Genomic DNA, 128,953 nt, shown 5'->3' on the forward strand with positions numbered 1-128,953 from the left:
AATTATAAACATGTCTACATTCAGAACATGCAACTACATGTTTCCGGTTGAAATTGAGAGATGATTATTAGACACATTGAGAGGAACGACATATTTGTACCCAGTAACAATGGTGTCGGTGATGAACATCATTATCTTTTTTGTTGTTATGATTTTAGCGAATAAGAATGCGCCTGATCCCCCAATATTACTAGGCTGGTCCAAATTCTTTCAAATTCAGAGCTATGATGTAACAAAAATATGAATATGTATTAAAAGAGTTGTGTACGTTTGGTTTGTTATGAAAACATACGCTTCATGTTTCGACCATCTGTAATTTTACATGAACCATTTTGAAATTTTTTCAATGTAAATGTATTACGCTCTAATTGTCACATGTAAATGACCTGAGTTTATCGGAAAATAAAGTAAAGTAAAGTAAACTAAAGGGATATCGAACGGAAATGGACAAACGGCGAAAACCAAAAAAACAAACCAACACAATAAACCATTTTACAGTTGCTAGCCGCCATTTTGTTAGGGTACTTTTGTCCCGTATTGTTGGGTCGTTTTTTTCTTTTTTTAAAAACTATCCGTGATGCGTGTTGTATCATATTTCATCTGTCCATGGATGGATTTTGACAGTTTCAGCAACATTCAAACCGCATAAATCTCTAGTTTTCAGTTATGTAAAAATCATTTTTTAAATTTGCAACAATGCGACATGAGAGCGATATAAAAATTGGCGATCAGTTTTTTCCGTGCGCATAGAAATCAAGGGTACTGAACTTTGAAGTTCGTTATTTTCAAAAATAATTTTCTAAAAAATCCAAACATTTCAAGAACTGTGCGCATAAATGCCCCTTTCAGGTGAACCTTGAAATTTTAAGATATCTTGCCTAGTGTTTTTCCTATGGCACTTTAACTGCAGCGTATGTATTGTCATTCCGAGATTCGGCGCTGGTTTCTTTGCGTGTATTTCAGTATATGGGTGTTATTTTTTCATTTTTACTACACTTGTCTCTACGGAAAATGGTTGAACAGTATAACACAGAGGGAGGCATAGGCCTACACGCGAAGTCCATCGCCCATGAATCGAGCAATTTCTGCATCACAGCGATAGAAAAAAAATTGATGGGGAGACATATGAGATTTATGATTTCAGTGTGCGAGAGTGCCGGCACGAAGGAGGGCCCACCCGAACGCGAAGATTTCATAATTAGTCCAGAGAGTGGTGCAAGAGTTTCCCGAGAAAAACTGTGAAAGGTTCAAACTACCGGTATATAAATTGAATAAACTTTTGGCTTGGATTTGTCCAGTCTAGAATATTCCACGTGATTCGATCGACCACGTGATCCAATCCATCCAGCTGATAAGAATTTTCAAAGATAACTTAGAGAAACAAACCGTAAAGTGTGCGACAAGTGTGGGTCACTCAACCTGCTGAATATATTGCGCTAATGCAATAAATTAGACCAAATCTACGCGTGGGAAACATAGATAACGGGAAATCTATGAATTCCACAAAATAATGATTTTTATGCACGATAACCTTTTCGGCAAATATAGCGTTTATCTATATCTTATCATCATAACGTCTATTTATTTAAAAAAAACTTGTCAAAACTATATCACAGATTTATCAAATAAGCCAACAAAAATTATGATAGTGTTGAAGCCCTCTAAGCGCATTTAAAATTTTTTTGATAAATTTGGAATTTATAACTTGAACGGATTACCTGACCCTGCAATGATCGTTATTCATAGTCAGGAAATCGAAATTTTTTCTTGCAAATCGATAATGCAACAAAATACGTCCTGTTTGATCTAATACATACTCCCGGTGGGCGATAAAGCGTGATCAATGAAAGATTCCCGAAAGGTGATTAGACACTCGCAAATAGTTCGGGGCCAAGTGTAAAATACGGTGGACCAGTGAACGGGTATAGGAAGATATTCCATATGTAGGTTGTGATGCGGCGCTCTCACTCAGACCTGGTCGGACGACCCGCCGATGTAGACAGGTGACAGGCAGACGGGGTGACGAGCTGATTGGACGCTATCAAGATTCGGTACTTAGTTTCAGATTTTTCAGATTTAATTTATTGCTCAAGAAATTATACAATTTTTTCGAGCACAGGATACAAAAAAATAAACAATATACAGTTATTCAATTACGGTTACTCCAGTTACATTTATAGTGTACAGTGACAGTTTCTTCTTCTATACGTATCATTATACACGCACTTAAAACGTGTGTGCACAGTGATGGTTAGATGAGGTGTTTGGACTTGTGATGTAAAAAGATTAATAAATTTTCTTAAGTTAGGGATATTTACTAGTTGTTGCTGTATGTAGTGACTTCTTAAACTTTCAAAAAACTTTTTGGTGACTATGTGACAACACGAATTGAGTCACAATAGTGCAGTCTTTAATTCAGACTGTACGAGACTGGCCGACTGGATGACAAGCCACACCAACAATAACAGCAGTAAACCCATTTATCTGAAACTTCAAGAATAACCTATTTATCCGGGTCACTGACTTTTTTTGATAAGGTTTATAAAATTCCCTGCACTTAATAATGGTCAACAGCTGTCGACAGAAAATGCTTGTTCAAATATACCATTAAACTACTCGTACTTGAGATATAAATTTTCTATTTGAGGAATCTCATCTTACTGCTTATACCACATGTCGTGTATAACTTTCGGGGAAACGTAGTATATAAAACTTAATTTTTTATGCATGAAATCTTAAACTGCGTCACATGACTGTATCGGGTTATCTCCTATATATTCGCAGAATATACACCACGCAACTTTATTAGTCCTAATAGATGTTAAAGTAAAGGTAAGTTCCAAAAAAAATATATCCAAGCTTGCAGGAACATTTGCACTACAAATGCCCGGATAAGTATGGTAGCTGATATTTCAAGGGATGTCGCGCATTAATTTTTTGTAGCCGATTGATGACAAAAAATTGTGACGATTTTTCTTTAAGCCGACTAAAATCTACGTTAACTATGAGATAGTTTTTACGCAACGTAACAGTACATAAAAACAATCGATTGCTCGTACGTAAAATCAATGATAAATGTTTTTCATTGTTTCAGTAGTTTTTACGTGACGCGTTTTTACGCCGCGTTAAAACTACGTAAAGAAGTTTTTTGATCTTCAACCTTTGATATACCTACTAATGTACGTAGTGGATATCATGTTTAAATATTCTCAGATATATCTACTAATAATAATTAATCAATGATGATATTTGCGAATAATGAATAATTATATAGTTAAGAATTACATTCTATTCGTTAGATAATATTTCCGGCATACATATCTAGAAGTGATATTCCATATAATCTATTTGACTCACATGTTTAATAGAAATCTTTTAGAATTAAGTAAAAATACATTAGATTTACCTAGCGAGATTTACCAAAGGGAGATTAATTGTATTTCTTCTTACATTTGACCATATTGTATTCAATTCTGACGTTCAAATAGATTTTAAAAGGTTCCTTGAGAATTAAAAAGAATTCTATTGACATTTTCTATTGTCAATAACTTTATAAGCTATTGTTTTTCATTTGATTATATTTGAATTGTTATTGTTGTATTGTTAGAACATAAACATCATAAATAGAATCGAAAAGAAATATAACAACTCAATTAGCTAGATTACCTAAGAAATTTCTTTTTCTAAATTCTTTTTTAAAATCTATAAAATAAACGAAAATGATATTTTTCATCTATTCTATACATTTTGCAATATTAGGCTATTCATCTAGAATTAATAATTGATTAATAAACGATCTACCCCGTATATTTTAACTAATCCTAATGTAATAATTCACATACATCATGTACTTGAAAATGCACAGTCTTAATTAAATCGTTTACAGGAATGAGATTACAGGATATTTTTCTAATTCAGTTTAATTCTGAACAGTAGAATTTCTGTTGAACATCAAATGAAGATCGGAAATATCTTAAATCAATGAAGAAATAAGGAGTAAAGTGAGGAGAAACTAATCAACTATATGTCATAATAAGATAACAATAAAATTTACAATTATAGGTAGTGAGAAATTAAAGCTTTCTTATCAAAAGTTGAAGATCAAGAAAATGAAAATAAATAAAAAGTGATGTAATTCAATTATAAAAGTGGTATCTTATTATATGTTTATTGAGAAAAAAAGGATTAAAATTGTGGCACGCGAAGTGGCCCACAGCTATCAATTTTATTTTTCTATTGATGAAGTAATAGTATAAGACGATTTCATACAGACGTTTTATTATTATAAAATACCCAAAGAGCGGCAAATTCAACTTTTCTGGGCGGAAAACCCACAAACCACCGTAATAGGCTCGCATTAATTTTTGATGGAACACGCTTGTCGTGTAGGCCTATCATAAGTATATTAAATGCATTAAATGCTAGGAAAATTCGGGACCCTGTTCTAGATTTCGTTGCCTCGTTTGCTGTATATATGTGGTATACATATTTCCAAGAAGTGCTACCCCTATATCTGAGTCTGGATCCGTCCCTGTGGTCTATGCCAGTAATTTCATTCTGACCGGTCCTTGTCTGGAAATCGTTTTCGATTAATAGATAGCCACGAGTATGACTGAGGTATCTGGTTGGTCTTCGGATGGTGCAACTAGATGCATTATTAAACGAAACCGGCTATATGCATGTTTACGATCGCACGGTAGTATATATTTTAGATTCAAATTCCTATCATTTTCTTTTATCTCAATCCAACCACTTATTTGAAACAAACAACTATATATATCGCATATGAATGACAAAAAGTTAGTCTAAAACAGCAGCAATTCACGATTAGTGCGATCTTGCCGTTACAGGTGAATACGATCTTGTTCGAGTCTCAGTCAACGCCGTTCCACAGCATTATCTGTTACTTGCGTAGGTCACGAGGACTGAGTTTCTGGTTCTCCACCATCTGTGACCGGTTGGGTGTTTTTACAGCAGGGTGGCTGGGGAATAAGCAACGGAGCCCCGGAGGGGACATGGTGCGGTGAGAAATAAATATTTTTTTTCGCTCGAACGAAATGGGTGACCACAACAACTCATCGACTGGTCAATACATACATACACGACCACTAGTTTAAATGAATTTTACTGGGACAAACTCATAAAACGTAGAAACATAGCGAAATAACCCCTGGGAACTGTCTTATATTCATTGACTCGGTCACACTATAAAAAACAACTCCGCAGGTATATTGAACACTCTATTATCCTGGTTCCATCATTAAACGAATCCATGTTTAATGAATCAGTTTAGTTCAACTAATTAGATTTATTTCACTAACGTTCGTAATTCCTTGTTCGATATATTCTGATTCCATGTTTGATGATTCTATCATTTGTTTATCTAAAAATATTTTCTCCATCACCATGTCACACATTTCGATCGAACGAAAAAAAAAATTATTTCTCACCATGTACTCTCCGGGGCTCTGTAACTAGCACTAACTCCAGCGTTAAAATTACCAAAATAAAACAAGAAATATCCACGATAAAACGGGATTTTCGGATTCACCTTTATTACGCGAGAAAACGAGAAAAAGTCGTTTTATCACGCGATAAAACGAACTTCATCGTTTTATTGCCACGTTAAAACAAAAATAGCGCGATAAGACAACAATTAACGCGATAAAACGAAAAAAAGTAGTTTTATCTCGCGATAAAAATACTTTTTTAACGAGCGATCAAATCGGCAATACGGGGAAGTCGTTTTATCGCGCGGACCGTTTAATTGCCAGTACGTTTAAACGGAAAATTATGTTAAACGAAAAAAGTCGTTTCATAGCGATAATTTTCTCGTTTTAATGCGCCATTTTTCGTTTTAACGTGGCAATGAAATGAAAAAGTTCTTTTATCGCGCGATAAAACGATATTTACGTGATAGTTTTCGTTCTATTGCGCGATAAAACGACTTGTATGCGTCTGTGAATAAAAGATTTTTGCAACGTCTTTGATTTTTTTTTACATTGCCCGAATAAGCCACCATGGTTTTCGCCTATGGCCTGCTTTCAATAATGAGTACGGTCATTTTATGAGGTCACATCTTAAGTTGAGACCTTACAATTATGCTGAGAGCTAATAAGCCATTATTTCACCGCTCGCCGCTCACTGCGAATGTTATATTCAATTCAAAGATCCCTGAAAAAGATCTGACAATCAAGTGCCCGGTGTGTAGGCCTATAGATTTACAATTAGCTCACAGTGTCGGAAGCGTTCGTTCGTAATGAAAGTAATCACTTCGACACGCTGCTACATAGGCCTACGCTCATATTGATATCACTGAAAGTTTTGTCGAAAAAAAACGTGGTGCGTTTAAAACGTGGTACCGCTTGCTACGGCCTTGGGATACGAAAATATTATAATTTACAAAGGTTTGCATATAAGTGATGCTGCTAGGCGGCAGTCAACCCGTTATCCCGAGATATTGTCACAGAGTAAATTCGGAAAACGTTTTATTCAATGGAAATTTCCCCAACACATCAGATATAGTGGGAATATTCATTCATTAAAAAACAGAGAAAATTATATCAAAACGTTTGGCAATTTGAGATATAATGACAAAATTGTATCGAAAAAATGTTTTTATGTCATGTCCCAATGACGCTTAGAAATGTGTATATTCTCGAAAAATAAATCGACGTTTCAATATTTACCCGGATTAGGTTTTATCAATCGAAATATGTATTTTAGATATCATCATACAGCTTATCGAAATTTGTATTATAGATAAAATTCATAAAGAGAAAACTTGTGTAACACAATTTGGTTCGAAGCAGGCACCGAGTTTTACAAATATGACCGGACCTTGGATTCTTAGAGTTTTCGCTATTCATATTTCATTACACGTTTTCGGCGGTATCGTCAGTTGTTATGAAAGAAAAGTGCCTACGTACACTGTGGATCTTGATGCCCCTGAATCTGAGCGTTGGGACGATGTAGTGGATGACTTTCAACGCGAAATCGGGATGATTGCAAAAGCAGTTAGGTAAGTAAATAACGTATGATATAAAGATAATACAATAATAATAAAGATTTAGTACAACAGTATACTGTACTGCTATTTCGATTTATATGTATATATTTTGTCATTTTGATTAGTTTACCAGTACCCGATGAAAGAGATGCATTTTTTGAAACATGCTTTTTGATGGAATCACTGGAACACCTTGTCATATACCGCAACATTTTTGAATTCTCGCGTTGAAGAAAGGTTTTTCTTTTTCTGCGCGAGAGCAAACAGTTTTCAATTGTCGCAGTGATAAAACTAGAATATTTCACACGAGAAAATGTATAAATCCATTCATGTTACACATTTAGGCATTGAGCCACACGGAGATATTTAAAAAAAGGCCCGAATCAGCAAGTATACCACTGATCGTGGTATATTTCGCACTTATAATATAAGTGAACTTATTTCGCTCAGTAATATTTCCATTTCAGAGAATTCGTTCCAGTCCAATGGCATTCAGCTTTTAACAAATTAACCACGAAAGATTTCTTTCCCACACCGTTTGGTGAAGAACTAAAAGGTAGTTTACTATCTAAATGGAGAATAACGAATCGATATACATTCGAAATGTAGAAATTGATACAACGTTACTATTTTTCTTTCAGGTATAGCGGAGCGAGCTCAAGTCCCCCATGTAGATATGTTAATGGTTAACTTACTTTATACTTTAAGAGCGTAAGTGTCATTGACGCGTAGTGGTAGTGGTCGATCAATACAAGGGCGGATCCAGGGTAAACCTGGAGGTCCGGACCCCGCCCTAAAAAAGAAGGCCAAAATTTTTTGGGTGACCTTTTCCCGTAGAATGGGTCTAAAAAGAATTTGAAAGAAAAATCAATCGAACTTCGTTTTATCCAAGTCAAATTGACAACGATGTAGTGTGTGTCCAACTCCTGTCTACACGCACCCGCTGCCCCGATGTCCGGATATTGAACTGCCCTTCATTAACAAACATCGATATTGGCGACTGTAAAAACATAATAAAAATAGATATGTCTCCTTAAAAATGTATGAAAATGCGGATGTCACTAAACCTCTAATTCATCTTATGTGTGCTTTGGCCGAGATATTTGGGGGTCTTAGGTTTATAAGTCATAGGTTTAGTATATCATATATAGGTGTCACTAAACCTACGATCCCCTAAACATAAGACCTAACAGGTCTTAGGTCTTAGGTTTAGATGGTATCAGGTTTAGTGACACCAATAAAAATGTCCAAATACTGAATAGAGAAGCGGTAACGCAATGAAAACATTAAGGCAGCTTCTAAGTGTGCAATTCTGTATCCCTGTATCATATTTACTGCTGCTTTAGAGTCAATTAATTTGTTCAAAAATAAGATTCCTTATATCAAACTACTGTTGAGATTTATTTGAGTCCTCTACATATATGAAACACAGTACATAAAACACATTTGAAAGTCTTCAGGTATAACTGTTCTACATGGTCATTTTTGCATAAGGGATGTATTTTGAATAACAATATGATTAAACTGTGAAATACTGTATTATTATTTGTTACTATTTTTCATCATTTCTTTTTCCTCACACTACCTAACAGTAATTGCCCTAAATTGTATCGCTGGACCCTGCCCTTGTAAAAATCCTGGATCCACCACTGCAATATCTCAAGTTACTAACGCACTTAGAAATGTTTCCAAGAACAATCTATCTTAATATCCTAGATCTTTACTTTCTCTTTTTCTTCATGGAATTATTGGTTAAGATGTGCTTATATTGCAAATGAATACTTTATGGTATAGATATGGTTGTACAAGTATCGTTGCACAGTCTAGTACAGGAAAGATTTGGCATGGACGAAATTTGGACTATGGGGTCAGCACATATGAAAAAGAATTGATTACTAAACTGGCGATTCAAGTGAACTTTCGCAAAAATGGAAAGGTAAAGCCAAGGTTTCCTACTATGACATACAAAAAGATTACTACTAGTACTTGTTTAATAGTAATAGAAGTATGTTGCTGTAGATAGTGTATACTGGTACTACTTATGCTGGATACGTCGGTTTACCAAATGGTCAAAGGCACGGGGCGTTTTCGATATCATTGAACGAAAGGGGTATTGTACATCCAGATCACGATGAATGCTTCTTAAAATAAGTTTCGACCATTTTAGGGTGAATGACCTCATTTTTTTCAGCGCAAGGCGACGTGATGGAAAATATCCTTATGTTAAGGGAGCGAGCAATCCCAGTTCCTATGCTTATACGACAGGTAATATTAACTCAATCATATTCGTTTCATTGATCTATAAATTCACGAACAGCGATAAGCCCACACTTAAATCATGAAAAAGGTTGTGGACATTCTTTTACCTCTTCAATTATAGGTATTAAGCAGACCCTTGAATTATCGGCAGGCACTAAAAACGTTGTCAACAACTAGAATTTCTGCTCCAGCCTATTTGACAGTGGGTGGAATTCTACCTGGAGAAGGCGCTGTAATCACGCGTAATCACACGAAGGCTGTTAATGTCTGGGAACTTGATATGACGATAAACAGGTTCCATACAATACCGGATTGTCCAGCTATATCTACTTCGTACTTTGCTATTGAATCGTACTTTTTAGTACCGGTACTGTTCTTATGTATATTTCTATTCTTACAATACGTATTGTATATATTATAGATGGTTTGTCCTGGAAACAAATTATGATCACTGGAAACCACCACCCTTGTATGACGACAGGAGGTATTATTCCACAGTAACTGATACAAAAGTCAAGTTCACAACCGTACAATCGTACGAATAGAAGGCTCAATATTGACCGATTTTTGTTCTTTCGATTTTTTGTAGAACCCCTGGAAATAGGGCAATGAATGCTATTGGACAGAAAGGTATCAACGGGACGTCCATGCTTCAAGTCCTTTCTACTGCACCAATACTGAACCCGTATGTTCGTTTATTGTGGTAACCGTAGTGCTTAAAATCTCACTATTTCAAAATCTAATGTTCATAATCTGATTCTTTCTAATTCTAGTCTAACAACATTTACGGCGATAATGAGTGCTGTTGACCCAAACGCATATTATACAGTCGTACTTCAGCCATAGACGAAGAGCGATGGATCTTCGTTTTTATGTTATGGCTACACCCGTGGACGAAGTATACCGTTAGTCACCAGAGGAAACATTAGCACAACCAAGACTTATATAAGACCGGTCTAAGAACAGCTTGGCCCTATAGCTAAGCTAACAACTTAAGACCGTTCTGAGTCACTGTGCTACTAGGCCCATATCCATGAAATATATGTATTAAAAAAAGCAATAAACGTCATCATATAAGCCAATTCTCGTGGTTGTTATTAAAATTATTAAAACCATGTTAAAGGTTCCTGACTTACGGAGCGAAATCAGGGCAATTACAAAAGAAGTTAAGTAAGTTATATTTCATAGTACGCAGTTCAAGCACCAATTTTCTTGCACGCATTTATACTGATGCCATCTCCAAGATATCTAACGTTTTAGAATAAGATGCCAGTCTTATGTTGTGCAGGGTCCGTTTTTTACGAAAAAGTTAACCTAAAACAAAAGTAAAACTAAAAGTTAAAAATGTAAAGCTTACAAACTTATTCATGAAACTGGACCCAGAACTGGCCAGTTGCTCAAAAATTGGTTTAAAGCAGTTAAATTGTAAAGATAATTAGTCATCTTTCAAAGATACCTTTCAAATTATTTTATTCGAATAATTTTCAATTGTTACCTGAAAATAACATTTCTATGCCGATACTTTATTATGTATTTTACAAAATATACATACAGCTGATCATTCCAAATTATGATTATTGGACTGGCATTTTTTCTACGTACAGACAGGTGAGATTAGTATTGAGACGAGGCGATACGTACACAATATCATATCGTTTCACTATAGAACTTTTCACTTTTGGCTGAATTCATTGTCGGATTTCTCTCGTTGAGATTATAGTATTGCCTTGAAAGTCTAGCCAATACGGTTCTGTCTTTCAGACAACTTGTACCTGTTCACTTGCATCCAACGTTTGTCCACCTTGCCAAATCTGCAAAGCACTTTTTCCCCAAACCGTTTGGTGAAGAAATAAAAGGTAAATGCTTGTGAATAATTCCAATGGAAACTGATCTTTTGCAAAGAAATTATATGTGTAGACACGCATAGAATCCCGGCAGGGGCATAGTGAAATTAATTTTTCTAAATGATTGAATTTCTTTTCCTTTGAAATCTTTGTTTCTTGGAAATAAATGCTAATTACTTGTCATCATTTCACTTTATTTCGCTATGATTGATTTATTGGACTATTTCTCCAGTCTATTGCCACTTACACATACGCTCTGGTTTTTGCAGACACCCATACTTGTGTACAAATATTAAATTCCCTCAATATTACCAGACGTAAAACAAAAGATCTTTCTATTAACAACTACGGTTTACGGTTGGTGGAAGTATGTAAAAACCATTTAATCGTTATCCTGAATGGTCGTATAGCCCCTGATTTAACAGTTGGTGATTTTACGTGCCATAAAGGAGATAATGAACATATTGTCGACTACATGATTTCGTCATCGTACCTTATAAACTATGTAAAGCGGCTAGAGGTAATGGCATTCGACCGGTTACTTTCCGACGTACATAGTGCCATCGTGACGCATTTACAATTTAAGACATCAACGCCAGTTGTAACTGGTTCTCAAAATGTTGAACCGGAGCAGGTAGTGAACTGGGACCCAGATAAAAAGACCAATTTGCACAAGTCATTTCGAGGAATTCAACGGTTCTTATTGAAATAAACGAAAACCTGATGAATGGGTCATTGAACGCCAGCGAAGCCAATGAACGGCTTTGTGTTGTTATGTTACAATCGGCCGTTAAAGTAATGGGCAAACGAATTGTCAAACGTAAATCGAAACCTCGGCCACCGGACAAGGCTACCCAAAACGAAGTCGTTAGAAACACCAGGTTGGATTATCGTCTTGCAAAAAGAACATACTCATCTTTACCCTCACGTAATAATCATTCCATAATGAACCGTGCGTTCCGTAAATACAAAAACGCTATTCACAAATGGAATAGTGATAGGAAAAGGGTTTTCAACGAGAAAATACGTTCACTGTCAAAATCTGACCCTCACAACTTCTGGAACTATTTCAAGAAGAACCACAAAAACACGTGTAATGTCTCAAGCGCTGATTTCCTAAAACACTAAATCTATGAACGAGCGTCCCGTGCTGGATGGAAGTGAACCACCGCTTCATAACGTCGAAGACTTTAACGGCAATAACTATGACCAAACCCCTTTAAATCAACCTATTAACGGGGATGAAATATTAAAGAGTATAAATAAATTAAAAAACTTTAAGGCATGTGGTACGGACAAAATCCCTAACGAGTTCTTTAAATCGGCCGAGGAGAGTTTATTACCAACACTTATGTGTCTTTTTTGACGCCTTATAAAACGTTACCATTATGAAACCTAAACAATGTTAACCATTCAGCGTCATTTTACAAACGACAGCCGTAAATCGATGTGCAAAACGTCACAGGTCTATGTGTACACAAACAAGCTATCTGGCAAAATATTATTGACATAGATGTAGAATGGCTTCCTGTGATTATATAATGACCTATATTTGAACGTCGAAATGTTATATTGCATTGAATATCATTAGAAGACGTATTGTAATAGTAAAGGATGTATGATTATATCAGAAGCGGCAGGCATAAATAGAAATGATAAGTAAATCGGATTATTCGGTTAAATGGCGGATGTATACACGATTTTGGAAGTCTGATATAAAAGTCAGACCCTGACGTGGGCATGCCGGTGGAATGACGAAGCTATCTACGATGTGTGTAGGGCCGGCGTGAATTTCATCAGCGGCTACAAGCGGTCAATATGAAAATGTGTAAACATATAATTTCAATATTCAAACGTTTTAGAAAATATGTTTGATATTAGGAGTATGCAGGTTTCGTGAGATTAGCAATTTATAATAGCATAGCTATCATATACGGCTCCGCGTCCTCTGATGGCATGTGTATTAGGTGACAATTCAATTCAATTCTTTATTGATCCTTATTACATTGAAATTTCGGGATGAAATTCCCAAATTCAATAAATACAAATTTTAAAATAAATTAATACAACATACATGACACACGGGTAATTCATACAGAACAACATAAGCATGTTATTTTAAATGACAATGTCTACTTCAACCCACCCAGACTCAAGACTCTAGGATATCGAGTGACAGCCAAACCCGTGGCCCGGGCCGGCTGGCTAGGCCACACGATATGCTCGAAGTCATGATGAAGCAGACATCAGAAGAGCTCGTTCTTCAACCATGGAGGCAATGAAGTTGCAGACCAGCTTAGAGGCATAAGTAAATGAAGTCGGTCGCAAGTTCGCGATCAATTATTGAGAATTTTCAATAAAAAATTTAAACCACTACTAGAGTCGAAGACCCGCTGTATCATCTACCCAATCGCCAAATCTCATCATTCCCCAAATTTCTAAAAACTTCGATTTCAAATTTGCAATTCCACATTAGCTTAGCCCAGAAATTATACATTTTTTTCGCAGGCGTCAAATAATTTTCTAAAATTAATTTTCTTGTTAATAATGTCCTTGATACAGGTAATATCCCCGAACCATGGTTAAACGGAATGATTATAGTAACATACAATAAGTATCTAACTCAATTAACTCCTAGGGACCAGTTAACTTATGTAGATTTAGATGCTCAGCTCACAGGCTACCGGTGGAAGTTGGGCGGTGGCGTGGAATTGCCCGTGCCAATAGGCTGTGCCAAAAGTGTGATTTAGAGGCAGTGGGGGATGAATATCACTTTTTACTCGTCTGCCCGTACTTCTAGGAATCCAGAGCTAGATACATCCCGGAGCGTTATTGGAGATTCCCCAATAACGTAAAGTTGTATAATTTGTTCAACTCAAATTGCCAAACCCTTAAAAAACTGGCGTTGTATATACGCAAATGTTTAATACATTTCTAATGTTATATGTTGCAATGTATATTGTAAAATAATTTTGTTCTCTGTGCAATTGTATAATTGTGGAGTAAATAAACTAATTGTAATTGTAATTGTATACCTCCAATCAAATCACCCCCAGCCAATAACCACCCAGCCATTTTACCCCGAAGCAATTACCCCGAGCAAATTACTCTCAGGAAATCACCCCCTTTAATTTTTCCCCAAAATAGTAGATAACCCCAGAAATCTACCAATATGTACATTTCCATCCCATCGCCAGCAATTGGCCTCGTTAGGGAGGTATATTATTGATACACTTTTTATCTTTGATTACCCTTGCACCGGTTATATGTTCGACATCTGTGATTTTCAGGAAGAAGGATATTTCATTGAGATGCAAGACTTTAAGATGTGTACTATCCGTTTTAATTCCAAATCCGTTTGTAACGAGGGGCTAGTTCGGCCTGACTTACAGAAGAAATATCCTCTCAATATCGATTCCAAACGCCCAAATACCAGTGAAAAGGCAGACAAAAGATTAATGAAAAAAAAGCTTCCGTTTTTTTTACAAAAAAAAGGATTTCGTTCCCACGAAGAAAAATAATCTCACCATTGCACCTCCGGGGCTTCGTAATAAACACATACATACAGATAACCTCGCCTCACTCGGACATGGCCAAATCCGACTTTTGGCTAACTTGGGACAAAAACGAAATTATTTTCTGACTTCCTAACATATTTTCATATCCTTAACTCGCTTACCTCTGGCCAATATTGCCGGTGCGGGTTTGTTCTAGTTAGGCGAGGTTTACCGTAGGTCCTAATACTTTATCAGGTATAGCAACGAGAGCTGAAGTCCCCGCTGAAAATATGTTTATGGTTAACCTATTTTGTAGTTTAAGAACGTAAGTGTTGCTGAAAAAGTCGAACCTCGAAAGAACGATGTCCGTGGAAAAATGAAAAATCATCGTGCTAACCGTATTTCGTATTAACCCCTTGAAAATCCATAAGGACCTCAATTCCATAATTACCCGAAAAGACCGTACTGTAACCATCAGACATATCCATCGTACTAGAGGTGTTTTTTTACTACAGGAATGAATTGGAGATCGTAAAAACGTGAAAACGTAAAAACGATTACCGTGATCGTCCGAAGCAAACATTTTCACAAGAAAATGCAATGCTAATAGAAAGGCCGGGAATTCTTAGATTCATCGCATTGCTATGGTATTTATTGTAAGCCGAATCGTACTAACGAATTTCGACTGTATCCATGTGATAGATTATGGAAACTACTTTCCTTATGGTGCAGTTACTATTTTAAGTTACAAACCTCGCCAATACAACAAAAAACGGAGCTTTCCAACGAAATGCTTTTATATGATATATATATATATATATATATATATATATATATATATATATATATATATATATATATATATATATATATATATATATATATATATAAATTGTATAATAATATAATATGATTTCTCGTCGTTTCTGCGTCCGTTTTTGCGCGGCGCAAAAACGAAATTTACCGCGCAGAAACGCGCTAAAACGAGCGCAGAAACCGAACTTCGTTTCTGCGCCCGTTTTGGCGCGTTTTAGCGCGGTGATTTCTCGTTTTTGCGCCGCGCAAAAACGAACTTCGTTTCTGAGTCCGTTTTTGCGCGGTGCAAAAACGAAATTTACCGCGCAGAAACGCGCCAAAACGAGTGCAGAAACGAACTTCGTTTCTGCGCCCGTTTTGGCGCGTTTTAGCGCGGTGATTTCTCGATTTTGCGCCGCGCAAAAACGAACTTCGTTTCTGCGTCCGTTTTTGCGCGGCGCAAAAACGAGAAATCACCGCGCTAAAACGCCACGAGCCGAAAACTGCGTGCGCAAAAGGCGCCGCGCAGTTTTCGGTTCGTGTGCGGGGGCCTTTAAGGGCTAAATAAATCAAATAACCCCTAATATTTAAGCGGATGCTATATCAAATAGTAGTCTAACATTTTACTCACCAGAAGGAGAGGAAATAGTCCCAGAAGCGAAATTTGGGAGGGGAACACAGTCCCACACGTCTGCTCCCTACGAAATGACACAACGTGATGACGTGGAAAGTTTCAGAGAATAAACGAAATTCCGCGGGGGATATAGCTATTGTTAAAATCACACGGGTTTCCTTCCACAAAATCATACACGTGACTTAACCAGGAGATGCTACGAGTTTACTGGGGCAAACTCATAAAACGTAGAAACATAGCGAAATAACCCCTGGGAACTGTCTTATATTCATTGACTCGGTCACACTATAAAAAACAACGATCCGCAGGTATATTGAACGCTCTATTATCCTGGTTCCATTATTAAACGAATCCATGTTTAATGAATCAGTTTAGTTCAACTGTTTAGATTTATTTCACTAACGTTCGTAATTTCTTGTTCGATATATTCTGATTCCATGTTTGATGATTCTATCAACTGTTTATTGAAAATTCACCTAAAGAAGATTAATAATGATGGCGCCACCGGCTATCTAAAAACATTTTTTCCATCACCATGTCACACATTTCGATCGAACGAAAAAAAGATATATTTATTTCTCGCCATGTCCCCTCCGGGGCTCTGTAACTAGCACTCACTCCAGCGTTAAAATTACCAAAATAAAACAAGAAATATCCACGATGAAACGGGATTTACGGATTCACCTTTTGTCGTGCCTTGGCTGACAGGCGACTGGCAACGATCTAGACTAACTACAGCGAACGTTTCAAACACATTATTTATTATGTATTCACGGTTTGCTACAAAGAATAAACAAACAAACATTACAGCAACAATAATTATGCTCATTTTACATCATGTACCACAAATTATAGCATTTGAAATAATTGATACATGTATAATCATATTTAAAGACCGGCTACTCACAATTTCATGTTCACTGTGCGACATGTAGAGCTGACACTGAATACACAGATTTCTGATCAAACATTATATAAGCCAAAAGTTACTGAGCCGTTAAGGCATGATATAAGGCATTCGCCTGCACGGAAATGCACAACTCATAAATCTATAATCCATATCAAAACTTGCAGTGTAAAAAACACAAAGAAAGTATGAAATTACAAATCATAACAAATACAAAAACCATAGCTCTAATGAATAATTTCTTATATGACAAAATCATTTACTAATCTAATTATAAATTAAAGCTAATTTCTAACACCTTTATTACGCGAGAAAACGAGAAAAAGTAGTTTTATCTCGCGATAAACATACTTTTTTAACGAGCGATCATATCGGCAAAACGGGGAAAAGTCGTTTCATAGCGATAATTTTCTCGTTTTAACGCGCCATTTTTCGTTTTAACGTGGCAATGAAATGAAAAAGTTCGTTTTATCGCGCGATAAAACGACTGCGTTTGTGAATAAAAGATTTTTGCAACATCTTTGATTTTTTTTACATTGCCCGAATAAGCCACCATGGTTTTCGCCTATGGCCTGCTTTCAATAATAAGTACGGACATTTTATGAGGTCACATCTTAAGTTGAGACCTTACAATTATGCTGAGAGCTAATTAGCCATTATTTCACCGCTCGCCCGGTGTGTAGGCCTATAGATTTACAATTAGCTCACAGTATCGGAAGCGTTCGTTCGTAATGAAAGTAATCACTTCGACACGCTGCTACGTAGTATGGTGGCTGATAGTGGCCATAGCGAAAACTTTCTGGTATGCAAATCAGGGCGCCAGAACGCCAGAACGTCAAAACGATAAAAACGTCCAATTTTCTCTGTAAATTCCGTTTTGGCGCCCCGCCAAAACGAACTTTCACTTTAGCGCCCTCGCCAAAACAACGAAAAACGTCCAATTTTCTCTGAAAGTTCGTTTTGGCGCGCCAAAACGAAGAAAATTCCGTTTGTTTTGGCAGGGGTGCCAAAACGGAATTTTCTTTGTTTTGGCGCGCCAAAACGAACTTTCAGAGAAAATTGGACGTTTTTTTTTTCGTTTTGGCGTTCTGGCGTTCTGGCGCCCTCAATTACATACCAGGAATTTTACGCTATGGCCCTTATCAGCCACCATAACATAGGCCTACGCTCATATTGATATCACTGAAAGTTTTGTCGAAAAAAACGTGGTACCGCTTGTTACGGCCTTGGCATACGAAAATATTATAATTTACAAAGGTTTGCATATAAGTGATGCTACTAGGCGGCAGTAAACCGAAAAATAAATCGACGTTTCAATATTTACCCGGATTTGGTGTTATCAATCGAAATATGTATTTTAGATATCATATTACAGCTTATCGAAATTTTTATCATGGATAAATTTTATAAAGGGAAAACTTGTTTAACACAATTTGGTTCGAAGCAGGCACCGAGTGTTACAAATATGGCCGGACCTTGGATTCTTAGAGTTTTCGCTATTCATATTTCATTACACGTTTTCGGCGGTATCGTCAGTTGTTATGAAAGAAAAGTGCCTACGTACACTGTGGATCTTGATGCCCCTGCATCTGATCGTTGGAACGAAGTAGTGGATGACTTTCAACGCGAAATCGGGATGATTGCAAAAGCAGTTAGGTAAGTAAATAACGTATGATATAAAGATAATACAATGATAATAAAGATTAGTACAACAGTATATTGTACTGCTATTTCGATTTATATGTATATATTTGAAACATGCTGTTTGATTGAATTACTGGAACACCTTGTCATATACCGCATTATTTTTGAATTCTCGCGATGAAGAAAGGTTTTTCTTCTTCTGCGCGAGAGCAAACAGTTTTCAATTGTCGCAGTGATAAAACTATAGAATATTTCCTATTTCACACGAGAAAATGTATAAATCCATTCATGTATTACACATTTATGTGCAGTTAGCCACACGGAGATATTTTAGAATGGCCCGAATCAACAAGTTTACCACTGATCATGGTATATATATTTTTCGTACTTATAATATAAGTGAAATTATTTCGCTCAGTAATATTTCCATTTCAGAGAATTCGTTCCAGTCCAATGGCATTCAGCTTTTAACCAATTAACCACGAAGGATTTCTTTCCCAGACCGTTTGGTGAAGAACTAAAAGGTAGTTTACTATCTAAATGGAGAATAACGAATCGATATACATTCGAAATGTAGAGATTGATACAACGTTACTATTTTTTTCAGGTATAGCGGAGCGAGCTCAAGTCCCCCATGTAGATATGTTAATGGTTAACTTACTTTATACTTTAAGAGCGTAAGTGTCATTGACATGCAGTGGTAAGGGAAAGATGGTCAAGAGTGGTCGATCAATATCTCAAGTTACTAACGCACTTAGAAATATTTCCAAAAACAATCTAACTAAATATACTAGATCTCTACTTTCTCTTTTTCTTCATGGAATTGGTTAAGATGTGCTTATATTGCAAATGAATACTTTATGGTATAGATATGGTTGTACAAGTATCGTTGCACAGTCTAGTACAGGAAAGATCTGGCATGGACGAAATTTGGACTATGGGGTCAGCACATATGAAAAAGAATTGATTACTAAACTGGCGATTCAAGTGAACTTTCGCAAAAATGGAAAGGTAAAGCCAAGGTTTCCTATTATGACATACAAAAAGATTACTACTAGTACTTGTTTAATAGTAATAGAAGTATCTTGCTGTAGATAGTGTATACTGGTACTTCTTATGCTGGATACGTCGGTTTACCAAATGGTCAAAGGCACGGGGCGTTTTCGATATCATTGAACGAAAGGGGTATTTTACATGTAGATCACGATGAATACTTCTTAAAATAAGTTTCGACCATTTGGTTAGGGCGAATGACCTAATTTTTTCAGCGCAAGGCGACGTGATGGAAAATATCCTTATGTTAAGGGAGCGAGCAATCCCAGTTCCTATGCTTATACGACAGGTAATATAAACGCAATCATATTCGTTTCGTTGATCTATAAATTCACGAACAGCGATAAGCCCCCGCTTAAATCATGAAAAGGGTTGTGGACATTCTTTTACCTCTTCAATTATAGGTATTAAGCAGTCCCTTGAATTATCGGCAGGCACTAAAAACGTTGTCAACAACTAGAATTTCTGCTCCAGCCTATTTGACAGTGGGTGGAATTCTACCTGGAGAAGGCGCTGTAATCACGCGTAATCACAGGAAGGCTGTTAATGTCTGGGAACTTGATATGACGATAAACAGGTTCCATACAATACCGGATTGTCCTGCTATATCTACTTCGTACTTTGCTATTGAATCGTACTTTTTAGTACCGGTACTGTTCTTATGTATATTTCTATTCTTACAATACGTATTGTATATATTATAGATGGTTTGTCCTGGAAACAAATTATGATCACTGGAAACCACCACCCTTGTATGACGACAGGAGGTATTTTTCCACAGTAACTGATACAATAGTCAAGTTCACAACCACATAATCGTACGAATAGAAGGCTGAATATTGACCGATTTTTGTTCTTTCGATTTTTTTGTAGAACCCCTGGAAATAAGGCAATGAATGATATTGGACAAAAAGGTTTCAACGGGACGTCCATGCTTCAAGTCCTTTCTACTGCACCAATACTGAACCCGTATGTTCGTTTATTGTGGTAACCGTAGTGCTTAAAATTTCACTATTTCAAAATCTAATGTCGATAATCTGATTCTTTCTAATTCTAGTCTAACAACATTTACGGCGATAATGAGTGCTGTTGATCCCATAGAATATTATACAGTCGTACTTCAGCCATAGGCGAAGAGCGATGGATCTTCGTTTTTATGTTATGGCTACACCCGTGGACGAAGTATACCGTTAGTCACCAGAGGAAACATTAGCACAACCAAGACTTATATAAGACCAGTCTAAGAACAGCTTGGCCCTATAGCTAAGCTAACGACTTACGACCGTTCTGAGACACTGCGCTACTAGGCCCAGATCCATGAAATATATGTATTAAAAAAGCAATAAACGTCATCATATAAGCCAATTCTTGTTGTTGTTATTAAAATTATTAAAACTATGTTAAAGGTTCCTGTATCGCTCGATCAGTTTCCATCATGTATTCATATATTCCTAACTTTGCCATTTTTTCCATATTTGATTTCAGGGAGGAGAGGTGTACGCAGAGGACTAACCAACCACCAAAAAGAAGGCCTAGACCTTTAGCGCAAAATTGTTTTTAGCGTTATTTTTTCACGGGATAACAACGTCACCCTATTTCCTCCTACCATGGGAAAACGAGCACATGCCCAAGTATCAACGACATTATCTGCAATAGTTTATAAACTAGCACGTATAGAATTGCATTGGTTTTTTTCGGTAATAAATAGTAACTGAAAAGTTACCGAATTAATTGTTATTAATCACCAAAAAAATCACCGTAATTTTACCGTAAGTCATTGCTAGCTAACGATGTCCTTTGGATCGGTTGATAAATAGTAGTTTATCAATTGAAGTTCAATGTCTCTGACTTTGTTTGAGAAATTTCATATAGAAATTTCAATATAGTTATCGTTCATTAACTATCAAAAGTTCAGCTAAAATGCCAATATTTTTGTCAAACGAACGACCCTGGAATTTAGGCTGGGGTGCCCTGGATTGATTTATAAGTTGATCTGTTGGCCTACTGTAATTATTATTCCATTTTCTTCCGCTTGTATTGTTGATTTAGTCACATTTGCTTTCAAATCTCCAAATTCTTTGTTTTTAAAGACGTGTTGAGATTTTTTTCTCTGAAAAATAACCGAAATTCCGTCACATACTCAACATAAAATAAAAAGTATATGAATGACATCCAATTATGGATTAGAAATTGATGCCATTTGTACTATATGTGTCAACGCTACAGATAATGTATTCCTAATAACATGACATTTTCATGAAGAGAAAATCAGTTTACCCGCATCATTTGGTTCGGAGCAGGCATTGATTGAGTTACGAATATGACCGGTCTTTGGAATCTTAGAGCTTTAGCATTTTGTATTGCATTACACTTTTTCGGCGGTATTGTCAGTTGTTATGGAGGAAAATTGCCTAGTTATACTGTGGATCTTGATGCCCCTGCATCTGATCGATGGAACAAAGTAGTTGATGACTTACGGAGCGAAATCAGGGCAATTACAAAAGAAGTTAAGTAAGTTATATTTCATAGTACGCAGTTCAAGCATGAATTTTCTTGCACACATTTATACTGATGCCATCTCCAAGATATCTAACGTTTTAGAATAAGATGCCAGTCTTATGTTGTGCAGGGTCCGTTTTTTTACGAAAAAGTTAACCTAAAACAAAAGAAAAACTAAAAGTTAAAAATGTAAAGCTTACAAACTTATTCATGAAACTGCCCCCAGAACTGGCCAGTTGTTAAAAAATTGGTTTAAAGAAGTTGAATGGTAAAGATAATTAGTCATCTTTCAAAGATACCTTTCAAATTATCTTAATCGAATAATTTTCAATTGTTACCTGAAAATAACATTTCTATGCCGATACTTTATTATGTATTTTACAAAATATACATACAGCTGATCATTCCAAATTATGATTATTGGACTGGCATTTTTTCTACGTACTCTAAGACAGGTGAGATTAGTATTGAGGAGAAGATACGTACACAATATTATATCGTTTTACTCTAGAACTTTTCACTTTTGGCTGAATTCATTGTCGGATTTCTCTCGTTGAGATTATAGTATTGCCTTTTAAGTCTAGCCGATACGGTTCTGTCTTTCAGACAACTTGTACCGGTTCATTTGCATCCAACGTTTGTCCACCTTGCCAAATCTGCAAAGCACTTTTTTCCCAAACCGTTTGGCGAAGAAATACAAGGTAAATGCTTGTGAATAATTTCAATGGAAATTGATCTTTTGCAAAGAAATTATATGTGTAGACACGCATAGAATCCCGGCAGGAGCATAGTGAAATTAATTTTTCTAAATAATTGAATTTCTTTTTCTTTGAAATCTTTGTTTCTTGGAAATAAATTCTAATTACTGGTCATCATTTCACTTTATTTCGATATGATTGATTTATTGGACTATTCCTCCAGTCTTTGGCCACTTACACATACGCTCTCTACCTCCAATCAAATCACCCCCAGCCAATTACCACCCAGCCATTTTACCCCGAAGCAATTACCCCCTAGCAAATTACTCTCAGGCAATTACTCGCATTAAATTTTTCCCCAAAATAGAAAATAACCCCAGAAATCTCCCAATATGTACATTTCCACCCCATTGCCAGGAATTGTATATCATTCATACAAAGAGGAATCCCACAGTTTTTATCTTTGATTACCCTTGCACAGGTTATATGTTCGACATCTGTGATTTTAAAGAAGAAGGATATTTCATGGAGACTTTAAGATGTGTACGTTTGTAACGAGGGGCTAGTTCGGTCTGACTGACAGAAGAAATATCCTCTCAATATCGATTCCAAACGCCCAAATACCAGTGAAAAGATAAATGAAAAAAAATCTCATTTTTTTTACAAAAAAAAGGATTTCGTTCCCACGAAGAAAAGACATTCTCACCATTGCACCTCCGGGGCTTCGTAATATACACATACATACAGATAACCTCGCCTCACTCGGACATGGCCAAATCCGACTTTTGGCTAACTTGGACAAAAACGAAATTATTTTCTGACTTCCTAAACATATTTTCATATCCTTAACTCGCTTACCTCTAGCCAATATTGCCGGTGCGGGTTTTTTCTAGTTAGGCGAGCTTTACCGTAGGTCCTAATACTTTTTCAGGTATAGCAGCGAAAGTTGAAGTCCCCGCTGAAAATATGTTGATGGTTAACCTACTTTATAGTTTAAGAACGTAAGTGTTGCTGAAACAGTCAAACCTCGTTAGAACGATGTCCGTGGGAAAATGAAAAATCATCGTGCTAACCGTATTTCCTATTAACCCCTTGACAAATCCATAAGGACCTCAATTCCATAATTACCCGCAAAGACCGTACTGCTGGTATGCACATTAACCATCAGACATATCCATCGTACTAGAGGTGTTTATTTACTACAGAAATGAATTGGAGATCGTAAAAACGTGAAAACGTAAAAACGACCGCAGCAAACATTTTCATTGGAAAATGCAATGCTAATAGAGAGGCCAGGAATTCTTAAATTCATCGCATTGCTATGGTATTCACATTGTAAGCCGAATCGTACTTACGATGTTCGACTGTATCCATGTGAGAGATTATGGAAACTTCTTTCCTTATGGTGCAGTCACTATTTTAAGTTACAAACCTTGCCAGTACAACAAAAAAAACGTAGCTATCCAACGAACTGCTTTTATATGATATATATCTATACAATGAGTTCGTTGGAAAATTCATTGCATAATATGCATATTATGCATATTAGATATGGGTGTACAAGCATCGTTGCTCAGTCTAGTACAGGACAGATCTGGCATGGACGCAATCTAGACTATGGAGAGAGTTCGTACGAAAAGCAACTACTTACTAAACTGGCGATTCAAGTACACTTCCGAAAAAATGGACAGGTAAAGCCAAATAGATTTCCGGCACAGTACTGCCCTTTTTACGAGCTTTCAAGAATTTCTAATTATATCGCTACAGATACTGTATACTGGCAATACGTATGCTGGCATCGTCGGTTTACCAAATGGCCAAAGGCACGGGGCGTTTGCTATTTCACTGAACGAAAGAGGTATCGCATATTAAAAGTTCATCGTCGATAATGCATACTCACATTTGTTTTTTTGTAATTCCGAATGAATTTCTTTTTAGCTCAAGGAGATGCGATGGAGAATCTCAGAATGTTAGTGTGGCGTGCAATTCCAGTTCCCATGCTCATTCGACAGGTAAGTGACGTACAAGACTGTCCAACTACTTTTTACTTGTATATGAATAACATTTTGTATTACCATGCATAGGTATTGGACAGTCCTTTAAATTATCGGCAGGCAATCGAAAAGTTATTAACGACTACTATACCCGCTCCGGCGTATTTAACAGTTAGTGGAATTCAACCCGGAGAAGGCGCTGTAATCACGCGCGATCGACGAAATCCTGTCGATGTCTGGCAAATTGATACGACGAGAAACAGGTACCAGTATTATTTTGCTACATTTATTTGAGCCGGCATCTCCTTTTATGTATTCTTATATGTATATGTATATATATATATATATATATATATATATATATATATATATATATATATATATATATATATATATATATATATATATATATATATATATATATATATATATATATATATATATATATATATATATATATATATATATATATATATATATATATATATTATAGATGGTATGTCCTGGAAACAAATTATGATCACTGGAAACCGCCACCTCATGATGACGACAGGAGGTAAAGCAATGATATTAAAGAAGAAGAAGAGATCTTATATGAATTAATTCATGTCTTTTGTTCACAAACAGTCAATCCGCTTAGTTGTGAGAAGGCTGACTTGGTTAAGCCTAATGCACACGGCAAAAAACCATTATCGCAATTGTTCTTTCAATATTTGTAGAACCCCTGGAAACAAGGCGATGAATGCTATCGGTCCTCAAGGTTTCAATGGGACGTCCATGCTTCAAGTCCTTTCTACTGCACCTCTGCTGAACCCGTGCGTTTTAAAAACTAATTCAAGAAATCATCAAGAGCACTTTTAATTATGTGTATTCTAATTTTTTCTTTTTTCTAATTTCAGCCTCACAACCTTTACGGCAATTATGAGTGCTGTGGACCCAAAAGCCTATCATTCGGTCGTTCTCCAGCCATAGACGAAGAAGTAGGCTAGGCCTATCTGATTTCCACATGTGGATGTGTCATATAAGTGAATTTTGAGATAAACTGATGATGAGAAATCATACCTCTACCTCGTCTACGTCTCACTTCTTAATAATGATAATCTATCCATCCTAAATCGATGTAAAATATACTCATTGGCTTTACATGAAATACAAAAAGAAAACAGAGAAACCTAATGCTAGTTTAATTTTGATGTGTTTTGAGATATCCAGGAGACCAAGGGGAGTGACTAAGCTTATAGCAGAATTGAGTTGATGATCTATTTTGCACTATTGACTGTTCCGTATATTATTGTGGTGTAGGACCGTTGACGGATTTAGGATGTTAGGATCAGGAGATACTACGACGATGAGCAAATGAAAACTGAAGCCCCGAATTTGGACGAGTTTCATAGGGCATGGAAACGGATTCAGTGCTGTGAAATGTTGGAATGTGGTTTTGTCTCCTCTTTAGATAAATCGTTATGTAAAAGCTGTTTATTTTTCCTACTTCATTCTTCTTTTAATTTATGTTCATGATTTTACGCACAGAACCGAACAAATGTGAAATAAAATGTCGGAGCAAACCCGATGCCGGCAGATCACGAATACCTGGCATTCAGTACTACGATTAAACTTGAGCGTGCAGTCTGCAGATCGGAGTCACATGATATAAAGATGGCAGCTCCCTGGATGCGGACGCTTTTAGCAATCAGTCTTTTCGTAAATATTTTCTCGATTACCAGTTGCTTTCAACGAACATCGAAACACTACACCGTAGATCTTGATGCGCCTGCATCTGAACGTTGGAACAGAGTAGTTGATGACTTTCGCGATGAAGTTTACCTGGCTGCAAAAGTATTGAAGTGAGTTGACTTGACAACCGCCAAAAAACTTATATTTTTAAGTAGGTAGGCTTCACCAAGAACCTTAGTGTCTGATGTACCACGTTGGTTACACTAGGATGGTAGTAGAGCAACAGAGATCTCTTGTGGAGATTTCCACTACACGTACCAGGATCACAGGGGGTCCTATCAGAGATGTAGGTAGTGTAAAGGAAAAAACCGACATTTTACACCAATCATGTCATTATAAACAATCAAGCTAGTTCACAGGGGTTCGTATCAAGGATAATCTGTAAAGACGATAATCTGTGAATCCAGTGTCTGTTATGTATATGAATTAAAGTTATCTTAGGCTATATATACATTATAGATACTGGATTAACAGATTATCGTTTTTAGCCCACTTGTTGGGACTTAAGTCCCAGCGGGCTATTGCATTCAATTTTCGTCCGTCCATAGTTATTTTGGGAAGTTTTAAAGACGCTTCCATGTATTGTCCTGATATTTGGGTTACACATGTATCTACTACCCTAGACAAATCTTCAGCCCAAAAATGGCCCTGTCAGAACCAAGATGGCTGACTGGCAGCCATTGTTGTTCGGCAAAATCAACACTTTTTAGCCCACTTGGGACTTTAGTCCCAGCGGGCTATTGCGTTCACTTTTCGTCCGTCCGTAGATGGGATCCAGTTATTTTGGGAAGTTTAGAAGATGCTTCAATGTAATGTCTTGATATTGGGGTTACACATGTATCTACTCTAGACACATCTTCAGCTCAAAAACTGGCCCTGACAGAATCAAGATGGCCGACTGGCAGCCATAGTTGTTTGTCAGCACTTTTTACATGTTTTTGAGGAAACTTTGTTTTGAAGACGCTTTGATCAATTACCTTGATCTTTTGTATATATTTGAATCCCCCAGGGCCCATAAGCATAACAAAAATTAGGTTGATCAGACCAGGGATGAGAATTCCCCGCGGATCCGCGGTTTCTCGCGGATTTCGGTATTGAAAAATATCCATTTTCCAAATAGTCCAAAAATGATGTAAAAGTATGTTAAACTACCTACGACTTTGATATGAATCCCTGTGAGCTAGTTAGTTGAGAAAGGGCAATGAATAATGAATAATTGAGGGTTGCATGATAAAGTGAAAAAAAGCGTTGGCATAGGCCTGATATGCACATACAACAAACTTTGCAATTTCTCTGAGATCAAGAGAAGTGATAGGGTAGGCCTTTCCAGATAAGAAGAAAAGAATGGACAGGACAGCCACAGTGTTGAACGAATGATAAACTTGAACTTCGGACTCTTGTTCATCACCTGATCTCTTTTGTAATTATATAGGCCTATCCAATTATACAATTATAAGCAATTATATCATATCCGGGTATGTATATACTAGGCGATTTATGGTTTATAGCAAATAGATACTAGACTATACTGCCATTATTTTGTTAATTTTATTCAAGTCTGAGGTGTTTCAATAAAGATAATTTACATTCCAGAGATCATGTACCAGGGAAATTACTTCCGATTTTTGAAAAGGTAGCAGCGTCAGTAGAACACATCCTACCTAGTCCATTTGGTGAAGAAATTAAAGGTAGTCCAAAATCGGCTCAAATAAATGTCAAAAGGATTGGTGTATATGAAAATGTCTCTTTATCTGTACTGTCTTAGGTATTGCAGCCAGGGCTAATATTCCTATTGGTGAATTAGTAATTTTAAACTTGGTCTATAGTCTCACTGCGTAAGTTTTGAAATAGAGTTTTCTAAATATATTCAGATATTTAATGTTTATTACAGTGTTCCCTGTAACTTCAAGAACCCCATTGTGAATGGCCCGTGACCCCCTCACCTTATAATGTAAGGAATGATTAATCAATGTATATTGATGTGATGTTAGAAAGTTTTCATTAAAAGATAAACGAAAATTAGATTAAAGGTACAGTGGAACCTCATTGTAATGACCTAAATGGATATAATGATTTCTCGGTTATTACAAACCCAGAATATGGTCCAAAATATAAATATAATCATGAACTATGGGTTATATAACAAAGCGATTTTCTGGTCATATGATGTTCTTTGTAACAAGGTTCCACTGTATACCACTTTTATGGAAAATCACTCCAGTACATACAAATTGTTTATATACCCTCTGTAAAGAATGTACATTTTGGCATAACATCCTCCCCATGTATACTTTTCTATTGATTTTGAAAACCCCATCCCCAAGGGCATTCTTACCTTTGTACAGCCTTAAGTATCTTAATACCTTTTCGTCTCCTATTCTGTTTTTAGTTGACAACAATATTTTTACAATCCTCAGATTCGGGTGCACCAGTATTGTTGCTCAGTCGGGTTCTGGCCAGATCTGGCATGGACGAAATTTGGACTATGGTTCCAACCCGATGGAAAGACAAATATTGAGTAACATCACTATACAAGTGGACTTCCAGAGAAATGGAACGGTAAGTGAAAATTAGATTTATATCTTCACTGTGACTTACTGAACTTGAAAATGGTGAGGGTTCTTCCTTGGCTATATGATTCAAGGGTATTTTGGTTTTTATTGGCTGCACCATTCAAAGGATTTAATGGTTTTCTTATCAATCACAAGGAAGCATGATGTTTGTATCAATTTAGACTCTATACAGTGGTTCTTCGTATGCGGGCTATGTTGGTTTGCCAAATGGCCAGAGGCACAAAGCATTTACAGTTTCAATGGATGAAAGAGGTATGATGTTGTGGCATACTGGTATTTGGAAAAAATGGCATACAGATCTTGAAGTAAATAATCCGGAATTGGTTTTTTCTTTTTAGATGATGGAAATATAATAGAAAACCTGTACATGCTACTAGATGGTGCGATTCCAATTCCTATGCTCATACGACAGGTGCGTTCCTCAGGTTAAAAAAACTTAAAATTGAAAGTATTACATTCCGGTATTTTTTACTTATGTGGGATTTCCCGGTATGCAATGGAACATATATATCCTTAGAGAAAGATATCCTTATCTATATATGTAGGTATTGGGCCGCCCTTTGAATTATCGACAAGCATTAAAAAACCTAGCAAACACTAGAGTTTCTGCTGCGGCTTATCTGATAGTTGGTGGAATTCAAACTGAAGAAGGCGCTGTAATCACGCGTGATCGTAAAAATGCTGTCGATATATGGGAAATTGATCTGAAAAGCAATAGGTAGGCTTTGACAATATTCGACATGAAGTGGACTGAATATCACAGGTTATGCAATATATGATCAGAAATAATGTCAGGAGTAATAATCTATCGATTATTTTACAGATGGTTTGTCCTCGAAACGAATTATGACCACTGGAAACCGCCCCCGGCTAGTGATGACAGACGGTATGTATGTGATAAGATCTTTAGATCTAATAATCATTATCTTGATTAGCCGTGTTCACAGCAATGATAGTACATTCTTACTGACCAGCAGAGACTAATTTGGCACAGAATGTTTGCCAGTGTAAGCAAGATAGGAATGGTATAAATAAAAATTGTTCTAAATGATATTATAGACTAAAAGAATCTGCTTTGATCTGGTGTGTTCAATTCTGCATAAAATTTGTTACTCCATTGGCTTTGCAGAGGTTTTATGGATATACATGTACATCTAATTTTGTATATTTGTACACTAACTCTCATCTCTGGGAATAATACTATTTTTTGGAAATTTTTTCCATGTCAGTGAGCCTAATGAATTAAACCATAGGCTTAAAACTATATATTAGATACATCCATGTTGCCATGGACACAGTACAATCAGTGGCGGAATTAGCCTACCGCACTTGCCACTAATGCGGTAGTCAACATTTTTCCTTTTTGACTTAGCTGATTCCTTGGAAAAAAGTACCCATATTAAAACAGGATTTTTCTCTTCCAAAACCCAGGAAATGTCATCTCAGCCCTTTAAATGAATCAAAATTTTCTGGGGGAGGACCCCCCAGACCCCGCGGGGGCACGTCGTGCCTTCGGCACTCGTAATGCACATCTCGTGCCTTCGGCACTCGGTTGCAGAAATGCGGTAGTCATATTATTCCTCTGGATCCGCCACTGACAATAACAATGGGGGATGGGTATCATATAATTTATGGGTTAGTGGGTAAGTTACAATGAAATGTTTGATTGGTTTGGTGCATTGAAAAAATGTTGTTTCAATTGCTTTATCAAAAAAGTCACCATCACTATTCATCATATTAAACTACTTAATGTTTTTGTCCACCAGGGGGCGCCCCTGCAGGTGTAGTTTCTATTTCTTTAAATTGCTATTAGTCCTACAGTTTTAATCAGATCAATTCCAAGTTAGGTATGAATATTCTTTGGACCAATACCTACAAAGTACAGAGCCCTTTTATGGATTTGGCCACAAGGGGGCACCCCCAGGTATGCAGCTTCTATTTCTTCAGATCACACACCGGAGCTACTTAAGCCGATAGGCTCCCTGTTGATATTCATACTCAAACAATAGTGTTTGGAATCGTGGAAACAACATTAAAATGAACGAATAGTAGTTGCTATAGCAATGATTTTCAAGATCACGCCAGCAAAATTTGGACCAATAACAATTGGATCCTGGTACTAGAGAACAAGGGCTACCTTCAAAAATAAAATCACGAATATGTCTTTCCACTCAAGCGAAAAGTCAATTTTTGGGACCCATGGATTGGACTAATTTGATCAGTCTGTAAGACTGGCTAACATTTAATGATATTTTTATCATTTTTTTATAGCTATGTTTTTATTGAATTTCTCATTGCGTCACAAATTTTCATCTTAATATCTTATAAGTTCTTAATAATTTCACTGTGTATAAATAGTTCATGCAATGCTGTTATAACACTTTGTAGAACCCCTGGAAATAAGGCTATGAATGCTGCCGGCGCAAAAGGTTTTGACGGATCATCCATGTTTAAAGTACTTTCTACTCCACCTGTATTGAACAAGTATGTTATTTAGATAACCATCAATAAACTGATAAAATAATGTTTGATAAGATACCGACCAATAAATCTTGTATTCCCTCTGAACTATCGTGCTATTCATTTTGTGTTAGATTTCTTTGAATTTATATTTGTAGTGAAACAACCTTCACAGCGATAATGAGTGCCGTGGACCCAAATGCTTTTCATACTTATGTCAGATAGGTTGCTCGGTGAAGAATGGAAGGCATTGGTCCTTATGCATGATGGCTTTAAAAGAAAACTGAGAATAATGATATAAATAACACATTAAGTTAAAGATACTTAAAATTACCAGTAAACGAATTTGTTTATCATACATGTATGAACTAGCTTGCTGAAAGCCTATATAGTATCATCCAATAATATGTACATGCACTAGATGTACCAATGAAACTAATCTGGTTCCTGAATAGGATATTTTATTTTACGTGAATAAGAGTTCCATCTCGTGTAAGATTCAAAAATTGAATTTCAAAAAATTTCAATGTCAAATGTAACGCCTTGTTCCGTTTACATATGTATGCATGTATCTGGCCAATGAAAAGTTAGTTGAGGTGCTTTTTACCATCAACTGGCAACCAAAAATATACGCTTCCATCACATGGAGATGATTTTGCCCGATCCAAATTAGCACGGGTCAGGCCCCAGTCATCAAATTTGGCCTGTTGATATTAAACAATGCTGAGTGACTTTCGGAACCTGGTAGCAATTCACATGCAATAATTTGGCTCGGGCCCGGTCCGATGTTTTTGATCTGGCCAAAACAGACATGGGCCCATTTAGCACCCGTGTGAACAGTTGTTTTGGGCCAAATTTACCGCGGGCCAAAAACATTTGTGTGATCACGGCTATAAAGTTCATTGATTATAAGAAAAGCAAAAATCAAATATTACATTATCTTAACTGTTGTACCATGTCTATGTATTATTGAATATCTAAGTTAAAACGCATGGAATTTCTTTGCTATTTCCCCACAATGTATCTCTGGTGGTTGATGTAACCCTTGCTTCATGAGAACATTCTACTTGTAACATTGAATTGATTATTTGTTGATTTACTATTTTCTACTACTAGGCAAAGGCTTAACGTTACTTAACGTCAACTCTCATGTGTATCCAGTATTATGTGTACTTATTAAAGTGCTAGATGTTCTATTTTGAACCGAATTATTTGTATACATTTGTCTTTTGTGATACTTTACAATGGTATATATGACTTGATAATAAACTCTTTGATTAATATAAATGACTATAACAATGCTGTCGTCTTCCTTCTTTGGTAATCAAGATTTCGTAGACGGGTGAACACTTTGTTGCAGCAATTAGGCTTTCCGTTATTGTTCCACAGAAGTCGATTTTACACGGAAATTGATGAGAACCTCTCTTAACAGGCCCGTACACATCCCCATTCTAGGAATATGTCCGTGTTTTAGAATCATTGGCATAGCAATTAATGTTACTTCATTATTGAGAAAAAACATTGAATTACAGTCAGCCCCGATATACCGGTTGGCGGATATAACGAACTTTCGCTTATATCGAACATATTTTCTGGTCCCGTGAAGTTCGAAGGTTCCACGAGGTTCCACTATATTACTATTGAGTAGATTTTGTAAATAAACCTGCTCTTCATATCACCATTGGGCCCGTGTTTCATCGTTATTTCTAGAATTTGGCTTGTTTTCCGATTGCTATAACATGTGGGACCGCGTCAGTAGAGATCGTTGAATGCTTGAATTTGTCAATACATAATTCGGTACCCGTATCACATCATCTCTGCACCTGTTGTTCCGTGAACATTACTGTTGTATTCTATAGCTACGAGCCTACGAGCAATTAATCATCTCTTATTGAGATAATTGCTCGTAGTTGTTTAAGGTAAAATTTCCTCAGGCGTCAGTTATATGGGAACTAGCTCGATTTTCAGCGTAAATTACACGCGTCACCGATTCGTTGGCGATCTGTAACTTCCAGTTCCTCGATAAAGTTGACGACAAAACTCCAACCACTGATAAAACCGTAGCAGACAATGAAGAATATACTAGATCTTGTTTTACAAATATCCGCTATGGACATTCCAAGGCACAGCGAGGATCCATACAAATCGAAAATCTAATTCTGAAACTTACCTTTACAAACTATAGGCTAGACATGTTTATAACATGTCTGACACATTCTCTAAGACATTACTAGAACAACTGCTTAGAAACAGATATCAAATTATTGTTCAGTCGTCTCCAGTTATTATACGAATGAACAAAGAAGATACATGTACGTATAGGGCTAACATAAAATTCATGCAGATACACACAGATACACACAAAATGAATAATAATTCCTAAAATTGACAATAATAAATCATATCTGAGACCTATGGTGGTTGATTCGGGTCATACTAAAATTTTTCTGTACGCTATTAGCGTTTCTGTAGCCGTACAGAAAGTTTTTTAGTATGGTGTACGAGAATTCAAAACTTTTTGTTTTCTCGCGCGAGAATCCAAATCATTTTAGGTCTCGCGCGGGAATTCAAAACTTTTTGTTTTCTCGCGAGAGAATTCAAAAAGTTTGGTTTTCTCACGTGAGAATTCAAAGATTTTGGTTTTCTCGCGCGAGAATTCAAAACAATTTAGTTTTGTCGCGCGAGAATTCAAAACTTTTGGTGTTCACACCCGAAAAAAAACCTTTGGTTTGAAAAATTTTACTGAATAGTAGAATATTGGTCAGACCAACGCGCCCCAGTTCCGCCGCCTAATCAAACAGGAACAAAGCAGACTCAGACAAACTCAAAACTCATGACACAATTTCAATAAGATAAACAATACAATACATGATCACCACTAACTATATTCAGCATTTAATTATGACCGATCATTTGCTTTTAGATAGGATAGATATGTAGATATATTAGTGAAATCAGTATTAATGTATGGTACCCAATCTGGGCATTTGAAAATGTTAGAAATATAGAATCCGTTCATGTCAAATTCTGTAAATACCTACTCAATGTGGGCGCCACGACACCGAATGTGATGGTCTACGGTGAACTAATAGGTTGTTTCCCTCTGTTTATAGATATATACAAATCTCGGCAGCAAAGTTTTGGCTAAAAATTCTCGCGCGTGAAAACCAAAAGTTTTGAATTCTCGCGCGAGAAAACCAAAATGTTTTGAATTAAAAAACGGGCCAATGTGAAAAATTTTTTATCGTTGCTTTAGCCGTACAGAAAAATTTTTAGTATGGCCCGAATCAGCCATAGGAAGAGGCAGGAAATATAATATTTTTTACTACGGACATTTTTAATCATCCTCGCTTGCCAGGGGTCCGGTATCACTCCCGAGCTCGCTTCCACCAGCGAACAGCTTTAGCGTAGTGGGTTCGAATCCCTTGACAGGTGAAGATGTTTTTAATGGAAGGAGCAGGAAAAAACCAAAATTGACAATCTTTTCATCATTAGAGTATTTTCGACGCCGAACAAAATAAGAATGGAAATGGAAATGGAATTTGTGTTCGTCATCAAATGATTAGAGAAATGACTGAAGACCATAGAAGTGCATCTTCACCCGTCAAGGGATTCGAACCCACTACGCTAAAGCGGTTCCCCGAACCCCTTGACCTCACGAGTCGTTACTAGCCGACCAGAATCCGGTCGTACCAATCACAGCGCTTGTAACAAACCGTCAGTAGACTTCTGTTGGTTTTCCCGTTAAATTGACCAATCAGCGAACGTTTTACCGAACAAGGAAGTATTTCGCAAATCGATATATGACGTCACGCGCAACAGCGCCAGTAATGAAATCACGCTTCGTGAGGCCAGGGGGCTGGTGGAAGCGAGTTCGGGAGTGATACCGGACCCCTGGCAAGCGAGGATGTAGAAGTGTAATTTTTTCATTCTAGTCTTTGCAAAATCAATCGAAAATTATTGAGATGGACTTTGACATAACATTTTTTTGAAAGTTGTGATGAAACCAGAAGGGAGGACAACAGTTATATTCTTTCAAATTTGATGGTTTTTGACAGATGTTTGCGGAACTCGTACTCTTATCCAAGAAAAAAGGATCTTAGTAATTCAAGTGTTTCCCAGTTTATATTGAATACGGTACATCGACCGTACAGTGCTGCCACCATGTCGAGGCGCATGCGCTGTGGCGGCACAGTTTAAACAAGAAACCCGGAAGTTTATCAAGGTTATTCATTTTACTTGTTGCGATCGGAGAATAATTCATGAATTTGTGGTAAATCAGCAGCATCGCATTGCAGAAATAAGAAGCTGAGAGTGAGATGATGAATACTAGCGATGTTCACACGGCGAGCAGTGTTGGGAACGACGATGAATGGGAGTTAAGCAAAGAGAACGTCCAACCTCTCAAACAAGGCAGACAAATAGCCAATTTAAGCGCGGCTCTGTGCATGATGAATAGTGGTTCGAGCGATATAAGGCTTCAGGAAGAAAAACAGTAAGTTCATTTTGATGATAGAACTTTTTAAAGAAGTGGATATTTTACAAAAATCAAAGTTGCGAGGAAAATTGCATTTGCAGCAGGGACGCTAACAAACGTCATAATCAATGCACCAGCACAGGCACTTGAATATGGGCTTTGATAATGGATAAATATTTGATAATTTACCAGCGATACGTTAATCCTACTTTAATAGATCGCCATGTTTTATAATAAATTTACCCATGATGCAACGCGCGCCGGTCGTTTAGCTATACTATACAGAAAGGCTGGAAACGATCCTATCTCCGTAATGCTTAAATCTACCCGCAGTTATCGGGACAGCCGAACACTGCCGATGATTGCCGAAGTACGTCCTTAGTGTCAATTTTAATCCTGAAATATAGGAGCGCCCATGATTTCAATTGTAGATGATTTTTTTGGAAACATTGACACTGTTTTAGCTCCATTAAAGATTTTAAATGGCAACAAAATTGATTTTTGAAAATTCGCGATGCCTCTTCGGGATTGCTGTGACGTCATCTGTCCCGATAACTGCGGGTAGATTTAAGCATTACGGAGATAGGATCGTTTCCAGCCTTTCTGTATAGTATAGCTAAACGATCGGCGCGCGTTGCATCATGGGTAAATTTATTATAAAACATGGCGGATCTATTAAAGTAGGATTAACGTATCGCTGGTAAATTATCAAATATTTATCCATTATCAAAGCCCATATTCAAGTGCCTGTGGCACCAGTCAATGAAAGTCCCCGCCCTACCGGGGCCGGGAAACGAAAATTAGTGCCGGCACTAGGATCCCTCAATCGGGACTTTTCCCTGCCACCGGTAACGTTATTTTGATCGCTTACTGTAGCGCTATGGATCGCATACACACACACACGGGGATCCCTGCGCTATGGGTCGCTTAAGAATGCGGGGAATTGTGCGCTACGGATTGCTATGGGATATGGGGAATACTTTAACACTAGACATCTGCAGTTTGAGAATCGTAAAAAATCTGAAGTTCGATTTCTCTAAACTATATAATCTGAAAAATATTACAAACCAATGTTTTGAGTAAAGTGATCTAATTGAGCTTTTAAAAACGGTAAAAATATGAATTTATGGAAACAAAAAGTTCGTTGTTGAAGATGGCGCTAGCTTGCGCTGTGGATTGCTATGGATCGTTTTTGCGGGTGAGGACGTCGGCGCTATTTGACGCTGTGGATCGGGTCCGTACAAAAGGTCTAGTCGCTAAAGCTGCGCTGTTACCGGTATGCGATCCACTCATTTTTTCGCTGGATCGTCTCTGTCCCAGCGCTTTGGATCGCTCATTTTCGTTTCCCGGCCCCTGTAGGGCTGGAACTTTCATTGACTAGTGCATAACGTGTAAAAGAAGGTCCCAACTTAATTCTAAATTGGGTTGACTGTGGTAGATAGTTAGCCTACAGCATACAGGGTTTAGCAGCCTATTCGCGTGACGCTGGAAGGCTTGGCTCTTCTTCATTAGTGCCTGGCTGTCAGTCCATACAGTCTCATGACTGGCCGAAGTCAGATGCTCATAGATTGTCACCAAATTCTTTCAGGTCTATATGATAACCCAGACGAATTACGGTCAAAACATCCTCATGCCAAAACGTCTTCGGTCAAAATGTCCTCGTCTGTATTATATTCTGTCCACACTTGTTTGTTAATTAGAATAGAATCTTTTTAGCATATATATTAGCCTAGGCCAAAGCATCTAAAATAAATCTCATATAAATGAATTATGAATGCATGGTAAAAGAAAGAGCGCAGTACCTTACGATAGTATATGTACGCTAAGTGTGATGCCATACAACGTATGTTTAAGGAAATCAGATATGGGTGAAGGTGAAGTCAATTATATATTGGACACTAGCTGTGATATTCTACTTGGATCGTTACATAGTGTATTAACTTATCGTGCTCAAAAAACCTCAGTTAACGGTGATAAGTTAAATGCATTGATGGAATTACAAAGGATTCTGATTGATAAGTTGTTTTGGTAGGCGGACATTTTGCCTTAAAAAGGCGAGGATGGTGTAACTGGGTCTGCACTGACTTTTCGGTAGGACGTTTTGACCTGTCACCACCCAGACATACCAGTGGGCCACACGAAAAAGATGTTATTTTCTCGGTAGGGCCTACAAGAAATTTGAAAAGCCCCCCACTGAGAATATCTTGATAATGATGAATAAATTAGGGAATTTGAATTTTTGGTGTCTCAATCTTGTTTTTACTGCTGATGACAATGATCAGGGAATTTTGGGTCAGGGGAAATCAGAGAATTTGGGATTTCCAGATCTGTAAGAACCCTGTTTTAAGCGCTCAATTACTACTAAAATGATCAAAACTCGCAAAATCAGAATGATTTCTAGTTCGTTTTCAATCAAATTACTACTATTTTCGATGTGAGATTGCGGTGAAAACTTAGGAGACACCGAGGTAGTCAGGTCTGGTGGATTATAGGCCTAATCATTAAGAGTCTATCTGCCAATAAGTCTGTTTTATGTATGACATTTTTATACTTTGTCCATGACAAAATGAAATGGCTAGATTCTGATATTGTGCACAATTTCAAGGACCGGGTTTTGTAATCAGGCTGAAGATAAGCCTGAAAATGTTAAGCTGAAAAGCCATGAACTGAAATGATCCCATTTCAGTGTTTCCACCATAAATTACTTGTCTATTCAAAAACACCATGAGTAAGTAGCCTAAGTCACATAATTCCTTTATTTGCAGGCAGTTTGAAAATGAGATTCGGACATATAGTGGAGACGATCCACTTGAAGTATGGCACAGGTAATTATGATTAGGGTTTTCTGACCATTTGGCATCCCTTTCCAACCTACCTTTAAAAGCCTTAAGGCTGCTGCAAATACTGATGCAATTTTGATTTTATAAATAATTTTCCAAATGTTTGCGTCAATTACAAATGAATTACTAAATGGAAATGTGTAAATAATTAAACATTCATTAATGATGGAATGTGGTCTATAAACTGTTTGTTACGTTATTGAAGAATAAATATGCAAGCAAAAGTTCACATAGAAATTCACCAAAAATTGTCACGAAATCATAGAAAGGTATAAAGTTAAACCAGTATTAACCACTATGCAGTGTATGATTGACCAATATTACATTGCATCTTCTTTGAATTGCTGGGTATCCATATACATGTAATTATGTTATTGTTTTATACCGCACTATAGTTGAATTAAAAAATTCCTCCAGCAGCAGTATAGTGTGGGAGCTGTCATCAGTGAAAGGGTTAATGCTTTGAGCATCATTATTTCATCATCTAAATTGAGCCTGCGAGACCTGACAATGCCCCCTCATCAAAGAAATTGTATATACTATAGGCCTACTACTATATTTATTAAAATGGTTCAAAATGTAGGAATAACTCTGAACATCACCGCGACACTGTTCATATCATGACAAAGAGTGTAATGGTCTTTGAATCTGCCATTAAAAGAACATTTCATGCAAAAACTGGAAATTACAGGGCTTTACTATGTTTGCAAAAAATCCTAATTTATCGAAATTCCTGTTTGCTGTTTGTCTTTATGTGGATGCTAGTGTGCATGGGTTTTCATTGGTATTATTGGGAAACTCTCTACTTAATTTACAGGTACATAAACTGGACGGAACAGAATTTTCCTCGCGGAGGTCGAGATGGAAAATTGTTGCGCTTACTTGAAGCTGTTGTTCATAAATTCAAAGTCGTTGAAAAGTATAAAAATGACAAGCGTTACGTTGATGCATGGTTGAAATTGGTGAGGGGAAACCTGATTATTTCATTACAAAATGATTCAATTGAATTTGCACTTAATTCAATTTTGCTCCAAATATTTTCAGTCGTCGATGCATAATGATCCCTTAGCTATGTATGAAGTGATGTGGGATCTTGGTTATGGAACTACTATCGCGGCTTTTTATCAGACCTGGTCATGGACTGTTGAACAGCTTGGCAATTTCAAAAAAGCAGATACTATTTATCAATACGGAATTGAACGCAGAGCGGAACCTTTAGACTGGCTAACGCGCCAGCACTCGTATGTATTAAGCCTGTAGATCCATTTTTAGTCTAGATGATATAGCCCTGATATGCATTCTGTTTCAATGCTTGGGAGTGGATTTTTTAAAGAGATTTTGCCATCTTGTCAACTTTTTCTATTACTTCTGAACCCTTAAGCATGCTGACTGCCTGAAGGACTTAACTTGTACTGTAAACTCCACTTAAAGAATCAATGAAATGATTTTCATTGTAGTGAATACCAGGCCAGAATTGTGAAGAGAACCGCTGGTGAATATGTCGACCCTTGTGAAGGTGTACCGATGATAATGCAACACGAGCAACAAAGAATACACCTCGGACAGTTACGAGGTAGTGGCAAAAATAAAACAGTCGGTAGTAATCGTGTCCAAGCAACATCACATGGTAAGTGTAGGATTGTCGCCTGTTTGTCAAACTTCCTTCTTTAAGGGGTTCACAATGTTTAAGCTAACCCTTTCACCACAGTGTGATTTACATATCAAGAAGATGTATGAAATATTGCATCTAGTAGTGCATTGTAACCAGAGGCTATTCGTTATTGAGTTCAACTTAAGTTTGAAAGGTGGAAGCACTTCTTAAACATCATGAAATCTTAGGAAATGACTACTGGTATAAGCTGTAGCACACAATGGCGAATCTAATGGTATTCACAGCTGCCAACTGTTCCTGATTTTCAGTGTTTGTTTCTTTTATAACAAGAAACACTGATTTGATTTGTTTGATGCGTAAAAGAAATATGAAATATGTTACTGATGCTCCTACTGTTGATTACTGATTAATTTGAACTTTTTCTTTCATATTTCAATGAAATGATACTGAAAAAAATTTAATTTGTTTCTGATAGCACTTTTCAGAGGTTGGCCGCCCTGGGTATTTCTATGTTAGTGAGTGGGTTTACACACCCACCACCAGGACCATTCTCTAACTTTCTTTATTTGAAGTTGCCCCTATTAAGTAGTTTTGTAATTGGCAATTTCATGGTTACCATCAACTAGTCTACATTTTACCTGATGAAGGAATGAAATTTGCAACATTTAATGCATAATCTTTATCAAGGTTTCCAGCGGTCCTTCCAAGTCCTTCTTTGTCCTTCTTTTGGAAAAAGTTTGGACAAACATCATCTTTGTCCTTCTTTTTGACTTTAAGTCCTTCCTCTTGATAAAAAAGTCCTTCCAAATTTGATCTTTGTCGCGAATTTGACTGTTGAAGTATTTTCTTACTCAGACCTGGTAATTCAATTGTCAGTAAGATTGAATATACAGGAAAGTGTTATGGAATTACCCTCACATGTATGATTGGTCTACATGACGAGTACTGCGGCCAAGGCATTGCAAAAAATGCTTCCTTATGGGCCTCATTTTACTGGAAAGTAGGCCTACTTCTTAGGGAGTCCTTTTGGGTCTAAAATTGCCGAAAAAGTCCTTCTTAGTACTTCTTTTTATCCTGGCCTTACCACTGGAAACCCTGTTTATACACGTGTTAAACCAGAACTGGATATATTTGAATATGTCAATGCATCCTTTAAAATCAATTTGCTACAGCAGACGCTGTTTACCCTTGAATTGATTGCCTCAGAATATCCTGTGTGCCCTGGACAATATGTTACAAATTTTCTTACTCGAATTCATGGTGATAACGACCCATGCCTGCCTTGACTGCCCCAGAATTCGTGTACCTTGGAGAATATATATTGGTCGCACTAGCTGAGACAAGCAATGTCTATTGTATCATCATTAAATTAATATATGTTTAATATTGAATTCCAACACAACATAAATGAATATGATGAATTCCACAGAATCTAATTTTATTTATACTATACATCATTTTCAGGATCTCGTTCCGGATTGGGAGTTGCACCACTTCAGCTGCCACAACCGCAGATGTCAAATGCACGCTCAAATGGTGTTCAAATTTTTTGCGATGAAAACACTGTATCGAGGGCAATTCCAGCCCAGACTGGGGAGTGGCAATCGATACCTAACCGTTCAACTTTTGATACTGAAAATGAGAAAAAAGCCGGTGTTTGGACTAAAGCCAAGGTAATACTCGTGCAGGCTTTAATGAAATGCTATCTATTGATAATGAACAAAAACCCTGTGGAAACCACAGGATTTTTTTAAGCCGGAACTTCAAACTTTTCGATTCCAAAATGTAATAGATGAAATCTAAGTGACAGACTTCTCATCACAACCAGTGATTTCATATTGCCTAATTAAGAAAAGAAAACAACAGTTTTGGGAAGAAGACACCTTCAGTTGGTGTCAAAACACAGAGAAAATCTCGCCTAAGATATTGTCTGTGCTGTGATAATTTACCGTTGAATGATTAATGATTTAGATCTATGAATAGAAGTTATTTTCTGCTTATTTTTGTGGGGATGCGTAGGGGATGGCCTAGAAGTGATGTTTGATGAAACTAATTTTTTGTTGCTTCTCGGGACAGTATTTTAGATATGCAACTTCTGTCAAGTTTGTAAACCAAGGTGAAGTACTGTATTAGATAGATACAAATGCGATCTATTGATTCATAATTTCTTTTAAAATTCATTATATGACAGGTTAAGCAGAAACATATGAACAATGTTAATTTTGCGGATGTTTCACAAGTCAGTCGACCAGATTTTGATGTGCACGAGGATGCAAATCAGCCTCCGCCTGCTACACCAAAACATTCTCAGCTCCATTTCAATGCTCATAGTGTCCTGAGTGATAGAAAACCATCGAAATCATATGATATCGTGCATAAACTGCAAAACCCGCACCCGACTGAACCAACAGATATTCTGGTCATGTGCCGTAAGGACCAAATATATCAGGGCGTGGAGGAATTCCAGTTCGAAGAGATACGAGCTGCTCGATTTATGGCGAAACGAAAAGGTATTCAATATTTCCAATTTATGTATATCTCGGTTATGATATTTTTCATTCTAGATAGGCAAATAATATTTGATGTACATGTATTATATGATAATCTTAGGGATCAGCCGACTGAAGTTGAATTCTGAATCTTTACTGCACTGCTCTTAGTTCCAGTTTTAGGAAGAAAGTGTTAGCCTGAAAGTAACTAAAAGTATCCTTCCGGATCTCACGAGTTAAGATTTTTTTCTATCTAGAGGAAGAACAGAATCATCTGATCCAGGAACTGGCAGCTAAGAACCAACAGTTGCAAGCTGAACGGGAAGCAGAGCGGAGGGGATTCCAGGCTGAACGAGAAGAGATGAAACGGCGATTGTTAGAAAAGGAAATGTTCGTCCAAGCTATGCAGTGAGTTTGAGTAAAGTATTATTTTTGATACCAGAGGCCAATAAAAATGTTCAGCTGTTCTATAGTTTCTCATCAACTCTCTTCCTGAGAAATTCATTAATTCATTGAATTATCGAAGTTGAGCAGTCCGTTGACAGAGCAGTTTTTTTAAGTTGATGCAACTGACTTAAGAGGAGTTAATTGTATATATCATAGTCAATATGTCAATAAACCATGTCAATAAACAATAACAATTCAGTTTTTCACCAGTAGTTCTTCCCATACTGCCTTGTTTGTTGATATCCCCTCATCCTGTTGTTGAGAGCAGCAGTACTGGGACCTAGAAAAAGACATACAAGAAGGAAACAGCTAGAGTGACTTTAAAAAGTGTACCTTCATTATGATTATAAAGATTATCCATTTGGAGGATCGCAGAACCTTCACACCTCTGGGTCTGCCCTTGACTGTGATTTCTTGAGTTTACTGCACTAGTCACCAGATTCTAGCAATTCTCATTCATCATTAATTGTGTCAATCATTTTTCAGACAAATGACTTTGGATAAAGACAATTCTTCAAAGCCACAAATATCGGACAACTCTGCTTCAAATGATTCAGGGAATGCAGGCAACATCATGAGTTCATCTGGGTGTAGTAAATCAAGTATAACTGCACATGAATCGGCAAGCTCACTCCTGAAATCACCAAATTGGAGTGCCAGTAGCGGAAAAACTCCAGATAGTAATAAGGGAATATTGAAAAAGGTATGTTTTTTCTTTCAAACTTCTATATTCACTGCGGTTCATTTCATTCAAGTTGAACTTGTATGTCAGTGAATACCGGGAACTGACAAGACCCCCTTGACCCATTCACTACTTGTAAGTATACATTCTTGCGTACTGAGACCATATGAGGCCATACGGCATAACAAGAGATGTACCTAAATTTCTAATATATGTACCAGTACATACTTCAAGATTATGACCTGTATGCAATTGACTGCCATATGTCAAAACCTTCCTATCCTGGATAGAAAATGATCTCAATATGACAATGCTGCTACGAGGCCGGTTCACTGGCATTCCCAATTCAGTTTTTTGGCGTGATTTCACTGTTCCCTGAATGAAATGCCACAGTAACGCTTCCAGTACTCTTAAATACAACTAATATTTATTTTGCTATAAGGTTCGTTTTATTACTATCTGTTTACTTGCACACACAGAGCTTGATTATGCCATCACCAACTGTGAATACGAAAGAAGCAATGCAGGCAGTTTTTGGCATGTTCAACAATACTCTTGATGTTGAGGCGCATTTTGGATTTGGGCCAACAACTAACAACAATGCAGAAGAACCAATGGAGACCAACTTCTTGCCTTTGGGTGGTAAGCAAATCTATTTTTGTGTTTCCACAAATTTGTTTTTGAACAAATGAACCTTTTGTGAAAAAATATGCTGAAGAATGTAGAGATATTTGGTAGGAACGAAAATTGTCTCTGTAAATGTTGGAATTTAAATGTTCACCTATCTTGAGCCTGGCAAATCAAAAGAACTCACATATATTTTTTGAGATTTTATCATGGTTCCTATGTCTAGGAATTATCTTTCAGGTTAAGTACAGTAGACTCCGCCCAAGTCGGATATGATCAACTTGGACGTTTGCTGAAATATTTTTTTGTGAAATTAATTATGAAATGCATAACATCAAAATCGGAAACATTTTTACAGTCCCATAAGATCGGGCTTAAGTTGAGTTTACTGTAGTCACAATATACTGCAATATTGTAGACATGACTTGAACATTTCAGCAAGGCCAAAGACTACATATTATAATGGTAATCATAGTTCTGATGCAGCAGGAATAATGCTTTATGAAGATTCTGAAACAGTAAAGCCATGTTCGAATGTGATGGTTTTTGAGGATCCTGTTGAGAAAAGCAAACCAAAACAAAATGACATTATGATTTACGAGGATCTTCATCTAGGCTACAAATCAACACCAAATGATAGGGTTAAGATTTACGAAGATTACTCTGCACCCGTAATTTCTGAAGACTCTAAGCCGATCAAGATGCCTAACCACAAACTGATGGTTTACGAAGATCCATCACCATCAAAAGTAGATGACAATGAAAAAGCACCAGTAGAAGATCAAGAAAATAGGTAAGCATGGATTTATGAATCTTTTACCATGTGAAATGGGGCTCATTACCGGTATTAAAAGTTGAACATTTTTCTCAATCCTTTTAGTGATGTTAACTTTTCAAATTTTCACACTCTTCAAATCTTTGTTTTACAATCATCCAGAGCACCGGTAGGATATCAAGTGGAAACTAAGCGCCAGGGACTATCTGGTATACTTCAACCTTCTAAAGGTATCGCCTTCGAAGCTCCGGAAGCAATTGAAAAAATGCTACATGGTTTTAACGCTGATATCGATGAACTCGATGGTATATGTCCTCTGCCGGATGACCAGGATTTCACATTTGCACCGTCTGGTGCTTCGACATCAAAATTCAATGTGCCAGTGCATATGATCTCGACGCCATTCCATGCGAGCAAGAATGTGCCACTTCCAGATGCGGGAGTCAGTAAAATTCACCGTCAACCACTGGGCGAGGTCGACAATACTTTAATGGAACACCAGCAGTATAACAGTGATGATGATGCAGACAAAGAAAACAGTCGTGATCAGTTTCGAATACCCGAAAATGTGCCTTTTGCACCTCGAACTGGTGTTCGAACACGATGCAGCATCGGATTAGCTTTACTTAGGTATGTACGTGTAAGGAACAATATTGACTCGTTGATTAGTTTATTGATTTTACGTGTTGATAGTTCTATTTTGACATTTAGCGGCGAACATTAATAGCACGGTCATTTTACACAAATTTCAGTGCGATTGTCGGCTATTTTATAGCCTCAGATGCTATAATAGGGTTTCAAATTCGAAAATTTTTTCAGGAGTGAACCCCAAACCTTCAGTGCTCGCTTCATTGTTTGGCAGTAATGGCAAATAACAGACCAAGATTTAACGATGGAAATAAGTTACTCTGAGTTCAGTTTCAAAAATCAGTTTTGGGTAGTACGCATCTACCCATCTTCGCGGTGTAACTGATTTTCATTGCTAAATCTTAAATAAACCGGGTCTTACGACATCAAATGTGTTTTTCCAGATTTCATTTCTTGTTTTAATCTCGTTAATTTGCTGATTTTCTAGCCCTATCAGTGAAACAAGCGAGAAGTCTTCTAGCAGTAACGAAGCGTCATCGAACCGCCTCGGCCTTACGACGACACACCACCATTCGACAATGCACACGCATATGAAAACGCCGCATCAAAGCATCAACCACAGCAAACACACATCGATTAACCCGATAAAGGCACTTACATTCAACAACAAATCACTGAGCGCTCATAAACTTGGCGTAAGTTTAATATCCACTCATACTGAGCCGTTGAAATTAGCGGAAATGCAGCCATTATCGGAAACGTTGAACATGACCTGTCACGAAGTTGATATCTCGGCGTACACGCCACCTGATCTCGACGGGCACGAGCAAAAAGTGATGTCCGAATCGATTATGATCAATCCGAAAAACCCATTCGATTTGAATCTGATTGCGAATTTCTTGGCGAATTTGGATGAGCCGTTGAACAATTATGAGAATTACATCGAGTGTGTCGGACTTTTACCGCAAATAAGGACAAAAGATGGATTGATCCTCGGTAGGTGATGATGGTTATGTTATTTCCTACGTATGAGAAAACCACCATGATCTAGAAATAATCTTTTTACTTAGGCGATGACACTTATATGGTGGATACGAAGATAGGTGAAGGTGCGTTTGGTAAGGTGTATACCGCTCAAACATATGAAGATTTGCTTGGCTCCGATAGAATCTGTTTGAAGGTATGGTTGCGTTTTCTAATGTCAAAACACTAACATGCTATGTTACAGTAGACCATGCGTAAATCAGATCAACGCAGAAGTTGCAACACTTCAAAATAGCTTCAGATATATTTGGCGTTTAATTCCGAAAATAAAAGATTCTCCATGATAGCCCCTAAACTAACAACATTTCAGTATGACTTTTAAATTCAAGAGTTGTAGCTAAGACCCAGTTTGGCATTTTTTGGTTACATTTGACTAGAGAGATAATATAAGTTCATTTCCAATGTTTTAAATTTTTACAAGGCAACAGTAAAACAGGATCCTGGTCTACAGGACCCAGTTCCACAGTTCTATGTTAAGGTTCTATGTACAGTTAACTCATTGAAAATGAACTAATTTTAACTCAGAGTTAACCCCTAACTCACAACTGTGGAACTGAGTCCTGATGTACAGCATTTCGAGGTCATATGCTTTTCATTTCAAGTTCCATGAATAGAAGCTTGAATCCTCGCATATTACACCAAAATATTGTTGTTTTAATGGTACCCTAACAATTCTTGTAAATTTTATCATTAGATACAAACACCAGCCTGTCCATGGGAATTTTACATTTCGTGTGAACTACAGAAAAGGTTGTCCTGTGCGAATCTGTCAGATTTGGTAGGTTAAAATCAATCCCTTAGATCACAAAATGTCTGTCAACATGTGATTTATACTGCCATCTGTTCAAAAAATTATGAAAGGATAGTTTTTTGTATGCAACTTCATTGTTAATTGGAAAATTTATTTTGGTTTATCAAAAGTCATATCAATCAAAAATGTTTGACTGTTAATTCATTTCCTGTTTCTTATTAGTCGCAAGCCTTTGCATTGTTTAACCACGGATATTTCTATGAAAATGGTAGTTGTCTGGTGACACCATTCCATCAAAATGGAAGCATACTTGTAAGTATCAGTACTTGTGCTATATTTTCATTTAGCATCCATGTTTTGGTAAATGCTATGCAGTCTTTCCTTCTCTTCAAGTTTTGATGTGACTTGTTGGTTTCCTTAGACAAGTGACCATCAATAACTTCTATGAAGAAACGACCCACAACTTAATGACATTTCGACTCTTGATTATATGTGCTATTCTCAACGGAAAAGTCTTGAAAATGGCACAATGGCTTATACAGAGTCGAATCAGGAGTAGTGCTGACATTAGCCTCAGTCCAGGCTCTGATCTAAGCAATTGTCTGATAACCCAGGACAAGTATATTCTCATTAGGACAAGTAGGTCATTGTTATCACTTGTCCACCCAATCACTTGTCCACCCAGGCTAGTACATTTCTATGTCTCAAAGCTTTTTAGCCCACTTGGGACTTTAGTCCCAGCGGGCTATTGTGTTCACTTTTCGTCCTTTCGTCCGTCCGTAGATGGAATCCAGTCATTCTGGGAAGTTTTGAAGACGCTTCAAGGTAATGTCTTGATATTTGGGTTACACATGTATCTACCCTAGACACATCTTCAGCCCAAAAACTGGCCCTGTCAGAATCAAGATTTTGTCTTCGCTTTAATCAATTACCTTGATGTTTTGTATATATTTTATTCCCCCAAGGGTCGATCAGCTTAAGAAAAATTGGGTCGATCAGACTCAAGATAGCCGTCCTATGACCTTTTTAGTGCCCAAAAATATCAATTTTGGCCCGAATTCTGAGTTCTGTAGCTTCCTACTGGTTTGCCATTTCTCATTGCAATTTGTGATGGGTATTCTTTGAAAAGGGATCTTTTATACCTGAGACAGGTATTTTTGATCAGCCAATTATGACACAATTGGCAGCCATTTTGCTGTCATCAGTACTGATTCGTAGGCGGGAAAAAGTTTTTCCACATTATATTGATACCTAAGCATATTGTGTTACCATAATCAATTGGAAAGTTGTAGCTCATAACCTGTTCAATGATTTTGGTGTGTTTCAAGGTCAATTGGTTTTTGTATATGGCCACCAGTGGGCGTTGAGTAATACAATAACTTGGTATTTCTATAGCATATTTGTACCTATGCATATTGTGTTACCACAATCAATTGCAAAGTTGTAGCTCATGACATCATCTATGATTGTGGTGAGCTTTAAGAACATTAGTTATTCTATATGATCACCAGGGGGTGTTGAATAGTAGAATAACTTAGTATTTCCTCATTACATCGGTACCAAGGCATATTTTGCTACCATGATCAATTGCAAAGTTGTAGTTCATGACATGTTTTATGATTGTGGTGAGTTTCAAGGTCATTGGGTTTTGCATATGGTCACCAGGGGGTGTTGTAGAATAACTTAGCATTTCCTTATTAAATTAGTAACGAGGCTTATTTCGTTATCACAATCAATTACAAAATCGTAGCTGCTGACATGTTCTATGATTGTGGTGAGTTTCAAGGTCATTGGTTTTTGTATATGGTCACCAGCAGGGGCCGTTGAATATTGAAGTGGATATGGTGTCCCTGGACCCCCAATTGCAAAAACTGATGATTGTGCCGCCAGTCGGATTGCCCATGTTGGGGGCAAGTGAAATTTCAGGTATGCTTGCCCCTGGCAAGTGGCTTTTATTCCTTAGATTGGACCCTGCAGTGTGACTGCTACAAATCCTCTGAATCACTGCGTCTTAGATCAGCTCATTGAACCCTCTGATGGAAGAAACAGATGAACTTACTGCGGTATATAAGTTTTGATAGCTTGTCAGTTGCTGAACTGCGGTTAATGATAGTGAGAACCATACCTTTGAACGACAATGATTGTGAACATGCACTTTACTTTGATGTCATATCACATTGCTTTGGTAAAAATGATTAAGAAATGACGCAAATGATTAAGTCAAACTTTTAACAATTTTTAATAACCACATTGCAGTAAAAAATTTGTAACTTCTTGTTACCAGTATTGATGTTGTTGACACTTTTGGTCTCATGTACCACACGGGGAACCGATGGCTGAGTGGTATAGACAATACGCTGCTGTACCTAAGACTGCTGGTTCGAGGCTTCCTCCTAATATTTTTCTATTTGAACTGTTATTCAAAATGAAACTGAAATTTTCAGAATCTAGTCAATGCTTTTCTTGGGGATAATCTACCTGAGTGGATCATGGTATATTTCACGATCGAACTTTTGCGTATGGCCGAATCGCTGATCACGTGCAACATCATACATGGGGATATCAAACCGGACAACGTGCTGTTAGTGAAATTGTAAGTTTTTCACCCTCAAAAACCACGTCGCGATGGCTGTACAGACCTCTAGGTCATCCATGGAACCTAGGTTAAAGCCTCCCATTGGTTGGCCATTTATGCTCCATGAAGTTTTTAGCCCGCTACATGCATCACTTCTGCAGACCAAAAAATTGGTCTGATCGGAATCACAATGGCCAACTTGTGGCTGAAATTTTGAAGAACCTTTCATCAATTCAAAGTTGATACTTCTCCGGATTTCTCCAGAATTTTTGATCTTTTTCTAACGTTGAGCGAATTCATTTTCAGCACCCTTATCAAAAGAATTCCTGTCTTATGTTTTATATGTTTACTATACTATCATCTTATTTATTTTGTGCACTGTTTTGAAATTTGTAAAGCCTGTTGAGTTATTTTTATGTCATTATATTCGATAATTGTTAACCGTGCATAGGGCACATCTCGGGATTACCCAGTTATTGTTTTCACCACGAGGGGGAGTTGAGTGAAAATGATTAAATCTTTTAATTTATATTGGTACCTATATATAATGCATATTTTGTCAACACAAATCAATAGCTAAGTTGTAGCATGCCATGTTCTATGATTTTGATTTCTACGATTTATGTTTATGGTCACCAGGGGGTGTTTTGTAGAGGAATATCTTAGTAACTCGTATTATATTATATTACCGGGGTTTATCGGTACCAATGTATATTTTATAACCACAATCAATTGCAAAATTGCAATGTATATGTTCTATGATTGTGGTGAGTTTCAAGGTCATTGGTTTTTGTATATGTTCACCAGGGGTCTTTGATAGCAGAATTACTTAGTATTTCTGTTCACCAGGGCAGATAGAATATTGAAATAATCTGATCAAGTTGGCACTGTATATCTGGACGCCTAGTTTATAGGATATTGGTTTTTAGGAAAGTTCCATCGGGACCTACTATTACTCAACAAAAAATCACAAATAACAGGACAGTGTGCTATTGTAATTGAAAACAGGTATTATCCTGAATCATGTTCGGATTTCGTGTAACATTTGACATCTGTTGGGAATTGGACTTTGGCCATATTAAGTAGCTTAATTCCAAAATTAGACAGATTTTACTGTTTGAACTGGTCCCCTGAAAAAGTAATTTGATTATTGTTGTGCTTATAATTGCAAAGTTTTTCATAAAACATGATTATTATTTCATATTTGTTACTGATTTTGAAAGCAACATGTAGAAACTGAACTGATCTACATGTACATGCAGTTGCAAGTAGTTGAGGGTTTGTGATTTCATCAAAAATTTAATGTTCTTTAGACCAACAGGATTGAATGATAAAGAGGCTAAGTACCAGTATGCAACTATCGGAGAAATGATGGCTGATCAACCTACACAATGTTTACAGCTAATCGATTTTGGGTGTAGTATAGATATGACTTTATTTCCTCCATCAACCACTTTCACAGCCAGTCGAGATGTAGATGATTTGAGATGTATTGAGATGAAAACCGGGAGACCTTGGACATGGCAGGTGATTATGACCCATTTAGATGAATTAGATCAAAAGATTTTAAAAGATTTGAATTTTTAAGTGTGAAAAAACCCATTTACAGAAACCTGAACCTGTTGGGTGCGATTTTCACACAATTAATTTTTGTTTTTTACTCATTGGTTTAAGCATATAAGCGAATTCAAATAAACATCACCCCTGAAAATTCTTCATATTCCCATTTCTTCTTGTATCATTAACCTCCAAACTACTCACCCCTGGCTGGTATTCAGCGGACGTTTCTTCTTACTGTACCACACAATTTTCTCTGCTCATTTATTACGTTTCTGCGTGAAATTGGCAAATAGAATTACTTATGATCAGAGTTCATGGAGGGTCTTGAAACCCTTTTCAATCCAAGGCCAGAATATAAGTGCCATCACTTTTTGTTGGTGTTTTTATATAGTTTAGAAGGGATAAAGAAAAAAGGAAGTGCCTTTTTAGCCCACTTGGGACTTTAGTCCCAGCGGGCTATTGCATTCACTTTTCATTCGTCCGTCCGTCCGTAGACGGAATCCAGTTATTTTGGGAAGTTTTGAAGACGCTTCAAGGTAATCGGTTGATATTTGGTTTATACATGTATCTACTCTAGACACATCTTCAGCCCAAAAACTGGCCCTGTCAGAATCAAGATGGCCGACTGGCAGCCATTGTTATTTGCCAGAATCAGCACTTTTTACACGTTTTTGAACTTTTTGATGGAAATTTTGAAGACGCCTTGATCTTTTGTATGTATGTGAACCCCCAGGGCCCATCAACATAACTAAAATTGGGTCGATCGGACTCAAGATGGTCGTCCTAGGACCTTTTCAGTGCCCAAATTGGCCCGAATTTTGAGTCCTGTAGCTTCCTACTGGTTTGCCATTTCTCATTGCAACTGCTGATGGGTATTCTTTGGAAAGGGATGTTTTATACCTGAGACAGGTATTTTTGATCAGCCAACTATGACGCAATTGGCGGCCATCTTGGTGTCATCAGTACTCATTCGTAGGTGGGAAAAAGTTTTTCACCAATATATTGATACCTAAGAATATTTTGTTACAACAATGAACTACAAAGTTGTAGCTTATAACATGTTCTATGATTGTGGTGAGTTTCATGGTCATTAGTTTTGGTATATGGCAACCAGGGGGCATTGATTAATAAAATTTCTTAGTATTTCTATATTATATTTGTACCAATACATATTTTGTTACCACAATCAATTGAAAGTTGTAGCTCATGACATTGTCTATGATTGTGGTGAGTTTTAAGGAAATTAGTTATTCTATATGGTCACCAGGGGGCGTTGAATAGTAGAATAACCTAGTATTTCCTTATTATATTGGTACCTAGGCATATTTTGTTACCATGATCAATTGCAAAGTTGCAGTTCATGACATGTTCTGTGATTGTGGTGAGTTTCAAGGTCATGGGGTTTTGAATATGGTCACCAGGGGGTGTTGAATAGTAGAATAACTTAGTATTTCCTTATTAAATTCGTAACGAGGCATATTTTGTTATCACAATCAATTACAAAATCGTAGCTGCTGACATGTTTTATGATTGTGGTGAGTTTCAAGGTCATTGATTTTTTATGGGTTTCGTCGTCAGACGAACCCATCTATGGCATCGTCGTCATGTCTGTCTGTCTGTCTGTCTGTCTGTCCGTCTGTGGATGTTTCTTTATGACACGATTTAAGCTGTTTGTGTGGACCGACAATTCTGTAATTTCACACAGGTATTCTCTACTTGATGTAGATGGTGCAGCTTGGTTTATATTTGATTCCGATGGTTATAAGTGCTCTAATTTGGTTAAAAGATCATTAACATTACTCGCTAGTTCAAGCCGCTGTATAGCGCGTTGCTACGACGACGCTCGATCAACATACTGGTACTCGCTGTGTAATACTGAACACGTATATACCTGCAGATATTGATCGTACTAGCACCGGTTTTAGATAGTCTAGTACCTAGCCGTTGTTCCTGAAACAACGTCTAGGGCGAAAGTGCTCATATAAGGTTAATTTTCGTCCCTCATTTTGAGGGACGAGGCTTTGAGCGTCTATTTCACCCCTTAAAACACCATCAACTTACCTCAAACTGACTGTTCTGTAATCAGATGGAAGTTAACTATTGATTGTACATAAATTTGTAATCCTAAGTAGCTTTTGACGATCGTAGTAGCTCAAAACTTTTGACTAGTCGCTTCAAAAAACAGTTGAAGTGAAGCAACATAACAAATATGGCGGCTTTTCGTGGTGCATGATGGGAGTGTAAATTACGGATTCGAACTTAAACTTGGTGCCAATGAAGATATTATTCTTGTTTCAAATTATTAAGGTTAAAATTAACCAAAATTTATGCGTTTTATCAACAAAAAAAATAACATTTAGAGTAATTTTAGAGAGACATATTGAATTTTCACATTTTATTAATTTAGTCCGTATTGGAAATCCCGATAGTGGCAATCAATTCAATTCAAATCAAATCAATAAATTCTCCGGTTCGCGATTTAAATCATCAAATGTTTTATTATAAAACACGTTTTCAAAGTCAACAAGGTAACTAATTTATTTATTTGACACTAAAATCAGTTGTTGCATTGCAATTAACAGGAGTTAACCTCTATATGATACTTTAGCGTCAGACGTTGTACGGAACCGTAACAACGACTGGTATTCAGACTACGGTTTTAGATAGCGCGCGCGCTGATCGGTCTTAACACTTCTCGGAACTGCTGTGCTAAATGCTGAGAGGCCGAATCTATGCGCAATCATTTATTGGGCTCGTCACAATTGATAGTGAATGGATAAATAACCGGTGTCAATGACGGTCGCTACTCCCCATCAGTATAACTCGTCAGTATAAGAAATAATTCTTTCGAGTTTTTTTTTTCAATCCCCGAAGTTGTTGTTACTATGTTGACCTCGCCGTTTTATAAGCTTACCGATGATTCTTCTAGTATTTTCAGGGTCACAAGACATGACGAAGTCGCAAAGTTTTGTACAAATTTCACGAAACAAACAATTATTTAGGCGGCACCTGATCTATTGATTAATTATGATAAATAATGTTTATTTCATTAAAAATTTGTTTTATTCAAACACTACTTTCATCGCACATAGCGTGATCGGTAGGCCCTACTATTCTACGGTAGGCCATGGACTCTTTCATGTGGTAGGCCTGTTACAAATGATACAATCCGCGTGTCCATGAATAAGTGACACGTGGTGGGGCGGGTTGTGAGGAGCATCGAAACTAATCCGTCACAAATAATCGATAGAAAACAATACCTTAAGAGGTTAACTTTTATTAACATCATTACCAAATCAAAACCTGCACATCCTATCATAAATAGAAATTCTAAGAATTTATTTCAAAGAATAATAAATTACGTCTAAATATTGGGATTCGAACTCGTAGCATCGATTCAGGTGCCTTTCCCAAAGCGGGTATCCCGCGGGGAAAACCCATTACTATTTATATCGAGAATTGCCTTTTTGACAGCGAGTTCGGTGAATGAAACAGAAACAATTACACAGAAACCCATCATGGAAAGTTTCTTTCTGGTTGTATATGGTCACCAGGGGGTGTTGAATATTGAAATTGTTAGATTGTCGAGCATTTGAAAGAAGAAATATCAAACCTCAAAAAAGTAGTACCTATTTTGAACAGAAATATATGTTAAGAAGCATAGTTTTAGATTAACTCTAATTATTCCTAATTCATTTTCAATTGTTTTGAATGAACAGATTTGAAGTCCAGGTTTTAGTCACAAATTATTGTGCAACGAGACTCAGGAATCCCACTTGTGAAATGACCCCTTTCATTTTTAAATTGCGTTCAAGAATTAAAATCAATTTGTCCTGATAAACTCCATACACCAATCTATCCATAGAAAATTAATCATTTCTGTATTTGGATAACAAGGATAATCCCGCAATAAATCGACCAAAGATGAAAAGCTCAACAGTGACAAGAATATATATTTTTGCGCGACGTTTCATCCAAATACTTTTAGCCATCATCAATGTCTGAAAACTTGTCTAATCCATCTGATTGATATGCACAAAATTAGCAAAACAATAAATTTCCTCTTTTGAATGGAAAAATTCTTTCTGATGACATCACACTGAAACATGATACTCCCATTCCCTGTTCTACATTAGTATAGAACATTCCATTTACCCAAAACGAAGGTCCCGTCAGACAATATGGCTATGCAACCCAAAAAGTCAACGAATACTTGGGACGTTTGGAGTCCCATTGGACTGTAAAGCGTTAACAATTTTTTAGAGCGCTTAACTGTGAAAGGGCCCAAAACTTCATACAACCTCTCATAAATCAGAAGTTTCATAAAAGAATTTTGATTTTGCAATTCAGTCGGATCTGTTCGGTGTAGCTGGAATCATCCATACGTTATTGTTCGGAACCTACATGAAGGTGTATCAAGCACCAAATAAAAGGTGGAGAATCAACTCGAAGTGCAAGCGGTAAGAACAATATCAAACTTTATATCAGAAAGAATGAAATGACGAATAATTAGTAAATTTAAGATCTTCGTTTATTATTATATATTGATTTAAAAAACACAGTTTCACCTCCTAGCCTGTATCAATGAAACTATCATTTTGCAACCAGACCCCGGATAGCAGATCCAATCAGAGTTCCCATTGCATTATATGTACAAGGGGCTCACATATGAAAAGGGGATAAAAGGCAACATTTTCTAAAGTGAGAAATACAGAGCCTACGAGGGCACTTTGGTTTTGATCTGCGAATGCCATCAGTTTTGAATGCATTTGACTGAAGCCATGATAAAACCATGATACATATTGCACTTTATGCTTCACAAATGACTATGAAAATCGTTGGGCTAGTGTGAATCTATTATATGTACATTAGAATTACATTTACAATAGTGATTTTATGATCATATCAATCATTGCTGATTGATCTTCTCTATGTAAACTCCCTAGACAAAAAGCCCTGCACATCACGATCACGGTTTTCTAGACCAATTTTTTACATCTATACAGGCCTAATATCAATATAAAAAGCCCATATCAATATAAAAAAATATAATGAGGAGTCATACATGTTTTTGAATATTCGAGTTTTTATACCTGATTAAGGAATATAGATTATCAGAATTTGCATAATAATGTTCTCAATTTCGTTACTGTTATTAAATGACCATTGACAATTGAATGGGTAACCATTGAGCCACACGATGTTTGCTGTGTTGAATTTAGTCCCTTTTTTAAAGGAAATTTTGATACACATATCGGCGAAAAGCGTCCTAAGCATCCTATGAATTCGAAAGCAATGATAACGAAAATGTGGATTAAGTAGCCACCGAAAAGATTGATATGTAATTCAATCGCTAGAAAACTTGAGTATTATGTGCCCTCGTAAAAATTCAATCGATTCGAAAAAGAGATTGTTCGATTGCAAAATAGAAAAACAAACCGAGTAAAGCTTTTCTTACAAATCTTTTTGAACACAAACTGTATAAGATGAGTACATTCGGTGAATTACCCTTTAGAGAAAGATTACAGACTAAAAAGATCTAGGCTTTATAAAATTTGCCTGGCTCTACAAAATCATCGAAAGGAAGCTTCAAATAGTCAGGAGGTGGTGGTTCCACAGTTCTGGGTTAAAAGTCGACTGTGATTTAAGTATCTACGTGTAAAAGAACAAACTGTGGAACTGGTTGCAGACTTGATTATTTCCTATATATAAAAGATTGAAGCATTTGACATGGACTCGTTTGATTTCTCGATGATTAATGCTTCGTTCAGTACCGTATCTATTATTGCTACCAGATCATCGTCGAATGTCTGTCAAGTATTTTATCACAGGTTTTCAAGCACTTATCGACGGAGAGCGGAATTTTCTCGCCACTTCTATTGTCCGTTTGACTCGTCGAACACGATTCGACATTGTCTGGTTGCGCCTCTTGTTGCGACAATCGCCGTACGCTGTCTCGCCTCGCCAATGACTGTAACTTTTGAGTTGTTTTAATTCGCTGGTATTCTTTTACTCGTTGATACGCCCCGTTTTGGCCGGGATCGTCTTTTTGAGGTGTCATCACAATGGATGATGACGCGCTTTCACTTTTTAATGACGACGTATCCGATGGCAGCGAATCATAATCGTAGCTGATATACGAATTTGATTTTGAATCCCTTTTCAGCGACGAATCCTTTTGAATTTTCGGTGGTACGGGCGGCGGTGTTTGTGATTTGCTCGATTTCTTGTGGAACGGAAATAGCTTTTTGAAACTGTCTCGATAACGGTTTTTTCGCTTGAAGGCCACCGGCGAAGTATCGGAATGACCCGCTCCTTGATGTCGTGACCGCGATACGTACATAATCCTCATCGGGCTGGCGCTGAGCAGATCTCTTTGTTGATCCTGATAGAACGATAGCTCGAGATCACTCCATTCGGGCATTTCCGTACTGGTGTCGCTCTTGTTACACTGATGAACTGCCCTGTCGTCGGATTCGGCGTCAATTTCATTGTAATAATTGCTGATCGGTGATGGCCACTTATCGGGCTCGTCGCTCCATGAGATCTGTTTTCGTTTGTTACGACCGCTGGCGCGATTGTTGTTATGATGAACACGTCTGGTCGTGTCGTCGAGGCAGTGATAATGTCCTTCATCATCAACGGTTGACTGCAAAGGGAATTTGTCGACCGACGATGATGACTTTACGTTGTTAGCTTTGACACGCTTGGACGACAATAAATCATCCATCGAACGCGTTACGGGAGTCGATTCGTTCGAAGTCGATACGTCGGAAGTTTGTACAATTATCTCCGGGTAAACGTGTTGCGTTTCGGGCGATTTGCGCGCTATTTTTTCATCGGACGAAGAACTGTTTTTCCGCATTTCACATTGGTGATGATTAGGTGAAACACGCTTTTCATCATTGTCATCGTCGCTGCAAGCGCTGTTAGTTGTAAACTGATTTTCAAGCGGTGTAATGGATGATTCTTCCATTGTTAGTGATGACCGTCGGCTTGACGGCTTTGTACATTCATCATGATTATCGTAAGTGGGTCTATTATTTGATGACGACGACGACGGCAGAACTTCGGCGACTGGTTTTGCAACCAGGTCAGGTAACGCCAACATATTCGAAAGTTGATCAGACACGCGACATTTATTCAAATCATTGCGGAGAATTTGATCTCCACTTCTGTGGCTGTCATCGCCATCGCACGAGTCCGAATGATTTTCGTCGGCGAACAAACTTGGTAGCGGAAGATCATCGATATTGAAATCGGTATCTGCAGCCAAAAAACTGTTATCGATCAACCCGTCAAGCATTGATATTCCGCTGTTGCAACAATAGTCATTCAGCCCGTGTGGAGGCGGGGGCAATTCATACGGGCTGTTTTGGTGATCGGCGTACGAGTCATTCGCTTTTTCGTCGTTCGGTGGCAAGTCGATGAATGGAAGAGGTGTTTTCGACGGCGATAAAGCGATGATTGTTCCAGTGTCCGATTCCGATGCTAGACTATCAGTCGCACTCGATTGCTTTGTCACGGAATAGCGCTCCGTCGCTGCGGAGGACAAAGTCGTCGCTTCGGTACTGTTTTTAATGGTGTCAGAACTCCTTAAAACTTGCCGTGTATTTTCATTTATTGCGAAGTCGTTATTATTTAAAGTCTTCGCAGCAACCGCTTTACGACGTTTAGTCCGTTTTTTACAGCGTGCTTGTTTCGTCTCTTGCATCGTTGTGAATATGCCGAATGGCAAGCTGCGTTTGATATTCCACGATAGGGTTAACGTTATATTTTTCGGATTGCCATCGATGCTCCATTTCAGTCGCTTCGCCTTTTTCTGCATTACACCCATAAGACTTTTAACAAGCTTCTGCAGCGACAAATTGTTCTTCAGCATTTTTTCTCTTTTGAGCTTGTTACGACGATGGAAATCTGAAAAATGATAAAAAGAAGATTAGAATGATTACTGTTACGGCAGTACATGCTTTTAAGTCGATGTTTTTCGACAAAAAATAGGATGATTTTATCCAAAAAGTTGCTTATATGTTGATGAAAAGATGAAAAGATGATATATCTTTGTGTCTTCAAATATATGTCTACATTCAGTTTTACTAAATCAGCTTTCCTACCTAAGGTGAGAGTTGCAAAAACGCTGTTTAATTATACATTTCTATTTCAAGCTTCTTCAAATATTCTTCTTTTCTAGTTAAGGTGTCACTTGTCGCCTAAGATATTCTCAAACAAAAACGCTGATGCATTTTTTATGTGTTTTTCTTCCGCTTCTCTCGATGAGCTAGCTCGCGGCGGAATTAATTATTTGTATCGAAGATGAAGCCGCGAGTCGTGCTGATAAGCTTGAAATTTCACGCCGAATATTCTTACCGATTAAAAACTACGGGCGCACAGATACGGGCTTATTTATTAGAAATTATGAGATAGACCGCATTTCCATCAGAAAAAATTAATTGGAGTATCATGGGGTGCATTCAGTGCATTAGATATTACATTGTGAGCATTAAATATTACATTGTTAGCTAGTCAACGTCTGTCGTGTGACTCAAGCCCACGGCCACAGACTCCGATTTTTTTTTTAGTGTATAGAATGAGTGGAATCATGGTCATAAGTCTGTGGCACGTGTGCGTCGTTATAATAAATGTAGATCGTGCAGTAAAACGTTAGTCTCGTCGAGTCTAGGTTTCGTTGCACTTCGCATTCCCCGCCGTGCTATTATTGAAGTCGATCGTCGTGTTTCAGTTCATCACGTGGCTGTGAATTTTTCTCGTCGTCGTCGACATCAGCATCGACATATTCCACCATTAATCTTCGGTCTGATGGGGATTCCGGCTGTCGATGTTCGTTGAAAATTGCATTTTTATTCACCGTTGTACCGCGACCGACGGACAACCATCCGGTCATCAGTAGATGTCTCGAGTATCATTCTGGAGTGTACTTGACTTCATAAATCTGCCCCGCTCGTTTCATCCATCTGTGAAGCTCTTCCACTTGTCTGTTGGATTTTTTACTTCGTGGCCCTGCTAGTGGTTAGGCCGTTTCTTATGATAAGTTGGATTACGGATTTGATGGGCTTGAAATGATTGCGGCGACGGAAACAAATAGAAATAAAACTAATATCATTTTCTCAAAACATTGAATTCATTACTTATTTCGTGATCAGGGAGCGGGATTGGAAAACAGAATAAAACTTGCCCTATTTTGGAGGTTGTTATAGGATAATGATACCCGTAAATTGTCGATTTACTGCCTACATTCATAACGGACTCCTCCATATTTGCAAGTCACACTATTTACTGAACTAATAGTTACAGAACTTTTTAAGTTGGATCGTCATTGTGTGTATAGTTTAAGAATATCATTCTGAATGATGGTTATAGCAGTTGTTGAAACATGCTGTAGATCAAACTATTGATAACATTGATTTTCGTTTATACGAATAAAGGGATTTTCCTCGGTTAGAATTTTCATTTCATGCATACGGGCCACATGATTTAGATTATCTTTAGAAAAATTCAGCTTAAGCTTCACAACGCAAAATTGACTGACAATTGATTCCAGTAAACATAAACATTCTCGAAACTTGACTGGAGCTATAATCTATTTGTTTATTGAAATCACTCGTCTCGTGAAAGGTATAGCCCCGATTTTTTACTATGGTTGATAGTACATATGTACTTACACTGTTACCTCAGTATCCGAGAGATAGGAGACGTCGTAGACAGTATCGATCTACGAGGTGACAACGCTATACTCGCAGTTTCCGTCGCTTTCTTAGCTAATAAATGTACCACCGTGTCACAGTCTACACAGTCGGGGAATTCGATTCTTTATCGCTTGACGGGAGACCCTAACGGTCCCGGTGGAAACATAAAACACCGTTGATTGAATTCAGCACTTCTTCGCCGATTCCCAGTACATGAAATTCAAGTTGATTTAATTTATTTGTTGTTGCTGCTTCAATTGTGTGTACCGAGGTGACTCTGTGTTCGGTTGTTATAAGTCGATTAAGTGCGTCACTGGATTCCCCGTCGTAATTTTGTACACCCCATTTATCCATCATCATTATCCCATTTGAGTCCGGAAAAACCATCCATTCATTTGTGACATTACAACGAGGAAGGAAAAATATGTATTTCGATGACTATTTAAAACTGACTGCGTCACAAAAGTCGTGGTATTTATAGATACATCCAATTGATAGGATTTTAATCGAAATACTCATCAAAACCTTCCAATTCCAAGCTATCTTCACATTCGGGCTCTCTACAAAATATCAGTAGATGTTGACAGTAAAACTACCGAAGAAAATGTGTGTAAAAGTTGGCTTAAGTCGACAAGCGACGCAACGCCTACCGGCTCCTACCGACGCAACTGAATGGAACCACGATTGTAACCCAGCATTTGTCGACTGCACTCCGATTTTCAGCAACTGAGGCTGATTAGTGGGATATGAGATCCTCCCAGTTGCTTCCCTGCTTATGTCGGTTACGATTGCTGGCAACTGAACCGGCTCAGAAGGTCACTTGATAAACATTTTGAGAATAAAATAGAATTTTGGGGAAATATAGTTCCATAGCTATTTCGTAAAGATTTTTATCTTTCTGATTCTTTTTTGAATAAAATGAGCTAGCAAAATCATATTGTAGAGAGAGCCATTCACGCCATAATTTGACCAATTTTGTTTCTAGATCTGCTGAACGTTTGGTTTGCGTTTTAAACTACTTGAATTTGAAAGTTTGTGACACAATACCAATGATGCTAACTAACAGTCAAAATTTGTACTATGAATATTCGGTCTGTGATTGGCTTGAATTCCCGTCCTTAGTTCTGTGGTGTCGGAGAGGGGTTAATGTCGATTGCGATCGAAAGCAACTGTCGGCCTACCGTAGGAGAGTAGAACAAGGGCAACTAGCCAGATACAGCTTGCAACGAGTCGGTAGGCTCGGGTTGCAGTTGCAAGCTGACTTATGTGGAACCGATAAAGCAGCAACTAAACCCAGTTGCATCAGTAGGCGCGTAGGCCTGCTTGTCGACGTAAGCCAGCCGTAAAAGATTCAGTGTAGCATTTTAGTGAAATAGACGTTACATCACTTATACCATGATATATACAAGTTGAACTTTTTCACGTGCAAAGGCATTTCCACTGAATTTATCCTGTTATCCTTGGCTGATTAATTGACGACCCAACTAGCATGAATGATATTTTATTGCCAGATTATCCGATATCAGAGTCTGTAAATGGCCTCATGTAAAATTGTCAGCGGCATTTTGTTTTATGACATTATTTACGAGATTATGCAACTGAATGTGCTGTAAACTTGATTTCCGCATGGGGGTCTAGCCGAAAAACAAGCTCATAAGTCATACTGATACTGTCGTTTGGTTTCTCACATCGAGTCGACAAGTAATTAACATTGGAAACCAGTTCCAGAAACTCTGGTCACTACAGTTTCAGGAACTTGTTTCAAGTTGACCAAAATAGTTTATTGTACCAGTGGAAACTGTTTTCAATTTGACTTCTGGTTACGAATTGAACTTGGGACGCCGCAGATCGGGGTGTGGTCTGATCAGTTAAATCGCAAACCATCAGTCACTGAAATCATGTGTTAACACAAATATTTCTGACAACTTCACCTCGATATTCGTGCTAAACTCTGCTCATCCAATGTATTACATTATCACGCTGAGGTGATCAGAAGATTTTTTAATGTTAACTCGAGTTTAGCCTAGCTCTTGATGGTAGTTCAATGACAACCGTGGATGAAACACATCTTTAAGAATGACGATATTCGCTGATATAGGCCTCACATCTTTTCCGCAACGGGCATCAATCATGTTTAGCATGCTTTCGCGTGTCTCGCAAGCTCGTCATCACTGCTGGGTAAATTGAAAGTTATCGTTTTCACATTAGGCGGAATTTACAGTTAAAAAACTGCATCATCCAAAAGCATGCGCGAGAACTATAAAATGGTTATTGGTCACTGAATAAATCCATCGACATTAATAGTCATCGAACGATGTTTGCTTTGATCTGGGGAGGAATCTTATTTGGTTCTGTGAGTTGTATGACCAGGTTTGCGAACCCAAAAAACCAATCATTAGCTCTGTATGAAGACCACTTCCAACAGTCCAACACTTCCAACTCCCACAGTCTAACAAAGTGCAATGAACTCACATATCTCATCAAGGAAATGTATTCATTAAATACTTTTTATTCTAAGCTAATTATGGGACAAGAAGCCATCTTTGATGATGTTACAAGATCACATACCAGGGTAAACATCTGGAGTCGCCATCCAGCTACGATTGGTGTATCCCCAGTTGCTTCAGTAGCCGTTGCGCCATGGCGCGACATAATAAGCCCACCTTGAGAAGTATCTGGCTCTACACTGACAGTTTTATGCTCAGTAAAATCATTGTTGCTGGGTCTGTTTGATCTTAAAAAAGAAGCCGATCGATCAGAATCTTAAGTCATAAGCAGATCACAAGTCTTTCATTGGACTAATGAGTGTGACATGTGTGATAATTTTGCGGACATTATCTGGGTCCTTAATACGGATGATGTTTTTTTAACCTGCTGCTGGAAGGAGCGTTTCTAGTGTGCACGCATAGTTTGCTCTGATGTCTGCACATATCAAGTTACTGTCGCCAGCGATTGAAGTGGAAATGTGATAAAAAGAACTCGCATTGAGTAACATATACGACGTGGCTATCACCTTTTTGCCAGTTTCGCTTCAGAAGCCAAGTCACTGAATTCGAATGTAGATCTTGAAAATTTCAATCGGAAAGAAAACAATACTGTCCGCTGAATAGTCGAGCGTTATTCATTTTCATCGGGGCTGAATTAAGAGCTCACAGCTCGCTTTGTTTTCCATTTTTCGTCTGTCAAATGTTTTAATTAAACTCAAAATCTTGCTGCAGCTTGATTCTATCCCGGCGGAGTTAAGTGATCGTGCCGAAACTCGCAATGCACGCATTATCGGCGCAGCATTCGGTTAACATACATTTACGCTGCAGACTTGATACACCTAACAGTAATTTACTGTAATTTCCCACATACACATAACTGGCCCAGCGAGATGGCGGTGCCGATATTGTGAACATTTTGTTTGATTATTAGCCATGTATCATATACGCGATGTGATGGTGGGAATAGGCCCGACGGGATTTATATTATGTGTTACTGTCAATATACCATTTGTAAGGATGACATAAATGCGAACGAGACAACTGTTTCCGCCGTTGCAGAATTTTTATGAATATTCATTCGAATAACATGTGCCATCATTATTGTGGTTTTAATACTTACGTCCGCCACTTCTTGCATTAAAGAGGTATTCGGGTAGTTATGCAACAATGACCTCAGTGGCTACATTTCCAGTTCGACCGCTACCTAGCGGCAATCAACTAATGGTATGGTACTATTTAGAAGCTTATCGAGGAGAAACCATTGAAATAATGAATAAATTGTACTTGCCTCATTTCCAACATGGCTGCTTTGCTATTATTAGAAATCCATTCAATTGTTACTTTTTTTCGACATTTGTATTGTGACTTGAAGTCAAAAGTCATCCATCCACATAGGTTTCCATCCATTCAAATGTCTTACCGTAGATAAGAATCCAGAATTTTGAAGCTGGGTAAATCAGTCAAGTACTATATATGGGCAGAGGCTGAGAAAGTGATATTTCACCAATTTGACATCATTCATTGAAGCCAATTAGCTAACAGAATGGTTAAGGGGCAAAGAAAGAGTTTTATTGGAAGATGGGGTCTGAATGATTCAAGATTATGTTTTGTGTGGTCGTTCATAAAGTTAATTTCTGGAACAGTAATATCAATTAGGCTATGTATTTTTGGTAGAAAGTGAATGGATTGTGAGATCCAAAAAGAAAGAAGCATAAAACCTGTAATTACAGCTTCCCAAGAAGTAAAATATATTAGAGTAATATAAGAATCTGATATAAGAACCTTAGGAATAAATTGAAGATTATGATTTTTCACGCCAAGACCCAGTCACTATGTAATTGGTTTGTGATCCGATATGGATTGGAAACATCTTATTCAAGATGAGAATTGCCATTGAAATGTGTGCGAATTGTCATGGAATTTGCCAGAGGACTGCTTTTAGCGTCAGTATCCATTAATCAATGGTTGAAAACAGCGAGATACACGTGACTCGCTACATCTTGATTTTACGTAGTTTCGATCAACGCATATATATCGTATCAGGAACATTATACGATCGCCGTTGGACTCTTGTCCATTTCCGCATTATCCATTGTAGGTTGTATTAGTTTATGTGGTCATTTCGAAGCGGGCTTTCCGCGCCATTCTCTTAATGAATCTAGTAGACTTTGCGCCGCATTGAAGACGCATTACGTATGAAAATAAGAGCTTTTATTACCGCGGGCTAACGTACGTACGCGTCACATCACCGGCGATAGTTTATATATGTTCTCTGGGTCCCGTGGCTCGTTAATGAGATGAAATGAGTTGACTTGTTGGTCTGATCCAATTTCCTTTACAAGTATTGATTTACGATGCGACCACCAGACTTAGTCGCTCTCAAAATAATCCATTTTGTTTACCATATTTGGTCTCAAATGTTTGTTTGGCAAAAACAATTTCCTCATGGAACATCTTGATAACGATGAATGAAAACTTTTCTCATTTTTTGATTAAATTATTCCTATTTTTTTTTCATAAATCTCTTATGTGGAATGACCCTGGAATAATCTATTATTACATTCACTGAAGTATGGTGTATTATTTAAACTTTGACTCATGAAAATTTTGAATCATACCCAGTTCTACAGTTGATGGTTAAGTTTGACAAGTAGATTTTCCCTATGGTTGAGTTTGAATTCAAGTAGACTTTCTAACCTATGAGCTGTGTACCCATTTTCATAGCTGCAGATTCGAATAGCCATGCCCTCATACCAGACGAGTCTTAGCTCGTAAGTCAATTGGGCAATTACCACTTCGTCAATAAGCCGATTGCCAGTCGAGATATTGCCAGATGGGTTTAACCATGGACTCTTCATTTTAGAGTCCATGGTTTAAGCAACCTTGAAATATATTCTATCAATATGTACGTTTAGCAGAGAGCTGGTGATATATTTGCAAGTACAGATACATGTATATATGTGTTCAACCATAGATATATCACATTATTACAGAAATTTCACCTTATTACGGAATTGAATGCTGAGTGAGTGTTTACCAAAAAGACTGTCCTAGCATACACATATATACCTGTCGTATTGACACTAGCTTATAGCTGATTTTAAATATATATGTGTCAATCACTCACTTGTTCACCACTGTGGAATTGTTCTAGATTTTTTTTTTACAAAGGAGTGTTTTTTAGCCTCAGGGATATTTCGTCAAAAACATTTAATAAGAAATGATTTTTAGATTGGAACGAGTTCGGTCATTTCCAAATATAAGCGACAACAATATAGACTTCATTTTCTAATGAGTAAAAACAGTTTCACACAATCATTCGCAATCATTGACGCTTTGCTTGTGTATATTTAATATACTGTATATTCTTGGATTGGTATGTTTGAAAAAATAAACTTTGTTATGGCAAAAAAAAATCATTCCCTCATCAGGTGAAATATGAGTGAATCAAATGAATAAAAGTAACAACATTTACAAGTGCTAAATTCTAAAAAGTGCACTTGTAATAAACTGTTTTTACTCATTAGAATAAGAGGTTTATATTGTTATCGCTTCTATGGATATTTGGTTACTTGAGCTCAATATGATTATCCCCTCTATTTGAATACACACATAATTGGAATTACTAATCTATATCACGTTATTTTATATGAATTGCTAAAAAAATATAGGTCTATTATACGTTTATTTCTGGATCTAGAAAACAGGCACTTGGTATTAAAGATTGAAAGAAATTGTTAGAGTTGTAAGAATATATGAAATAATGAAAACTTTGAAATGTAGTAAAAGGCCATCTGTATGATTATATTTGAAGTATTTAACAGAATAACACTTACCAATTGTAAAATATAACTAGTTACGTTTCACAAAAGCTTGTAATCCTGTTTGTCAAATGGCGTATGTGTGCTCATATACGAGTTGAATAGACCATGTGCGATTTCTACCTGTAGACTGAATGATTCATATTTGTTTGGTGTTTGTCGTGCAAGTCAGTCAATGAAATAAAGCAATCGCTTCACAATATTCTAGCATAATACATTACGATCCCGAGGACAACGCGGGAACTAGCGCGCGTAAGAAATAAGTCAACGACGTTGTTCCGAATGGACTTTTCAGTTGGTCGAGTCGGCTGAAACACCTGGCTAGTAAAAAGGAATACTCGTCGACTTTATATGGAGTTAAAAGAATATGATAGGGACCCCGCTCAAACACTTGAATCATGTAAAGTTCCTGTCCAACAACTGAATAACCATCGAATCCTTACTCATGGAGTTTGTCTCCTGTAATTACCGATACTCTTCTATTTTACTCGTTGAACTAATGGCACACTCATCAAACACCTTCAGAGTTGTTTGGTTTTGTTAATGATGTCTTTGTATCCGCTTTCGGCATGACATTCTAGTGGGTGGTTTTCCTTGGTTTAATGAATGTGAATACATGTGTAAGGAAATGGTTATTTTGGGTAGATGTTGATTTTGGGGTCTAATTATTCTTCTCCAACTGAATATTTTGGGATTCAATAACTTAGTTTATAATAATAGCAATTTATTTTCTTATATAGCGCACTCCTACAAAGTGTAATCAGTGCGCTCGACATCAGTATGAAATAAATATGGGCTCATAAATTGTAATTCAAAATGCTTGGAGAATAAATATTAAGTTAAAATTTACAGGTGACTAAGATTAATTGCAGTCATAAACTTTTCTAAAAAAGTAAGTTTTCAAGTTCTCCTTAAAACATTGCACTGATGGACACTCGTTGTACTAGATGGGGATGTCAATGGGGGATGAACAATGTACTCTCCTAGTATCAATTATAGGATATATAGGGATACCAAATACATTGTACTCTTATTGATCAGTAGGTTTTAATTTTAATTATACAGTAGACCATGCATAAGTCGGATAGAATTGTGATTTACGGTTTTTTTTTCTATTTTTGCCGGAAATAGTGAAAATTCAACTTACTATAACTTGTTAGTTGTACAAAACCTAGTTGGCACTGAGGAAGAGTCAATTATTTAGTTTGATCAATAGTTTTATTTGAATACATTTTTGATCTTGATCTTGCAGGTGGATGAACGCAAAAATGTGGAATAACCTCTTCGATGTTTTGTTGAACATTCCGAGCTGTGACCAGTTACCCAATCTGGCGAAACTTAGATCATCATTGGAAAGTTTTCAACTCGAATCATTCCCAGACTTGACTAAAGTGGAAGCATTGCTGTATGCTTATTTGAAGAAATAAGGCGATTATTAATTGTTTGCATGAATGATGTAATCGATGCTCAAACTGTCTATACTTATTCTATTTTAGCATGAGAATGCTACCATTATTTTGTGGTGGATTTCTTCAACTTAAGGATTAAAAGATTGCATTTGATTTCTGACCATATGGTGGAAAAACCTATTGTTATTTCCTTGATTGATATTATTTTTCTCTTGTTCACGCTATTTACTGCAAGCCTTTCAGTGCATCTACACTGCAGTGCAGTGTATTAATCGGTGATGGACATGGCTAGTACACCGCATTGCAGTGTATTATTAGTAATTAGTTTCTATCTCTATTGAAAGATGGCAGCACCTGTCAAACATAATGAAATATTAGTAACTAACGATACACAAGGCTGCATTGTAGATGCACGATAGCAGTATGCCTGTTATTCAAATAATCGCCAGCACTTTCGGGTTTAAATTAGTCAGCACTGAAAGGGTTAAAAATCTACTTGTAATATACTCAATTTATATAATTTTTGTCAACCTCTTCGTAATTCGTCCACCAGAGGCATTAAACATTTGTCAAAATCAAATTTTAAATGGTTAGAAAAAATTCTCTGCTAGGAAAAGTTTTGCAATGAGTTGAGTTAATCTTACTTAATTCAAGGCACTTTTTAGACTGACATTTTATCAAAGTACAAACAAACAGATGAAACAATATTTTTGCCGGTAATGGCCGCCCATACTCAGTGGCACTCCTACAAAACAACTGTATCTTGGACTGATGTTGGAGCTATTTATTTGTATTGAATATCAATGTTGTATCTTTGTTTTCTTTTATTCAATGTATTTTCTGTTAAAAAAATCTGGATCAGTGACTAGCAAATAATCAGGTTTCACTGTATAATAATACATCACTAACATTTCTGTGCAAGTAAGTCATGTTATTTGTATTTCGCTGTATGGGTTAAACTTCCTGATGTTCTTGACATGCATCTGATAACAAACGATTTTCTGTCTGTTTTTGTTATAAAGACAAGAATGTATTTTCCCCTTTTGTAAATAGTCAAGCCACTTGATTGAGGCAATTCAGTAACCTGATATTTAATTCAATAAAGCCTATGAATGGTTTACATGTAAGTTTTTGCTCATTCATTTCACCGTTAAGATTTTCAGTATCCATTCATCGGTTTGCATCAACATGTTCACTGCTACTATGGTAATATGGTGCTGATCAGAGTTGTTTCTATAACCACGTCTACACTTGTTCAATGAAAATCTGCATTCGCAGCAAGTAGCATCCTCGCTTCCACCAGCCCCCTGGCTATTGCGCTTGATGTCATACATCGATTTGTGAAATACTTCCTTGTTTGGTAAAACGTTCGCTGATTGGTCCATTTAACGGGAAAACCAACAAAAGCCCAATGTCGTTTGTTACAAGCGCTGTGATTGGTACGACTGGATTCTGGTCGGCTAGGAACGACTCCAACGACTTGTGAGGTCAAGGGGTTCGGGGAACAGCTTTAGCGTAGTGGGTTTGAATCCCTTGACGGGTGAAGACGAGCAAGTAGCGTCTACACTTCACTTCTACCCAGTTTCGGTACAATGAATCCACATCTGTAGTTCAAGGTCAATCGTGGCATCCGACTGCTGCAATGAACACAGGGTTTCTGTCTACACTAGAGAAAATGCAATGAGTTTTACAAGAACACTGGTCAAACCTTAGATTACCAAATTGTCAGGTATCATCAAAATCCAACCAAAGAGGGAGATGGGGCCATAGATAGGGGCCGTGCATAAATATGTCCAAAGATGTACACGGGGAGGGGCGAGCTCAAAGTGTACATACTTTTCTCGGGGGTTATTGATTATTGTACCCACTTTGTGCACGAAACACAAAATATTTGATTATTAAAAATATCCCCGTCTGCCATAGATCCTGTGTACATTGTAAATAAATAAAATGCTTGTATCTTTGAAGTTTGACTAATGTTTTCATTTAACTTTGGGAGAGGTTTACGGATTCAAACTTGTATTATGGATCCTGGAAAATTCAGTTTTATAAGGTCATTCGTAGAAGTGTGTACGCAAGGGAGGGTAATAGAAAACGTACAGAGTGTACATAAAAATACTCAGAAGTCAAGCGTACATACTGTATGCACGGCCCCATAGATGCCCGCCAGTTGACCAGTTTTTTTCCAAATAATAAATCACAGGCCATAATTAAATACCATACCAAACAATTGTACCAGAACACATTATAATACAACCTTATTCCCAGGGAGTTACGTGCACAAGATTTACTACATGGAAGGATGCCTGGTCGGACTCTACTCCATTGGTGGCATAATCAACTGGTTTTACGTAGAATCAAACTTATACTAATTAAGATCTATATAACTAGGTCAAGAAGGCTACCGATTCAGGATTTCTCTGCTGGTGGGTTTCAGCCAGAATACACTCGGCCCCAGGATCCATTTCACAAACGACTTCCATTTCATGAAAATTTCATTAGAGATAATACCAATAGAATATGGACTAAAATATATCAGTCTGTATACATGTAGATGGTACATCATCAAAAAAATAAACCCGATATTTTCATTTTAAATGTCTTTTAATCATTTCTCGGAAAAATTTCATACATGTTATTAAAATGCACATTGATTCTGATGAGGATATGGTTTATCAAGCTTGATGAGCACGGGCTTCAATTTTTTTCTGCATTTCTGGTGATTCTAGTTGTTCCAAAGTAAGAAGAGACAGACCCAATTGATCTTCCTGTATAAAATAAGAGCAGTTTTGAGCTTATGAGTTGCAAGTTTGAATTTTAAGTACTGGGTATTATATTATCGTAATATCAAATTTGAGAGCTTACTCGTTTAAAAGGCTGAGCCATTTCTCTGAGGAAACGTTTAGCCAAATTTACTGCTTCGTCAGTTGAAAGATTGCACTTGCTATCAGAAAGATACTCTTGAATCCATTTCGGGAGTTTTCCTCTCTTGTCATTACGAGCAAATCTCTGGAAAATTTTTTGAGTTGATAAGTTCAACACAAACTGAGTGTATGATCACTTTGTACTAAAGATGCCATCATTGGCACCACATTGTGTCTGATCAATAATTTCAATTCAATTTTTCTAGTTCACAATCTAGTTTGTTGGCGTTGTACCTTATCAGCAAAAATCATTATTCCATAATCAGTCTTTCCTCTCATTGCTCGCCCTACGCACTGTGCTGCATGCCTCATTGCATCGAAAGTTAAGAAATCATTTTCTTTGATTTGAAATTGATCGCGTAAATATTCCAAACGTGCCTAGAATATGATGACGTGTGAGAAATATTTAAAAATCCTATAAAAATATGAAAATTCTATGCAGTTGATCTTACCCTCAATATACGACTTTGAGTGTAGACATAGGGAACGCCAAACATCACAACACATCTTCCTAAATGATGGTCTGAAATAAGGAATCCAAATACTGATACTTTTGGATAAACAACTTGCATGATTACATAAGTGATGCTATATATTACGATGCTTTTCGTAATTTGTTGTCTATGTCTACAGAGGGTCATAGGGACATGAAAAAAAGGTTTTAAACCATTTTTCTGTGACAATTTTTTTCAAAATGATGTATCTGTGATCACGATTGGTAGAACACTATATCCGTGTTGACGCGATGAGGAGAGAATCCCACAATGATAATAAAGAGTCCGAAAATGAAACTTCGAGATAGTCGTTTATTTCAACGTTTCGACTATATCCTAATAGTCATCTTCAGGAATAATGAGATACTACAGAGATTATGAGATATATATACAATAGAATTAGTCTCTTTGTCTCTGGATTGTATATATATCTCATAATCTCTGTAGTATCTCATTATTCCTGAAGATGACTATTAGGATATAGTCGAAACGTTGAAATAAACTACTATCTCGAAGTTTCATTTTCGGACTCTTTATTATCATTGTGGGATTCTCTCCTCATGTATCTGTGACCTTGTTTTTTGGGATTTATAAAGTTGCAGAAAATCGTTTTGGAAATAATAAAGCCACAGAAAAATTATTGATATTAAATAAAAACTAGGGTTCCAGGGTCACCATGCCCACTTGGGAAGTGGTTTCAAATGCTCAACAATCTAACAATTTCAATATTCAACACCCCCTGGTGACCATATACAACAACAAATGACCTTGAAACTCACCACAATCATAGAACATGTCAGCAGCTACAATTTTGTAATTAATTGTGATAACAAATTACGCCTAGGTACCAATATAATATGGAAATACTAAGCTATTCTACTATTCAACGCCCCCTGGTGACAATATAGAATAAGTAACGACCTTGGAACTCACCGCAATCAAAGACCATGTCATGAGCTACAACTTTGCAATTAATTGTGGTAACAAAATATGCATAGGTACGAATATAATATAGAAATACTAAGTTATTGTATCATTCAATGCTCCCTGGTGGCAATATACAAAAACCAATGACCTTAAAACTCACCACAACCATAGAACATTGTATGAGCTACAACTTTCCAACTGTGGTAACAAAATATGCTTAGGTATCAATATGATGTTGAAAAACTTTTTTCCACCTTCGAATGAGTACTGATGACACCAAGATGGCTACCAATCACGTGATAATTGGCTGACCAAAAAAACCTGTCTCAGGTATTTAAGATCCATTTCCATAGAATACCCATCACAAATTGCAATGAAAAATGGCAAACTAGTAGGAAGCTGCAGGACTCGGAATTCGGGCCAAAATTGACATTTCTTGGTACAAAAAGGCCCTAGGACGGCCATCTTGAGTCCGATCGACCCAATTTTTGTTATGCTGATGGGCCCTTGGAGGAAACAATTATATAAGAAAGATCAAGGTAATTGATCAAAGCGTCTTCAAAGTTTCCCTAAAAATATAAATGTGTAAAAAGTGCCGATTTTGGCGAACAACAATGGCAGCCAGTCGGCCATCTTGATTTTGACAGGGCCAGTTTTTGGGCTGAAGATGTGTCTAGGGTAGATACATGTGTAACCCAAATATCAAGACATTACATTGAAGCGTCTTTAAAACTTCCCTAAATAACTGGATTCCATCTATGGATGGACGAACGCTAGGGCTAAGTGGGCTAAAAAAATAAAGGCCAGATAAATCCAGAAAAAATTAGTCGCAGACATTTCCCTGTATGTAAGGGGCCAGTTGGTCAAAGATCGGTTAAACTCTTAACCGTCGGTTAAATCCCTAATCAGTAAAATCCTACTTTTAATGCCAGTTGAACGTACCGAAATCAATTCCCTCTGATACTTTTCCACGTGCTACTGACAAAAGAACAGCTCCTCTGCCGTTTTCACAGGCTTTTTGATAGTTGAGTAATGCTAGACTAGTTTCAGCAGCGTTTTGAGTCTCGATAAACAGCAATTTGTTATTCTGAATTTTATCGATGATTCCCTGTTCATACCACGAAGAAACAATCGTTTCCTGTAAGAAATAATGCATTTTGCATATCAAACAGGAAGGCTGTCAAGATTTAAGTTTTATATTTTCCATTATGAAACACTGGACAGCCGGGATAAAATACTGAACCACAACTGTAGCATTTGAATTTGACGTGTAGCATTACTTTCAATTAACAAATGTATGAAAATAAATCCAGTTGTTGAATTTTCATTTTCAAATCAAAAAGGCCTTTTAAGAGTAACCATTACAAAAATCAAGTAGTAGTAGTCATTTAACAGTATTCAATGTGCCATCCTCCCCCGGTAGGGATTCGAACCTGATGGCATTGAGATTGCCACGGCACGAAACCCTGCCATAATCGACCGTGTGCGCAGATACATGCGCAGTTCAGATGATGTGATTTTTAGCCAATCAGAAATCCCGTTTTATTTTAGCCCGGGTTTTCCCATTTATAGTTCTTCCTTGAAATTTGCCTCAACGATTATACAACGAGCAATCTGATTGGTGCCGCCAGTTTTCGTTCGGAAAGCTGCGCATGTACCTGCGCACCCGGTCTACTGATGCAGGGGTTCGTGCCGTGGCTGAGTGTAGCGATGCCATCAGGTTCGAGTCCCTGCAGAGGGAGGATGTCAATGTGCCAGCATCTTGTCTCCTAAAGTAACTAACTGCCAAGGACTATGAGGTGCAGTGTTTAAACAAGGAACATTTAGCCTTATAACAATCTGAAGTACAGAATGAAAATAAATTTCAAATTTTGTTTCTGAGAGCAAAAGTGAAAACTTTCTGTGTGAAGAAAATCAGCATTGATTGTTACATTTCAAAGGTGTACCAGTAGATCTTCTCTTAAAGATAGGAAACAGCGTTTATCGATAAACAAATATATATACCATATAAGTATAACTTGTGAAGAAACAGACCAAGCCATCAGGAACTATAGCGCTTAACTCAACCATCAAGTTTCCATAATTTCGCATAACAGCTAGAAAACAAAAATACACATACCTTTAAGGTAAAATTTGCATGTTTACAGATCTCTATATTCCAAATAATATACTAATACAAATTACAAAATACAATGGGAAGGTCCCTGAAAGGTCTCTTGCACACAAATGCCCAAGAAATCAAACTTACCCACATCCTCTCTACTTTCAAATCTAGATGTCATTGCGACTTGATCATTACCTTTGGCAACAATCTGAAAGTAAAAAGTTTCCATGATTCATTTCTTGTCACTTTAATAAATTCACACACGAATACCAGTTTTATGGCAGCGGTATTTCTATTAAGTAATTCTATTAAGTAATAGTCGGATCGTAACTAGAGTTTGCGGATTCATATCAGCGGCATTGAAACTTCGCAATTCATAATTCATCTTAATTCAATTTAATCCAATCGGAATTAGTTGTACCTGTACCGGTTTGTCACATGTTTGTAGTACTCGTAAATGTAAGCCTTATCATATATAGGCTGGCTTGGCTTGTTTACCGAGATGACACGTAAATCAAGATACACACACGCGCACGCACACGCACACACACACACACACACTTCATAAAGAACTTTAAGTTTTTTATGATGTTAAGTGCTTTCAAGTAATGAATTATTGTTTTACTGTACAATAACGCATACAGAATCAATTAAGGCCAGGCAAAAAATACCCTTGTTTCTCATCAGCCCTTCTTTTGGAAAAGTGACGAGGGACTTCGTAATCAAAATACTCACCTGCACAATAACAATTTAAAAGCGACTGTGTGTCAAAAACACAAAATTGTGCGATCGGGTTTTTTTTCGCGATGTGTGTGGGAGTGTTTTACTTAAGAGAAAGAAAAAAAGAAACGAAACAGATTTCTGCATGCGGCATGCGCATTTTCATTTTTTTACTGAAGAACATTTTCTGACATGTGGAAAATGAACCTGATGAGAAACAAGCTACAGTCAACCTCGCTCTCGTTCATCACTCTTGGGACCATGGTTTTTTCTACAAATTAGACATTATACGGATTACATGTAATTTGTATTTTCAGTGATTTTCAATTATTTACGATTTATCTATTAATTCGTGTAAACTACGAATAAAAACCGGGAAAATACGTCGCGTGGCCGTGGATATGGCTTCGATTTACGAATTACAAAGTATGAATTATCCGATGAAGTTTAAAGGGAATAACGAAGGAAATAATCAGGACCGCACATTTTTATACGAATTAGGTAGTTATACGAATTAACCGACGACGAATTAAGCGAGGTCGACTGTATCATTTTTGCGTGGCCTAATGTCTCCCTTTATCACTTACCATAGGACAGATGTTATTCCTCGCCAAAGTCATAGTAAATGTTGCTGTATTCACAGGCCGAAAGTCTAAAATTTTGGGATAAATATCTAGTGGAGATAAAGTCTACAAAAAGAATGCAAATTACATTAGATTAGACACACACGTCGGCACAACAACTGTAAACTTATTTCACAAAAAATCGTGATCAGTCACAAAACCTTCTCAATTTCAATGACTTCAACAGTTTTAAATAATCACGCTTAGTTTTGTAGAACTGGACTCTGTAGCTAAGATTAATTTGTTGAATGGCTTAAAATAATAAATGATTTTTATGTGTTGAGCATTTTATCAGAATGGAAATTCTACGTTAAGTAGTGTATCTTCTACAGGTTTCACTAACCCCAGAAGTAATTATCACAGTTTGAAATCGGTCAAACACTGGTTTTATGGCGATCGATGCATCCATGCAACTGAAATGCATGATAGGGTTTGAAATCGTTGGCGTTCGGTCGTCGAATGGTTCGATGATTAGTACAAAACCTAGAAAACAGAGTGAAATTTACATCAGATATCATGACAATTACAGCTCGATTACCACTTTGATTAACCATAATATAGGCAGGCATTTCTATCTAAGTCACACGATACATGAGCATGGCTATCTATCAAGTACGCACGCTCAAAATGCCAATTTTCTAACCTCCACCAAGCATTATGGAAGTACATGTAGGGACGAACTGGTCCCTGTTATACCCCTCCTGATAGTCTTGTTATATAACTGTATTACTTCCGGTTCTGTCACCAATGCCACTTTGACGTTCTTCCTACTCACTATTAGATACGTACTTGCACTATGGCACATGGGAATAACACAGTTTCTGACTGGCTGGCAATGTGAACAAACTATGCTTCATTCTCAATGCTCAGTGGTCAATTAAGGGCAAAGGCTGACAATGTAATAGCTCCAGTGCAAGATGCAAGATGTTCATTTACTTCTGAGTCAGGGATATTGAAATCGTATAGGCATACCCAGTAGTTTTAATTCTAAATGATTCAGTTTTTCACACAACCACACGCCACTTGATTAAACAGTTTCTTAGATAAAATGCCACATACATGTATTCATGATAATAGAATCTACCAAACGGAAGAGCTGAAGAGCGACTTCTCAAACAAACCAGGAAATTTACAAACCTTGAGCATAAGTACTGACTAGAGTTGCAAAGTTAGCGATGAGATTCAACGAAGAGAAATCGGTCAGATCTGCAAGTTCTAAAGTTCGCAGCAATGATGATAATCGTTCAGAACAAAACCTATTAGTGATAAAAGGGGGTGAAAATTAAACCAGCTGCAGATAACAAAAATAAGCAATAATAGAACCAGGCTCACGGAATTGTTTCGATAAACTCTTGTGAGTTCAGTTTAAATAATTCAAAAATTATCAGAATTACCATTAATCAGAATTCATGAAAGATAAAGATATATTTATATATATTCCATAATCATATCATATTGAAAAATCCAAGTTAGACATTTTTAGTAACTTAGATGAAATATCAGATTTTAGCTTATAGAACGAATATCTGAATTGATGAAGGTTACTAAATCACTAAGAAATTATGAGCTTTATGAGGCAAGAAGAACTGACCGTAATGGTTTCCGTTCAATGCAGACAGATTGCGAAATGTGTCTAAGAAATGATGGCGGACTCTCCGAAACAACATGCTGTACTCGTAATCGGGTTTTCAAATATTCTACGAATCTCTTGAGGAAAACGCAGAAGTGTTCAGCATTCCTTATATTACCGGGAACAGCCTCTGAAAGTTACATGAGATATGATACCATCAATGACTATTGTGTTAACTCTTTACGTGCCATTTACGGTAGTAAATGGGTACCTGGCCCGACAGATGAGCTTGTTAGCTGCTCAGATGTCACTTTCCTGTCTTGGGTCACATCTTCCGGTATATAAAACCATATGCTACCACATAGCAACCCTAGAAAATTGTTCAGGAATCAAACTATGGTAAGCTATACACACCTTGTAGAACCTCATCGGGAAGCACTGGATTAGCCATGACAATGTCTGTTTCTCTGGCCACATTAGCTTCTCGGAGACCTTCCACTAGACGTGAGTATTCTTGTTGAAGTCGCTTTTTATCAGTATCCTTAATTCTGTAATCAACATTGGACTAATCAGGCATTATCAAATCTCTGCAGTCTTGGGTTAATATTTGACTTGGAGTTAACTCATTCAATAATCTTAACTCATTGTTAACTCTAACTCATGACTAATGGAACTCAATCCAGGATGGGTTCTATCACTCAAAGGTTGGTTAGAGTTAACCAGTTGATAGCTGACACGGTGGATAGCTGACACGATTAAATCTTCATTGTTACCACTCTCAGTCTAAACTTACTTTTTTATAGTATTTGTCAAAGTTTCAACATTCTGTTGACATTTATCGAGAGTACGTCTGCTAATAGTAACACTCATTGATTCAATGCAAACGTTATCTGAAACAAATACCACAATAAAATCGATACTATATACTAGAATCAATGAAGCAATCATCGATCATGCTAAATTATTATAAAGTTACTATAATTTCAATTTGAAACCAGGAAAACAAGTTTCAATGATACATATTCTCAGTGGCGGATCAAAAAGTAATATTGTGTCTCCCGAAAAGCTGACCGAAGAAATTTGAAAGTTTTTGAGAGCTCTCAGATGCTATGTCAGCAATTTCATAGAGGAATTACTATTTTTAAAAAATCGGCAAACCGTAAGCCTTGAGTGCCTATGGTCCATTCAGTATCAGTTAGGTACCATATTTGCGACAAGTGTGTAAAGTCGCATGCAGGCAAATATTGTCTATATGGAAAATGTTGTGGGGGAAATCTTAAGTACCACTCAAACGGTACTTGCGGTAGGCTGGATCCACCACTGATTCTTACATTAAAGAGATGAGATACACGTCAAAGTGCACCTGGAGCCACCCTATAATATGCCATCTCTATGAAGAAGAACATTATACACATATTTGAATTGGGACTTTCAAAGATTCATAGCTTTACTTAACTATGTAGCCAACTCCTTAGAATGCTTCTGATAAATCAGCAAATTTGCAATCTACATAAATGTAAGTATCTTCATGTTTATACATATTGCACAAGTCTATCTCAGTTAATCTGTCCCCGGGGAAACCACATACCGGTGAGTGCTTATTCCATTTAAATAAATTGGTCCTCAAACATTATTCCCTTAAATTTCTGTGTCTAATTCGAAAACAATCTGTATTTCACAGTCTTATTCTGTGGAAAAATATGCACTTATTTTCCCCCAACTTAACTTGCTAAGAATCCAATCAATTAACACATAGATGGAGGAAACTGTTTGAGTTTACCCATGATCTAGCAATTTCAACAAATTTCCCTGATTTTTAGCTTCTTTACAAAATTCCCTGACAATTCTCTGACTTTTTTAATGAAAAGAAATTTCCCTGACTTTTCCCTGATTTCCTGTTAAGTGGCCACCCTGATTAACGCGTGTCAACTTTTTTTGACCTCCCCCGCCCACCTCTGCTTAGGCCTAACGATGGTGCGCTGTTTCAGTTTGCTTTCAAGGAGTGTCCTTAGTTGTAGCCACAAGAGGCACTACAAATAGCTATTAATGTGCTTTTTTTACTGGTTGTGCGTTTAAATCATTGTAGCTACAGATTTCATCATTAATTTGAATTACAGTTTATTTGGCATCAATACATCACTTAATCTATACTGACCGTATATCATATAAGTGATGATTTGCCATCTTACCTATATTGTGAGCTTCATCAAATACTACAACTGCATTCTTTGAGAGTTCTTTAGACACTAAATCAGCGATCTTCGGATCCAACAAATAGTAATAACTGTATATAACTATATTTGCGTGAGTAATCTGAATAGAAATAATTAACGAAATATGTATACATACAAAACAGCACAAGAATTCCGCTGCTCCATTAATATATTACGCACGTTCAAACACCTACAGTATATCGAGCTAAGAAATATGGACACCAGCCTTTTTTCTTTCCAAATTCCCTCAGATCATCCTGAAAATTCATAATTAGCCAGACATCGGTACATTATTTAATAAGGCATTAATGTTGGTGTAACTACGTTCATTTATTTACCAGATTATAGATGCCGATAGGCAACGGAACTTCTCTTCCATGTTCTGTATATGACTGAAATACAAATCAATAGGTATATTGTGAGTACCGGTACGTCTAATATAAAATAGAACACCAGTACACTGATTCTCTTGGGACCAGCATATTCTATAAGAGGTCTACGAGGGGCAACCAAACCTGTCACTTATGATGCATTTTTACCCCTTTTTGAAAATCTGCCATCTTTCTGATTGATGGTAATGTTCTCTATGTCACTGCTTTTATGGAGAACACTGGGTCTAATGTTTCTCATTGTTTCTAACAGGTTTCAATGTATCCGGGTTACAACCGAAATAGATTTTACTAGCTGGGACCTAAGAAATGATATCATTGTACCGAGAGTTTGTACAAAACTGAATTGTTGTACATGTACCAGGAAAAATTCTATGTTGTTGAAAATAAATCATGTTTATTGAATACTGAAGAAATAAACCCAAAACAATGAAGCAAAGAGAATGCCTCTCTTTCTCTATAAGTGGCTCAGATTACTCCCACTCAGTAAAAATTGACACCTTGTACAGATTAATTAACCAGCTTGATTACTATAAAAATGGACAGAAAATTTAGTACAAAATATTTCTACAAGTAAAATGAAACATTTATAAAAGGTTTGAACTGGAAAAATCTGGACTTGCCAATGTCTACAAATATACATATAAAAAATTGTGTAAATCGGCTCTAAATGGAGTCAACTGTATAAAACATGCCTATGATGGGAGAAAGTGTTAATGATTTAATGAACATACCTCATAAAAACTACAAGTTTCTACCGTCGGATCGTGCTTACTCTTCTCACGAATGTACGAAGTCGTTCGGGACTGACAAAGACCATCGACTGTTTTTCCATCCAGTGGGTTGCTAACCTGATATCAAAATGGCAGAACATACGAATGCAATGAAAAAACAAAACCAGGATGTCTTTCTCAGAGTAGAAAAGTCAATGATTACCTGCGGATGTATACACAAATTTTTCCTTGAGCTCAGAGCCAAGCCAGTGATATTTGGTTCGTGGCCGGTTTCTTTTTTGTAATAAAGCATCAGATTTTTCAATTCTTCAACAACTTTTTCAATTTCTGGAACAGTTCTTGAACAATATATCAGCTTACAAACTTCCAGAGGGTAATTCTAAAACAAGCAAAAAATTCTTAAAATGGATTTTCGAGTGTTTTGATGGTACAAAATTTGAGAATCATTAGAGAAGACATATTATGGAACTAGAAACAAATTCTAATTCATCAGCCTGGTCTAATCATAGGGATTTTCATTTTTTATTAATGATATAATAATAAACTAGGGGTCTAGGGGCACCATGCCCTCTTGGAAAAGCGGTCTGAAACCAATGACCTAGAAATTTGTCACAATCATGGAACACGTCATAAGCTAAAACTTTGCGAATATGTGTAACCGGGCTGGTTTGCTCCGGTTGTTTATCGTACGGTGCTGCCTCCTTCCCACGTTTCTTAGGAGGAATAAAAGGCAGTACGTTTCGCCCAGCAACCTGGTCTTTGGTTGGTAGTTGCTCGTCAGGCGACTCCCGTGTAGTCTGAATAAAGATATTTATAGTTTATCCTGTTTCTCCAGGTACGTAAAGAACTGATTTTAGTGAGGGAACGATATGTGTAAAGTTATGAAACTCTAGGGTGAAACTAAGGTGTTTTTAATGAAATGTTTGAAGTAAGTCATATTGGTCACAGTAGGTCTAAAATAACTGTGTTATAATGTGATATGGTCTTTCGTAGGTGGTTGCTCGACAGGCGACTCCCATGTAGTCCAAATAAAGATATTTATAGGTTATTCTGTTTCTCCAGTTTGATTGTGTCTTGTTCCATCTCCAGCTGCGATGTGTACCGAGGAAAAATTCTTCAGGACCCCAACAACTAAGTGATTTGAGGACCCCTCATTTACAACCAGAGAATCCGTGCGGTCACATATGGCAAACAAATATGCAGATCCCAATGGTGAATGCCCCAACACCCCTGGTGAATGTATGCAGAAACCAATGATCTTGAAACTCGCCAAATCATGAAGCATGTCATGAGCTACAACTTTGCTATAGGATTGTGATTACAAAATATGCCTAGTTACCTATATGATATGGAAATACTAAGTTATTCTACTATTCAACGCCCCCTGGTGACCATGCGCAAAGCCCAATGACCTTGAAACTCACCATAATCATAGAACATGTCATGAGCTACAACTTTGCAATAAATCCTGGTAACAAAATATGTATACCTAGGTACAAATATAATATAAAAATACGAAGTCATTGCATTGTTCAATGCCCCTGGTGGCCATATGCAAAAACCAATGACCTTAAAACTCACCACGTTCATAGACCATGTCATGAGCTACAACTTTCCAATTGATTATGGTATCAAAATATGCATAGGTACGAATATAATATAAAAATACTAAGTTATTGCATTGTTCAACACCTCCTGGTGGCCATATACAAAACCAATGACTTTGAAACTCACCACGATCATAGACCATGTTGAGCTACAACTTTCCAATTGATCATGGTAACAAAATATGCCTAGGTACCAATATAATAAGGAAATACTAAGTTATAGTATTATTCGGCGCTCCCTGATGGCCATATACAAAAGCCAATGACCTTGAAACTCACCACAATCATAGAAAATGTTATGAGCTACAACTTTCCAATTGATTGTGGTAACAAAATATGCATAAGTATCAATATAATGCCTAGTTACCTATATGATATGGAAATACTGAGTTATTCTACTATTCAACACCCCCTGGTGACCATACGCAAAGCTCAATGACCTTGAAACGCACCATAATCATAGAACATGTCATGGGCTACAACTTGCAATTGATCATGGTAACAAAATATGCATGGGTACGAATATAATATAGAAATACAAAGTTATTGCATTGTTCAATGGTCCCTGGTGGCCATATGCAAAATCCAATGACCTTGAAACTCACCACATTCATAGACCATGTCATGAGCTACAACTTTCCAATTGATTGTGGTATCAAAATATGTATAGGTACGAATATAATATAAAAATACTAAGTTATTGTATTGTTCAACGCCTCCTGTTAGCCATATACAAAAACCAATGACCTTGAAACTCACCACGATCATAGACCATTTTATGAGCTACAACTTTCCAATTGATCATGGTAACAGAATATGCCTAGGTACCAATATAATAAGGAAATACTAAGTTATTGTATTATTCAGTGCTCCCTGGTGGCCATATACAAAAACCAATGACCTTGAAACTCACCCACAATCATAGACAAGAGGACTTCAAAGGCCTGGGGTTCGAAGAAGCAAAGTCTGATTTCCAAATTATAAATCACATAAAAGAAAGGCAAATTATGAAAAGAAATTGATATTCCATTAGAGAAGTTTGTTTAAAAAGATTCAATTTGTTTTCCGTTTGCATTGCGCACGTGGTAATGTTATTGTTTACATCTGACGTCATCGATAAAATGAGGCGCGCAGCTGAGCCTGCTTGTCAATCAACATAATTGGTTAACACTATAATGCGCTTACTTGAAAAAGTATGCAGTGTATCAATCTAGAATTTTCGGCACAATATCTGATGCTAAATACCTTACTTTAAAGGTTTATTTGATGTAAATCGGATCACAAATATTTCTAATATTTTGTTCTTAACTTTTGAAGTGGAAGCCGGTGTCGGCATCAACGTGTGTATGGCTGTACGTACGGGTACTGGCGCTTTAACAGGCTCAGCATTGATGGTGTATTTATGCGCTAGTAGATGTAATGATTTGTTTTAACCAACCACTAAATCGGCATTCATTACGCATGATTTTAGAAAATGATATTATTCAGAGTATTTGAATATATCTATCATGATAATTATAATAATCTTAAGACAAGCGAATTACGTATGTGGACCTATTTGATTGAGGCGTATCACTCAATCTGAAAAAAAAATCTTCTGATCCTGTCACGTGACTTCATGGCTGCAACTTGACGATAGCTTAGGTTCTCATTCTTCGAACCAAAAATGTTATGAGCTACAACTTTCCAATTGATTGTGGTAACAAAATATGCTTAAGTATCAATATAATGTGGAAAAACTTTTTTCCACCAACGAATGAGTACTGATGACACCAAGATGGCTGTGTCATAATTGCCTGATCAAATATACCTGTCTCGGGTATAAGAGATCCCTTTCCAAAGAATACCCATCAAAAATTGCAATGAAAAATGGCAAACCATTAGCAAGCTACAGGACGCAGAATTCAGGCAAAAATTGACATTTTTGGGCACAAAAAAGGTCACAGGACAGCCATCATGAGTCTGATCGACCCAATTTTTCTCATGCTGAAGGGCCCTTGGGGGATACAAATAAACACGAACAATCAAGGTAATTAATAAAAGCGTCTTTTCTTTTCCCTTGAAAACTTAGAAAATGTGTTAAGTGTTGATTTCAGCAAACAACAATGGCTGCCATTTGGCCATCTTGAATCTGACAGGGCCAGTTTTTGAGCTGAAGATGGGTCTAGGGTAGATACATGTATAAACCAAATATCAAAACATTACCTTGAAGCGTCTTCAAAACTTCCCAAAATAACTGGATTCTGTCCACGGACAGACAGACGGACACGGACGAAAAATGAACGCAATAACCCGCTGAGACTTAAGTCCCAAGTGGGCTAAAAAAATTGTACAGTAATGATAATCGTGTATTTTGAACTTTTGAATATGGATATTCTGCTGAGAATTTGAGTTCTAACAATTATCAAAAACAGGAAGACAGGAAGCCAAATGTCTAAATTGAAAACTTAAGTATAAAGCATTGATATATAGTTCTCTGGTCGTAACCAATTGATGAAACACTATTCCCTGTCGTGACGATACATAGAGAATCTCACACTAACGTTACGAAAGATTAAGTCCAAAAAGTTACCTTATTTTATTCATCCGACATTTCAACTATATCCTAGAAGATAACCTATAGGATATAATTGAAATGTCGGATGAATTTATAGCCGAAAGGAAAATTTTCAGACATCATCTTCCGTTATATTAGTGTGGGATTCTCTATATATCCTGTGATCCATATAACAACATTGACTAAAATGAATATTGTCTTACTATATGATATGCAACGATCAAAGACAGTAAGGAAATTGTCTTCCCAGTTCCGGACGGCATCTCCAAAGCACAGTGACCCTGAAAAATTCAGAATATATCTTTCGCTGTTGTATCTATTTTTCCTAGGAAGCCTTTTTCTTCGGGGTTAAGATTGCAACACTAGTTCATAGGCTTCCGAGGCACAGGAAAATTGTTTAGTTTTCAAGACAATCAATAACATCGACCTTTCCTTTAAGAAAGCATCCTAAAACCAAGCAGTATAGATGTGTTTCGGGTGCATGGGTTTCTACTTGGGGTGTAGGGCCAATAGCCTAAATCAAATATCCAGACAATTGTCAAATCGTGTTGAAAACTTCCTAAAATAACTTCAACAGATGGAATGACGGCCTGATGGACACTTAAGCACTCTGAAACTCACCCCTAGTGAGTGAAAAAGGTGTCATAGCATAAAGTTTAATAAGCAAGCTTGGCCTATTTAGGTGCTGTATCTACAACTAAGTACTCTTACAACTAAATACTGAATCTTACTCCTCGCGCTAATGCTTGTGAAATATGTACATTAAGACCTATGTAAAAAGGGGTCTGATTATGTACACTTTACGAAGTTCTCGATGAAATATCTTACCTTGGCATCAATCGCTTTTTTTAGTTCAACCATATAGGTATATTGTTCCGGGTAGATGTAATCATATGGAAAATATACAAGCAATCCATCAATGTTTAGCCTGAAATATCAATGAAAATGTAGTGTAGGTCTATAGGCTATATTTTTGCTGATGTGGCCCATTTCACAGAATGACTTAACATTTTATAAACGCTTTCATGGCATCAACCCTGCTTTGCAGTGTCTGGTAATCCAGCCCAACCCACCATACACTGCGTCCACCCAACGGGGCAGTGTATCCATCTTATTACAATAACACATTTGCACATGTGCACAGGTAGGCCTACCTGCGCAGCTTAGATAATATTACTAGGAAATAAAAGGCCGCAGCTACAGTTATGCGAGTCCGTAAATGAAATGCTGACTTATATTGGCAATATTGGGATTCGAAACCAAACAAAAAATATCTCACCAGTAGTCCAGCGCTTTCCCACTGAGCCACATAACACAATTACAGGCTTGTCATTGTACCCTAACCCTATTCTTTTGCATGCGAGTATACCGTAGATATAGGCTAGTTCAGACTCCTGTATGTTCCCCAGAGACCTCTTACATTGTTGTATGATCCCCAGAGAGACTTACAGTGTTGTATGTTCCCCAGAGAGTCCAATCAGTGTTGTATGTTCCCCAGAGGAGACCAATCATTGTTGTATGTTCCCCAGAGAGACCAATCATTGATGTATGTTCCCCAGAGAGACTAACATTGTTGTATGTTCCCCAGAGAGACTTACATTGTTGTATGTTCCCCAGAGAGACCAATCATTGTTGTATGTTCCCCAGAGAGACTTACATTGTTGTATGTTTCCCAGAGACCTCTTACTTTGTTGTATGTTCCCCAGAGAGACTTACAGTGTTGTATGTTCCCCAGAGAGACCAATCAGTGTTGTATGTTCCCCAGAGACACCAATCATTGTTGTATGTTCCCCAGAGAGACTTACATTGTTGTATGTTCCCCAGAGAGACCAATCATTGTTGTATGTTCCCCAGAGACCTCTTACATTGTTGTTTGTTCCCCAGAGAGACTAACATTGTTGTATGTTCCCCAGCAAGACTTACATTGGTGTATGTTCCCCAGAGAGACTTACATTGTTGTATGTTCCCCAGAGAGACCAATCATTGATGTATGTTCCCCAGAGAGACCAATCATTGATGTATGTTCCCCAGAGACCAATCATTGTTGTATGTTCCCCAGAGAGACTTACATTGTTGTATGTTCCCCAGAGAGACTTACATTGTTGTATGTTCCCCAGAGACACTTACAGTGTTGTATGTTCCCCAGAGAGTCCAATCAGTGTTGTATGTTCCCCAGAGGAGACCAATCATTGTTGTATGTTCCCCAGAGAGACCAATCATTGATGTATGTTCCCCAGAGAGACTAACAGTGTTGTGTGTTCCACAGAGGAGACCAATCGTTGTTTTGAACTTTTTTAAATTCTCGTTTTGTATGCCATAATATCATTCTAACGCCGTCCATCAGATTATAATTTTGGGTCCGCGGCACAGTCCACAATGCACGAAGCCAGCTTTGGCAGTCTAGGCTACTGCGAGGAACATGCGTCGTGTGAGGAACATACTACGGAGAACATGGGAACTCCATATGCATCCCTGTATGTAACCGGAGCCAGTTCGAAAATAAATAGTAACCTTGACGTCTTAAAGTTTTAAGGTTTTGGGATCAAATTTTTTGTTACTGTTTGGTTGCCATGATGGGCCTGGTTTTATTGTTATCCCTTCCTTTCCAATTGCCTCATATCCTCACCGACCAGGCATCGGCCTCGACGCAGACCTCCCATCTATTTTTTCTATTTTTTTGCAAATATTTCCTATTCCTATGTTATCCATTATAAATGTATGTCCACTTTTGTACTGTTTTTGCTGTGTTTTGATGTTAATATTTTATTGCATGTCATTTCCAATGTAACTTGTATATTATTTTATGGAGCAATAAAATTAAAGTTCAAGTTCTAGTAGGCCTACGGTATCTCTTGGCCTACAAACCCTTTTGATGGCCTATAATTCTAAAAATTTGCTATAGCTGTTCAAGTCTATTATGTTGCTTTCATTTTTTAAGATTCTTGAATAAATTTGAAACTCACTTCATTTTATAGGCCTATGTCTTACTAATGGAGTGAAGTCAATCTTAAGAATCAGCAGAACAAGCCCCGGGGCTTGTCACGCCATATCTGACATGGCGTCACAAGCCCCCGAGTAAAATGCAGACTATATATAATTCACGCGGAACGAAGATATATGTTCGCGTCGAACGGACCACGTTTTTAAGTCCGATACGACGCGTAAAACCTGAATGAGATAATTTCAAGTACCGGTATCAATGTGTAATAAATTTCTATTTTTTCTTAACTTATTGTCTAAATATATACTTACTAAATATTGTCTAAATATATGTACTTATACGTTATTTTGAAGTATTCCGTTCAGTGCAACCACTTTGAAAGAAAATTATATCCCGTTTTTACTTCATAACTATATTCAGATGCATATATATCGAAAGATTTGTATGTAAAATTCTACGAATATGTTTTTCACAGGTTTCCGTTATGGCGCGAGACGATCAGGAGATCATCAGCTACATTTACATAAGCGATTTTTGTATATTTTTACATAGGAACAAAATAGAAACAACGATTTATAAACCTATTTCTAAGACTTAATGATTATTGTACTAATTTAAGATAATCAGTCACAATTATTCATTTATTTCTACGGAAAATGATCGGGTCCTCTCACGCCATGTAAATTGAAGCTATATTCTGTAGACCGTTTGGGGCCTGACACGCCATATAGAAGGCAAATCGCCATTTTTCTAGCAGTATTTGTTTTTTTTCTTAGACTTTATGATTATGAACAATCTAATTGAAACTAAAGATATAATTAGTGACAATTAATTGCTTCCATAGAAAACTGATCGCGTACTCTCACGCCATATGGCGGTAGAACACTTTGGGGCCTGACACGCCATGTAGAAGACAGCGTGGTTTTAGGAGCTTTTTGTAACAGTATTTGCTTTTTTTTCTAAGACTAAATAATTGACAAATCATATAGAAGGATTAATCTTTGAACATTTAAGACAATTAGTGACAATTATTCATTTGTTTGTACGGAAAATCGTTCGGGTCTTCTCACGCCATGTCTCAATTGAAGCTATTCTGCAGACTGTTTGGGGCTTGACACGTCATGTAGAAGACAGCGTGATTTTAAGAGTTTTTTGAAACAATATTTGCCTTTTTTCTAAGTCTAAATGATTAACAAACCATGTAGAATGATAAATCTTTGAATATTTATGATAATTAGTGACAATTATTCATTTGTTTGTACGGAAAATCGTTTGGGGCCTGACACGCCATATTGGCTGCAGACCGTTTGGGGCCTGCCACGCCATGTAGAAGACACAATATTTGCTTTCTTTCTAAGTCTAAATGATTGTCAAACCATGTAGAATGATAAATCTTTGAATATTTATGATAATTAGTGACAATTATTCATTTGTTTGTAGGAAAACTGATCGGGTCCTCTCACGCCATGTTTCAATTGAAGCTATTCTGCAGACCATTTGGGGCCTGACACGCCATATTGGTTGCAGAACATTCGGGGCTTGACACGCCATAGAAGACAAATCGCGGTTTTTCTAGCAGTATTTGTTTTGTTTTCTAACACTTTGTGATTATCAAATCATGAACAATATATAAACTAATTGACAACTAAAGATATGATTAGTGACAATTAATTGCTTCCATAGAAAACCGATCGGGTCCTCTCACGCCATATTGGCTGCAGAACATTTGGGGCCTGACACGCCATGTAGAAGACAGCGTGATTTTAGGAGCTTTTTGTAACAGTATTTGTTTTTTTCTAAGACTAAATGATTGACAAACCATATAGAATGATTAATCTTTGAACATTTATGTTAGTTAGTGACAATTATTCATTTGTTTCGGTAGATTAACAAACAACAATCAATTTCTATTCTGTAAAACTCATTTTAGTGTAAATGCGATGTAATATGTAGTTCTTATTATGTATATATAATACGTTGTAAATCATCTAAGACAAATTAATATCCAACCGAATATTTCAACTTCGGAAGAAAAACCCGCGAGACGTAGTCGACGTTTCATCTCCTGCATACGATTTGATTTTCATTTTACGTTTACCACATGGCGTGTCAGGCCCCAATATGGCGTGACAAGCCTCGGGGCTTGTGACGCCATATGCAGCAGGTCTTAAGATTGCCCTAGATGTACTAATGATTAACTTTCACCTAATAAGCCTAAGTACCACCGAGAACAATTCAAAACACACGCATAACGAAGCCCAACAGAAAAAATATCAAATTTCATCAAATCAACCCAAATTCCGATCAAGAATCAAACAGTAGCATACTGATTATCTTTGTTTATATCGGTTGGAATAAGGTATTGGGTTTCATTCTGTACAATCACACGTTTGCTTCAACGGTTTTATTTCTTAATTAGTACGACTGTATCGCTCCGAGAATTTTCAGTATCGTGTGGAGTAGGAAGTAATTTCTTTTACACAAGGTACAAGTTACAGTTAGGCTTATTAGTTTTTTTAAAAGAAACAATCGTTTCTAAATTGACAGGCTATGTTTTCACGACCCAGCTAGCTGTATTTTAAAGTTAGCGTCAATACAATATTCTTCAACACATTTTCGTATCAACGATATCTTCTTACTCGACTGAATTTCATGTCATTACTCATGACATTGATCAGTCAGGAACACTTTCCAAAAACGGCTTATTCTGCCAATTTCGGCGTTTTCCGCCAATAACGGCAGAATCAGCCGTTTATGGATCACTCAGTTTTGAAACTTTTACAGTCGTTTATGGCTTAATCAGCCAGTTTCAGCTCACTAAGTTTCGAGTTTTGCTTCAAAGTTTTTTGCGCACTTCCGGTCAAATTAGCGCATGTTGCCGATTACGTCATAATCTCGAGCAGACGATAAGCTTTCATATGACGCTAGGATGGAAATTTTTGAGCTAGGTAAAGTGGTCAAATTCACGTTTTTCTAAATGATTACGTCATATGCAGCCCAAAAACTCCGGGAAAACTCTCAAAACTACTACAGCATGAAACAAGTTTATTAATCATGATTTTTGTTAAAAATAAATTTGGGAACTAGTTTTAAAAACTATTATAAAGTTTTCAATTAAACGTTGCCATGGGTACACATAAAAACATTCGCCATTTCTGGCGTATTCCGCCGTTTTTGGCGTAGTTAGTTTTATAATCATAAACTATTAAGCCATTATTGGCAGTCCACTTGTTATATATGAGGATTCCCCCACCCGCTTAGACGTTTTCCCTAGTGTCTACAGGGTACTTTTTTTCGGAATAAAATAATTAATTTGCTGAGGTGAACGGATGTGTAAATATTATATGTTAAAAATAAAAATAAAATAATTATTATAATTATCATTCTCATAAGACAAATCAATCATGGATGTATAAACTAGTGTATCAAAAATCTAGTTTTAAGTTTTGCCCATGGTCTTATCTTGCCTAATAAAGCATAGAATGGTTGAGTGAATAAAGAATATTGGACTGCATATGATGTTGGTTGATTGAAGGTAATTATAACATCCTCGATGCCTCCCAGCTATTTGGACTTGTGATGGGTAGTGATTGAATGAATTGGTGGCCGATGACGTTACAACACTCAGAATCAATACAGCTGTATCTAGATTCATTTCAAAATAAAACAAACATTTTCGAAACAATTTGGGATACATGTATGTATATATTTATTACATAGAATACAGGTATAAAGAAAGAACAGAATTCAAATACATTTGCCATCGGAAACCCCTACATTTATATTTAATTCTTTCTTGAAGCCTGGAATGGATCAATGAGATTAATTTTTCGGTGCAAATATACAAATGTATGCCAGCAGAAAAGCGATGATGTCATAATAGGGACTCCCATCGAACTAAGCACTATAAATAGCACCTGTAAAACTATCTAAGCTAAAACGCCGTTTCTGGCGATGTAGTTTTAAAAACTGTAACAGCTGAAAACGGCGGAAATGGCGTTTTTTAAGAACAAGCCAAAAATGGCAGAAAACGCCGATTTCGGCTAAATTGGCAGAAGCAGTTTAAAACTGAGTAATCCATAAATGGCTGATTCCGCCGTTATTGGCGGAAAACGCCGAAATTGGCAGAATAAGCCGTTTTTGGAAAGTGTTCCTGACTGTTGATTGAGCGTCAAGTCCCCGCCCCTGTCCTTGCTTGCCAGGAGGGGTTTGGTATCGCTCCCCAAACTCGCTTCCACCAGCCCCCTGGCCTCACGGCGGTGATTTCTTTACTCACGCTTTTAGGCATGACGTCACATAGCGATTTGCGAAATACTACCTTTTTCGGTAAAACGTTCGCTGATTGGTCCAACAGAAGGCTAATGGTTGTTTGATGCAAGGTCTGTGATTGGCCCGACTGATTCTGGTGGGCTAGTTACCCCTTGACTCTAACGACTCGTGAGGTCAAAGGGTTCGGAGAACAGCTTTAGCGTAGTGGGTTCGAATCCCTTGACGGGTGAAGATGCCGCCCCGTCCCGGAAATAAAAAACACGACCCACGCCCATCGCCAAACCCCTCTGCCCATACCCAACTTTAGTTCACTGTCCTTCATTCCTATAATTTCATTTTCATTATGATCGGAACACACCATAGCATGGTTAATTATTTTTCATGATTTTGTAGTATCTCAAGATGGAAATTGAAACAATTGAAGATGCCACATTGTCAAAAAATGAGTTGGAATGTGGTTTTCCGCTTGAAAAAGTTGTCATCGGAGTCAAAAATCACCAAGTATTTCTCAAGCTCAAAAAGCCTGCATTCGCTGCTTCATTGCTCTCGTCTTTTTACAACAATAAGATAGTCGTACGGAATAACGAACAACCTAAAATACGTCATCTTGAAGACCAATCAGTGCTCCGCGATTTATCAATCTTGGAATGTCTTCCCGTTTGCGAAGGATATATCACGGCAAAAACGAGTATCGTGTACGTGAATGTTTCAAATATAGGGAATCTAGAGCGTTGCAGCGACAAAGTAGGAAACCATTTTGAAATTAGTGATAACGAAGATGCATTCATACCAGTAAGGTTAAATTACAATTCGATCAATTTGAGTAAAACGTTGGATTACAATGATTTCACTTGTGTGAGATTATCAGCTGAATTACTGGAACGATTCAACCTTACTGATGGCGGCAATGCTAAGGTTGTAATACCGTTAACGACTCATGTGAAATCAGACAACTCTCATTGTATCGGTGGTGAGCAGAGAGTTGTACAAGTAAAAAAGTATTTGAATGACGAATTTGGAAATTCCATGTCCATCCCTTACAACCTGTGGTTCAATCTAAAATATCAAGCTCCCTATTTTACTCGTAAAGAAAAAAGGATCAAATTGATGACACCAGTAAGTTAAGGGTTTAGAATAAAACGGGTAGGCTAAAGAGTTTAATGGGACAAAAGTTACTGAGACTTGTCTTAATATTAGTTTGTTGCTGTAAAATGTGCAATTAGACTAAAAAGTATTCTATCTTATTTTAGAATGATGGAAATGACTTGTCACCCGAACAAAATGTATCTTGTGCTCTTCCACTGTCTGTACTATTGCCTCAAGCTCAGGAAATTCATGTTAAGTCCATCAACAGTCCAATGATCGATGCTAGTCAAAATTACGATGAACAACTCATAAAGTTTTTTTCAACGACGAGGTAATCATTCATCATCCCTCACAGGGATTTGAACCTGTCATGCTTTCTGCGAAATAAATGTGAACTTGAACTTTAACCCAATAGCAGCACCTAACTGCTTCTGTATAAACTCCTCTCCTAGTCAGGTACAGATCCAGGTGCTTTGGATGCTAGATCCGCCCCTTTGGAAAATTTCTTTTGTATTATTCATTTTCAGTTTTTCAATGCTACACTTCCAAGTACAAGGTGCATTTTAAAGATATAAGATGATCAAGCAGTGCATAAAAATACTAAAAGAATGTGCATAAAAATTAGACTAATTTGTAATTTTCTAGGGGATGACCAGCTGAGCACCCCCCCCCCTCTGAAAATCATGGATCCCTGCTAGTACACCTACTGATGAATAGTGCAATTGTTTCACAGCATCCATTGAAAAACCAGAAAGCACTTCTCATGTATCAATGACTTTCTTGCAGAGTCACATATCATGATTGAGTTCAAGATATCAAGTCCCTGCCATGAAAGGAAGCGATCCATTCTAGAATGTGTCCACTGTACTGGTATTGCATTATTGACCACAGGTTGTTTTATTTGTAGGATTTTGATGGAGAATGATGTCATAGCTGTAGATATATCTGGTATGTTTACAGTAGACTACAGTCCACCCCTACCCCTGATAAACCATTACCCCAGTCTGGGGTAATGGTTTATCTATATATATATATATCTATATATATATATATATATTATATATATATATATATATATATATATATATATCTATATATATATATATATATATATATATATATATATATATATATATATATATATATATATATATATATATATATATATATATATATATATATATATATATATATATATATATATACATATATATATATATATATGGTATCTATATATATATATATATATATATATATATATATATATATATATATATATATATATATATATATATATATATATATATATATATATATATATATACATACCGACATACTCTCTTTACCACCTAAATCCTAGATCACCAAACGTGGTTGTATAGGGCTCTTGATTATTTTCTTTTCTCAGAACACACTATAATTTTGTTACAAATAGCCACGTGACACCATCTCAACTGAGAGCAACAGGCAGTTTTGGCAACTACATGCTCCCACAGCTCTCTAGCATCAGTAGAAGTAAAGTTGCATGTTTTATGTCAACAGAAGCGACGAAACCAACTCTTAGGTCATTCTTAGTACAGTAGAACCTCATTTTAATGACCTCAGATGTTCAGTGAGCCAAACAAATGCTGATGCATGCTTAATTCTTACAAACAAAGAGTTTCGTCCCAAATAGAACAATTTCAATAAACTATACTATACTATATTATACTGTACTATACTAATACATTGTATTTTCATACTCGATATGAAAACTATCAAACGTTCCCCTGGAGTTCACTGTATCAAGGCTCCATTGTACTTGGTGGAACTGCCAATGTGCTAGGTCTAACAATGAGATATTATCAGACTTGTTTGCTTTCTATACATTCCAGATAAAGTAGAGAAAATTCATATATATGGAAAATATGATGAATTCAAGGCACTTCCTCAAATTGCCTTCTTCAAAGTTATCAAATTACTTCCCAGCAATAGCTTGTCGAACACATATAGAGCCCATTCTGACTACAGCACATTATATCAGGTATGTAAAAGGTATAAAAAATATTTCATATATGCCAATTAGCAGTGTCATTTTTACTCAGTTGCCTCCTTTCTATTGCGGATCGTTCTATTTAGATATGTTCAGTGATTGGCTAAAGCTTGTGAGATCAAAATTAATTTACACTACATGATAAACAGTATACAGCATCTTAGGATTTGTTAGTTTTGTATTTTATTCTTTTATCTTATTCAGACAGGCAATTTGAACAGTTATATTCCATCGATTATGAATGAATACCTGTGCGAAAATTCAGATCTAGAACTTCACCTTCATCCACCGGGACTAGCAAGACACACTGAAAATTTAGTTGGTATTATTGAGCCGCATGTGAAACCTAACGCGTATGTACCCGAAAAATGTTTTCAGCTATTCTCTTGACTGTTTGAAGGTTTTCATGAATGCGGGTATCAATTTGCAGCTTGTAATTCTATCCCTTCAAACATTCACCTTTGAATACAACAGACCTGACAAATCACCTGGATCCAGATCCACAGTTGTGAACTAGAGTTAACTCTGAGTTAAAACTAGTTCATTTCCAATGTTTTAACACAGAGTCAAATCTTAACTCGGAACTTTGGAACTGAGTCCTGAATTTAGCGGGTGATTCAAGCATTTCACCATAATCTTCAGCAAACCTGCCAGCATACATGCAGGGTTTTCTCCCACATTTGAATAATTATCCAACATCGACACTGATTTTGATTCATTATTGCAATAAAATCACCTGGGTTTGATAGAGCCGAAAGTATGAATGTACGAGAAGATAAGTGTGAATGACTTTATGTCGACTGTATAGTAGAAAGTTTTTCTTGTCTTATTTATCTTTATTTGAGTGCTTGGAAAACATGGGGATACCTTGATTCAACATATATAGAAGATTTACAGCGTGGGCCCTAATCCCTGGCAAAAAACCTCTGAACCTCCAGTATTGGCAAAGGATGATGAGAGCGCTGTCTATATCGGTCAAAACTGTGGTGATAAAGCGGCTAGTGTCTTGTATTTGAACTGTATTTGATAGTTCATTTTTAATTTAGAATAGATTGTATTTTAAGCTACTGTTTCTGCTCTATTTACTTACACTATGTACCATATTTGGGTGGAATGGATACAGTTTACTACATACTACTAGGACTGGGATAGATATTATAGCATGCACCAAAATTCAGATTAACCTTTATAGTCGACTGAACGATGCACTGCAAAAAAAAATGGTTTTGGCTTTTTTGAAGCCATCATGTTACCTCTTATCGCTTCTACCAGACAAAAGTAATTTAATCAACTGTCACTGATGCTACTACCTGTACTACAGCATATTGTTATTTCTTAGATTCATTGTACATGAAGTATGCACATCCATATATAGGGTAGTGACAATGGTGACATAGGGTGCAGATCAGAAAAAGGGGTACCGGTACAGACCAGATGGTACATCAATATACTCATTGATGGTACATCAATATACTGTTGAGTCATTCATAGTGAAAATCACATTTGAAATACATTTTCAATGAAATTTGAACTGGATTTTTAGACTTCAAAAATCCGAATATTATCAAACTAGTCTTCGAATAGATATGAAATTCAGTTTCTCATTCAGTGTATGGTATAGATTTCAGTGAAAATTTATTTACTTATTCGAAAAGCCGATTCAAATCTATTTGAAATGTAAAAGAAATAACCCAGTAGACTTCGTAGAATTCTCGCTTGCCACAGTACCCCATTAGTGATATTTTTCCTCATGTACTTTACATTAATGATAATGTTAAAAGAATCATTTCATTCATCGAAGTTAATTGTGTATTTCAGTTCATGTGGTTTGGTGGCATCCATTTTGATAACTGGTCCCATGGCTTGTGGTAAAACGACGATCTGTCAAGCTGCTGCTCATCAATTTGGCATGCATTTCATCAAGGTATTTAACAAGACAAAATCTTACTGAATAGAATACCGGTACAAATATGATTATTCCCATAGTCAAGAATTTTCATATACAAACAAAATCATGTTAAAATTGTAACAATTTGTACTGTATGCAGGTGAATTGTCATGAGTTGTGTGGGGACTCCTCAGCATCAACTGAAGTCAGAATCAAACAAACCATCAATCGAGGTATTGCTCATCTTCAAATAGACACCTCAATATTTCAATTATAGATATGTCGTACATTCTATACTGGCACAACTGGTTCTGTTACGGACTGTGTGGTGCAATCAGTGGTGAAGAATTTAGTCTAGAAATATTATTTAAAAAAAAAACTGCGGGCCTGGTATGTGTTATTAGTTATACATTTAGAAAGAAAAATCTCCAAAAGTAAGATATAGATTACCTAACCTCTAGATCTGTATTTCTTTAGAAACTCATGTAGCATCGTCAAATGAATTTCATGCTTATCTCAAATAAAGTCACCTCCTAACTTGAAAAGAATGATCTGATGAAACAGTCAGCTGACCAATGAAACTAACCAATGGAAATGCTTGTACATAATTTTCAGTGTTGCGGAATTCGATTACACATGTACGTAATTCGATTACCTAGAATCCATATATTATCATATAAAGTCTGTGTCTATTTCAGCATTGTCATACACTCCTTGCATTCTGTTATTACGTAACATACATGTACTTGGCAAAGATCGTGATGGGAGTGGACAAGGTATGTTAGACGTGTAAGATAAACAGCAAACTAGTTTGAGTTAGTGGCTATTTGAATTGAATCAGACACCCAGTAAGAAAATTTCAGGATTTTATCTTACCAGTAATTAGTTGAATTGAAACTGAGACAAGCGGACCGAGTAGATCAATTGTATAATATGTACATAATTCTTGATTTTTGAGACTTTAATCCCAGCAGGCTATTCATTGTGTTCAGTTTTCATATGTTGTCCGTCTGTCCATCGGCTTAAAAAGTTTTGATGACCCTTCAAAAGGATTATCTTGATATTTTGTTTGTACTTACTCTAAACACATCCCCAGCCCAAAACTGGTGCGATCATAGTCAAGATGGTTGACTTGAAGCCATTGTTCACGGAAATCAAGACGCTTTGATAAATTTTCTTGATGTTTCACATGTATATGCAGCCCCCTAGGGCCCATGATCATAAGAAAAATGGGTCGATTAGAATGGTCACTTTTTGGCCTGAATTCCGAGATCTGTTGCTTACTAATGGTTAGCCATTTATCATTTGAATTTGTGATGTGTATACTCTAGGAAGAGATTTATGATATTTAAAGCTAAATACTGAAGTCTATACAATTTTTTGATGCCTTATTAAACGTTACCATTATGAAACCTAAACAATGTTAACCATTCAGCGTTATTTTACAAACGACAACCGTAAATCGATTTGCAAAACAGGTCTATGTGTACACATACAAGCTATTTGGCAAAATATTATTGACAGACATGCAGAATGTCTTCCTGTGATTATATAATGAGCTCTATTTAAACGTCGAAATGTTATATTGCATTGAATATCATTAGAAGACGTATTGTAATTGCAAAGGATGTATGATTATATCAGAAGCGGCAGGCATAAATAGAAATGATAAGTAAATCGGATTATTCAGTCAAAATGGCAGATGTATACACGATTTGGAAGTCTGATATAAAAGTAAGACCCTGACATGGGGATGCTGGTGGAATGACGAAGCTATCTACGATCTGTGCAGGGCCGGCGTGAATTTCATCGGCGGCTACAAGCGGTCAATATAGAAGTGTGTAAACATATAATTTCAGTATTCAAATGTTTAGAAAATATGTTCGATATTAGGGTTATGCAGGTTTCATGAGATTAGCAATTTATAATAGCATAGCTGTCATATACGGCTCTGCGTCCTCTGATGGCACGTGTATTAGGTGACAATTCAATTCTTTATTGATCCTTATTACATATTCCCAAATTCAAAAAGTTACAAATTTGAGAATAAGAAAACACAACATACAAGACACATGCGTAATTCATACAGAATAACATAAACAAGTTATTTTAAATGACAATGTCTACTTCAACCCAGACTCAAGAGGATATCGAGTGACAGCCAAACTGGGGACGGGCGGCTGGTAGGCCACACGACCATGGAGGCAATGAAGTTGCAGACCAGCTAAGAGGCAAAAGTGAATGAAGTCGGCCGCAAGTTATCAATTTTCAATAAAAAAATTAAACCACTATTTACGGTCGAAGGTTCGTATCATCTACCCAATCGCCAAATCTCATAATTCCCCAAATTTCTTAAAACTTAGATTTCAAATTTGCAATTCCACATTAGCTTATCCCAAAAATTCTACATTTTTTCGCAGGCGTCAAATAATTTATTAGAATTAATTTCCTTGTTCCATTTATGTTAGGGGCAATGAACAGCAGACTGACATGGTTTCTCCATATGTATTGGTAAGCCTACATATGCATATTTCTAACCAAAATCAATTGCAAACTTCTAGCTCATGACGTGTCCTATGATGGTCATGAGTTTCAAGTGCATTGATTTCTCTATTTGTTCACCAGGGGGTGTTGAATATTGATATTGTCAGATTGTCAAGCATTTCACCTAGTGGCATCGTGTTCCTGGACCCCTTGTTATCAAACTTAGTGGTTGCACTTTGTTCATCTAATTCAATTCAATGTTATAGATGACCGTGTTGCTCATAGTCTTCAAACCTTCATGCAAACGATGGAACCTGAAACTTACCCTCTAGTCATTGTGGCTACAACTGCTCAACCCAAACAGCTACATTCAGATATTATTGATGCATTTTCTCATGAAATCAAGATTGAGGTACATGTATATCAAAAATTCACAAAGACTACGTATGACCGTGTCACAATAGCGCTACGATGTGTACTGAGATATGATATGTATGTGTCATGATATGTACTTTGAAATGATTGGTTTTCATAAAAGAGTCCAGATGAAGATTCAAGAGCCAAAATGATAGCTGGTGTTCTTGCAAAGGATTGTATTTCCTGTGATGTCAACTTTGATTACATTGGCCAAAGAACAGCGGTAAGCATCTCCAAGTATTGTAAAATATACTGTAAACCTTGCCTAGCTTGGAAAAACTAGGACCGTCAAAATTGGTTCAAAGTAAACAAAGACCAAGTTAAGGATAGGAAAATAAATTAGGAATCAGGAAAATGATTTTGTTTTTTGTCCGAGTTAGTCATAAATCCGAGTTGGCGATGTCCAAGTAAGGTGAGGTTTACTGCATAACTTTTATCAGAGATGAAAGCTTTTATCAGAGATGAAAGTTTTCCGATTTTCGTCGAAATTCCGATTTTTGGAAATTTCAAACAGCCAAATCCAATTTTTCGCCCACTTGGGACTTTAGTCCCAGCGGGCTATTGCGTTCACTTTTCGTCCGTCGTCCGTCCGTCCGGAGACGGAATCCAGTTATTTTGGGAAGTTTTGAAGATGCTTCAATGTAATGTCTTGATATTTGGGTTACACATGTATCTACCCTAGACACATCTTCAGCCCAAAAACTGGCCCTGTCAGAATCAAGATGGCCGACTGGCAGCCATTGTTGTTCGCCAAAATCAACACTTTTTAACTTTTTGAGGGAAATTTTGAAGACACTTCGATCAATTACCTTGATCTTTCAGATGTATGTGAATCCCCCTAGGGCCCATCAGCATAACAAAAATTGGGTCGATCGGGCTCAAGATGACCGTCCTATGACCCTTTTTAGTGCCCAAAAAGGTCAAATTTGGCCCGAATTCTGAGTCCTGTAGTTCCATACTGGTTTGCCATTACTCATTGCAATTTGTGATGGGTATTCTTTGAAAAGGGATGTTTTATACCTGAGACAGGTATTTTTTATCAGCCAATTATGACGCAATTGGCGGCCATCTTGGTGTCACCAGTACTCATTCGTAGTTGGGAAAAAGTTTTTCCACATTATATTGATACCTAAGCGTATTTTGTTACCATAATCAATTAGAAACCTGTAGCTCATAACGTGTTCTGTGATTGTGGTGAGTTTCAAGGTCATTGGTTTTTGTATATGGCCACCAGGGGGCATTGAATAATACAATATCTTAGTATTTCTATATTATATTCGTATCAGTGCATATTTTGTAACCACAATCAATTGCAAAGTTGTAGCTCATGACATCATCTATGATTGTGGCTTGTTTAAGGCCATTAGTTGTTCTATATGGTCACCAGGGGGCGTTGATTAGTAGAATTACTTAGTATTTCCTTATTATATTGGTACCTAGGCATATTTTGTTACCATGATCAATTACAAAGTTATAGTTTTAGTTATAGTTATAGTATATAGGTTTTGAATATGGTCACCAGGGGGCGTTGAATAGTAGAATAACTTAGTATTTCCATATTAAATTGGTAACGAGGCATATTTTGTTATCACAATCAATTACAAAATCGTAGCTGCTGACATGTTCTATGATTGTGGCGAGTATCAAGGTCATTGGTTTTTGTATATGGTCACCAGGGGCGTTGAATATTGAAATTGTTAGATTGTTGAGCATTTGGAACCACTTCCCAAGTGGGCATGGTGTCCCTGGACCCCTAGTTTCTAATTCATCCATTGTTTCATTCAACTTCCAACACTTGGAAAAATGTGCGTCATTTCATTCATGCCGTCTTATCTAGTTCTTTTTTGGGCACTGAATGGCACTAACTGCGTTCTTCAGTAAATATTTGTAAGCGAGACTATGATTGGTTCCAAACAAGCCTTTGTCGAGTTTCAGCCAATCCGCATATGTATGGGATTGCACATGTATGGGACACCCCTCGAGTGCCCCCAACCTACGCTTATTTTCCCTTCGTTATTCCCTTTATTTTTCATCGGATAATTCGTAAATCGTAGCCTTTTCCTCTGTCCCTTTTCTTGAGAACAATTGAAAATGTGACGCGTAATTCATATCCCATTTTCCCGTCTGCGGGCAGTGATTGGCAAGCTTATCAATTACTTGTTAGTCATTGGCACTGTGCGTACTGTGGCCACGCGACGTATGGCAGGTTTTTATTCGTAGTTAATATGAATTAATTAATAGATAAATCGTTAATTCTACAAATTATACATAATTCATAGAAAATACAAATTACGTATAATACGTGTGATGTCTAATTCGTAGAAAAAACCACGGTCCCAAGAGATTGAAATGATATGGTGGAATAATGTTGATAAAAACGTTTTAGGCAACAGTGAATGGGATTTCGTACTATCAAAATGTGGACTACTATAAATATCTCGGCCAGGACATGTGGATAATCGTGTTATATGGGTTTTATATTTAACTGAATCGTATTAACGAAGCTCGACTGTATTTAGCTCCAGCTATTCTATGAACTGTAGGGAATGGTTGCAGGAGATATTCAAGCACTGGTAGTTGCTGCAAAAAGACACGCAGTCACACGGCTAAGGAATTATTGGTAAACTAAAACAGCCCCTTGCAGTATGTGAACAGAATGTAGCGAATCATAACCCCCTGAATAAGTATTAAAACTTTATTTTCTTAGCTCAAGTGATGATCGTGTGCCAAGTTATGATGAAGAAAAAAAAATTTGCAAAGCGGGAATATGTTTAGTTCTAGAAGATTTCCAGAACGCACTGAACGAAATGCAAGCAGCTCATTCCAAATCTATTGGAGCGCCAAAGGTAATTTTTATTGAACACTTATAACTATAGTAGCCTCCGCCTAAATTGTTATGGTTGGGACCTTCATTCAACTGCAAAAATCAATGAATAAAAATAGGGAATTATTGAGCCTAACAGCGTTCAAATGTCATTACTAATTCTTTGCCATACCATTTCATACCATCAGACCATAGTGAATCACTGATGCTTTGCTTCGAAGATTTATTTATAATAAGCATTTTAAAACGGATGGGAAGAGTGAAAATTGTGATTCAAATGATCGGAGAAATGAAAAGAAATTTTTTGCAAATAACGAGATCGAAAATTAATATAAGTTACTACATGTAGATTGAATATCAAGACTGACATAAGATTAAGAAAAAAAAAATTTTGATCAAAACACGAAGGAGGACTAAAGAAAATGATTCTTTTTTAATTTGATGATTTTTGCAGAATTCTGGGAGGCGGATCTGCACCCCAAATGATAGAAAGGCCTTTAGCAGATTCAAAAACAACAATATCAGCCATTTCAATAAACCATTCAAAATCTCTTCTCTTAATTAGATACCAAATGTAACATGGGATGATGTAGGAGGATTGGCTAGTGTGAAGGCAGAAATATTAGATACCATACAGTTGCCACTTCGACATCCTGAAATGTTTGCTTCTGGAATGAGGAGGTCAGGTATGTACATGTACACGTTTATTCATTTCATAGAATAAAGCTAAAAAGAAGATACCTTGTTTCTCCTTATCAACTGGGTCATATTGTAAACTGCAATAAGAAATTTGTGTTCAGTTCATTTTATGGTGTAGCTTGATCATGATTTAAGATAATGTAATGGACAGGGTAGATAGACAGCCTGGTCAATTTGTATCAATCTTTTTAGCCTAAACACGAATCATCAAGTAAAACAGTTCCTATCCATTGTTTACATGATATGGATTTTGACCATATCATTACCTGAAGGTAATTGTTTTTATGACCAATTAAAAATGTCACTCTGGACCCTTAGCTGAATTGGATCATTCATACCATTCAACGTACGCAAGATAAGAAAAAAATCAGATGGTTCTACGTACCTTACTTTTTGTATGCATACCATGATGGCTTGCCTTATACTTATGCAAATACTATCAGTACCTGGTCTACTTAGGCTGGGGTTTGTCATTTAGCTATGCAATCGTGATTGTATCTCTGTGACAAAAGTTTCATATATTTTTAGGAGTTTTACTTTATGGTCCACCCGGTACTGGGAAAACTTTGTTAGCAAAGGCTGTAGCTACAGAATGCTCACTGAATTTCTTAAGGTTTGTAGTGAATGTAGCTGTGCCAATCTCTATACGCAACTGGATTCAGTGTGTAACAGTATATATACATGACAATTTTGCCCTTTCACTGTGTCTACCCCACTGTGCAGTGTATAATACACCCAGGATATATTGCATCTTCCCGCAGTGGTGTGTCTATATTCATGATTGGTAGTTGGAATCGCGATATAAGAAGGTACAGTAGACTTCACCTAAACCGGTATTGGTCTATCCAGTTAACCATTCAATTAATCAGATATTAGAATTAGTATTAAATTGCTACTCTTTTTCGATAAATAAATATTGCTTATTCTGGTATTGCTCTATTCAGTAAGCCGCCTTATCTGGTAAAATTTTGACTTCATTTCTGTTCATTCAGCTCCTGAACTGGTTAACTGTAACGGCTCTCCACCAACAATGTACATTGTAGAAACATTATCATATTAGGCCTGCTACTCGCGTGTAGTTCAATAGAATACCTACACTCATTGACCTAAATTGACTGTAGTTATCATTTATGCGTAAGTGCATTATGAGCGCACTGGAACAGAGAAACTCAAGACTCTTGAAGGATATGTGTCTGAAATTTGATATAAAGAAGCAATCCCTCAGCAATTTGTTACGGTCTACGATGACCGTATGAAATAAAAAGAAATGAGAGGATTATTCTTACCATTAATCAAGATTGTCATTAGGTTCAATAAATCCATATTTTATTTTATCCATTGATTTTCCCAATATTTTATCCATTGATTTTTTTCACACTGGTAACTGCTTAATTCAGTAAAAAATGAAGGTCAAAACTGTACCAATTTAGGCAGAGTCTGCTGTACTACCTGTCATCGCTAATAATGGAAGTTGCCTCTAGAACTGCTGATGAAAAAATCCCAAATCATTTTTTGTAGCTCCAATTGTGCAAAGCCATAGGGGCCCTCCCCTTAGAAAATATTTTAAAACCATATCAGAGCACCTGACGCATTATAACGGCAGACAATCACTCTGAAATTTGTGAAAGGTCACCAATGCTTTTAATGCTGGACATTGAATTTGACAAACTGTTGATATGTTATATCAATTAAGTTCTTACACGTATTAGTCTACAATTGTATCTTAGTTTTTTGAGGAAAACTGGTTCGGTGGCTTAGTTAGTATGAAAATGGTCAATTTCTAGAAGCTGAAAACTGATGTGAGGAAGGTCAGGAATGTATGAATAGAATAGAATGTGCAAACAACAAAAGCACATGTTTATTGATTTTGTTTTGATGACAGTGCTGAAAATGAATTTCCTTGATATCCGTAAATTCATAATTCTGAATAGGCTATATAAAAAACCCAGATTTCTAAAGTTATCCGGAGAACTAGATATATGACTCACTGCACCCACTGCTGGTAAGATGCAATATAGTGGTCTGTTCGTTATAAGCCATACTCCTGTAGATTTTTCAATAATTTTTTAATTTCCTCAAGCAATATAGGGTGGGAAACTATCACTGGAGGGGTTGAATGGATTATTTGGTATTTTGCAGTGTAAAAGGTCCAGAATTGATCAACATGTATGTTGGCCAGAGTGAAGAGAATGTTAGGGAAGGTATGGCTCTTATTTACAAATAAAACAGTATAAGCAATATTTTGTAACCGAGTAACCACTGGCGAGCCTAGCGGATCCTTGCCTGCCATACGTGGAATCCTTGATTGCCACAGTAGCGGTGCCGGTACCCCATTGCAGTGTTAAATGCCAAGGTCATTAGTTTTTGTATTTATTCACTAGGGGCATTGAATATTTAAATTTTTTGATTGATTCATTTATTTCAGTATTTCACAAGGCCAGAAGTGCCATACCTTGTGTCATATTCTTTGATGAACTTGATTCATTAGCACCAAATAGAGGAAAAAGTGGCGACTCTGGTGGTGTTATGGACAGGTAAAGTGTTAACTTAAACATACTCAAAATCTATTTGAATTAGATATGATAAAGATTTACTGAAATTGTCTTGCAGAGTGGTATCTCAGATGTTGGCAGAACTAGATGGTTTACACAAAGCTTGTGATGTATTTGTTATTGGTGCTACAAACAGACCAGATTTACTTGATCCAGCTCTTCTCAGACCAGGAAGGTAAGGTATTGTGTGATTTAGAACAACCAGACATATGAAATGAATACCCTACACCTAGTGAGTGAGAATCGATACATACATGATACAATAAATACATACATGTCATAGTAGGTACAGCGTATGAGCAAAATCTGTATAGTAATGCGTACCATGAAAAGCAGTACCCGATGATGGGTAATGAGTAAAACAAGCACTGTAAGGTTTGCCCAATTACCAAGTGTAACCTATCACACTGGACCGGGTCAGTGACACCATCACCTCCTAGGGAATTCTCATCCCTGTCAAAAGAATGCTGAATTCCCTATAATGTTTTGCCCTAAAATGTTTGGTTTCAACTTATATTCAACTTACCCTCATGTTTTATTTCTTTCTAGATTTGATAAAATGCTGTACGTCGGTATCAGTGATGATGTGAATGCTAAGATTAATATACTGCAAGCTCTCACTAGAAAGTAAGTAGTGTATATAAATCTTGGACTCTCATTGTCCTACCTGATGTCATTTTTTATGTATGCCTAGCCTATACTACCACGCAATATATTACTGTTAATTGTCTTTGGTATATAAATGGTATATCAAATGCTTTTCAATTGTTTATTTCAGGTTCGAATTAGCTGAGACTTGTCGTCTCAATTCTATAGCCATGAAATGCCCGGCCAATATGACTGGGGCTGACTTCTATGCTCTTTGTTCAGATGCTACATTACATGCTATCACAAAGAAAATTGAACTTTTAGAAAATGGTAAACTGCTTTGAATATGAATATGAAAATTGCTCGAATGCTTTAATCTATGCAGTGTTGATACTGGTAAAACTACCGCTACCACTTAAACTTTTTCCTCATAATTATGCCTCTTGGACACAGCAGAAAAATTGTTGAAAATATAGCTGCAAAGCAGCGATAATGGGTTCTGTTTAGCAGCATGATCAATATACAAACCTTAGGAAATTATAAATAGAAATGAAAAAATTGTTGATTATCTGGGATTCGATCCCGATAAGACTGGTACAACTACGTCAATGTATTATATCAAAGTAAGACCTTGCAAATTAATTTCAAACAAGCAGGGAGGCTATTCTATGAAATTTAACTTGAATTGACTAGTAACGGATTCAAACCCAAAACGGCAGTTTTCAATTGGTTGGAGTGGCAACCAAGTTCTATTTAATGGAATTCAATGATGACTGCACTGTCAGACATAAAATCTATTTGAAATATTTTCTTATCCGAAATCTGTGTTGTAAATGTAAATCTTTTATCTAAACTCAACCCAAATAATATGAGTTCCTAGTTCTCCAACGCTACGAAATATGAAATACTCACAAGATATTACATATATGTATTCTACAACATTTCACCCTCTGAATGAATTTGTTTGATGATTCGGTAGATTAAACTTAAAAGTAGCTGAAGCCTTTACTGTTATCATCGTCTGTATACAATCAAATAGCCCTACATTGGTTACTGAGTAACGTATAACTGGTCTATAGAAATATGAAGAAAATAATAAACCATAAGATTCACTATTTGATTTTAGAAATAATTAGGACAATTCTACAGAATAATTAAGATGTTACTCTTTCCACATTAAGGTACCCATGTTGATCAATCATCACTTGTTATTGAGGAGGATGATTTCATGGAAGCACTGAAAAACCTGCAGCCATCCGTGTCGCTAGAAGAGCTTGAAAGATACTCTGAAATAAGAAATCAGCTACAGACATCAAAGAGTTGATACAGATAGGAACAATACAGGAGGGTCTATTTTTAGCCCACTTGAGATTTTAGTCCCAGCAGGCTGTTATTGCGTTCACATTTCATTCATCAGTATACGGAATCCAGTTATTTTAAAGACACTTCAATGGATTGTCTTGATATTTGATCTATACATGTGTAGATACATGACAGAACTTCAGCCCCAAAACTGGCGTGACCAGAATCAAGACTGGCGGCAATTGCTGTTCGCCGAAATATGCACTTTTTACACATTTTTGGTTTACCTTTTTCAGCGATATTGAGCCAATTATGTAAAATTGTGGTACGTTTTTTATGTGAGCATTTGTTTCATTAGTATTGGGCCTAAAGGAAGTATAATTGATGCGATTGAGGACATGCGAAACCTACTTCAATGACATGGTCAGCTTTAGGTCATAGGAAGCCAATTGGTAAATTTCATTTCAAGGCTCTAACTCATAAACTGTTTAAGATAAGGTGAAATTTTATGGATTGGCTATCCTAGAGACTATGGGTAACTGTTAAGATTTCTGGTCCTCAGAGATGAGAATTCCCTGTGGATTTCGATATTCAAGATCGCTCTAAGTGCCCAGAAAACACTTTTAATTTCTAAAATTTTCTCAGGGGAGGACCCCTAAACCCCCCAAAATGGCTTCGCGCCTTTCGGCCCTGCAAGTGCTGACGGCTAAGCCGTCGGCTTGTTTGCGTGTGTAACTCAAGAAAAAAACCGCGGATTTTATAGGTCAGCCGTCTCATCTCTGGGTCCTGTATGTCTAAAGGTCAAGGTCACTGGAGGCTGTTTAGTATTTTTCATTTCGTGCCTTTAAGCTCAGCGCACACCTTTGCGATTGATCGTATGATCGCTTCATCGCATGGTTTTACTGCATCATCGTAAAGGTATGCGGTGGCACCCGGAGCTGATTTCGTCGTATCATTGCAACAAATCAAATATGTTTGATATTTTCGCATGCGATTTTTCCGTGTGATAAAAATCGTAAAGGTGTGTAGGCTACGCTGCCGATGTTCTGAACGTTTATTTTTAGTAGCCAAACAGAAGGATGAAGCAGTCACATGATGCTCAAAATGGCGGCTCAGTCACGTGATTGAATTCAACTCGAAGCCCTCATTAAAATCGCAAAGGTATGCAGACATGATGCGATTTTTATCCTGTCATCGTGTCATCGCATGCGATGATACGATGACACAAAGGTGTGATCGCAAAGGTGTGCGGCCAGCTTTATAAACAGGTTGACATATGCTCAGGATGTATTATACACTCAAGCGTTTCACCTGATGTAGGGGCATCTAGTTGTATATGGTCACCAGTGGGCATTGAATAGCTGAATGACTTAGTGTTTTCATATTGTATTGGTACCTAGGCATATTTTGTTACCACAATCAATTGCAAAATTTTTGTTCAATATTCAATGATTGTGGTGAGTTTCAAGGTCATTGGTTTCTTAAGATGTTCTGCAGGGAGCATTGAATATTGAAATTTTCTGATTGTTGAGCATTTCAATAACATGGGCATGGTGTCTCAGGACCCCCAGTTCTGTTTGCTATCAAATCTACATGTATATTCTACATTTTTCATGAAATACATAGAACTATTATGAAAAATTAATACTTTGCCTTCTAATAGGGTGGATCTATTTGGAAGGCCGGTGTCCAGAAGAAAATAAAAGGCATTTCTTGGGTAACGCAGCCATCTACCATTATCTCACTAGTGGGTCTCGCCCTCGGTGTTAAGACGTTTTTGTAGAAATGTAGACATCCTAAAAGATGCACATTCCAAGCGGAAGAATGTCAAATTTATGTTTTAACGATCTTCGTCTTGTTGACAGGGCAACCCTAATTCCGCCCCTGAGTATTGTATCTAGAAATTTGTCACATTGACTATTGTTAAAAAGAAGAAACCAGTATAGTGGCCTGGAGCACCATTTATAGCTTCCAACTTGCTAGCATCTCCAATGTGCAGTGCAAAGAGAAAAATGTAGTTAAGTCTTGATTCGTTTGGAATCCCACAAATTGCATATCATGCAGTAATACTCACAATTCGGATGACTAGGGAATGTAGGTTTTCAAGCCAAAGGTCGAAAGTTAAAACAAAATAAGAATAAAAAAAGTAATAATTTCATATCTGTTATTATCATTTCATCGATTGAATATTGAATTATATTACAAAGACTACAAAGATTTTGTATATGAAAAAAATGAAATGAATGGATCAACAAAAATTATATTTTAATAATTATGATTTAACTGAATTAGAAAAATATTTCATGATTAAAAATTTCATTCTTATAAAAGATTGTATAAAAAAAACTGTACATTTTCATGTACATAATATATGTGAAGTATCATTTGAGACTAATCAATATTTTAGTTAGTTGGTTACGTATAAGGAAAATAAATCCTTTTAGCTTGCCAACTCTAATGAAATCTATAGATTATACTGTTAAAATAGATGAAGTTTATACATTGGAACCTCATTCATACAAGTACCTGGGGCCCTCAAAGGTAAATAGACTCTCAATTCAAGGCTTTCTATGGAGTCCTATTTCAGTCCTAAGTATCTGTTGGCCTGTAATAGTACAAAGGGCATGCCTATGATTTTATTCAATCCCTCCAATTCACTCTTCAAAAGTAGACCTTTTTGTAAATGGCATAGATGGGTTACATCAGTGTTGGACTGAAGTTTCTCATATTTCACATTGACCACCTCGTTACAGTACTTTGTATTTCTTTTCACTCAAAATGTATGGTCCCGACAACTGATGAGGATAACACATTAGGTTTAACATAGAAATTGGACAACATGACCATGTATTTGTCTACGGAATAAGCAAGAATACAGATAATGAAGTATAAAAAGGGATGAACTTAAAAGCAGTAATGTTGGTTCATCTTCAAAATCTTACTACAGGGTATTTTTCTAAATCATTCGTATAAAATACCTTAGTATTCAATTAATGGCTCTAAATCATAGCTACATAAATAGCAGTTGTATTTCTAACACAGTTTTAATTCTCTGACGTAAGGCATTTGCTATATGATGACATTGATAAGGCACTTTTCATATTGCATTATTAGGGTTATTGATGATGTCAAATTTATTTATTTCCTTTTCCTTTTGTTCAATGTACACATGACTCCTCCCGCTGGCTTTAGATTGGTTGCTTCCCGAAGACCACGATCTTGTCCCGGGACCAACTCATATTCGTAAGACTGCAAAAACCTTGCCAGCAAAATTTTGCCTTCCATCTAAAAAAAGATACGCAAGAATTAAGTGTCTTTTATACTAGTTCAGTAAGCCAATGTCATTCTTATGAATTAAATGAACCTACCCATGCAAAATGGCTTCCGATGCATGACCTCATACCAAGAGAGAAAGGCAGATAGCAGTACGCATGGCTAAGAAAGAAGCAAGAATGAATAACACATTTCATTTAGTGGCGGCAGAAACATGATCGACAGATATAAGCTGAGGGAAATTTACACCACATATTAACATGGAAAAAATGATCAAAACACAGGTAAATATATACATGTAAATAGAAAATTAACATTAGGCTAAAAAGATATCTTATTTCTCAAACCTTAGCTAGTTCTGACGATTTTCGCCCAAAAATTGTAAAATAAAAGTGGTATGTTGGTTCATCTTCAAAATCATACTACAGAACTTTCCTGTTTGTAGATCATTTGTACAAATGTACTTGAGTATTCAATAATAACCCTGTCTACCCATAACTTAATATTTTACTTACGTCTGACCTTCTGCAAATGTGTCGGGTTGAAACATGTCTGGATCGGTATAGTTGCCAATATAACGGTGTGCAACAAAGAATGATATCTATAAGAAAATAACGAATGATTTTGTATGTCGAAAAACTGAATGTATTGTTAGATATTTTTGTGTAATTATATTGATAATGATAATAATAATAATAAGTGTTTCTGGTGATCTCATGCTTGATACGTCTTGTCAAGACAAAAATCACTAATTATCAGCAATGTTTATAATCAAGTCCATAAAGCACTTTATTTCTTTGAATTAGGGAAGACCGTTCCACAGGTGTAATTTGAATTCTATGATGAAAATATCCTCACCAGAACACAAGAATTAGAAGGATATTATATTCCATTAATCTCGGTTGCACTTGGTACGTCGCGAATAGTGCCTGGAGCAGTTGGGAACAAACGTAAACTTTCTTTCCACACCTGATCGAGATATACAAGTTTACCAATATCACTACATTCTAGTTGTTGTTTGTCACCCACAACTGCATCAATCTCCTCAATGACTCTAAGAAATACATGTATCGGTATGTGTAAATCATGTAAAAAAGTTGAATAGACATAGAATATGAGACAACTGTATTTATGTTTGACATTGGCTATTGATTATGATTACAAAATATGCATACCAACATATTATAGAAATGTTATATACTGTTTCAATTTTTAACTCCCCAATTCTATGTAAGGAGATGTGTCATATGACAGTTCTAAAATTATCGAATATCAAGACTATAAGTTGAAACATGTTGATATTTTTCTAAAAAAACCATTCTACTGTAAAAAGTAAGACCTGGTATATTGATTGTTTTTAGAATCACATTTGCATGAGTAGTGAGGCTTATTTGCAAAAACTAAAGCTTGTCTGGGTGCAATTTCATCACACTTCTCCAATGTGAACATGTAGTTTCTAAACTGCGATGTTGAAATCTTGATTTTACAAATTAGCCAATTCACGACTTCAGCCAACCATTTTGAAGGCAATGATATCCAGTTTCAACACGGTCATCTTTGTACAGTAGAACCTACTTTATTGGAGAATTAAACAAGACGTACCCGGTACCTTGGGAAGTCACAGTTAGGTGATAATTTCAGTGAGCAAACTTAAATACGGACGGGTTACACCTCTATGTTTGCTATGTTTGAAATTATCATCAAAATGCGAATTCTCAAGGTATGTCCTATTTAGTTCTCCAATTTCACTTCGCTGGCAAATACTCCACGAGAGACGTGAGTTTTCCACGAGAGACGTAGAGATCATGACATCAATTTCACCGAACATAAAGACAAAACCATCAATTGCTAAGAATAACTGTCGTTGCGAATTATGATGAGAGAGGGATCGAGGAATCGAAATCGTCATGGCCATATTCCCCTTCCTCTAAAGCGCAATACAAAGGCAATGTACATGGCAATGGCGAAGGCAATTTTTACTATGTATTTCATTTTTATCGGCTCTAACAATCGGAAACAAGTTTTATAAAACCGTTTCTTTTAAGAAGGCGCCTCAAAATGTAGTTAATTATATGTCATTGGTTTTAAAGATTTCATAGTTTGAGATACGATTTAAAACTTTTGATTTTATTTGATATTGCAATCGTAAAAATATCATAGTAACGCGAATGGCCACCGCACGCGAGTTTCTACATGGGCAATAGATATATTCACGGCAATTTTAAAAGATTTTTAAAGATTTTTTTCAGATCACATTCATCGTTTAATTGTTTCGAAGTTGACTTGAGGTGTCTCTCCAGGCCTATCAGTGTAAAATTTAGGACCGGGTAATATTTCATTAGACATACACGTATGTAGGTTGGTCCCACGTTAAAACACGCCGTGATTCCTGTGTCAAGGTATATAGAAATATTACAGGAGTCCCAACTCAGTTTCCTCATCCATTTCCTTTTTCAATTTTCCGCTATCCTCGACAGACGGAATTACCACCGGAAAGCAAGTGCATATCGAAGAAGATAGCAGGAGGAACAATGGCTTACCGATATGCGGAAGAATGTCACCATCTAATGCAACACCAAAGTTTATGAGTGAAGTGAAATCGGGATCATTTGGCACTCGTGCACGTCAGTTAATCCGGTTTACCAGCAATCCAGATTGAAGATCATATTTCAAATGCCCATTTAATTTCAGATGGCCCATACATGATACAAGCCTATGGATTTGATCAAAATCCGGTTAAAATGATCTGGATGGATTAAATGGTGCTGACTCTACCATAGTGAAACTGGTGTTAATGAGGTGCTGCAAAATTCAATTCTCGTAATTTCTTACAGGGGGTAAATTAAGCTACCGGTAATAGAAGCGATGAACCGACATACCGACAAACCCGTGCGTGGATTACCCTTATATAAAGTGGCTGGGATCGAGGGGCTGTGTGGTGCGTGGATTACCCTGATATAAAGTGGCTGGGATCGAGGGGCTGTGTGGTGCGTGGATTACCCTGATATAAAGTGGCTGGGATCGAGGGGCTGCGGGTATGTGTGCGTGGATTAACCTGATTTAAAATGGCTGGGATCGAGGGGCTGGGTATGTGCGTGGATTACCCTTATATGAAGTGGATAGGATCGAGGGACAGAGTTTTTTTCGAAGATTACCCGTGGCTGATTCGAGGGACTGACGGTTTGTCGGTATATAAGTAGAAAAACGCAGTCTTTAGTCGAATTACTCCTTGAAAGATTATTTTATTTTCAGTTTGTCGGTATGTTGGTAGAAAACTGAGTGCGCAGCCGAATTACTCCTTTTTTGAAACAGCTGTTCAAGAAATGGTCTGTGCATCTTGTGAATATCGTAACGTCGATTATAAGACAGAATATGATAAATTAAAACGATTAGCTGAAGACAGTAAGTAAGTTCATTTGTCACATCAATACATCTTATGTCTATTTCAACTTGACTTGAGAGCACATTTGGTGGGCTACAGTCAGTTTCGGTTATACATGACAAAGCGGTATAATATATGGTTATGTCTGTATAGTTAACCAAATACCGGTAATATCTTTTCATGATGACCTATGTATAGTATATATACCACACGCTTAGTTGATGAATCGTGACGCTTTGACAAACTGCGTCCCAGGATTTATGACGGGGTTGCTTATCTTACCAACTTTTGAGCAACTGGCCCCTGGGATTTCGTAATAGGACTCAAGGACCAGACTTGACTGGCAGTTGAACTAAAACAACGTTGTTTAATCCATTTTACACTATATTGAAGGATTGCCAATAGTCTTCATTGAATGCAGGGTTGAATAAAGAAAAGTGACTCAATTTAAATGTTTAATGTTAAATGTCTTATACATACCATAATTTTTTTGATAATTTGAAAAAACTTCACGAAGTTGTAGGTGGTTTTATATCTAACGCCGCAAACGAGACCGGCAGAGAGCTTTTTATTTGATTTTTAGATGCGTGCGATAGCCAAGCCAAAACCTGAATTGCAGGAATTTTACAAAAAGAACATACTGATCGTAACGTGTCCTGAAGGTTATCGATGCGGGGAAAGTCAAGATGAGCTTGTTTAATTGCCCCCAGCGAAGTTAGTTGCTGAATCACCTGTTTTGAAACTCACGTCCATTTTTTTTTAATTTTAGGAAGTACATTACACAGATAAAGCATTTATTCGAGGTTGCTTCAAGGATTGCAGCAAGGAATTTAAATCAATCAGGATAAGCAACGTGAGTGTATTGCTGAACATCTGATTACGACTACTGTAACAGTGCTACTATTTACAGGATAAATATGATGCTAATAGTTATGGTTGTTTTTGGTGTTTGGTGGTTTAAGTTAAATTCGCTTTGTAAGGCTAGAACTATTTTACTTTTAAACAAATTCACCTCTCTTGTGATTACGCTTATAGGTTACTACCTTAGAATATAGAGAGCATTGTGTAAAACATTTCGCATGTTAAAGACAAATTTGTATGGCATTGGGAATGGAATTTGGGACTTTTGACTCTTGACCAAAATTGCTAAATGTGTGAAAGCTACGTTCAAAACCATGTTGTAATTTTTTTGTTTTAGTCGTATTTTCTTTCTAAACTACAAGTATTTGATTTATCATTTGTTAGAAAATGTAAATAGGTATGAAAATTTTACAAAACTGATGCGCAATAGGTTATATCAATAACATTCGATGTGATAATGTTAATTTTCTTTTCTATGATTCTATTGTTAATACTGTAATCCTTTATGTACCACTAAGTGTGGTTAGAGTGTAATAAATCTTATCTAATCATTCTTATCATTTTTTTCAAGATGATTATTTTCATTATTGGACGCGATCGATATCAAATCAACACTGCTGAAAGTGAATACTGCCGATAGATTACTGCTGATTAGATTAAGATTAGATTGATCTTGAAAATTTCAAAACTGTAGATCAAAATTTGTAACAATATTGCGAACTTTTGAATGGGATGAGCAATAATTTAAGTTGAATTATCGGGAAGACGATTTCAATGTTTATAACTTCACCAGCGCGCATTGTTGCATTAACTTTATAAATGAGTGATCATAAAAAAGTTAATGATCAGCTGAGTTCATCGATATTTTTACTTTGTTTCTACCTTAATCCGATCCAGAGATATAAACGAAATAAGAAAATTAAACGGGGGAAAAATAGGGACAAAAAATTCAACAATGCGGACCTGGCGGGTACCCCAAAATGGCGCCTGGAAACTGTAAAAAGGCTTACGTTAATGAGGATTTTGTTTGTACCATAGTGAAGCTAATCAGCCCCAATCATCGTTTTAAGATTTAAAACTTACTTCTTTATCATTTGGGTTCCTTGTAAATATGTATAGTACATGCTTTTATCTTTGTACATAACACATATGCTGTGTACAGATGTTGTCTTCTTTTTTCTTTGTCAAATATTGTTTGATCTATATTCTATGTTAAGTTTTGAAATTGTGTATACTTCTTGATGTTCCTGTGCATACCTCTCGTTGAGGTGTTGAGTGTAAATAAATTTCAATTTCGATATTCATATTCAAATGATAGATGTATTAGTCCCTTGCTGTTATTTATTTCAAAAATTTTGATGATGGCAGTTTATCATCTGGACACATCAATCTATGGAAATTCTAGGCCATTTAGAAAAAATTAAAACAAACATACATATACTCAGCGAGCACACGCAATAGAATGATTTTAAGATAGATAATTATCCGTAAACATGTTAAAGTCAAAGATAATAAAGATGATATGAAAGCAATATTTATCTGCAGCTTGATGACAAATGGGGAGCCGCGCTAAGAGTGACCAGTAGATGTTTTTAAAATCAAATTCATACTGCAGAGTACGATTTCGAGGATCTTGAAATAGTTTCCACACGTCACACAGGTATAGTCCGTGCCATTCGCTTCCATTGGATGAAAAAAAGGAGTACGTTTATAGCCTATGCATAAATTTAACGTAGTTACTCAAAAACATTTTTTTCGTATAGATGCTGTGACAAAAGATATTAAAAATATAAATGGATCACGACACTTAGTGATGGTTGGACGGTTGATGATCGCATTTTGCACTAAGCGCAATAATGCAAGCGAAATAATTTACTGCCCGCTTTTCTGAAAATATTATTGGTGGCGCAATAAATGATGAAGTTGAGCGACGAGTCAACACAGCTGAGCAAAATGCCAACTTTATCCATAATCATCGCATGGTCACCACTGATGTTGACACTTATACCATAAGTTCTCCAGACGAAGTAAAAAAGTCTGTCTAACCCGGCCGGGATCTCACAAACAAAGAATACGAGAACGCTGGATGATTTTCGCCTCGTGTGTCGAGTGAGACACGCTCTCTTTCGAAACGTCGTGCGCTGACAACATTTGACGCCGTTTCGCCAATCGATGGCGTAGAATGAACGACAGTAAAACGATGTTCACAATGACTAACGAAAACAGCGGTACTATGACCGTCATATACAAGTACGTAAAACCAGTAAACTTTCCCGCCACTGCTGGATCATAATTAAATATGGTGCGGGTCGTTTTGGCACCGAATGCACCCATTGTGAAAACGCGTAGTCCATTTGGATTGTTATCAAAACAAGGCGACGTTGTTGGCCCCGGTAAAGTAAGAGGAAAGAAATAGGGCCAGTTGCAAAAAACAGAAAATATAAATATGAACACAGTGACACTTATGAGCTGTTTCTTGCCCCAGAAACGCTTATAATAAAGCGGGCTCATCACGATAAACAACCTCTCCAAGTTGATGATCACTACCGCCCAGTTATGGGACATCTGGAAAGCGAAGAATAACGGCAACGTCCAAATAATCAGCTCGTGGCCGAAATACCAATCATCGTAACCAAAAATCGGATCATAGCTTATAATCGCCAACAGGACCATGATACGGAACGGGATCACAAACAAAAGGTCGAACCAAGACAGGATAATAATGGAACGGTAGCTAGCGACTCCCATTTTGTTGAACACTATGATTGTTACGATGTTGAGAAATATTCCGATGGTAGCAGCAGGAAAATAAGTGCCCAAGTACAAATAGACGCTAAACGCGTAATCCCACCTATATGGCGGGTACTTGCACACAGGTTCGGAAAGGCGAGTTGTCGAAAACACTTCAGTGTCATTCAGCAGAGTTATTATCTAAATTCAGGTTTCCCCAAAGTGTCACTGAGCGGCAAAGCTAATCAATTTTCCCGTGCAGTTCGGCACCAGTACATTTCCAAACAATCCTGTGTTGTATAGCTTGCTTTACGTCGTGCGGATCTTGGCTTCCTAAGACTATTGAATCAGGACAGGGAGCGCGTTCGAAATATTGCCTCACTCCGTAAGGAGCCAACAAAACTCGAACCCGCTTGTCACTCAGGAATCAATGTAACGAACAGTATTCTGGTACACTGAGATCCTGCGAGAGATTATTGCTAGCTAGGATATACTTTGACCGCTTTTTCTGGTATCTCGGCTTCGTTGACGAAACGCTGCAAATACATGTATGTGATTACAGTGAAATGCCCGCAGGTGTCTGGTTTAGTTTCACGATCGGATATTGGATTTTACTCCCGAGTAAAATTTACCTGTCATTTCGTAGTATTTTAAGATATCCGTCTAATTCTTGTTGTAATCCACGTACAACGATTCCGTCGTTTGTTTGATACATGTAAGACCTCACATGACTTGATTTGATTTATTTTGCATGAATAATTGGTACAGAGATTATAACATGACATAATAGTCATTATAGTCAGTGTAACAATAATTCATGCGAGGAATTGAAGAAAAGCCAGTAAGGTTTATACTAGTCTAAAAAATCCCTCACCACATACAGTTGATTCAATTTTATGAACGTCGACTGAAGTGGTCGTGTATACGCTCTCGCTCCATAGAATAATATTATGTCGACGAGAAAACGCAAAAGCCGAAAATCGAAAAACTCCAAGGATTCTAGTATCACATCTGATATGGCATCGCCAAAAAGAGCTAAACAAGGCGAGGGAGATGATACTGTTTTTGAAGGAGAAGATGAGGATCACAACGAGGATGTTAGAAGTGACAATACCGATAACCGTTTCATATTGGATGAATTAAAAGCTATTAAAAGAGGACAGGAGTCATTAAAGGGCTTCTTTACGAATCAAGTGAAAACTTTGAAGAAGGAAATGCTGGAGGTGATCGATGAGAAATTTGTCAAGTTCTCAAGTGAATTTCAAAATAAATTTCTAGATTTGGATAGAAAGGTTCGTGATTTAGAGGCGCGCATAGGAGAGCACCCGTCCGGAACCGTTAAAGTTGGTGTGAAAAACCCTGAACTAACTGTTATTGTATCGAACCTGGAGCAGAACCGTAACGAGGACACAATCAGTTTATCGCAGGAACTGACTGACGAACTGTTCGTTCGTGATAATATTAAACCGCCAAGGGTAGTTGAGGCGATACGATTGAGGTCACGTGACTCTCGCAAGCCCGGTCTAATCAAAGTCGTTTACAGTACTGTGGATGAAAAAGTGTCAGTTCTACGAAGGAAATTTAATCTGGACGATACACCGAGATACCATAACGTGTGGCTCCGCAGTAGTAAATCGCATGTCGAGAGAATTACGGAGTTGAACGCTCGATTTTATCTAGACAATATTCCTAACGGACATAACTTTTAATTAAAGTCTCGGCGAATGGGAGGATTATACCAAAATCGAAAGGGTACAATGATTACAACTTAAACATGCGGAACTTAAACGATAAGAGACGGAATCAGTGGAATAATAGTAGGAGAGGATCTTATTCGTTTGTGCCTAGCCACCGTAAAGATGTAAACGATAAGATGTCTACACAAGCATACCAGCAGGACGGCAATGGACCCGGGGACGACCAGCCGCCGAGAATCTCCAAGCCTCCCCAGTCAATCAACGGCGACCAACATGAGGTACTGAACCAAAATCTGGAGGAACAAACGATCACTAAGCAGACCATGAGAGTAGAACTGCCACCGAAAAAAGGCAGACAGAAATCGATTGAAGAACTTTTGTACGGTGAAACGGACAACGACAAACCGCTGACTCTGGACCAACCGTTACCTCCGAGCACTGCTGACAACCATCGTAAAGAGGCTCAACAAGCTCAAACTTCGGAAAAAACTAACATGGAGGTCAGCACAATCCTTGCGGAAGCAAGAATGCTACTAAGCTAGGAACACGGCGAAGAGCAAGATAACCATAATGATGGAGTGATCTCCATCCTCGGTCTTAATGTATGTGGACTTAAGAGTAAGTTACCCGATATTGCAGACTTACTTATAAATAATGACATTACCGTTTTTACAGAATCAAAACTAGATGATACTGATATTTCTAAAATCCAGAACTTTTTCAATGAAAATGAATTCGAGGTTTACTTTAATAATAGGCATAAACTAGCAATCAGAAGATCTGGAGGTATTATTATAGCATTACGAAAGAATGTATCAAAGTATGTTATCAGAAGCTTTAATACATCAAGTTTGATTAACTGGGTTGAACTCGATGGTCATATCTGGAACCTGGATAAAAATATATTACTAGGCGGTGTGTATATACCACCGGAGACAAGTCGCCCTTATGGCGGGATAGAGCTATTTGATTCTTTGGACGAGGAAATTCTTAGCGTTAGAAACGATACAAATTATATTTTATTAGTCGGAGACTTTAATGCATACACGAAGAATCGCCCTGATTACTTTATTCATGATAACCGATTCGTTGATGCCCTTGATTTGCAGCATATATTCCAAGAAAATGAACACCAAGTATCCATACTAAATAATTTAGGATGTTTGGGGAGGAACAATAGCGACGAGAGTGTAAATAACTATGGGACACGGCTGTTAGAATCTTGTAAACACCTCGGTCTTTCTATCGTTAACGGTCGGGTGGGTAACAATAGGCTCATTGGAAAGTGCACCTGTTTTAAAGGTAACGTTCCGCATCTGGTGGATTACATGATCGCCTCGCCTGATATTTTCAAGATTATAAAGAATTTTGATGTATTAGATTTCGAGCCACTCGTATCTGATGTCCATGCGGCCATTATATGCGAAATTAAAATCATCAAAAAAATCCACACTGAAGAAACCCAAAAGAAGCCCAACCCGGCAACAACTATAAGATGGAAACAACACCTAGCAGATAGTTTTTTAATTGAATTAACAAAACATTCATTAGAATTGAACAAGATAGAGACAGACTTAGCAGCTGGGCGCATGGATGCTAACTCTGTATCATTCGAAATGGGCGAAATTCTAGTTAAATCAGCAAAAAGGATAATGGGTGTATGTAAAACAACTTCCCCCACTAAAACAAATAAGGTAAATCATTTGAACCAAGAATCTAGGACTCAACGGACAATTTACCGCCGGTCAAAACGGGCCCATAAAAGGACACGCTCAGTACATATAGTAAGTTGAAAATGAATAGAAATTTTCGTAAGTATAAGCGACTAATTAAGATAAATAAGAGGGCTGATGTATCGCGTTTTAATGCATCCCTACGGCAAATGCAAAACGCGCGCCCTCGACAATTCTGGAAAATCTTCAATAGGAAAACAGGTGATAGAGACTGCAAAGCGTCCCTTGACGATCTTTACCTATTCTATGCGAATTTAAATCGAAACCCGCGAAACGCAAACCCAGAAAATTTACATGAACCAGATGACTTTTTTGATTTAGGGGATGACAGCCCATTGAATGCCCATTTTAGTGTAGAAGAAATAAAAAAGGCCATTAATTCTTTAAGTAATAATAAAGCCCCTGGCGTCAATGAGATATCCAATGAGATTTTAAAGCATTCTCAGGATAAAATACTACCAATTTTGTTGGGACTTTTTAATAATGTATTGGATACGGGAATGACTCCAGAAAATTGGGGGATCGGTATAATAATACTTATATATAAGGGCAAAGGTAACCGCGAAGACCCTGAAAACTATAGAGGAATAACCCTTTTGAGTTGCGTCGGAAAACTTTTTACTAATATACTCAACCAGCGTCTGAACCAATACTTAGAAGTGAACAACCTCCTCTTGAGGAATCAAGCCGGTTTCCGAAAAGATCACGGAATACTAGATCATATATTTACATTGAAAAGCATTGTAGACTTGTTTTTTGCAAATGGTAAGAAATTATATTGTATTTTTATAGATTTTCAAAAATGTTTTGATACAATAAACCGAAAGGCTTTATGGCATAAGCTCATCCAATTAGGAATCACTGGTAAAATTCTCAAAGTGATACATAATCTATATGAAAACGCAAAATCCTGCATTAGAGTGAATGGAGAAATTTCTGATGACTTTGAGTGTTTTACAGGATTAAGACAGGGGGAAAACCTCTCGCCTGTGCTTTTTTCAATATTTGTAAACGACTTAGAGGAATATTTATCAAATGAAGGGTGCTCAGGGATAAACTTTTTAACAGATGATAATAATTTATGGATTAAATTATTATCGCTTCTTTATGCTGATGACACCGTCTTATTATCGGAGAGCATAGAAAACCTTCAGCTTTTGGCTAGCAAAATGGCTGAATACTGCGAAAAGTGGCAACTGAAAATCAATTACGCCAAAACGAAGGTTATAATTTTTGAAAAAAGGAAGAGCCGTCGTCGGTCTGACATTACTATAAACGGTCACCATATTGAAGCGGTGGATCACTTTAGATATCTAGGAGTTATTTTCAACTACATTGGAAAATTCACTTTGTGTAAGAAGTCTGTATTTGAGCATGCCAACAGGGCCTTATTTTACGTACTGAACCAAGTTCAAGAACATTCTCTTGCAATTGACGTAGCATTAAAACTTTATGACAGCATGGTTCTATCGATACTTACATTTGGATGTGAGATTTGGGGGATAGAGAACATATCAAGTTTGGAGAAAATACAATTGAAATTTTTTAAATACATTCTTAAACTGAAAAAGTCTACCCCAAACATGTTTGTATATGGCGAACTAGGCCGATATCCGTTGGAATTAACGGTTAAATGTGGAATAATAAAATTTTGGGCCAAGCTTTTAAACAGCAACAAACTGTCCTCTGACATGTATCATATATTACTCAAATCGCATGAAAATGGCAATTCGAACCCCTGGCTATCCTTTGTCCGCACAACCTTAGAAACAAATGGTCTTGGGAATTTGTGGCACGACCAGACACCCCCTAATCCTGATTACGCAGCACACAGCCTTTCTTTGCGACTGAGGGACCAATACGTTCAAAACTGGGATAACCAATGTAAGATTTCTAATATTGCCGACTCGTATAGAATTTTTAAAACTGAATGGGGCTCTGAAAACTATTTATCTGAATTACCTGATCATCTAAGGATATCATTTTGTAGATTCCGATGTTCCAACCATCCCCTCCCAATAGAAAAAGGGAGATATAATCGTATACCCCGAGCAGACAGGCTGTGTACTAAGTGCGATATGGGAGTTGTATGTGATGAATTTCACTTTATATTTATTTGTCCTTTTTTCAATGACCAGCGCAAGAAGTATGTCAATCAATATTAAATAAACAATCCTACATCGCATAAATTTAAAGAGTTATTTTGTACAACTGGCGTGAAATTAAAAAACCTCATTTTATATATACAGAAATGTTTAAGATACTTTGTTACCTAAATGCATAAATGCCAGATAATGCACTTGTTGCATACATAAGCCCACCAATTGTATGTACTGTCAATTTTCATTGTCTGTAATTTGTATAATGTATCTTGTAACTGGCTTTTGCTCTTCGCAAATTTGTAAATTTTGTTAGCAATAAATCTATCTATCTATCTACACTCACATTCTCGCACTTATACACACACCGCGCATACGTTACTAGAGACACTCTTAAAGGTATGAATATAAATCAGACACAAGTCACATCACACAATAAAGGTTATATAGTTATAATTAGACAAGAGCAGACTTCTGAGACTGTTCCGAAATATATTTAAATGGGGCTCTTTTTTATTCAGATGGTAGATTGTTCCAGTATTTTGCACCTTGAATTTTAACGCTTCTAGATTCAATATTAGATTCAGAAAATTCGATGAAAAGATCATTGATTCTGCGCGTGTTGCGCCAATTAGGCCTGGAACGCCGAAAAATGAAGAAGTCTGCGAAAAGGTCGGGTAACAAATTAATATTATGAATTTGACAGAAGGTGAAATTTCGAAGCCGATGTTTGTAAATATCACACAATTTCAGGATTTTGAGTCTTTTAAAAATTGCCGACGTGTGTTCTAAACCAGTCAGAGCGCGTTATAGTGCGTATTGCTCTTTTCTGAAGAACAACAAGAGGGTTTAAATAGGTACGACAAGCATTTCCCAAATACGACTGGACAAAATGGTATAAACTAATCAAAATGTTTAGAGATAAATAATTTTTCAACCGGTTAATGATGGCAATGCCACGTGAAACTTTTTTTAACAAATAAAACTGATGTGTTCCTTCCAGTTTAAATTTTGATCGAAAATTATGCCTAGAAATTTTGAACTTGTAACTCTTCTTATCGGATGACCATCTAAGAGTATATTTAGATCCGGGAAAAACTGTCGTCAAAAATAATGTAATTTGTTTTAGCTATATTAACGGAAAGGCGATTTGCTCTAAACCAGTTGAGGAGCTGATTTGCTGATTAGTGTGTGTAACTATAACTCTAGGTTATGAGGATTTTGTTTGTAAAACCATAGTGAAGCTAATCAACCCCAATCGTCGTTTTAGGATTTAAAACTTACTTCTTTATCATTTGGGTTCCTTGTAAATGTGTATAGTACATATAGGCTTTTATCTTTGTACGTAACACATATGCTGTGTACAGATGTTGTCTTCTTTTTTCTTTGTCAAATATTGTTTGATCTATATTTAGGGTTTCTGCTGCTTTCGCAGAAAACTCTCTTGTAATTCGGTTGATTATTATTATTATTATAAATTTTCCACTTTCCAGCCAAAAATTTTTCATAAAATGTATCTCCTCTCAGATTCGACTACTAACAGCTAATAAACATAATTTTCAATTATGACTGAAATATAACTAAGCGCCTGATCATTTCGAATTTTCGTATTGTAATTTATTATGAATTAATCCAGCATTATTACTGGGTCTAAACAGCAAATAAAAATGTCGCAAGAATCATCATCCATTGATAAATGTACATCCCGAAAAGCCTACAAATTACCAGACGACCTTGAGCTTTAAACTCAACCGTAAATCACGGATAACAATTAGACCGGATCCGTCATTTTCCACAAACGATAACTACAGCCGGTGCGCAATAAGTGTCTTATTAATGAAACATGGCGGATGGTTGAAATCATTTTCGGCTTAAATTTATCGCGAGTTTTAGGACCTTAATGAATTTCACGAAACCATGGTCCTTAAAATGATTCAATTGGTTAATTCTATTCGTAAATCAATTTACGTTGGCTAAATTTCCTGAAGATTTCTGGCTCGAACCAACGTAATATGGACAGAAATGGAAATGGTAGGAATTTTCATACGGAATTTTACTTCCGCGTTCACTCGACGACTCAGATCGATGACAACGACAGCAGATTTTACGTAATTTAAGGTGAGAATCCGTTAACCAGGGAATGTTTTACATGATTTCTTGGTTTCTATATAATATTAGTACATATGGTAGCAAATGAGTACTCGGTGAGGTAATGATCATTGTTGGCTAGCTACTTTACCTAGCTTTTTGGGGGGATACACCTAGAATAGGCCCTAAATGTAGTGTGTAGAGCCAGTGGAAAGCCTAAGTTGTTAGTAAAGGGCTGGTTTACACTTATGTGTACGACTATTTATTTCGATTACTTTCTTTCCAGCTATTATTCGTGGAATGAACTGGTCACTACGGTCTTCAATTCCTTTGCGGATTCTTGCAGCTGGTGGAAATAAATTTAAACCACAGTGTGCAAGTGTAAGTTCCAAATCAAGCTTTTTCGTCATTGTCGTAACTTAAGCGCAACTGTCTCAGATGCTGTAAGTACTTGACGTTTTATGTAATTTTTTCAGTTGCCATGTTTACAATATTTGGATAAGTAATCAGTGATTATACTTTCACTCCTCTATGATATTATATAAGCGAGTAATTATTACATTTGATTGCTTAATTACAGGTGGAAAGAGGTCAGATGGCATGAAAATCGACTGTGGCTGACTAATCGGTGCGAGTACATCAGGCGTTGATGTTTCAAAAGGTGAAGCCAAAATGCTTGTATCATCAGGGGGTAGACAAATATCCGAAGATAAGTGAACTTCACCTCGTTGATCGTCAGTTGATTTTGCTGTATTTTTTTCGCCTGGATAAATCAACATGTATTTCAGTTCAAAATCTGTGTTCAGTAGCATTTCTTTCAATAAAATGAAAATTCAATTGACTTATTTTTATGTATTCAAGATTGAAATTGAATCAAAACCAGAGAAAGCATTCTTCAGAAATTTAGAAAATCCTAGACTCATAATCAAATTCTGTGAGAAGTCAGTTAAGTTCTTTTGCTCGAATCAAGCCGAGGGCTCAGATGGCTAAAATTCAATTCCTCAATGTCTTATAATGCAGGGTTCGATAAAGTTTACACACTGAAAAACGTTGGGCTGTGTAAGTGTAATTTGGATAAGTTAGCAATACATAATGACCGCCCTGGCCCACTGCATCTGAGGCATGAACAAGTTAAACTGTGTTGCTTTGATGCTTTGACAAACGGACTCCTAAGCAAGATGACCTGCCCAATCAAATGTAAATTAAGAAAGAAAACCACACAATTGATCAGTCAATGCCTTGCGTCTTCAAAAAAAATCTTCCCGGAAATATTTCTTTTTCTGGCCACCACCTGCCTCGACACGCGACGTTCAAGTTGATACAACTGCCACCGGGGGACCATATCTTCGGTATCCTCAAAGCCATTTTGATTAGACTTGGTACATCAGTACTTTTTACATGGTAGCCTTTTTGGATCCACATAATCCAGCATATTGTTGACCCAGGTTGCGCTTCTTGGAAATAGTCCTACGTTATGGACGGATTGGAATAATTTCGATGAAATCTTTTTTACGCTTCCCATTGCAACATATGAACGAATTATGCAGAAACCCGTTATCGCTGCTATGCTGCTATACTCTATGTTATGTTTTTGAAATGTGTATACTTCTTGATGTTCCTGTGCATACCTCTCGTTGAGGTGTTGAGTGTAAATAAATT

The 128,953-nt window shown here is 36.9% G+C and overlaps 8 protein-coding genes across 14 annotated transcripts; 6 read left to right on the forward strand and 2 right to left on the reverse strand.

Annotated features, from left to right (window-relative positions):
• The first annotated feature begins 6,830 nt into the window (after positions 1–6,830).
• LOC141902929 (N-acylethanolamine-hydrolyzing acid amidase-like) lies at positions 6,831–10,316 on the forward strand. Its single transcript, XM_074790923.1, has 8 exons — positions 6,831–7,021; positions 8,804–8,945; positions 9,029–9,119; positions 9,201–9,274; positions 9,390–9,562; positions 9,690–9,752; positions 9,858–9,953; positions 10,042–10,316. The coding sequence occupies exons 1-8, from the start codon at positions 6,831–6,833 to the stop codon at positions 10,112–10,114; spliced, it is 903 nt and encodes a 300-aa protein (XP_074647024.1). The 3' UTR covers positions 10,115–10,316.
• An 8,076-nt stretch (positions 10,317–18,392) lies between these two features.
• On the forward strand, positions 18,393–20,998 carry LOC141914800 (N-acylethanolamine-hydrolyzing acid amidase-like). Its single transcript, XM_074806107.1, has 10 exons — positions 18,393–18,601; positions 19,025–19,113; positions 19,197–19,266; positions 19,459–19,600; positions 19,684–19,774; positions 19,858–19,931; positions 20,047–20,219; positions 20,347–20,409; positions 20,516–20,611; positions 20,700–20,998. The coding sequence occupies exons 1-10, from the start codon at positions 18,411–18,413 to the stop codon at positions 20,770–20,772; spliced, it is 1,062 nt and encodes a 353-aa protein (XP_074662208.1). The 5' UTR covers positions 18,393–18,410; the 3' UTR covers positions 20,773–20,998.
• A 1,755-nt stretch (positions 20,999–22,753) lies between these two features.
• LOC141915036 (N-acylethanolamine-hydrolyzing acid amidase-like) lies at positions 22,754–25,995 on the forward strand. The gene is made up of 8 exons (XM_074806416.1): positions 22,754–22,842; positions 23,771–23,840; positions 24,389–24,530; positions 24,607–24,697; positions 24,778–24,851; positions 24,924–25,096; positions 25,553–25,648; positions 25,733–25,995. The coding sequence occupies exons 2-8, from the start codon at positions 23,806–23,808 to the stop codon at positions 25,803–25,805; spliced, it is 684 nt and encodes a 227-aa protein (XP_074662517.1). The 5' UTR covers positions 22,754–22,842; positions 23,771–23,805; the 3' UTR covers positions 25,806–25,995.
• Positions 25,996–26,488: 493 nt separating this feature from the next.
• LOC141915132 (N-acylethanolamine-hydrolyzing acid amidase-like) lies at positions 26,489–32,886 on the forward strand. 2 transcript variants are annotated; one of them, XM_074806547.1, is made up of 10 exons: positions 26,489–26,677; positions 28,161–28,255; positions 28,333–28,402; positions 28,985–29,126; positions 29,302–29,392; positions 29,479–29,552; positions 29,686–29,858; positions 29,964–30,026; positions 31,529–31,624; positions 31,759–32,886. In XM_074806547.1, the coding sequence occupies exons 1-10, from the start codon at positions 26,490–26,492 to the stop codon at positions 31,823–31,825; spliced, it is 1,059 nt and encodes a 352-aa protein (XP_074662648.1). In that variant the 5' UTR covers position 26,489; the 3' UTR covers positions 31,826–32,886. The 2 variants fall into 2 exon arrangements, with proteins under 2 accessions (XP_074662648.1, XP_074662649.1); XM_074806548.1 differs by lacking the exons at positions 28,161–28,255; positions 28,333–28,402.
• A 2,431-nt stretch (positions 32,887–35,317) lies between these two features.
• LOC141899120 (mitotic checkpoint serine/threonine-protein kinase BUB1-like) lies at positions 35,318–70,580 on the forward strand. Of its 2 annotated transcripts, XM_074785276.1 has the most exons (21): positions 35,318–36,095; positions 38,843–38,902; positions 39,735–39,879; positions 39,962–40,158; positions 40,375–40,544; positions 41,994–42,202; positions 42,721–43,039; positions 43,276–43,426; positions 43,952–44,168; positions 44,627–44,789; positions 45,213–45,567; positions 45,712–46,179; positions 46,625–47,133; positions 47,208–47,317; positions 47,876–47,959; positions 48,155–48,244; positions 50,377–50,525; positions 51,821–52,034; positions 56,418–56,527; positions 69,331–69,483; positions 69,575–70,580. In XM_074785276.1, exons 1-21 carry the CDS (start codon positions 35,920–35,922, stop codon positions 69,624–69,626), a joined length of 4,101 nt encoding a protein of 1,366 aa, XP_074641377.1. In that variant the 5' UTR covers positions 35,318–35,919; the 3' UTR covers positions 69,627–70,580. The 2 variants fall into 2 exon arrangements, with proteins under 2 accessions (XP_074641377.1, XP_074641386.1); XM_074785285.1 differs by lacking the exons at positions 50,377–50,525; positions 51,821–52,034; positions 56,418–56,527; positions 69,331–69,483; positions 69,575–70,580 and adding an exon at positions 48,326–48,401.
• Positions 56,598–68,181, reverse strand: LOC141899138 (uncharacterized). 4 transcript variants are annotated; one of them, XM_074785311.1, is made up of 2 exons: positions 68,094–68,159; positions 56,598–59,984 (listed from the first exon to the last, which is right to left on the reverse strand). In XM_074785311.1, the coding sequence occupies exon 2, from the start codon at positions 59,947–59,949 to the stop codon at positions 57,856–57,858; it is 2,094 nt and encodes a 697-aa protein (XP_074641412.1). In that variant the 5' UTR covers positions 59,950–59,984; positions 68,094–68,159; the 3' UTR covers positions 56,598–57,855. The 4 variants fall into 4 exon arrangements, 3 of the variants coding, with proteins under 3 accessions (XP_074641412.1, XP_074641404.1, XP_074641397.1); XM_074785303.1 differs by lacking the exon at positions 68,094–68,159 and adding an exon at positions 61,756–62,019; XM_074785296.1 differs by lacking the exon at positions 68,094–68,159 and adding an exon at positions 61,748–62,019.
• A 1,512-nt stretch (positions 70,581–72,092) lies between the features above and the next one.
• LOC141909387 (general transcription and DNA repair factor IIH helicase subunit XPD-like) lies at positions 72,093–89,370 on the reverse strand. 2 transcript variants are annotated; one of them, XM_074799845.1, is made up of 21 exons: positions 89,313–89,370; positions 87,178–87,277; positions 86,553–86,630; positions 82,388–82,564; positions 82,186–82,302; positions 81,401–81,454; positions 81,257–81,319; positions 81,039–81,162; positions 79,643–79,739; positions 79,264–79,397; positions 78,871–79,039; positions 78,417–78,535; positions 77,623–77,762; positions 77,244–77,345; positions 76,081–76,144; positions 75,837–75,928; positions 74,775–74,970; positions 72,864–72,934; positions 72,646–72,789; positions 72,353–72,496; positions 72,093–72,255 (listed from the first exon to the last, which is right to left on the reverse strand). In XM_074799845.1, the coding sequence occupies exons 1-21, from the start codon at positions 89,315–89,317 to the stop codon at positions 72,163–72,165; spliced, it is 2,283 nt and encodes a 760-aa protein (XP_074655946.1). In that variant the 5' UTR covers positions 89,318–89,370; the 3' UTR covers positions 72,093–72,162. The 2 variants fall into 2 exon arrangements, with proteins under 2 accessions (XP_074655946.1, XP_074655950.1); XM_074799849.1 differs by lacking the exon at positions 72,646–72,789.
• Positions 89,371–91,547: 2,177 nt separating this feature from the next.
• LOC141911847 (peroxisomal ATPase PEX6-like) lies at positions 91,548–111,679 on the forward strand. Its single transcript, XM_074802918.1, has 21 exons — positions 91,548–91,649; positions 93,953–94,675; positions 94,810–94,976; positions 95,553–95,593; positions 96,520–96,668; positions 96,882–97,030; positions 98,496–98,601; positions 98,726–98,798; positions 99,264–99,341; positions 101,316–101,461; positions 101,588–101,689; positions 104,010–104,086; positions 104,174–104,312; positions 104,856–104,976; positions 105,518–105,602; positions 107,129–107,190; positions 107,415–107,523; positions 107,600–107,716; positions 108,091–108,168; positions 108,320–108,459; positions 109,311–111,679. Exons 2-21 carry the CDS (start codon positions 93,962–93,964, stop codon positions 109,451–109,453), a joined length of 2,796 nt encoding a protein of 931 aa, XP_074659019.1. The 5' UTR covers positions 91,548–91,649; positions 93,953–93,961; the 3' UTR covers positions 109,454–111,679.
• The last annotated feature ends 17,274 nt before the right edge of the window (positions 111,680–128,953 follow it).

Source organism: Tubulanus polymorphus, chromosome 1 (genome assembly GCF_964204645.1).
Source record: "Tubulanus polymorphus chromosome 1, tnTubPoly1.2, whole genome shotgun sequence".
In the NCBI taxonomy this organism is placed as follows: domain Eukaryota; kingdom Metazoa; phylum Nemertea; class Palaeonemertea; order Tubulaniformes; family Tubulanidae; genus Tubulanus; species Tubulanus polymorphus.

Bases quoted from the DNA above. Each gene is read 5' to 3' on its own strand.
- LOC141902929 (XM_074790923.1), top strand. From the start codon at position 6,831: ATGACCGGACCTTGGATTCTTAGAGTTTTCGCTATTCATATTTCATTA. The intron at 8,946-9,028 runs GTAAAGCCAAGG...ATGTTGCTGTAG, and splicing joins ACTTTCGCAAAAATGGAAAG to ATAGTGTATACTGGTACTAC. The intron at 9,120-9,200 runs GTATTGTACATC...CATTTTTTTCAG, and splicing joins GATATCATTGAACGAAAGGG to CGCAAGGCGACGTGATGGAA.
- LOC141914800 (XM_074806107.1), top strand. From the start codon at position 18,411: ATGGCCGGACCTTGGATTCTTAGAGTTTTCGCTATTCATATTTCATTA. The intron at 19,775-19,857 runs GTATTTTACATG...TAATTTTTTCAG, and splicing joins GATATCATTGAACGAAAGGG to CGCAAGGCGACGTGATGGAA. The intron at 19,932-20,046 runs GTAATATAAACG...CTTCAATTATAG, and splicing joins TTCCTATGCTTATACGACAG to GTATTAAGCAGTCCCTTGAA.
- LOC141915036 (XM_074806416.1), top strand. From the start codon at position 23,806: ATGTTGATGGTTAACCTACTTTATAGTTTAAGAAC. The intron at 24,852-24,923 runs GTAAGTGACGTA...TACCATGCATAG, and splicing joins TTCCCATGCTCATTCGACAG to GTATTGGACAGTCCTTTAAA. The intron at 25,097-25,552 runs GTACCAGTATTA...CAATATTTGTAG, and splicing joins ATTGATACGACGAGAAACAG to AACCCCTGGAAACAAGGCGA.
- LOC141915132 (XM_074806547.1), top strand. From the start codon at position 26,490: ATGGCAGCTCCCTGGATGCGGACGCTTTTAGCAATCAGTCTTTTCGTA. The intron at 29,127-29,301 runs GTAAGTGAAAAT...GTATCAATTTAG, and splicing joins ACTTCCAGAGAAATGGAACG to ACTCTATACAGTGGTTCTTC. The intron at 30,027-31,528 runs GTATGTATGTGA...AACACTTTGTAG, and splicing joins CCGGCTAGTGATGACAGACG to AACCCCTGGAAATAAGGCTA.
- LOC141899120 (XM_074785276.1), top strand. From the start codon at position 35,920: ATGATGAATACTAGCGATGTTCACACGGCGAGCAGTGTTGGGAACGAC. The intron at 40,159-40,374 runs GTATGTATTAAG...TTTTCATTGTAG, and splicing joins TGGCTAACGCGCCAGCACTC to TGAATACCAGGCCAGAATTG. The intron at 43,427-43,951 runs GTGAGTTTGAGT...ATCATTTTTCAG, and splicing joins ATGTTCGTCCAAGCTATGCA to ACAAATGACTTTGGATAAAG.
- LOC141899138 (XM_074785311.1), bottom strand. From the start codon at position 59,949: ATGCTGAAGAACAATTTGTCGCTGCAGAAGCTTGTTAAAAGTCTTATG.
- LOC141909387 (XM_074799845.1), bottom strand. The intron at 81,455-82,185 runs GTATGTTCATTA...TTTGTATTTCAG, and splicing joins AAACTTGTAGTTTTTATGAG to TCATATACAGAACATGGAAG. The intron at 74,971-75,836 runs GTATATATATTT...TATTTCTTACAG, and splicing joins TCACAAGTTATACTTATATG to GAAACGATTGTTTCTTCGTG.
- LOC141911847 (XM_074802918.1), top strand. From the start codon at position 93,962: ATGGAAATTGAAACAATTGAAGATGCCACATTGTCAAAAAATGAGTTG. The intron at 98,799-99,263 runs GTATTGCTCATC...TGTCTATTTCAG, and splicing joins CAAACAAACCATCAATCGAG to CATTGTCATACACTCCTTGC. The intron at 108,460-109,310 runs GTAAACTGCTTT...TTCCACATTAAG, and splicing joins AATTGAACTTTTAGAAAATG to GTACCCATGTTGATCAATCA.